General features: G+C 36.7%; 2 protein-coding genes and 2 long non-coding RNA genes across 6 annotated transcripts; 1 reads left to right on the top strand and 3 right to left on the bottom strand.

The window, feature by feature from the left end:
* Nucleotides 1-9,056: 9,056 nt before the first annotated feature.
* rhol (rhodopsin, like) lies at nucleotides 9,057-10,579 on the bottom strand. Its single transcript, XM_006630625.3, has one exon. It carries the CDS (start codon nucleotides 10,469-10,471, stop codon nucleotides 9,407-9,409), a length of 1,065 nt encoding a protein of 354 aa, XP_006630688.1. The 5' UTR covers nucleotides 10,472-10,579; the 3' UTR covers nucleotides 9,057-9,406.
* Nucleotides 10,580-51,541: 40,962 nt separating this feature from the next.
* LOC107077375 (uncharacterized) lies at nucleotides 51,542-65,093 on the bottom strand. Its single transcript, XR_001478422.2, has 3 exons — nucleotides 64,913-65,093; nucleotides 52,989-53,037; nucleotides 51,542-51,863 (listed from the first exon to the last, which is right to left on the bottom strand). It is a non-coding gene; the product is annotated as an uncharacterized lncRNA (long non-coding RNA).
* adamts9 (ADAM metallopeptidase with thrombospondin type 1 motif, 9) lies at nucleotides 63,242-108,960 on the top strand. 2 transcript variants are annotated; one of them, XM_015347263.2, is made up of 33 exons: nucleotides 63,242-63,603; nucleotides 63,855-64,252; nucleotides 66,093-66,255; nucleotides 69,106-69,392; nucleotides 69,861-69,944; nucleotides 70,047-70,171; nucleotides 70,639-70,679; nucleotides 70,900-71,005; nucleotides 71,530-71,676; nucleotides 71,935-72,076; nucleotides 72,702-72,806; nucleotides 73,635-73,780; nucleotides 74,159-74,340; nucleotides 74,475-74,611; nucleotides 75,357-75,474; nucleotides 75,571-75,666; nucleotides 77,615-77,781; nucleotides 78,316-78,445; nucleotides 79,421-79,547; nucleotides 80,118-80,328; nucleotides 80,440-80,604; nucleotides 80,806-80,967; nucleotides 81,619-81,738; nucleotides 83,791-83,895; nucleotides 84,102-84,269; nucleotides 86,476-86,757; nucleotides 90,639-90,800; nucleotides 91,441-91,617; nucleotides 99,153-99,320; nucleotides 104,367-104,543; nucleotides 107,261-107,431; nucleotides 108,549-108,713; nucleotides 108,876-108,960. In XM_015347263.2, the coding sequence occupies exons 1-32, from the start codon at nucleotides 63,501-63,503 to the stop codon at nucleotides 108,612-108,614; spliced, it is 4,938 nt and encodes a 1,645-aa protein (XP_015202749.1). In that variant the 5' UTR covers nucleotides 63,242-63,500; the 3' UTR covers nucleotides 108,615-108,713; nucleotides 108,876-108,960. The 2 variants fall into 2 exon arrangements, with proteins under 2 accessions (XP_015202749.1, XP_069045442.1); XM_069189341.1 differs by lacking the exons at nucleotides 99,153-99,320; nucleotides 104,367-104,543; nucleotides 107,261-107,431; nucleotides 108,549-108,713; nucleotides 108,876-108,960 and having other exon boundaries at nucleotides 91,441-91,952.
* Nucleotides 86,580-104,439, bottom strand: LOC107077376 (uncharacterized). 2 transcript variants are annotated; one of them, XR_001478423.2, is made up of 7 exons: nucleotides 104,350-104,439; nucleotides 103,034-103,098; nucleotides 100,883-100,975; nucleotides 92,957-93,167; nucleotides 90,612-90,682; nucleotides 89,489-89,696; nucleotides 86,580-86,747 (listed from the first exon to the last, which is right to left on the bottom strand). It is a non-coding gene; the product is annotated as an uncharacterized lncRNA (long non-coding RNA). The 2 variants fall into 2 exon arrangements; XR_011189473.1 differs by lacking the exon at nucleotides 92,957-93,167.
* Nucleotides 108,961-109,644: the final 684 nt, after the last annotated feature.

Genomic DNA, 109,644 nt, shown 5'->3' with positions numbered 1-109,644 from the left:
TCTTGCCTAGGCTGAAAATCTCAATCTTTGTCCTCCTGAGAATAAATTCTATAACATTTGAAACAAATCCTGTGCTTTTTGCAAACATTCAAGTTTCTGTTCATAAAGCACATGAGGCAGTTTAGCTTTTGATTATTTCTGTGATGATTATTTTCATCAGTAGCTTCTGCACAGGAAAGAAATTTTAAATTACAATTCTGCATTATGGGTTATATGTCAGCAAGACGGACAATGCTGCTGTGTCAAAGGTCTTGCTCCTGAGTTCATTTACAGACTCGGGCATTTTCTGTACAGAAAAAGTCCTCCCTCTATATGTTTTTGGTCTGGGTGCACTGCTTCCCTTTCACCTTCCAAAGATATACTAGCTTTCTGACTCCCTGTGTGCATGTGCATGTGTCCTGCCATGGTCTGGTGTTCCATTCAGGGTTTATTCCTGCCTCAAGCTCACAATTTCTTGGATAGCCTTCCGGTTGCTGCTACTCTTACCAGGAATATGCAACTTCCTGATGGACGGCACATTATTAAAAATGACCAAAGACGCTGTAGCCTAATGTTATAACCTTAGTCCTGTTGTGAAAGAAAATTGGAAATGAAACAATACTACAGTAGCTTTCTGGAATATGTGACATTTAATCAAAAAATATTCAGAATACAGATCACATGCGTTACACAGTAACAGAAAGAATATATTAATATTTGTTACCAGAGGGTATTTAACTTTTCTCTTTTAAAATGTTTTGAATATCTGGAGAACCTAATTATTAGTGATGCTTAATGTGTAATATTAATTTATTTTAAGTGCTGACTCTCTGGGTCTTTAAATATTTGCTTATTTTTCCAGAACCATTTAACAAATAAATTATGAGAATTTTCCTGCAAATGTATTAGGTTGTTGTTACACATTTCTGGCACTTAACTGTCTTAAGCCCCCAACCCTAGGCATATTTTCCAAGAATGAAATTAAAAGAGCATATGTATTACAAGAGCTTTGCATGTACACAATGAAAGACTTTATCAAGGTCTGTGTGGTGTACTGAAGATTGAATACAGGATCCGTGTTGCTTGTCAGGTACTGATTTATTGACCCAATTTTCTACACAATTTAAAAGGTTGTAATCCCCTGGCTAAACAAGAGAGAAAATTGTCTAGTATTCAAAACAGGGATATTGCCATATACTAGTTGTTAATTGTTGGCAACAGAAAGATTAAGTGTAAGGACTGGCCAATCTGCAGAAGGTATGGCTGATTGGAGTGTTAAAATATTTGGTTGATAGGGACAAAATGGAGTGTTGGATACCACTTCTATACTAATATGGATCAATTAAAGCCTTTATATGAAGTTTATAGACATCAAAGAGTATTGACTCTCTCTATACTCTTTGTCTTGCTTTATTGTAGAAGGCAGTAAAATTGATGGCCCTGGGGCTTTTTTGTGAGCTGAATTGTCTGGTTTACATGAATGCGTTTCTGCTTAATTTGAAGTCAAACCTCCATGCATGTGCAAAGACACCCTCATGGCTGCACAGTATTACATTTAGATTGAAAATAACACTGGCCATATTTAAAGGACTGCAAGTTCCATTAAGGTCATGTTTATGATTAATAGCGAACTCTATTTCAATGGGATTGATTTTAGATATTACTTAGTTTGGAAAAAACACGCTCTAACCAACATTAAACTGTCTATGGAAGTTTAAGATCATCATAATTTGCCTTAAAAGGGACACGAATTGTTTGGCTCTGCCACAGCTACAGATTTGTGGTTTTTATTATCAGAATACCTGGATGCTGTGAAATCCAATTTAGGAAGAAATTTAAATTTTCCACAATTACAATTTTTATACAACTTAATCTCAGGCAGTAAAAGGTTGTCTACGTACATTGATCTCAGGAGAATGTCAAACTATATTTTGTTTTGTAAACACTTGTGAACAAATACCATTAATATCTATGTTACAAAGAAGTAAAAATTAGTTTTTATTGTGACAGGTAGTAACAAGGTTCCTTGTAATTGTATATTGACAAACACATCTGAGTAATACTGCTGCTATCTCCTTCCTTTATGTGAAGGATACTCCAATGAAAATCTCAATTTTCATTGATGTACTATTTTTAAGATGAGGCTAAAGAAGAATATAGTAATTATCAAGACACATTTACAAAAAAACACTGGGGTTTAATAATCACTTTCTTTTACTTTCACCAATATATATAATTCAGTTTTTGCAACCTTTACAATAAGGCCTTTTAACAAGTGGCATAAGAAAGTTTATTGCAGCATTTAAAAGTGCTTTTGAGTGTTCAGAAGATTAAGGGGATAGATGCTTGGTTCTTAAATAGGATTGCCCTTTACTTGCAACACCAAGCTCAGCTCTCAACTGTTCCAGGAACCAGAACACAATACAACAGACTTCCACTCAGACTCACAGAACATTGCATTCAGGTCCATAACCACTCCTATTAACATGTCCTTGGTGAGGGACCATGCCTCTAATTTGGCACTGTAAACATAAAGTCTTAGGAAGTATATAAACATGCAGAACACAGCAGCTATAACATTCTAGATAATTTGTGGGAACACAAGATCTGTGATCTGCATGCTGAAGTGATAGTTCAGGATTACAGCTCTTCTTCTATCCCTGTCTTTCTTAAAAAACAAAATTACATAATGCCATCCAAAGTACTGGGAAGTCATTAGACACTGGACTCGGCCTATTTCTTCCCCAATTAAAACCAGAAACTGCAGAAATTTGACTCACCTGAACTATCACAAATGTCTTATCTTAAGCTGCTGTCACGATTATAGTCCCCCCTCTTTAAGGGTGCTCCAACCCTTTCACTTTAGACTTAATTCTGTGCACCTGATCCCTTTTCCCAGCCCACCTTAAAAGCCAGGCACTGACGCTCATCCTGGCTCTGCATCTGGTTTCCACACCGTATGAATCCGGAACCTGGAAGCGCCTGCTCCCGTTAAGGTTTTAATCTCTGTTCCCGTTCCTGTTCCCTGTCCGCCGGTTCTGACCCGGTTCATGGTTTTAATTCCTTGTTTGGATGGATCTCCTGGCTATGGACTTACTCTTGTGTTTTTTGATACCCTCTATGGATTACTCTTTTGGATTGCTTGCCTCGGCCACACCTCCCCCGTGCACCAGAGCACTTTGAACACGCCCCCCTGTGTTCAGCCCCGTATTCCTGCATGACGTTTTCCTAGTGTTTCCCCACTTCTTCGGATTGTGTCGTCCACATAGGGTCCGGAAAGAACTGTTCGTTACAGGTCACACATACTGTATATACATTGGCTTAAAACCTCAAAAATCTCAACTACTCAGGTAATGATTTCAAAACTGAACCAAGTTTCAGGTTAAAAAAATGGACAGAATACAAAGTTGTTAAACTAAAAACAGCCGATGTTACAGCAATGTCTACATAGTGAGTCTTCAAGAAAGGTTCATAATCACAAAGTCTGATATAGCTAAGGTTTAATAATGCTTAAAGATGCATTCTGGATTTATAAATCTGAAAGACATTAATTGTTGTGATTTCTGCTCTATGGCAATAACACAGGCGGTGGTGCAAAGAGCAATAGTGGTGTATCCTTGCAGAGTGGAATGACAATGGGCAAGTTGCAAAATCTTTAAGTTTGATTTTTTATTGATTTCTAAACCTGATATAGCTAAGGTTTCAAATCTCATATCCCATTTAATTTGGCACTCCAGGTGACAGTTTAGTTACAGTATACGCATGGGAGCAGGCATTGGCTCAAATCATCAAATCAGAAGGAATAACAACATCATTTTTTCAGAGCAAAAATATCCTCTGTGATATTCACTTGTCATAATTGTGCATATGGGTTAATATCATTTGACCTTGCATGTTGTTATGCTACTGTTTAATGCATTTTTAAATGGCACATTCTTACATCTGCCATTCTAGGTGCACCTAGAATGTTTTCTAGTGGACTGTAAAAGAAGGATCTTTTTTGTGATTATTTTTGACTGTTGATGAATAGACATTTACCTCTATACCTGTATATGTGACCTTTTTTACTAAGGCAGAATTTCTGGTGTTTTTGATTGAATTGTGATGAAAGGGACAACAGTGTTTTGCCTTCATGTCACAGACATATACATGCTACGGATCTGACAAAGTGAGGGGACCAGGTATGGAGGGGTTCGCAGTTGGGGATCTTTCATTTCCCTGGGGCTTTTTTCTGGGGGAGATTTCAGTTGTTTGTTGGGATGAAGGTAAAGTCATCTTTAGCTTCCTTTCCCCCCAACCCCATCAATATGAACATTTTTTTTATTTCTCCCCCACAGCTCTTGTCTCACATTTATTTTGTGTCCTCCACAACCTTTATGAGACTCAACAGACAAAACTATATTCTTTTCTATTCTCAGCATGGAATCAGTGGTATGTTACCCCCCCAGCCCAAGTTGACTGGAATCAATTGTATTATAGCTCTGTTTCTTCAACACTTTTTCCAACTCTGTCTCTTTTTTCTGTTTTGCACTTCAATGAGACATGAGCCTTGTTGCTATCAGATCACAGGTCCATTGTCTGAAGTCTTTGCATGCCTGCCACTGGTATTTTAATACAGTACCTTCACAAAATGAGACATTTTGCACATGGTTAGAAGTTAAACTGATTTTGACCATGACTTTGTCAATGACCAACACATTCTATAGAAAGCAGTGAATTAAACAACTGAATTAAATATAATTCTAAAGTGCTTGCTTCACACATCCCTAAATCCCATGTTATTAAAACTATTGAATTTCTACAACATGCTCATCGCTTTTTCTAATGGTAAGCTAACAGAAATCAGAATTTAAATATGCTGTTTAGACATTGTACTGAGTTTCTTATACATATAGACCTAGGCAGAATTACAACTTTAAAGGCAGGCAGACCAATCATTTATTAGCTTTGAGACTCCATAGCAATGAGTTCTTTTCAAAGATCCTGCTGTTAGATTAGCACAGGGGGTATCAATGTCAGATCTCATGCAGATAAACTCAACATTTCACCTGTTTTACTCTAAATTAGACACTTGACATACAATATGATTAGGAAAATCATTAGATTTCTCAGATCTATTTATCATGTGTTTCTCCTGCAGACACTGGTGTGCTGTAGGCACTTCTTTAGCAAAGGAAGTCATTGTTGGGCATGAAAAAGGATAAATCTTGAACTGATTGCATTCCTTCTGGATTGTATCTGACTTTTGGATCAAGCATGTTTCCTTCTTTTTTAAATGACACCTCCTTTTAGAAGAGATATGTACCTGTACAGTCTTCCATTATATCCCTTATTAACAAAGACCTACAGTAGGTTTGGTATCAAAGGTCCTATGCCCAATTTCATCCCATGACTGATTTGCTGTGGTGATAAGTAGAAAGCTGTGGATCTGTGATAGTGGCTGGAGGCATGTATGACCAAATGGGTTTACCAAGATCAGATGGTCTTTGTTAAAGATGTTTGGTGTCTCCACAACATCATGACTGCAGGTATAGGCATTGTTTTCTCCCATGCCATTCACTCATTAAACACCAAGAAGGTTCTTGTTCAAGGTTCTAGAATATGCAGTATAGGCACATAAAACTGTAATGGTTTGGGAAACATAGTAACGATAATTAGCAAAATCATTGGGGCAGATCAGCTCAACCCAAATGCAGTCTAAGAATACAGGGTTCTAAAGAAGACTAAAAGTATAATGGTGTGTGTGGCTTATCCCCTCCACTGTGAATTAACAGTATATACTTCAATACTGAAGATGCTCTATCCCCCTAGGTGTCAGACGGTAATAATGGTAATTGACTAAAATAATCCTGTCCCACGGTAATAGATTAGAAACTATTTCATTCCCTCTGCAATCCAGTTCTCAAACAAAGTAAAATAACTGTTTTATCTCCTGAAACATTGTTGTCCTGAACACTTTGGTGTTGCTGTTTAATTCTGTTGTATTGTTGTATTGGACTGTGCTGTGAGATAATACAGCTGGAATTGAATTGAAAAATTGAATTGGGGCCAGGTTTGATTAAATTCCAAATGCCAAAAGCAATGGGGATAATGAACAAACAAACAACATGTTTTCTTCCCAGTATTCTACTGCTGGTGGGGGGGACTTATAAGAGATGCTCACTTTCAATTCTGTTGTTTGCCATTTCTTTGGAAACTGGTCCATGAACATTGAACACAACATTGCTGATTGCTCTGTGCTCTTGATACTATATATTTTTACACAGAGACAATGTTTCCCACTCTCTGTGAATTACTTGATGACATGAGTGTTCTATCAAAGTATAAAATAATTTGGGTCAATTCTTCATTACTGCCTTTAAATTTTGCAGTAATTTAATTTTCCTATTCCCAATTGTGCGACTGCTCAAACATTGCAGATACAGTACCTCAGTATTCCTCTTTATGTTATCACAGTAAGTAATCTCATTAATATTTTCAAACAGGAAAACACTGACTTTGACAGACATAATACAAATAAATGTGTTTTCTCACTTAAATTACTTGTAATCTTACATACTGTAATACTGATCCCTCTTCCTTTCCCATTAAGGTACTGGGATAGATTGCACACTAGAGGTTTAAAATTCATATGGAAAGGGAAGTGAGCATGTATTTACTTAACTCTCTGCCGCATAAAGGTCTTAGAGGGATCTTAACCCTGACAACATTTAAAATTAATTTTTACTTCTTTGTTGTCTTTTTGGTTTAATCCTGACATTTCTTTACCTGTCCTCCACTTGCATCTCCATATAGACTTCAGGTTTTTATTTACAATGATGTTCCCCTCCGACGCTGTAGACTGCAGCGGACCCATAATTACATACTTAATGATGACATTCCTATTCTCCTCTCTGATAACTCTTTAAATGTTGTTTGCTGCCGGTGTTCTACATTACAGGATCAAAGGGGATTCAGATTCTATCACACATTTTAAATGAGGATCATCTTTGGAGATTAGAATTCCTGGAATAAACATTCTGCACAAGCTTTCTTTACACCTTAATGCATAGTCTGCTTGATTGTTGGGACGAAATATGATTTGGAAGCATTTAGATCTGGCTAGTTTGCGGACACTGGTATCATCATCATTTTTACTGTTCTGAAAAATAATATTCCTTGCTTTTAACTTCTAAATATAAGTAAAACTTATATGTGTTAAGAAATAAAAAATAGCAATAATGTTTGCTTACACAAGAGAAAGTAATAGAGCAAATGATCACGTGCTCCCATTATGACCCTCTGGTTATAACATCCCATCATCTACTGGAACATAGGCTGCAGTACCCTCTCCTGTCAGCAGGGGTGCATGGATCTTACAATATAATAATAATAATAAACTTTATTTTATATAGTGCCTTTAAAGGTGACTTCTCTTGAGAGGCTTCTCTGCGCATCATATCAGTGTGTCCTACAGTACATGACAAATGGGGTGATGTCCAGAAAAAGTATTTATTTAAAGTCCACTGATTTTTTTTTTTATTTTTTAGTATGACTTATTTGAGCAATTTTAATTTCCATTACCTTGACAGTAAATAACCTGACTGGCTACAACTCACCACTCAGTCAAAGTAGATCCATGAATTACAGACACTAAAACCAAAAGGCCTCAATGAAAATTGGAATCTATGGTGTTTCCCGAGTAAATAAGGATATAATATGGAGTTGTTTTTTCTCATGATTTAACTAGGAGTAATTACTTGGCAACATCAAAACTATCTGTTACCTCCAGTTGTAAACCAGTAATGCTGTTGAGTGATACTGGATTTTAGTTGGTCTTATTGAAAATTGTATGAATACAGTAATGATTTTGTTTTAATGCATGATAACTCAAATTAATAAAATAATTTATAATTATCATTTTTGTAGTTTCTTTATGGTGAATATGTTCACATGATTTGTAACTGCCTTTTACAAACATGGAGTTATTTTAAACCTGTATGTTTCTTAATATCAATATATCTAATTAGATATAAATATAGGATATATCATTATATATTATTTTTCAAATGGTGATTTTTTTTATTAATGTGCAACTTTCTTTGTGTAAAATATAATACTACAACATTGAAATATGCTTACACTTTCTAAAGTTACTTACCTTCAATGCATTTAAAAAGTAGCAGTATTATGTAATCACTAACATCATAAATGACTGTAGTTATTTGTTAACTGCGTTTCAAGATACATAAGGTTTTTAATAAACTTTCCATTTATTTCTTTTGTTTCTATTAGATATTCTGGGGCTAATGGGAAACCTTGCGATGGTTAAATTCTCACAAATGCTGCTTAATGCATGTTACATATTTTTATTTCCTAATCCATCTTAGGGAGTATCAGGTGCTTATTGTTTAGAGTGACATTGTGATAATATACTTCGACCTTGCTTCAAGGAGAGCTAGATCCTTCTGATTAGCAGAGCCTCTGAATCAACAATCTGACTATAAACATTACATCTATACTTCCAAAGAGCACTAACTCTATAAAAATATATTTATAAAATTGGAACCTCACACTGGATGCTCGCTCTGAATCCTCTGAATGAGTATGGTCATCTTGACATACGAAAGTGTGCAAAAAAAATATCTAGGTTAGATAAATGTAAGGAGCCTTTACATTTTTTATAAAATGAAATACTTGAAGCTAAATTATATTTTCACAATATGTTTCAAAGTTCTTTGGATTTCTACCGTTCTTGCTACCAAAGTGAGCAAACCACACCTTCACAAAAGAAAAATGTTGAGATAAGAATAACTGAAGCACAGAGTCTTTGCTAAATGGGAATATTACTCTAGAACCCTGCTCAGATAATAGTAATTGTTATATTTATAATCTACAGTTTAGACCCTGCAATAATAAACACTTTCCGAAGTATTTAAATAAAGAGTAGTGTGAAATCACACTAATATTTTAAAGTAAGACAATTGTAAAAAAATCAAACACCTTTTTTTGTTTTTGCAAAAATGTGTATGCTTTTTTAAACTATAGAAAATATGAACTATAAAGAAACAGAAATTAAAAGTCTAGAGACACAGTAAGACATTTGCAAAGTGCTTTTTATTTTACGTTGCATTGATTACATGCCTCTACAATCACATTAAGCTGGTTACAGGTAGAATCCAACTGTAAAAGATTTAAGATATTTCCTCTTGTCTAAAAAAACATCTTATGCACCATTACATTGGACTTACTGTACATACAGAAACAACAGTGATGTGGACACAGTGTGTCGCCTTCTGATTCAACAGTCTTTTGGTTTAACAAACTGATTTGTAAAAATACAAAAAAGTTCATTATGTTATTTCTGTAGACATAGCATTCAGTCGGTTCCGGTAGCAGAAATATTTTCCGTTGATCGTGTTTCTTAGGCCCTTTGAAGAGAGGAGCTTTATGCAGGAGACACCTGACTGGAAGAGACTGAAGAGGCCTCTGTCTTGGATGCAGTAGTGGATGCGCCCTCCTCCTCTTCGAATGGATTCTTTCCGCAGCAGAGGGTTGTAATCATGCAGTGACGGAACTGCTTATTCATGCAGACGTAGATGAGAGGGTTGTATAGGGCTGAGCTCTTGGCAAAAAATGCCGGACCTGTCATGAAGACTGGGCCAAAATCAGCTCCCTTGTGGGTGAAGATGTACCAAGCTACACTGCCATAGGGAGTCCAGCAGACTATGTAAGAGATGACCATGAGAACAACCATGCGGGTGACTTCCCTCTCGGCCCTCTGGGTGGTTTCAGACTCCTGCTGTTGGGCGGCAGCTGCCTTGACAGTGCAGACCAGGCGGCCGTAGCAGAAGAAGACAACACTGAACGGCAGGAGGAGGTGGACAGTGAACATGTAGATGACAAAGGACTCGTTGTTTACCTCGGGTTTCAGGGTGTAGTAGTCAATTCCGCACGAGCACTGCATGCCCTCAGGAATGTACCTGGACCATCCGAAGAGGGGAGGAACAGCACAGGCGCAGGCCATCACCCAGGTGAATAAAACACCCATGATGGAATGGGATTCGCCGAACCTGAAATTGCTCATGGGCTTGCAGACCACTAGGTACCTCTCGACGGCCAAGACCACAAGGGACCAGAGGGAAATCATGCCACCAAGGGTAGCAAAGAATCCTTCAATGTTGCAGCCAGTGGTGCCGAAGACAAAGTAGCCATTCATCGAAGTGTACATCGTGGTGGTGAATCCTCCGAAGACCATGAAGAGATCACCTACAGCCAGATTTAAAAGAATGTAATTTAGCGGGGTTCTCAGCTTCTTGTGCTCGATGGTGACGTACAGGGTGAGGAAATTGATGGGGAAGCCGGTGATGATCAAGAAGAACATGTACGCTGCCAGTGCGGAGAACTTCCATGGTTCAGCAAGGTAGTACTGTGGGTATTCGAATGGGCTTCTCACCACGCCAGTTGCATTTGACATGGGCACGTAGAAATTGGGGCCCTCTGTGCCATTCATGGTTGCGGTTCTCGGTCAGCCCTCGAGAGATGTTGTTCCGTCTGGCTGGACTGCTGAGAGATGGATTTGGACCTTGCTACAGATGGATCCAAGTCCTGTTTAGGTGCTTTTAAAGAGCCACCCTGGATTAGCATTTATGTTTCATCAGCACAAAGCAATTTAGGCCACTCTAATAAATAATCCAGCCAAGACTGCAAACATAACTGGCTACTCATCAAGTTATTAAGGTTGCAGCTGCCTATATGTATTAAAGACTTTTCTCATGAGTGGTTAATCTGAATTACTATTATGAGCACGAAAATCCTTGCTACATGCATTCAAAAGTTTACCTACTACATTAATTACAAGAAATCTGCAAATTTATTGTGACTGTTTTCTTTTTTAAAGTTGTAATAATGTACATATAAAACCTGCTTTCCATTGAGACTGAGTAACCGTTTTCAAAATTTAAAGATTTTAAAATTTGCAACCGTGGCAGCTCTTGAAGAGCAAAGTGCTGCTTTTTACTAATGGAATTTGTGGTTTTATTTTCTGGAATTTCCTACATATTACATTATTGCAGCACAACCCAGTGGCGATTAGTAGGCTTAATAATGGTTTTAATATACATTTTGAGGCACGCCAGATATACAGTATCTTTCCAAGGGCTTAAAATGTTGGAGAAGGTACTTAGGAAGTGTGTCTTGTACTGATAAATAGAAATTAGATTTTGGCTATTTGTATAATTTGGAACATCTAAAAACTAAAATTAGAGAAACAGACAGGGAGGGTGATTTTAGCATTATAGTGTTGCTCATTACAGATGTAAAAAGATGTATTTGTGTCTGTGAGAGATCTGCTTACTTTGCCCGAGGATTTAAATCCTTCCCTGTTTATCTGTACTCATGCTTAGTGCTATACCTGCATCACCTTGTCCTTACTTCAATAAAGGATCCTTTGGATAAATCTCCTCACAACCTGTTTTACCATTAACATTAACAGTATATTCAATATACTGATGCAAATATATTTTTAAACTTTTGTAACTGACGTACCCCATTTAATAAGCTTGTTTTTCTATTTCATTTTTTCCCCTTCAGTAAAGTCCTACTTTCATATTTGTATTAAAATATTTGACATTAAAACCTAAAAGAGATGTGATTGCAATGTACTAAAATTGTATCCTGGTTTCTCTCAATATGACAAACATGCTAGGTATCTACTGTATACATTGTCTGTTAACATAATAGGGAATATGTATGGCCAAAAAGAGCACTGAGATATACTGTACTGTAATGTGTCTTCATGTGTCATCTGTTTCTTACATCACATGGGAAAATATATTCAACTCAGACCTGATATAGAATGATGTTCTTATTTTATATGACTCTAATACTTTACAGAAGCAAAGCAAAAATACTGTTGAGTGATGTAATAGGAAGAAGAAACGTGACATTGGTTCATAGGTTATCCTATTAGAGATGAGGGAGGTGGCTGTGAAAGACCATCTAAACTGTTAATGACAGGGTTCAGCAGATCTGTTGTGGGAATTGCATTAAAAGGATTTTAAGATTACGAATAGTTATTCTTGGAGTTGGTTTTGTCGTTTTAGTGTCTTAAAGAGACACCTTGTGGTCAATCTTCTAACCTACTGTTATTTGTAACAGGTGTATTCAAAAAGTGTCTTGACAGTACAGTGTACTTTTCCTCTAAATTTATTTTAGAAAACAAAGTTAAAGTGCTGTGCAAGGTTTGATAGACACTGCTGGGTATGTGCATTTGTTAAGCACTATAGTTGAACATGTAAGTAAGTGATTTTATCAATTTTTGCTTTGCTGAGGATGTTTTATTTCTATAATAAGCGATGCAACTAAAAAAGGGGACTGAGTAATGTACATGAAGAGCTGGATTAACATTTATACAGCATTTTTCAAATTCTCAAATTTCTCAAATTCTGAACAGGTGTTTTCTTATTGAATGTAGTGGATACTAAGTGCAAGCATAGTAAAAGAAGTCAGATACCATTTATATATTTATAGTTTTAAATAGACATTTAAAGACATGAGACATGAGACATTTTTTATCATTGTATAACTATACTTCTTGCTGATTAGCAGGCTTTAAAGTGGAAAAACAAGAAAAATATTTGCTTTTCAAAAACTAAGGGGAATTAAAGTTCTAAATGTAGATGAAAAATAAAGTACTTGGTAAATAATACAACAATAAACATTAAGTTGAGAATGAGGAGAAATTATCTGCCAACAAACTGTCACATTTTGCTGTGAGAGATGTGGGTATTGTACTCCCTCTAGTGGCAAGCAGATATAACAGTGCTTTTGTGGAATATTAATATATCCCCTAAATATAGCTTTTCTAAATGTACTTCAGTTTAAGATAGAAGAATCTAAAATGTCTGTTTGAATCTCTGTGCTCGGAATCTCACCTACAGAACTCTTGTAAAAGTGGTTAACACAAACTGGAGAACCTACAAAAACTTCTCATTGACAGATGATTTATATTGTCTTATGTCCCTGCATTTTTTTCTGTCTTCAGTCATCGTGCTGAAATACAACCAAAAAGCTAAATAAGCTTAATCCTAAAAAACACATGATTTGCTGTGGATTCCTCTTTCTATCACTCAATCTGTTAGTATTGTGTATGTGTGGAAAACTGCAATTTTCCCCCGGGATCACAATCTGTACTGTTTTCATTTTAGAATATGTTTATTATTTTAAAATATGTTTATTTTAACATCTTAATGCTATTTGTGTGCTTTGGCCTCAAGTATAACATGTACCATGCAACTTTCTAACAATGATTTCAAGATTAAATTGTAAAAGACAAAAAAAAGGGGACGCACGTGGCCTTTTTCAGAGTGAAATGTTAAAGAATGTCAGTTGAGGTCAATAATGATGGGTTGGTATGAAACTCTAAAGCTGACAAGCAATTTAAAAATATTTTTAAAACACGGGTGCTGAGGCATTAATATATATCTCTGGGGCAATAACAAAGGGATATGCTGCATTTTAATATTGTTGAACTCTGCCAAGAAAAACACACAAATGCGATACACATCTGCAGCATGACCTGGTGCTCTAAAAAAATAAATTAGCCACAAACACTCCAAGACAATTGCTTTCTGTAACATTTTATTGTTACCATTTCTAGCTGTAGGGTAATGGACTCCATATTTCTGTTTTCATGTGGTTAATGGCCATTTGCATAACACCAGGTCAGGAATCCTAAGAGACTCCTTTCTTTTCTTTCTTTTTGTTCCTTTTTATTCACAAAGAAACAGGCTTTCCCTTTTACACTAAGAAAACAAGATCTAGTCTCACGTTACAAATTGTAAACTTCCTGATCCTGAGGGCATAGCCTTTGGCTGGGAAGGCTTTAATACAAGGGGGGTTATTTTCTTAAATACTAATTGCTGAACCTGAGCGCATGTTTTCCCTTTAGACCGGTTGAAGTCCAGCTTATTTTGATGGTTTGGATTTGTTTTCAATGTATGCCCCACAGGATGTCTTGATTCTGGTATGTACACAAAAGTGAAGTGTGTGCTCTCACCTTCACTCCGCTCTTCTGACTGATAGGAGCATCGATGTGTGGTCAGTTATAGACTTAACATCCCACTGAAAACATTGTATTACCTTCTGGCACACAATCAACTTTAACTGCTGCTTCATTTTTGAAGCCAGCTCTTTAGGCTTTTTCCTTTCATTTTTTCTAGACACTGTGTCAAAATGATGAAGGCATATGCCACCTATGCACTTTTCTAACCTTCTGCATTTAATATTTGCTTAATGTGGCTCTCATAATGCTTTCACCACCTGTGCTTTACTACATGTTACAAGATTATTACCATGGTACACCACTGTAAACATTTTAATGGAGCATTCATATCGAGTGATTCATTTGTTTTTGTTAATTTTTGCTCCATTAACCTTAAGCGATATTGAGACAGATTATCTTAGGCAAGATATAAAATGCTCCTTAGTCCAGGTCTTGTTCAGTACCAGTAGCTTAAGCATATAAATTTAAATCCTAATGGAAAGGATAGTTCACCTGAGTGATAACAGGAATGTGACTGTAAATCAAAATGCAAAGACTTGAACAGAGATAATAAAGATGGTTATGAACATTTATGTAATTTATTCTTTCTGTATCAATAAAGTAATATTACAAAAGGATACATTGTACATATCACAGGACAAGCTGTTTTTCTAATCATTTATAAGGTCCAGTGTTTCATTTGTCACTGTATCTAATATGTAAGTGATATATATTCCAAGACGAAAATAACAAGTGATTTAGTGAAGCTTCTAAGCATTGAGTAATGTGCTGCTACACTTTACCTAAAATGTGTCATGAAGTTTGGCTTTAAGAAGCTTTTCTCTGTTTTGTATAAAATGTTTTCAATAGCAAAATTCTAAAAGCATTCAAGAAAAGTAGTCAAAGAAGAGGAACCAAAATAATTTGAGGTATAAATGGCATTCACAGATTAAAGGAGCGTCTTCAGTCTGTAAGGTACTGTATCAACTACAATACTATAATTGTTATGAATGCTGAAAGCCACTGAAAAGCAATTCATTAAATTACACTAACTTTGCAGTAAAACAAGAACATGAGGGCACTACTGGATGGTAACAGTAAATGTATTTAGTGCTGAGGCAGGAGGCATTTTTTACATTTTTAAAGGGTGGTAAGTATCTGAAAAGGCTGCAATGCAATATTGTTGAATCTGCTACTTTCGTCTGTATGAGATCTTTAAATCATTAAGCTACTAGCAGCTACAACAAGCATGATTCGTGGAACGTTCTATGCTTCTTTCTATTTAAACGGCATCTTAAAGTTATTTAACCACGACTGTAAGAACATAAGAGCAGAAGAAATTTTACAAAAAGAGGAGGCCATTCTTCCTATCCAGCCTGTTTGAGATCCAAGGATCTCATCAAGCCATTTGCTGAAAGCTTCTTCAACAACATAGCTGGATAGCTTGTTGCAGGATCCCAGAATGGGAGTATTCCGATAATCCTTGACTCAATTTTGAAAATATAGATATCACAAGGATTTTAATAAATTATAATAAGAAAACAAATATCACACAAAGAAGACAAAAGTTGTCTGTACTCTTCTCCCGCTCTACTGTTAGAAAGAAATCAGCATTTTTGGTCAACTATGGTACTAATATAATCATGTTTAATATAATTTTGAAAATCTTGTTTATCAAAGATTATATGAACTCTCTATGAAAACCAAAATATTAGCATAAGAATATAGATAATTCAGCCTTTCTAGTAAATGTGGTAATTAGTGGATAATTGATCTGAGGATGTCATGAAGCTTGAGACGATGTATCAGTTTCAACAGCAGGGCTGGGTAATTTCTTCCAAACTACCACAACTTAGTGTTAAGAAGTATTCTTCCTCTAAGTTTCCATCTTTGTCCAGTGGTTCACCTTTCACTGTTGCTATTGAAAAAAATCCACTGGGTTGACTTTTTACATGTAAATCTAAATGACTTTTAATTTATTTTAACCTATCAGTGTACATACAGTATATTCCATTGAGCTCACAAATGTATCTGGTCAGTTTTCTCTGGTATGAATATAGAGCAGCAATATCTTTTTTTGTAACTTGGTGATTGTAATTGTACACAACAATGTAAATGAAAAATATATAAAAACATGATAGGCAGAATTAGAAAAAAAACAAAAGCAATCAAGCTATTATCTATAATTAATATCTCTCATAATGATATCATTACTATTACCAGTTAAAGTTATTCTTTGAGCCTGTCTATTTAATCCTTTAAAAAAATCTTACAGGTAGGGTGGGTCAAATGTTATATTTGTGCACAGGTTGATGGTAACAACTGTGGGATACTGATATTCGTTTAACAGGGAGGAGTGCATCCTTAAGGAAGATAACACCCCACATTGTACAATCAAGGAGTGGATGTGTTGTGAATTAACTGGCTGTACAATGGGCTGGGAGAGGTACTTGGCTTCAGCTGTAGCACGCCTCTGCCTTCTTCACGGAAGTGTTGCACAAAAATAAAGGACTAAGCATGAACTTCCTGATCGTAACAAGAAACTCACTCATTCACAGGACTTCCTGCTTAGTCAGCCAGTGCAGCACTGGAGATGAGGCCTGAAGTGACGATTTCTCCAGCCCTGCTGACGTGAAATGATAGTAAACAGTGAGGCTGTTCCAGCAGGGAGCTTTATATGGTGCCGTACTGTGGGAAAGTAGGAGAGAGCAAGCTCTGTCCCTCAGTGGGGCAATGGGAAAAGACACTAAGCAATATAAACACATACCACTGATGGACCGCAAACGGGAACAGCCAAAGATGTCTTGCCATAGTAGAAGAGAGAGGGATCTAGTTAGTTAAAAAAAAGCTGACCATCTGAGTTTAGATTGCAAAGCTGTAAGGACCTTCTTTCAATCTCAAAAAAGGGTGGTTTCCTTACACTTGTGCCAAGTGGCCAAATATGGGAAACATTTGTGTTTGCAGGAAAGGCAGAATGACAGTGGCAGGCAAACATTCCTGTTGTGTACTCAACATCAGAATACACTTGCAGTGACATTAGCCAGACTCCTGAGCCCCTGCTTGAGCTGCTGCAGAATTGTTTCTAGATTTTGGCTTTAATCTCAGAGCAAATGTTACAAAAGTAAGCAAGCTCCCTCTCTGCATCTGGCCTTGTTTGCATATATTGCAAGGATTTCTTAGACGTAGCAATGTTCTGCACAGATAAGCACAGTGACGTCTTAAGCGTCAAGCATCATTAATCATAGTGAGCCATGTTGCGTTGCTGGGAATTATGAACTTTGACCTACAAGCAAAAACAAAACAATGACTTTTTTTGCTCTCATTTTGTGGGAGCTGGAATAATTTCTTAAGGCTCTATAATACACAAGATGTCACTTTGACTCACAAGTGAAACTGCAAAGTGAGCTTTTTGCAATCCAAATTATGTCACACACAGTGCTGGCAGTAAGTTCAGCCAGCTACAGAAAACAAACCTGAAAATGTATCATTACAATGCAAAGAGGATTTAGCAGCCCAATTATTATATGTGAAGCTAGAAGGGCAGATTTCTTTCTAAAAATTAACAGTGCTTATGTTTTCTGAACTTCGAACATTCAGAATTACCACGTTAATAGCCCTAACATTTTAAAGTCACTGAAATTTAGATACCTTAAACTTGTTAATACACTTAAACTGTTCTCTAAACAGAACTGACAATGGCAAGGACAAACTCTAGAGTGTCTCACTCTACAAGTCAATGCGATGCACACGTGTTCACACAGTCACTTTGCACTTTGCTGAACACTCTGTCCCTTTGTTTGCAGGAAGTTGTTTGATGTAAAGGTTTAGATAAAAATCTTTCATTAATGCAGAGGGAATACCATAAATGATGGTGTTTAGAGGAGACTGCACACAAGAGAGGAGTCATTTCCCCAGCCTGTTCTCTTAATGCTGCTGCTCACTGAGGGTTACCAGAATAAGAGTTGTTACTTCCAAGGTTTTCCTCCTAAATGACGGAGGCATGGAGGTACTTCAAGTTGGATCTTTGAAGTGAAAGAACTGCCAGAAGATCAGTTTCTGTGGAAATAAGTTTTATTTTTACATGCAAAATATTTTAGAATGAGCACACTTTTTCTTTAATCGTTTTTAACAATTCAAATCTTCAAAAGTCTTAAAGTAAAATGAGAAGGCCGAGAGCAGGCCTGTACTGCATGCAAGAGATGGGGATGTTGCTTTAAAACAAGACAGTTGTTTTATTTACTGGAATTTGTAAAAATCATTTGACTGCCCTGCCACAGACATGCTGTGCAGAACATTGCAAATAGCATGCAGCACAAAATAAATCTCAGACCTGAAAATTAAATGACAATACTAAATGTGTATTGTAAGTCATACATCACTGACGAAGTTGTCACCTATCAAACAATATAAAATTAAGATGCAGTGATTTCTTAATTTCAGTGTCTTGCACTTAAACAGAACAGAATAAGATGCTAAAAGTAAATCCAGTACAGCAATGCTTAAATGTATGTTTCACTCTATAATATTTAGGATGACATCTGAATCATTGATGTTGATATTTGAAACAAACCAATACCTTCAATCAATTCCTGAAACCCTTAAACGTTTTGGTGGCCAATCAGATCTGAATCTGGTAAACTTCTGGAATCTACTACTTGTCTCCCTGGTAACTCGAAAACTTTCCTAATCCCCGTTACTTTAAAAGTGTATGAGCAAAATAAAAAAAAAAAGAGAAATACTAGTACAACGGTTCCAGAAAAGTATCCTTACCTTTATACAGCAACATGATATCACATAAGGACCTTTACCAGAAACAGTTTTATTCCAAAGATTATAAGACCCACAGGCACACACATCAAATAAATAGTGTATAATAAGTGAAATTACTCTTAAGTGTAAAATACTGTGAGTAAACTGAGTGGCATTACATGATGTGAAAAAGCAAGCAATCAGAGAAACAAGAACTGTAATTAGCAGACATATTTTCAATTAAATGAAAGAAGCAAACTTCAAATTTCACAATTTTAATTATTGTATTTATATAGCAGCTAACACTTAGAATGCAATGTACATCATGCTAAGCAAGTCACTGGCAATTTCAACAGTTCTTTTAAAAACAGGCTTCTACAGGACTCTGAAATTTCCCTGACCTCCTGACAACAGTGTAATGAAGATACCTCTGTGAGTACCTGTATAGGTGACACTACCTCCTATCCTGTTTATGTTTGTAATGGAAGAGTGAGAGTGAGAGCCCCAAAAGAGGTCTTATTAGCATTAGATTGGGCTGGCTTACAGGGCTGAGTTGGCTCTGTGAGCTAAGGATGCTTGAGAAAATACAGTTCAGGTTATACTGAGAGGGGATGAAGGTGCTAGACAGGATGGCTGTGTAATAATTTGTTTCCCAGGCTAAATGGGGATGACATATACTGGAAAGATACAGGCGTGGCTAGTTGAACCTGGAGGTGTTGACACTGGGGCATTGCTTGGCAAAGTAGCAGTGTATCTTCTCCCCATAGTCCCAAATACTCCGTTTCTTATCAGCACAGATGGGAGGTTTCAGAGTGTGTGATGTCACAGCACATGGCACAAAATGACAAGTCAGGGACTCAGGTGTTGGATACAGAATAAGCCTAGCAATAAAATATAGATCAGATTAAATGGCCACACAAATATCAATAGTTTTTCCATCTTTAACAGAAGCAATCATAACCAAATTAATTGAACAATCTAGATACCTCCTTGAATATTAGTTGGGCTTTTTCTTTTAGTCTACCACAGATACAGTAAGACCAAAGCCACATTCCAATAGATTCTTTAAACATTTTACGCAGGAAAACAAGGCTTAGCATTTGCTGTAACTATAAATAAAAGACACAGGCACTTTACCATCCACCTGCAAGTAAAACGCATGAGTCAGCTTGAGACTTCTGAACACACCACAGTCTAGACAAAGCTTTCTGTTGATAGTGCATTCATTTCACTTCTGCAAATAAAAATTGTAAATGTGGGGCGAAAAGCTTGGTTTCACTGAAGTAATTGAATTCATGACATGTTTAAAGCCTTTAGAGCCAGAACTTTGAAATGTTAGATGTTGCTGTAATGAGAAATTCTGGATCTAATTTTCTCACTATATTTCAGCTGGTTTTATACATCAAGGATGAATTCATCATTTTTAATAGAAAAGGGAAAAACATAAACAGGCTTCCACCCATCCGTCATGTAAATAATTAGCCAGTGGATTGTTTTAATGAAAACAACCACCTCATCAGAATGTAACTCCTATCAACAGTGATGGGATGATATATGTGGGTATGTGTGCAGGGTTTTTGAGCAAGAGCAGACACAATCAAATCATAGAAGCCTTGGAGAGAGGAATGTGATACAACCACAGGAAAAGAGACTGGTGATTTGCAGTTTCAATTGAGGCAGATGTAAAAGCAGTTTCCAAAAGATACTTATTTTTAAAAAATAAGGACACTTGCACACCTTGCAAGGGCTTATAATTTTGAAAGTATTTGTGGATTTAAGGTTTTAAGTTCAACATTATAACTGTTTTTCATCTGTTGTACCTGTAGATCACAATTGTGAATTGAAAGTAATTACCTTATGTATTTATTACAATTTATTATGTTAAGCATGGATTTTGGGTCATTTGTACAATTTACAAAGACGCATGCTTTCTTTTATATTGCTCATTTTGGGTTCATTTTGATTTTCGAATTGTTCATGTCACACTTTTACAATGCTCTACCCAATATGGGAGCCTTCTTCAGGCTCCACGGCCGAAACGTTGTGTTCTCTTTCTTCTTTTTTTCTGCATGTAATAAACCTATTACTTGTTCCTTTGCAGCCTATGCATGCTGACGCAGCTACCCACTTGAACTACTACACTTTTACAATGCTGACTGGAGAATCCTGATTATCCTAATAGCATAGTGACCTGTTGGTCCCTCATTACCTGATAGTGAAATTAAACATAAGATTTGGAAAAAAATCCAACCTAATCCATATGAGCTACAAATTACTGACCAAACATGGAATCCTTGGGTGGCTCGTCACATTGCTCAAATAAAAGCTCTGGTCTTTTCAAGGTCTGTTACAAAAGCTAAGTCTCTGCATCCCTATGCAGGTCTGGAAGACCTTATCAGTCACACAACCAAAAACAAGGGCTAGCCTTTAATCTTCCACAATTATGTTTTTGTGCAGTAATGGTGAGGGGGACTTTCCTACATGCTGCAGTTACACCTTTGCTGTCTGTGGTATTTTCTGTAATTGCTTTAAGTCTGGTATGTGTAGTGCCAGGACTCCATGTGAGATAATCGTTGCCTAGAATTGTTATTGTTGGACCTACCAGATGGGCTAGGGAGAGACCACCCTTTAGGTAAGAGCACACTTAAGTGCACACTTATCTGTTTCTTTTCTTTTTTTTCCAAAACCAGACTACTAGAAATGACATACAAGGTCAGTTTGTTAGGTCTCTGGGTGATCCTCCTACTCTCTGGTTTTCCTTTATTCTTATTATGTTCTGGTCTTAAAAAGTTTCGATCCATGGCAGGATATTCCCTTGACAGGATGCCTGTCCATCGCCGGGCAGACAAACACAAACACAGACAAGCATAAACTCACATCAGGGTCAATTTTCCAAGAAACCAATTAACCTATCTGTCTGTCTTTGGATTACAGAAGGAAACTGGAGCAACCAGAAAAAAAGCCATGCAAAGTCAGGAAGAACATGCAAACTCCATGCAGATAGAACCCCTGGAATTGGGCCCAGTGCCCTCGTGTTGCAAGCAACAATGCTAACCACTGCACCACCTTACCAAGCTTCTTTTGTAAGTATTTTGCATTTTTAAAACAATTTATTTTTATGTCCATATATCAGAAATTGCAGTAGCAAAAGAACATAAGAGCATAAGAAAGGTTACAAACACCAAAATGCTCTATGTGTTTTCAGATTTAGTCCAAGTTACTCTTGTTGCTTGTTCAATTCTTATGAATTGGTTAGGCAACACCTACCTTTTTTCAATCCATGTTGACTAGGACTCTAGGATATCATTCCTATACAAATCATCTACTAGTTTAGCTCTAATTATTGTTTCCCTACCCTTCCTTACACCTTGGTGTAAGAAATTGCACCCTGTTTCAAATATGACTTTCCATATTTTTTTTTCTTAACCATCACAGAAGTAAACAGATTTGTCATCTGAATCTGTGAAATTCAGATGTGGGCGTGAACAAGTCTAAATAAATGAGTGTACTGTATGTCTTGCAGAAAGCTTTGTGATATGCACAGACACCAGTCGTACATTTGTCAGACGAACCAAAACCCACTGCATTGAGTTTTGTCAAGAAAAAAAAGCTTGCATCGCATCCATTTTCTCAAACCACTTCTTCCAATTCAGACACCAGTCCATAGCATCGTCATTGCAATACACATTAAATAATAAAATACATATTTTGGTATAATTTTCAATAACTTATCATTCCCTCAAGTGCTAAGACTTTGGCATATATACAGTACATATGACACAGCGGCTTAAGAACTGAAACATATCATTAGTGAGACACATGATTGAGCACAGGTGATAAGGTGATTTATGTATTGTTTGTGTTGTTTATTGCTAAAAGGAAGTTTTCACTGCTCTGCTCTACCCAATATGGTAGCACTGATGTTGTGAAGGGGCAATGGTTTGGAAATTGTGGTTCAGAGAGAAGAGCACCACCTACTGGTCCGCCAACACCACCTGCAGCAACAATCTGTTTTTTTGAAGGTCTCCCGTCCCAGTACAGCAGTTCTGATATCTGAGTAGATAAGGGTTAGTAGATAAAGTAGCAGCACTACCACTGGTGTTGTTAATTCATCAAGTACTGGAGCAGCTATCCATTTTCTAATACTTACCAATACTTACTTCCTTTTATTGTCCCAGGTGGAAAATGTGCGTTTCAGGCAGGTAATATATACTTAAATAAGAGACATATGTGTATGATGTGGAAGAAAAAATAATATAGAAAGTCAAATATATGTACAAACAATTGTCCTAATTAAGCAAGTTAATAGTCATGGGAATGAAAGATAACTTAGTTCTGTTGCATTTGAATCTAGGTAATCTAAATCAGTGCCCAGAAGGAAGGACCTCAAATTCACTGTGGAACAGGTAGTAATGACAGTCCATGATTATATTGACCTTCCACACAATTTGTTTGCTGTAGATGTCTGATAGCTGTAGCTGTTGTGCACCAATAATTTTAAGCCCAGGATAGGGGTTGTGTAGCCCATCCATGACACAGACCAATTAATCGATAAAATCTGAAAAATATTAAATTGTAACACAATTATGAGAAATATTTCTCCCAATATTTTTGCATTACATGTCTTTGCTTCATAACTGTAAATGATCAACAACACGGTACAGTAGCTGACTATGACAAATAGCCCCCTAAAGTATTTTAGAAACTCTGATCAAATGCATTTTATTATCCTACAGCTTGTTACTAAACTGCATACAGTTTTTCCCCTGTGGACTTTAGAGCTGTAGCTAATGTTACACAAAGAGCTGAGTAGCACAACACTTGTACCTCGAGATGGGCCTCTTCCAAAGTGTTGAATGACATAAAGCAGCTTGTTTGGTGCATCACTAATGCAGTGCTTTCAAGCACCTGAAATGCAGAGAGGCAGACTATATCTTTCAGCTCTGTCTCATTAGACTGACAGATTTTTCTACACATTCCTTTATGGACTGGGAACAATGCTGACACCCAATTTAAAAATAATAATAATTGTAATGTCAGACTTTATTAGTAACTTTCAGTTTCCACAAGGTTTGAATAAAGTGTTGAAAACCAGCCTATTGTTTTTGATTTTCATTTTGAATTGGTTCAGCCTCAGATGTGACAACTGGAAAAATGCAAATAAGTTGTGGTATGTTTTTTCATTGATATTCCTAACGTTTTTTTCTTGATTCGCTGATTGTGAGAAAATGATGGATTTGGCTTTCTTTTGTCACCTTAAAGGAACTCTGTTGCACGGCTTCAGGAACTGACGTGACTTGGGACCTGGGCCTGTTCAATTGTTACTCTTAGGCATAACAGTAGTTTAGGTAAAACCCTGGTGGGGTCCTTTCTTAGTGAGATTGTGTTTAATTTCCTGATCATAATCTGGCCTTGGAAGAGTTTCTCTCCTTCTCTGTCATGAAGGAAACTGTTGTTGAACAACGAAAGGGGAGTGCCAGAGCTGGAAACTTTCCATATCACACAAACCAGCATGTGGCACAAGACAGCGCTCATCCTTTTAAGAGCTGTCTACAGTTGCTTTGATGCTAGCTATTGAAGCAGCTGTTTTCTTAGGCAGTATCTGAAAATGTTTAGACTTTGTGTTCACAGGCTAAGGGATCATCATCCACAACAATTAAATACATTACTGTGTGAAGCTGTTATTTTATTGTAATAGTAACACATCACTGGTAACAACATTCTCCTGTTTAGGCCAACATGGAAGCCTGTGGGACAATAGACCTGTGAACTTACTCTTTGAGCACACTACACATTTACAAAAACACGCTTGGCTTTGCATGAAAGGAACGTTTAGAGAACTGTTGGTTATGTATTGGTAAACCATTTTGATTTTTCAGCAAAATATAACTCAACAAAAAAGTCTATATCCAACCATACTTGTAAAACAGAGGTGTTTAAGGAGAAGCTACATTAGCTCATCTTCCATGCCTGTGTTGCCCTTTAGTTATATGCAAGAGTGAACTAGATTGTTTTATCTGACCAGTGCTGGGATACAACTTAAACAATATTTTCCCACGCAAATTTTTATACTTAGATCTCTTTTGACATTATACACACAACGGTATTATGGTTTTCATGGAATTGCTATCATTTTTTCAATACCAACATTTCTAGACTTGGTGGTAAATCATCTACTGTAAATCCAACCATATTGATATCAAAAGCAAGGGGCTCAGTTCATGTGTGTGATACCTACAGCAAATTTTTCAAGCCAATGCTCATCCCTCCCTGAAACCGCAAATACAGCTTACATTTGTGGGCTTGAAGCATGAAAGTAGATGATGCAGAAGAAGATTAAGTAAATGAAGAAGACAATCGGTGAGATTTACCAACTCAAACTCCAGATCAAATGCACTCTTTTGATCTGCATCATCATTTTAAGTACATTTCCATTAAGTCTGAAGGCCTTGCTGTGGTTTTTATGGAAGAAATATTCAACTAACTGCTTGTTTTTTGTTTCCCACACAATTCCAAAATGCCTCTTAATGTCTGCACTTCACTGATCTTTAGAACTGTTTAAAAGTGTTCCAGCAAGTCAGCGATATTCCATACCTCTGTTTAGATGACAGAAACCCTTTGGCTACTTTTTAAAGTGCTGTTTAGCTGAAGACTTGGTCATGTTGTGGTTTACCTCCCTGCTGAGTTTATAGAACTTTGATGCAGAAACAAAGATGCAGGAATACATTTTAATTAAACTTGTCTTTTTTATCAGCCTCACAAGACACAGCTGCATACTGATATCATCCTCTTAATGTTTTGCTTTGTGGTTTTAATAAACGTAGCTTTTATTTCTCAAGAGGTACAGTTTCATTTTCTAAAGCATATCAGACATTTTAGATATTTGGAGTTAATGAGACAAAATCTGAACAGATTTACTTTCATGTGACACTTCCCCTTCAAAAAAAAAATATGTCACATTACACAGGGTTCTGCTTGTAAGCAGATATACAAAGACATGCAGATTTGTAGGACATCTCAGGAGTCTTGGTTTCTGATCTCACAGTTTACTATTTAGTTAATGAAATGTAAGAGGATGATGAGGATGATATGATAATTCCTCGTATTTCTGTAGCTCTTTCATCCCAAATGATTCTAAAACAATTTTAAACAGGAGTAGGCTCTGCAGCTAAGTACAGTTGCCATTCTGTGTCAGCAGCCCCTCTACACAATAGATTTGGTGGAGATGTGAGAAACTGTTTTACTGATTGAATTAAGGGGGATTTTTATGTGGCTTGGATTATTCCATAGACTACAGTGGAATGCAGCCAGGACATTGGAGTTAACACCTCTCTTATAATGAAAAGTGACGTGGGATCTATAAAGACCAAGCAGTCAGACCTTCTGTTTAGTGTCTCATCTGCAGGACAGCACCTCCTATATCAGTGTCCCTAGTCACCATACTGGTACATTGGTTTGGAAATTCTAGTGCAGTGCCACCTACTGGTCCACCAACACCACTTACAGCAACAACCTGGTTTTCTTGATCTTCTTTCATCTCCCACCCCAGTACTGACTACGCCTGGCCTTGTTTAGCTTCTGAGATCTGACAAGATCAGGCTACACTGCTGCTGACAAGAGAATAAGGATAATGTACTTTTTTCCATTTTTTGTCCTGGATTCAAGTCTGCCACATCTAAGACAACAATTGCCTTTGATAAGCATTTGTCAGCATGGAAAAGTAAATTACATTTGCATAAACTGAATGAAATGCTGTGTAGTCTATTGGAGAACATCCAAAAACCTCTGTGTATAGTTTCTGGACTGGTTCTGTATGATAGGAAAGTCTCAAAATGCCTACTGGCTTTGTTCAATATGTAGTACAAAATGAGTCTGGCAATTAGCTTGTTTACTTGAAATTCAGATTTCACGTAAAGTTCTACAGGTGAATGGACATGATTCTGAAAAACTTGGTATGAACCACAGAGATAATATTTTGTAGCTTTAATTTCTGTAATGCAACAACATCCACTGATAGGAATATCTGAACACAATGTGTAATAAAAGGGAACAGAATGGAAGCATTCAAGAATTCATAAATAGAAAAAATCGCTTCCAATATTTGTGCATAAACCTCTACAAATAGTAACTATGTAGTGATTTAAATGTAATATATAACAAGTAAAAAAATCCTCAGCATAATTTGCATCCCATCAGTGTTTTTGCTTTATTTTTTAAAAGAAGTTCTAATTTGTTCCATTTATGAAAATAAATTAATATGTTGGGGACAAATAGGCCTACAAGCCTAAAACAAAGTATGTGAACAAGTTTAAATGACATACACACATAGCCTTTTCTAGTTATTTTTCAAACTCATTTTGGTGTTCTCTAAAAGTGGGCTGCAAATTTACACTGACTTAAAGTATTACAGTTTGTGGCCAAGACATCACTAAGAATATAAAATTATTCCATTGGTCTGTCTCTCCCCCTGCCTTTCAGACAGCCAGCCACATCTGTGGCTGTATTGTGAAACATAAAAAGGTTCACATAATTAGAACTCTTACTTAGGGAACAAGATGCAGCAAACTGAAACATGTAAATCTTCACTGAGGTTTAAGAGACATTTGGAAGATTTCCAAAAAGAGGGAAAAGTCAAAAACAATACCTACAATTTAAAAGACAATTTTTGTACAGTTACAGTGCACAATTTGCATTAAGACACTACTAAAATACATTAAGCATGCTCATGCATGTTTATGATATTGTCTGCTATGCCATAAAACATCTGAAAAAAAGTTTTCTTTTCTCTCTCTTTCTATAGCAAATACAGTAGATGCTAATGTTTTTTTTGTTGGTTTTCCTGCTCACAAGGGCCTGGGAGAACAGATGCAACTTGCTCTTGAGAGTGCCCCAGAGTAACTCTGTATTACATGGAGCCTGACCACAGAGCACCATCCTGCCCTCATGTAGATGGAAATGGGAATCTGAAGGACATACTATAGAAGTCTCCCGAGGACTCAAGTTTGGAAAGACAGAAGTCCACTCTAGACAGAGGGGGAGGATGGGAAGGAGCCGAAAATAGGAGTGCGGCGATGGACAAACGGGAACCTGATGGTGCTGATGCCTGAGGCCCTAGAATTCCCTACAAAGGGAAAGAAAAGGAAGAAAATACAGGCTGTCCCTAGATTAAATGAAGGAGAGAATTTGAGCTCCATTCCAGAGAGCGAAGGAGAGGAGGAGATGAAGAGGACCTTTCCCAGAATTACTGTGGATCTGGGACAAGAGCAAATATTCTCAGCACTGCCAGAAAGGGAGGGGCTGATGGACTGGAACCAGCTGGTGTCTCCAGAACTGGTGATTCCAAAGTGGGTGGAACCAACATCCTCCGAGCCGGAGTCACCAGCAACAGGGCATACTGTTCTGTAGAAGAGTGACAGTGGAGATGTCTCATAGGTTGTACAACAAAGCTTACAAAAAAGGGAACTGAAGCCAATTACTCATTTCTTTCTAACAACTGCTTTGAGCCCTAAAGAAAAGCAATGTTTTAGAGAATAAAATTTAAAACTGCCTCACTCTTGTTGGTAACAATGCAGTGCTTAAAACATAAAAAGCCATAAAACATAAAAAAAACTATAATGAAATAATCTCCAAGGCATGCTTTGTTTAAATTAGGCTTTAGGTAGCCTTTATGACTGTTACTCAAAAAAAAAAAACATAACAGACATGAGTGTTTATTTGCTAAAGCTCACTTTATTGAATATTTTAGAGTTATGGTTAGTGATAGGGATAGTTCTAGGATTATTAGGGTTTGAGATATAGTTAAACCCCACTGTATGTACCTGTTAAGTATTTCTAAAGATTTGTCTTGAATATTCTATGTAGCTTCTATGATGGTACAGTATATTAACAACTGCAAGGTATTAATAATGTTATCAGAGAAATATTGAATCTTATTGCAGCAGGTGTACTAACTTTTTAACAGACATCTTTTTTATTTTGATTTGTCAATAAACAGGATTGATCAACTATGCTGTAAAAACTCTAGATTAGTAGTGTGTGCCTATGTGAACCCCACTAGGATCAATACAAACTGTACATCTGTGACACATGCTTTAGACCTGTTCACAGGTCTGAGTTCTTAGATGTCACACATTGTCTTCACTCTTTCTGCAAATGATGAATGGGGCTCAAATCTGGCGTGTCACATTCTCATCTCACAGGATGTCATTATTGAATGATAAGCATAAATACACAGTATATGCTGTCCTGCTACAATGTTATCACATAAAAAAGACCACACAGTACGGGAAGCAAGTGAAATTGCAGAACTTGATCAATGTGTTGTTATGTATTCAGAGTTCTATCAATCACTACATGTGGAGTTCTTTAGTGGATAGATACTCCTACCCAGAGCATCAATTTTGGATGATGATGTTCTGATCGTGACATGGTGTCTTGACTCAGGGGCTCACAAACTGTACCCTACCATTGACAGACTGCATTTGGCTACAATATCATGCCATTAAACATTGCTGGCTGTGAATACTCCAGACATGACAGCCTCCAACATACTGATGGCTCAAAAGTATTGCTCTCTTAATAAGTAAGTTGCGCATATTGTCTTTTTTTTTCTGTATGTTCAGTTTTTACATGTTTTACATGTTCAGTTTTCCCAAGGCTTGAAAATTGGTTAAACAACAGGTTAAATCACCTCATTATCTACAGTATGTACTGTATAGTCACAAATAATAAATGAGTTAACTTAGTGCTTATACAATGGTTAAAGCCACTGAAGTGTATCCCACTTAAACATGAATGATTAATTATTCAATGTGACACCAAAAACATTTCATTCTTATCCTAAATCTAAACATTTCATTTTTCTAAAACATGCATGCATAAGTAAAGTTTTTATGAAGGTGTTATGCAGGTTACTTCAACAAAATACACCAAAACATAAAATGCTCTTAAACTTATATTCCTCATTTGCCTTATTCCACTTCTACTTTAAATTATTGCAACAAGGAACTTCGATCATACTATAATTAAAATATCTATGCCCAGGCTGGGGTTGGGTGGCAGAGTGGGGCAGTTATTGGCATTGCTGTTTTGCAGCGCTGGGGCCATGGGTCAGTTCTGGACCTGGGTGGAGTTTGTATGTTCTCCCTGTGTTCCAATGAGTTTTTTTCCGGGTGTCCCAGTTTCCTCCCAAAGTCCAAAGACACATTAAGTGGTAAGCTAAAGGGGAATTGCAACGCTACTTTTATATTTACGAGATAGAAAGAATCAGTATTGATGAGTACATTTACCACAAAAGTTAAATGTACTCAGTAACTTATATGCTTATAATTTCAAGGTGGTTTTGCCGACCAATGCTACTTACATGTTAAATCTGCATGCAGATCATGTTGGAACACTTCTGCAGTGAAATATCTGCTGCACAACCTGTAGTTATTCACTCGTACCTCACATTACATTTCTCGACTTGCGGTTGACTAGTGAGCAGGACAGGCCACATTCAGTGCCAGATTTTCCATTAGGCACTGTAGGCACAGAAGGGAAGGATGGAAACACGAGTGGCTAACAAAAAAAACGAGTTTAAACAATGTGGTTGCGATCAACTCTAGGTGCTCCAAATCAATAATCATATGCTATCTAGCGGCTATTCTAGGTGACTGTCACTCGACTTGCTCCATTAATCACATGGTTTAGCGTTTACCCCTCCTTTTGCACATTTCAGAGTGGAAGTGCCTAGGGCCTACGAACACCAAATTCTGGCCCTGGCCACATTACAGTACGTTGCAATTCATGGGAACTCGAATGGAAGTTTGGGACAACATGGCAACTTACAGCCCTTTCACAAAGTTCACCGTTGTGTGCTTAATTCAAAATCTCTTTGTTTTTTCTATAATGTCAATTCATTTTATTTGATTACCTCAGTTTAATGACTGGTCTGAGAAATTGGGACTGTAGTTCCTCTTTAAATGGCTTCTGGGAAAATTGGCCCTGATGTGAGTGTTCACATATCATTGGCTGTGTGCACCCTGCAAAGATCTAGTGTGCCATCCAAGGTGTATCCCACTTTGTGCCTGTTGCTTGCTGGAATAAGCTTTGGCTCCCCTTGTGACGCTGAATTAAATGAAGTGGTTTAGAACATGGATGGATGGAACCTTAGAATTCTGTCAGTATATTCAAATTGTACTGTTGGTTATCATGTTATATAACTGTTATATTAATTAAAAATATATAGGGCTTGTAAGTTGTATTATTGTATAGTATCTTGTACTTTATTTATAATTAAATATTATATTATTTATAATTAATCAGATTCAACATTAGTATCAAAACATCTGGGTTAAATTCTGAAATATGAAGTATGTTGGGATTTAATTCAAAATGGTAAGTGTATGTTGTACAGTACATATAGTTTACATATACCGTGCAAGATCTTAAAAATAAAAACACGAGAGCTTCTGTTAGAAAGATATTAAAGAGACAAAGAGATATTATTCAACAATTTTTCAAAACTCTCAGAACAAAAATGTTCCTATTTAGTGAACTTCCTAAATATAATTTGAAATCCGTTAATCTAGAACATGTGGATCATTCCAATGTTTTACCTTGAAACTGTTAAAGAGGTTCCCATTTATTTATTGAAAATACTTATATCTGATCGGTGGTTCTGATCTAAGGATTATATTTACAAAGTATAAACTGTATACTCTGCATTTCTTGTTATCATTCATTTCTCTTGTAATAGGTTATTAAAATATGAATAAAATATTCTGTTCATAAAAAGGAAGTCACTATGAGTGTTAGCCCAAATATCTTTATTGAAATAACTCTATTTCTTCTAAAAAAATCTTCTTACCCTAAAGTATTTATTTCTTGTTACTAAGGTATACTGTAAATCTGTGGTTTTGGAATTTACCCACAGAAAGTATACTTTTATATTTTAGAAAATATTATCATAGGACCTGGAGATGTAAATTAAATGTCCCAAATAGTCCATTCTTTGTGTTTTTATTTTTTGTACTTTGTTAGAAATATGTTTTTTACAACCGCTATTGCTATAGCACATTTGCTATTGCTTCATACACAAAGTATCCATTCCTTTTCTATCATAGCACTTTTTTCTTTCAGTCATTACTGTCTATAATGGTTAAGCTGGTGTACTTTGGTTCTAAAGCTGAACTGAACATTACTGGCAAACTAAAATCTCACTGTTTGAAGGCCAGGAGCAGTTTAGACTGAGTTATGTGGAAAGTTCTCTTTGATTGTGAGAGCAGTGCAGCTTTCATTTAGAAAGCATACAATCACAAGGTAACAGCTAGGGCAAATTATTTTAAAATTCATGATTAACGAAAACAAAAAAAGGCAGATGAATCATTTTAAACAAGCAACAATAAGACTTTCAGGAGATATCATTTATGAAGAACATAATTGTACTTAAATACTGCTTTACTTAGTGGGCAAAGCAAAACCACCAAACAACTATAGATGAAACATTTCACATTTAACCTTCATAAACAACAGAGACTTCATACGTAAGACAAATGTACAGTAAATACTTATGGTAAATAAGTATGGTAAATACCTTAGGTAGTGAAATAGCATATTGGATGTAATGAATAAAATACACTAAAGTGATGAGTGATTGTGATGTACGTAAATTCATATTTTTTTCACCACAACATTATTTACTCCATCATTCAGTCACAGAGTTCCATTAAAATACAGAAAATGACTGATTTGAAAAATGAACATTAGACAAACACAACTAATAAATCAAAATCTTTAAGGTTTTCATAAGCCTGACAACGGTAATATCTGGGGACTGGGGACAGCACAATGGCATGGAAATTAGCTGTCTTACAGGCTCTTGGGTTCTGTGATCAAACAAGCGTTGGAAAAATTACTTCTCATTTCTAATTTGTGTGTGTGTTCACTTTATTGAAAAGGATCTATTTCAAGGTTTAGTCCTGCCTTTTGCCTTTTACTTTAGGGGTAGCCTTCTGTGATGCTACAACCCTTAGTGATAATAAGAGAGATCACTTTTTTTGCCATATATAATTTCTTGCATTAGGAATTTGTCACTTCACATACCCCAGCTTGCTCTCCATGAGATACATAGGCACACAGGTGGGGAGAGAGAAGCTTGGGGTCAGAGTGCAGGGTCTGCCATTTATACAGCACTGCTGGAGCAGCTGGGGTTAAGGGCCTTGCTCAGGGGCCCAACAGAGTAGGATTCCTCTGCCGGCCACAGGATTTGAACCAGCAACCTTCTAGCCACAGGCACAGATCTTTAGCCACAGTGCCACCACTCCGCCCAATGAGCAGTCGTCTGATAATGAATGAAGGGAATTATCGGAGACTGGTGAGTTTTTTTAATTAACATAAAAGGAAAGCATAAGTAAATTTATGGACGATTACAACACAAGGATTTTCCGCACTCTATTGAGTCAAACATAGTCTCTCGTAATTAAGCACAGCACCATTTCTAATGATCTTTTTCTGTCTTCAGCCAGTAAAATGTTCCTTGTGTCCTCATTTAGTAGAAAAGACAAGAGTATAAAAAGCAGTATAAAATGACCATGTGTATGCTGCTTCTATACAGTATGTGTATGAATGAAGCAAACTTTATTGCATGATGTGTTACAGTGGTCCCATCTGCCATTTCCAGAGGTTTTCCCTGAAGCCATCAAGCTAACAAGCCTGAAATGGTAAAACAATCTGTGCATTGAGCTCTGACTGTTAGTCCTGGAATCCTTCCCCAGCACTCACACCACAACACTTTGCATTCTTTGACATCTGGGGCAAAGGAGCAATTCAAATACTGTACTTATTAAACAACATCACAATAGTTCCTCACTTAAGCTTAAATTAAACAAAATCAGTCAGACTTTGTTTAAGTTAGACCAATGCAAATGCAATTCAGGCAAATGCAATGAACAAACTATGATTTTCTTGGGTCTAAGGTAATCAGCCTATAAAATCTTTTAATTTTAATTTTTGCCTTGAAGTGGTATTTGAAAATGATACAAAAATACATATGGTGATGGAATGGCGTCCTGACCAGGGTGTAACCTGCTTTGCATCTGTTGCTTGCCGGGATTGGCTCAAGCTCATCCCCGCGACTCTGAATTGGAAGAAGTGGTAAGAAAATGAATGAATATACACGTTCATGATGAATATATGAGTCTTCAAGATTCTTTGAGTATTGCAGTCATATTCTGTATATTTTGTGAAATTTGTGCATTCATAGGAAATGCTAAACAGATAATAATCACATGGCCATAGTGTAAAACAAATAGCACATACAAACTGCTTTGCCCTGACTAGGATGACAAAATTCACAAAATCTGGTACAGTCATTTGGGTATCTTTGACTATTGCTTTGAATACAGCTACTGCTGAAAAGAACCCCATCACGGTTCCTAAACTGAAGCAGAGTTTCAAATACGTAATGCTTTTAGATTTTTATACTGAAATCTAAGGCAAGCAATTGGACAAACATTTCAGAAGGCAAAGCTTCCCAAAAAAGACCATACAGTAGCAGAAAAACTCATCCTGGTCTTTGTCAGAATATCCTTAAGCAAAAACTATATCGCTGTCTTCTGTTAATTTAAACTCTTGTTACGAAATGTGATACATTATTTTTTATTTGTTTAGCTTTTGAGCAACATACCCTATTTATTTGACTCATGCCATTCGGACTACAGTAAGATGCCCTCGGGAAGCTTTATGTTACTTGAACAATGTCCAAGGCTATAAAAAAGTTCCACATTTCCTCTGTAGTGATTTAGGATGGACAGCTCTAACTGCCTGCCAGGCATCTGAAATGAAATTCAACTGTACAATCAATGCAGTTGAGCTCTAGACCTTTTATCCATGATCATTGCAAGGAAGCCATTATATCTTTATCCCGAGCATTATATCTGAAATGTAATTTTGTAAGTTGAATACAGTAGACAGTGAACAGAGTGAATATCAAATACTATTTCTGTTGTTTCCTTAAAACATACTACAGTATATGTTCATTTAGCAAGAAAGTATGTATACTGAAAATAAACATTGTCCCACCAAGATGTAAAAGAAAGTTATATGTTCCATTGGATGAACCAATTGTCTCAAGTATACAAATAGCCTGACATTCCTGAGAACTGTAAAACTGTAAGGCCTGTTTCTTCATCTACCATGCTATGGGTAAGAGACCTCACAAAAGGAATGACTGTTGGTCATGTTGGTGCACATGCATCTGGTGAATAACAAAAAACAACAGCAGACCCGTCTAATGTGTTGACTCAGTCTTAAAGGTTTTCCAAGTAGAGGCTGGCAGATTAAAACAGTCGGGTAAACCAAACGTAGAAAAACAGAAAAAAATATTTTAAGAAAGCATGTAAGATATAGGGTAAACTAAAGGCTCCTTACTATAGTTCCGTACCAACCCAATTCCTACTTTGAATTTCTATGAATCAGTGTAATAAGTGGATCCTGATTTAGACCAGCAGTACCTGTACAGTGTCCACTAGGAAGGTATAATAAATATGGATTTATATTCGTGGTCATAATGACTCTTTCTGAATTTTTAAACAAAAAATGAAACAACATAAAACATTTCAGCTACCACAATAAGACCATTCTGAATGTTAACAATCCTAAGTCAGTTGAATGCTCTATGCTATACCTTTCCAGAAGCCTTGCTTATAGGAACATTATCTCAATGATAGCTTCTACATAGGAATTTTATTTATATATTATTTCTAAATGTTTATTTCATGTTTTTAGGGATTACTTGACAGCAAAAGTATTTTCTTTTTTTTTCCAGCAAAAACTGAAATTCAACTTTTACAATAAGGTGTGATTCAGAAATGCATGACAAGAGAATCTGAATGCATTTAAATGCCAGTTCGCCCTGAGTTCCATGTTAATACATCTAGCAAATGAAAACAACAGTAAAGGATTTGAACATTCCTTTAATTTTGTAAATGGAGATATACAGCTTCAGAATTTCCTAGGACACCATATGGAAACCCATTTATTTAAGACACTACATTTATATCTTCACTATGAAAAAAATAAGTGTCATATAACCCTTTAGTTCAGAATACATAAAACATTCATCTTCTATAAAGAGCAGCAGGCAAAGAAAAAATGTTTTTCTGAGCAAAAAGGCAGTCTATTGGGACAGAAAGTACTGAAGAGCATTGTTTGTGACACAGCAGCTGGTTTGAATGAAGTACTTCCACAGAGGTTTAGAGCCAGATGTACTGAAGGATGTCGTCTGTTTTATGAGGTGTAAACCTGTTGCTAGAGTCTGGTACAAACTAAGCACAGATTTATGAAAGTGAGGTTTTATGAAATTTCTCATGGATGTAGTTCATTTTGTGATTAAGCCTGTGTTGGATAATCAAGGAAGTCACATAAGACGATGCAAATCAGGGAGAGCTATGATGATCTCACCATTTTCAAGTCATTTCCTAAGATTTTATACCATGTAGGAAAATTCTATAAATTTCTGGGAGGGTGTTTTTTCTGTCTCACAAAGTTATTTAAATAAAAAACTTCCACAATGCTGAAATGTAAATTGTAGGCAAACCAATTACGGTATGTGCTGCTCTAACTACTCTAATCTGTTAAGTAGTTAAATAATACAGTATTCAGTTCTAATACGTCCAGTAGTTAAGGGTCTGTTTTTAATTTACTGTGAGAGTATGTAACATGAAAGATTAAAACCATCTCTTTATTCAGTGAGTCTGTGTCACCTGAAATATGCTTCAGTATTCCAAACTACAGGGGGAAACACTTTCTTCTTACAAGGATCTCTGAAGGAAATCTGTTACCTCAAAGGAAGAATGATGTATCTCAAATATCAAAAAATAATAATTATAATCAAAGAGCGTGTTTCCTTTTTCTCCGTTAGCCTTTCCTTTGGTCCCACACACATCTGGATTTTCCAAAGTCTTACTTCCATTTTGTTACCAATATATGGTAAGTGAATTGTTCATCATCACCAGTACTGCCAGAAAAAACAGATTTCATTCGGCAATTCCTGCCACATAGTAGTCTACTAGTTGGCAACACTTCAAGATACAATCTTCTATTTCATTTTCATTCATTTCACAGGATGGGAGGATGCCAACGCATTCTCCCCTGAGTGAAATATCCTATCCACATCAAGGTCAAGCCAATTCTGTATAAACAACAATTAACCACTTCGTAAGTAACTTCTCTAACTTCCTCTTTTATATATTAAATCGCTCAAAAAGAAAGTAAACCAACGAATTCTGAAAAGTAACTTTTCTATTCAGAACACATCACAGGTAACAGTATAACAGGCTGTGCTAAAATTCAAATGGAGATTTCCATAATTTGGACTTCTGTCCCATTCTGTGTCAACAAAAAAACTATGTGAAAGTCAAAACGGACAAATGTTATTTAGAAGGAAGACAAACAGGGTAAAAGATATGCAATATCCATTTCCTCATAATGCACTCCTCAGACTGTATTTTTATATTTTGTATTTCTACTTAAGCCAACACATAACAAAATCTTAGCTCTCTATGACTTAAATTGCTAATGCAAATATTATTGTGTCACAGAGTGTAAAGCATGTTTATGTTTGTTTATCCTGTTGGATTCACTGATGTGTACAAAGATCTCATTTATCAGACTAAACGGTAGTCCAGTTCCGTTGGCCAAGATGAATTTATGTAGTGACTGCAGATTTTGAGTGCTTTACACCACTATATTAGGTATGAACTCCAGTCATTCAAAATCCAGACAAGCTGGCAACTGTTTTAGTTGAGGTTTCAAACAAATTCTTCCTATGGATGATGAATCCACTTACAATTTTAAACACATCTTTGAGTTTCATCCTGAATTATTAAAATGAAGTTGAAACATAAAGTTTGTGCTGTTTTACAGTTTTCTTTCTGAGTGTTATTTTGGGGCTTCAAACAATTGCACCAGCAGTTGGCTGCAAATCTATTGATAGCCATAGAATCCATTTATTAAAAACTTTAAGACTCTCGGTATCTGGATTTTGCAAAATCTGTATCCGTCTGAACACTGTCCTGGATAAAGAGGTTTAGAAAATGGATGGATATCTGTCTGAAATGGCATTTTTTCTTAATTTACATAATCATTCCTGCCGAAACAAATATTTTACTCATCATGTTTTGGTTTTGATAACGTATATGATGTACTGTAACCTTTCAATGCTTTCAAGCACTCCTCAGTAGGTAGTTGACCTAATCTTCCCCAGCTCCTTCCTGTTGCTTGATGTGATTTTGTGAATGACCTTCTTTTGTTCAACCCTCACATTCTATGTATTGAGGCCAGGAGATTGTGATGGCTTTATTGAATTTATGTTATTTTAAACATTTGGCAGCAGATATGGAAGTGAGATTGAGGTCATGCTCCGGCTGGAAGCTTTGTAACCAACCTTACTCTGAAGGTGGTACCCATGGACTAGGGAATTGCAAATGTAATGCCCATTGCAATGGCCACAAATAGTGACAAAACTGAACCTAAGAATTACAGGTCAATAAGACTGATTTATATTATACATAATATTATGAAAATAATCATTCAAATTAATTATTAGGGACCCCTCTTGGCTAATTGAGAGGCATAAAAGAATAGCTGGGAGGAGTAGGGCTTCAGTCTGAAAGGAAGGATGGTGGGAGCTTCATTACTAAGGCCTCATTAGTAATGGACCAATGGGCTAATGGAGTAATTGGCTGGCTCACAGTCCTTTGGGACTCAGTGAAAATACAGCTTACTCTGTACTGAAGGATGTGGTTCTGAGGAACCACATTGGCCAGCTGGGTGAAGGTGTTGGTACCCGGAGGAGTGAGGCATTACTTAGCAAGTTGCCAGCGTACTTTCTGCCCAAACTGAAAGTGAGGAGTCTAGACAGAAAAAGGTTGAGTCCTGAGTACTCTGTCTCTTATCATTACCAGATAGAGGGGGAGTACTCAGAGTGTCATGAAAGAATTAACATCAAACTGTCAGAGGCACAGGTCTTGATTATGTAGTGGCATCCCTGGCCAAACAGGATCAGCTGGGCTAGCCAGTGATGGTTGTTAGTGAAGATCTGGTCCTTGGTAAAATGTTGTGTTGAAGGTAGGGTTGGGCGATATGGCCAAGAACATTATCACAATAAAAAATTTAATATCAGTCGATATCGATAATGATCGCGATAAATGTCAAATCATTATTTCAAGCTTAAAGGCAGATTTTTTCTCCTGATTGAAAGTTGAAGAAACCAGACAGTTCATTGGTAAATTAAACAACTCTTTGAGCTGGTCGTTGGCAGCACTACATTTGCTTCAGTGTCGCTCATTTCCCACTCTAACTACAATCTTGTCAGCCACCACAGTGTGGGTATACACCACCACGTTCTACAACACGCACACGCACTCGTGCAGTATTTTGTGCGCATGCACAAAGCATAAACATATATATCGAACTTTTGTTAAAATTATATTGAGGAAAATTAGATTGCGATAATTATTGTTATCGAATTATCGCCCAGCACTAGTTGAAGGGATTACTTTAGGAATACTGCAGTTGTGTGACAGAGCTAGTCTTATTGAATATGCTAGTGCCTTTTGCTTAAAAGAGATAAATCACAAGATCTAGTCACTTGTGAGGAGATTCAAGAAGAAGAAGTGTGTGCAGTCAAAGAGCACTATAATAGAACAAGGATTCTAGGAGGAATCTGAAAGAAAGAGTTATTACAATATGAAAAATGAATGTGATGTGTTAGAATTTTGCACACATCACCCCGTGGCTGTCTCAGTACATTTGCTGTTCTTCTTTAAATTCAACTTGCTTCAAGCATATACCTTTGGAGCCAAAGGTGTCTTTAGACTACTTACTGGGCCTTTTTTTCAATTGAGATTTATACTGAAAAACTTTCTGATGCAAACTGCAATTGATTAAACATTCAAATATTTTTAAAGATCCCCAATGGATCCACCAGATGATCTTATTTAACATCAAAACTGAAATATAAATTAGAAGACAAGCGGATTGAGATGAAGTTCATTTAAAAATCGTGACTTGAGACAATTTTAGAAAACAAAGGGTTATGGGAGCCAGAAACAAGCTATCCAGCTATGCTGTTGAAACTGATACCTGCCTATATGAGTTTCTTGCATTAGTCAGATATTTTCAATCAAATGTGTTAAATGGTCACTTGATTATCTTTATATTCTTTAAATTTATAATACAAATTGCTGTTAAAATATAAAATGTCTGGATTAAGTCAAGTTTTAATTCTGTTAAATGAAATGACTTAAACAGACCACTTCAGTGAGAGTTTCTCTTCAGATTTGTGTTTATAATAAACATAATCATTTTTTGCAATCTATTGTTCATTTTTCCTATGCAGTTTTCACACAGCCATTTGTTTCACACTTTAGTCATTATATAATTTGTGTTCTATTTTATTAATTAAATACAAGATGAAGTAAACATCCCTTCTCAGGATGTGTGCCTTGATACAACTTTTTCCTTGATTTGTTTTCTATGGTCTTTGGTCTTCTTGGTGGAATTTGCTCAAAATTCACTACCTGACTGAAGAACCTTCCAGAAATGTGTGTATTTATTCTGAATTCACGGGAGCAACTATTATTGCACACAGACGGTGGTCTCTGAACTAATTTTGTGGCTCTTTAATTTTGATGTGCCTGAATTAGTTTAGATTAAACATAGCAAAGAGGACTGAATACCTATATAATCAAACTGTTCTATTTTTCTTTCACATTAATTTTATTTATGTTTGTTTGGAAAGTGTGGAGTAGGTTGTGTAATGTCCTGTATATATCAAATATTAATTGCCACTTCAGTGTGTCATGACTGCATGCTTTAAAGCAGCAACATGTGAAGACTGTGCCAAGGTCTGAATGCTTTTGCAAGGCACTGTAGTTTTTAAGTCACATTTTATTTCTTCAAATATGCTGATACAAATTCAGCTGTTCATTAATAAGATTGTATCGTTTGGAAACATTCTGTGATGGTTAAGGTTTACTGTACAATAAAGCAAGGGATCTCCCTGGTTCTGGAGATCCGGTTAGTATTATAGGTCACCTGTGCTTAAAGATTGGTGTCATCTGTAATCTATTGATTAATTAATTAAGATGTACATTTCAGAGAACTCGGGTCTTTGATGGCTGAAGAGTACTTAGATTTTAGTCGTAAATGATCTCAAATTGAACAAATCACCTGTTCAGTGATTATAGTGGAATTATTCTGTAACATTAGGAATTGGTGGTTTAATGCATCTGTACAAAACTTGACTGGCTCTCCAGGACTGAGTTTGCAGATCTGTTTTATAAAATAATAAATTCCAGAACAATGGGACTTTTGTAGAGGAACAGGGATTATTAATAAAGATAAAGGACACCTGCTGAAGTCACTATGTTAATGAAGGGCTTATTTTCCAGTAGCAGCAATATTTTTCAAATCCTTAATATCAAATCACAAATTATGATCTAGTCATGTAGACCAAAAGGCATCTCAAAGACAACAAATTGGTATTAAAACTAATAGCCTTTCTGTATATAATTACCTAAATAATATTCAACACCATGAAACAAAATACAGATACATGAAATAAAAAAACAACAAAATGTACCAACAAATATAGATTGAATTTTTAAAATTCTTTATTTAAACTACATTTTCAATTAAATGTAATCTGCTGCTTTTTCCATTTTCTTCAAAGTTATACTGACCTAAAACTTGAAAGGAGAAAAGCAAGGAGAAAATCTTTTTTAGGGTACTTAGAATTGTATCTGCTTTTTGTAACTTAAATTGTTTTTCTGTGGTTTTGAAATAATCTTCATCTTATGCCAAAATGTAACAAAGTGACAGTAATTTTAGAACAGAAACCAGATACATATCTGGATTTGGTTTACAAAATGTATATTTTTCACATGCATAATTATAACACTGGCTTTCACTGGGTCAAAGGTCAGTGAAAGATAGACAAACACAGTTTACTAAAATATACAACCATGACAGGTGTTCATCAACTCAATATCTCTTAATACTGAATTCATACACTTTCACACTTATTGAAGGGATAGGGATTATCTGATATTAGAGAACAGCAAACTCTTTAGTTAAGAAGTTAAGACCCACCAGAGAAAAAACAGAAAAATATCCCAACATTGTTAAAATTTTGACTAAAATGTATGCGGCTTGAACATGAATGGTGTCATCTTTTCACAGCAGGAACAAAATGTGCTTAAAACGTATGCCTAATGTGAAGAAAATAGTGTATGTGGTATTAAAACCTTTCACTATTATGTAGAAAAAAATCAGTTGTTTTGTTCTGTCAATTAAGTGATACAATGTTTTTAAGAAAAAGGCTCCATTTGTAGGTCCTGTAAAAAAATTCCACTCTCTCTGGTCTACAGTATGTCAAACCCAGATTGGTGATTACAGTTCGGGCATCAACTATTTCACTTGGAATCCCAGAAGGATTTGTGAAGCTCTTGATACGGCAAAATGTTTTTTCCAACTTTTATCAGCTACAGTAGTTTACTTTGAGGTCATTACCACATGTCGTTTTGAGATTTATTTTTTAATTGAAGTTAATTAGCTCATTAGTTAGCGACCGATACTGAGGATATGAAGTTTCTGCTGGGATCCTGTCCATCTCAAAAACTAGTTTGTAGCTCAGCGAGGACTGAGAACAAGTTAACTTGGAAGAAATGGAAAACAAAAACCCCCAAAGTAATAAAAACACAGTAATTTTCCTTTAGGTTTCTTTTGCAATACTTTTTAATTTGCTGAAACGGAATTCTTTGAAGTTTATTTGAAAAATTTAAATTATTTCGTTGAAAGCACTGGAAAATGTGCAGAAATTGTGATTTTTTACAATTCCAGACTGATAAAGCTTCAGATATTCAGGAAACCACATACCTAAAGGCATTTTTCCCTCACCCATGGTACATAAACTACAAAGAGGAATTGTAGCCAGAATCTCTCATGAAAAAGAAAAAAAGAAACAACTAAAATAAGTGCAAACAGCAGGATGTGAAGTAGACTGCAAACCCAATAGAGTGGGGAAAGCCTGAAGCTACATTAAGCTCAAGGAAACCCAAGTGATCAAATGCCAGTTGCACAGACAGGATGTCCTAGATGCTGTTCTGGAAAACTCAATGAAAACTTTGTGCTGTACGCCAGCTGATATTTTATTTTTAGATTAGACACAGGAGAGCAGCTGAATAATGCTGAATGTGTTAATTGCCTTGATAAGTTACTGATGTGAAATCAAATCATGAACGTGTGTTACCACTCCAGTAAAATTACCATTTTAGGGATTAGCTACTCCTTAAAAAACAATAGGCCATTATAAAAATAAATGTACTGTACATAGACAGCTAGCAGTATAGAAGAGATATACATACTGTACATAAGGCAAGATTACACCTCTAGGTTTTGTGTTTCTGCCTCAGCATAAGTATCAATAATGTTTATGTTTTCTCTTTTAGTGTGTCAGAAGCTGTTGAACAATTACAACAATTTTAAAAACAAAGAGCAATATACACAACTTTTACTGTGTGTTTATTTTCCTTTGAGGAAATCACAATTTCTGCACATTTTCCAATGCTTTTCAACGAAATAGCTAATTTTTTCAAATTAACTTCAATGGATTCCATTTCAGCAAATTGAAACTGTGACTAAGGACCTGCACCTGTAGCTGGAAGGTTGCCGGTTCGTATCCCACAGCCGGCAGAGAAATCCTACTCCGTTGGGCATCTGAGCAAGGCACTTAACACCAACTGCTTCAGGGGCGCCATATAAATGACTGACCCTGCGCTCCGACCCCAAGCTGTCTGTGTGTCTCATGGAGAACAAGTTGGGGTATGCGAAAAGACAAATTCCTAATACAAGAAATTGTATATGGCCAATAAAGTGTTCTTCTCTCTTCTCTGTTCGGTTACTCAGGTCACTTTATCTCAGAAAATACACAATGTATACTGCAATAAAAACATAATGACATCCTCTTAAGTGAAGTTATGCAATAAATCCTTAGAAGATCCCTCTTGCCACTAATCCGAATTAAAAATGTTTAGAGAAAACATTTGTAAGACTCCATTGACTTGACAGATGTGCAACAAATCCACCACTGCATGGAATTTGTGGAATGGCATTTGGTGGGAAGATATATTGATTTGAATTGAGCTGTATAAATGCAATACATTAATGAGTTAGACTATTCATATACAGGTGGTTCAGGTGGGTAGCTGCATCAGCATGCGTAGTCTGCAAAGGAACAAGTAATAGGTTTATCCCATACTGTAAAGAGAAGAGAGAAACCAGAACGTTTCGGCTGTGGAGCCTTCTTCAGGAGTGAGAAAGACAGGGCAGACAGCAAACATTTAATAGCACAGAAGAACAAAAACTGGGAGGCGGGAGAGGGGAGAGTCAGAGAGGCCACTCAGGTGGTGCAAAGTGGAGACGGGTGAAGAAAGGTGTGAAGTCGAAACCTGCATGAGAATAGAGAAGATTACACGAAAATAAATCTGTCATTGAGAGAAGGGGGAAGGTGTGAACCTAGTTTCAGGATTAGTTTAGTTTCTGTTGCCTTTCTGCTATGGGAGGATGCTGGAGGTACAAGAGGTTGCCTGGGTGATCCGGAATTTATTTATGACATATGAAAAAACACTGTTGTACTTCTCATCACTATTCAATCACAAACACCAGAAATTCTGTACTACTGGTCATGTGGTTGAAGTCAGAATTAGCTATAGATCAAATTTATAGGTTATTATCAATATATCACTATCAAAAGTGCTGACAAATAGTATTACCAGTGGCTAATATTGTTTAGTTTAATCACATTTTTTTGTTAGCAATGTTTATTTTGCTTCCGTTAAAGTGAAGTGACAACAAAGCTTTAAATGTTCAAAAGTAATCTTACCTAATGTAAACTTTTGAAACAATGATAAAAGCTCTCCAATTCATTTTAGAAAATAGTGTTTCCCGAATCTGAAGAGTATTTTAACAACCTTTACTTCTCCAGGATATCATAAAGATGATTTTCAAGGCCAGCAGACCTGTACACTGGCAAAATTCTTGTGTAAATTCTCTTAAATGTGAACTTTTATGCTATTTGATCTCCTGAGGGTTAAGTGGTTCCTGGAACTGGATGAATGGATTTACACGAAGGCAGATCATTACCTGCTACTGCAAACAACTCCACTGTAATTTATCAGAAATCCCAACCAAGGAGACAAAGATTTTTAACAGAGTTTGGATATTCATCCAATGCTAAATATGTTTGTTTGAAGAAGCCAGGCTCAGACATTGCTGTTCAATTCTTCACAGCTCATAGCTCTCACTGTGTTTAATGTTTTAAGGTTATGTTGCCAAAGTCCATATCTATACATATTGTAAATCAAAAAATACTTACTACTCAGCTTTTTTGGGAATTCCACATGTCTCAATTTATATATGAACACATGGAGAGAACTAAACTAAGACCTAAATTCTACATGCCGCAATTCACAAAGCTTATTTATTTCTAATTAGATACTAGTCATGGGACAATTAGAATGCCGGGAGATATATCCTATGCGTTATTTTTTAACTGCTATTTATGTTTTTCAAGTTAACTGTTCATACAGGATTTAGGTTGCCCAGTCGACGTTCAATGTACTGTAAGAATTATGTTTGCTTTGTTAATACAGTGTAAGAAAAGAACTGTATTCTGCCTTCTCATCTGTTACATGATGTAATTCACACTGGTATCAGTGTGATATCAGTTACACTAGACACTCTCCAACTGTTGATGACATCCCACACTCAGGGAAATCTCTGTGAATGAAGTGGTTATCTGAAGAATGTTTTCAATTTTAAAGTCAAACATATAAACAATTTCCAGTCTGCTAATTTACTGTAGTCTCAAAACAAAATATCAGTTGTACAATAAAACAGTATGAAGTCCTGTTTGTCTCTGTGGAATGTTAGCATATATAACAACATGACAACATTATAAACACTAGAATTGTGTAAATATTTGTAATTTTAGTTGTGTCAGTGTCATCTTATATTTCGTGGAATTTGGTGCAACATACAGTATGTATAGATGCAGACATAGACTGGTGTCTCATCCAAGGTATATCCGGTCTCCTATTGCTTGCCGGGATAGACCCCAGCTCCCCAGCTACCCTATATTTTATAAAGTGGTTAAAAACCGGATAGTTGTAGTAGATGAAGGTACAGTATTCCCAGCTTGCCTCTGCAGATCCCTATCTTTGACTATTCCCATCTGTGTCACTCCCACAATCGTCTTGATTTCTTTTCCCATCTTCCACGAAGCTCGCTTGTTGGTCTAATCTTCTCCCTTGAGATCCATTTCAGAATTTCACACTGTATATCCAATACAGATTATGTGTGTTGTGTTTTTGCTACATTTCTGAATTCTTCCAATATTTTTCCCCTGTTCTACCTACAATTGTTTAATAATTCTACCTATTTTTTTTTCCAGTTTCATCATTATTCCACATATACACCTTTCTATGCCTCTTTGTGTCAGTTGGAGTGTCTCATATGTCTTGCATTCAGACTGCAGTTTTCACATTTGTATATAAACATGATCTAGTCAGAAACATTTCTCTTTAGGCACAAGGCTACAAGGCTCTTTAGTTGTTTTTCCAAAACTGTATCATATTTTTCCCCAAAGTGCCCATCCTAACCTGACTCTCTTTTTCATTTCACACATGTACAGCAATCTGTACATTACTAATGTAAAGATCTAATGTGGTGGCACTGTCCCAAGTAAAAAGTATCTGGGAAGTCCTGAAGAGCTTTTTATCCTTTGACTTCAGTCTGTATACAGTAAGTAAACACATTATTGTACTATAGTTTTATACATACACTCACTAGGTGTGTGTGCATTCTATATATACAGACAAACACAAAATGAAGCTGTTTGAAATAAATAAGACTTTTAATAGAACATTGTTGACAACAGAGTTCAACATATGCACTTTAAGCTAGTTGCCCAACAAATTTTGTTTCTCAATAGATTCTCAATATATGATTTAAAGGCATCTCAGCAGCCTAACATATATTTCCCATACCTTCAATTCAGACCCAAAAAACAAGGCTAAAATTGTAGCTAAAGAGAACATATTTAATGATAACAGATTATCTCATTTAACATACTGTAAGTACCTTGTTATGAAGTGCAGTTCTTTCAGTGATTAAAGCAGTTTTGGGGGATGTCATTAGTTTTTGAAGAGGCTTAGTAGTATAAGATAAAGAATTCCCCAACATTTAAATAAAAAAAATAAGTAATACATAGGACTGTTAACAGGAAAAGGAGAGATTGTTAACTTCACTTCATATCAAGACCATTAAATTATAACTCAGAAGTGCCACAGCCAAATAAATCATAGAGTACTGACAATGAGAAAGCAGGGCTTGTAGTCAGTAGGCAGGGTTTTGCAGTTAATATCCAGGGACTTGAATCACAGTCACCAGGACTGCAATCACCTCTCTAAGAGCACTCTAAAACCGGCACACCTCTCTTACAAAACTCTTCTGTTGGACTCTTCCCTGTGCTTATTCCCTCCGTATGATTCTAGTGACGTCTTCCTCCCAGCTGGCACCGAGACACCAGCTCCACAGGTGTTAGTTACTTCACTGTACATTAAAGAGACAACCCCTGATCCTCCCTCCACATACATACTAATGAAGTGTCACTCTTCTTGCAGGATGTATGAAGAAACTGGTAGGGCCAAGATCCAGATAGAACAAACAGCAGAATGATTTACAACAGGGGAGAGGATGAGACTGATTTACACACTTCATCCAGGCATGGTAGAGCTCTCCAGGTCTATTACGTTTGTACTGAAGACTGTTAACAAATTAGAGTTTGTCATTAATCTTTTTTGAGAAATAAAATTAGAAAAAACAGCTAAGGAAGACTAGGATGATTGTGTAAAGTGAATTTTCAGTAGTTTGGCTAGATCCTAATAAAGTCGAGAGAGACTCGATATGCAGAATATATTTGCCGCAGATCACCTGGCTGAAGGGATTTTGGCCGCCTCACCGTAAGGATAGGGCTGCCTGATTCCTTCTGTATTGTAAGGATGAGGCAGGGGGTTGCTGTAGGGGTGTAGATGGGGTGGCGAGAGGGATATTCAATTCAATCAATTCAATTTATTTTATATAGCGCCTTTCACAAAAAGGTTGCCTGAAGGTGCTTAACAATGCAAGTGACCATACATGTTGTGAATACAAAACAGAGAAGACCAGAAGACAATGGAGGAAAAGAACCAAAAACTCCTTAGTAAGGAGAAGAAAAACCTCTAGGGGTCCAAGGTCAACTGGCTAACATTATACAATTAAAAAGAGAAATTAATGAGGGTATTAATCCATCCATCATGTCTTCTGTATGTCAGTACTCCATGCAGATCTCTGTAGACCAGCAAAATCCACCTAAATGATAGCTATATCCACGATATCCCTCTTGGATGCATGGCAGTGATGCCGCATCCAACTCAGATGGTGCCCAGTCTGGACGCCATCCGGACATGTGGGGAGGAGAATAGGATAGTTTGTTAGAACAGATGTATCTACCTGGTGGGCCAACACAGAGACACACAATGGCATGTACAGCAGCAGCAGCAGCCACGGTTGCAGCAGGCTATGATGTAAGGTGTGAGTAGGCTAGGCTGAAGTAATAGGTCTTCAGTCTGGATATGACAGAAACTCGCTATGGGAAGTCCCAGGTACAAGACTTACACATATGCAGGCAAGCGGAAGGCTGAGATTTTAAAATCTAACTTTCCTCACAAATTTTCTTATAACTTCATTATAATTCCATACAGGTAATTCAACATAATTTAGAATTGAAAGTACTGATACAGTGAAAGTATTTTAACTTCAGCACTACCTTCGTAGCGAGTTAGCAGGAATACACTAAAAACTGGTGGAAGAAAACAGAATGATTTTATCTGGAAGGTAAAATCATGCAGTCTTTGAAAGCTTTAAGTGAAGACTAAATATTTTTACTTTGTTAAAGCAGTTTGAAATCTTGATTCAAAGAACTAATACTCAGCAATTTTCCCAAAAGATGGATTTTCATAACCTGAGTCAGGCAAATGTACTTTGAAGGATTTCCTTTAAACAATGATTTGCATACAATACATACAATAATAATAATAATAATAATAATAATAATTGCTTACACTTATATAGCGCTTTTCTAGACACTCCACTCAAAGCACTTTACAAGTAATGGGGACTCCCCTCCAATACCACCAATGTGCAGCAACCACCTGGATGATGTGACGGCAGCCATAGCGCACCAGAATGCTCACCACACATCAGCTATCAGAGGGGAGGAGAGCAGAGTAATGAAGCCAATTCATAGATGGGGATTATTAGGAGGCCATGATTGGTAAGGGACAAGGGGAAATGTGGCCAGGACGCGGGGTTACACCCCTACTCTTTTCAAGAAACGCCCTGGGATTTTTAATAACCACAGAGAGTGAGGACCTCGGTTTTACGTCTCATCCGAAGGACGGCGCCTGTTTACAGTATAGTGTCCCCGTCACTATACTGGGGCACTAGGACCCACATGGACCGTAGGGTGAGCGCCCCCTGCTGGCCCCTCTAACACCTCTTCCAGCACAGTATACAGTATACAGTATACAGTATCCATACAGTAGGGTAATGTTAACAGTAATTTTATAGCCTTGAGATATGCAGCAATCAATTGTGAAAGGAATCCAATTCCAAAAAATGCTCAATTTAGAAGAGCAGATCTACTTTACCGTAAAGCTGTGATTAAGAATTTTCTTATTCAGTCACATTTCTAAATTTCTCAGGGACAATAGCTTTATTCCTCTGGAAATATGTAAGCATCCAAGAAGGGAAAAAATAGTCTGTTCAAGTCTCAAATCTATACTAGACTTAATGATCTATGTTTATGTATGTTTTGTTTCTTTTATACTTGGAGGAACAGTTCCTTGTGGACAGCCCTAAAAAGTTAGAAAATGAAACACACTTAAATAAGACTAACGTGGCCTTCCCTCAATTGCCACAACGCAACTGTTTAGCCACCTAGAGCTCTGTAATCTTTTAAAGCTTTTAATGCTTAAAATAATACATTTTCTAATAGAATTTATACCATCATCATCAAAGTTTTTTCTCCACTTTCAACATTTTTAAAGATTTACTTTGAACTGTCATTGACAAAACCGTTTTTTGTTAATATGTTACTGCAGTATAAAGTGTAAATCATGTGTATTATGATACATCTTTTGTACAGTACATCATGTGTCGATGACACAAGCTGTACACTTCATAATAGTTGATAACAGGGGTCAACTTACACCAAACAATAGAGTGCATGATCTATTTTGTTGAATTTATTATCTTCTTTTGAGGAATAAATATTTTGATTGCAGTTCTCATTATTTTACCACTCACCATAGACAGTATTTGATAACACTGTCCAATATACATGCTTAAAAGTTACATAATATTACTGTACTGTATATTCCAGTTTAGCAGGTACAGTACAGCACCCAATGATTATATTTGGAATGTACTTTTGAGTCATAGGAATAGCTGCTATTCTAATTCCTAGAATAAATCTGCAAATTATTATTTTTTTGTTTGGTGAAAACAGGTGTTCCTAAACATTGTGCAAATTAGGAGGGCTTGTTTTTCTAATGTTTTTAGGCACTGTATTTTTGGAGGTGTCTGCGTGTGTGGATATGCATGACACATAGTCCTCCACAGCATATCTGTACTGTATAAGGCAATGTGTTAGGTGTCCAGAACGTGTATTTTGGAAATACAAATACAAATCTGTGATGGATGCCCGACCATGTAGCTTTGTTCACTGCTGTGAAACTGTCATCTGCACAAGGTTTGAAAAGTTATATCCAGCCAAGTTCACAGTACACTTGCCAGCAGGAACTGGTCCAAGCTATTCTCAAAGCACTGACAGCAAGAGAATAGAATTTGTGACCCAGAACACACAACTACATATAATAAAACAAAAGAAAGTCCAATGGCAGCCACAATAGACGGGGACATTTTTAGATGAAACGTGCCATTTTAAAGAAATAACTTTGTTGCATTTTATACTGTCTAGCAGATTTAACAAACTGCAACATAAACATGAAATGGAAACACACCCACACTACCACTATTAAAAAAATACTTTTAATTTGCTATTTAACAAAACATAAGAACAGAGCATTTAATCCAATCAACCACAAAGCCATTTAACATGACCATGCCAGAAGAGGACAAAAGATCACCTGGTGACAAATAACGTGAAATTACTTTTCCAAGGTACCTCTGTGAAAATCAAATCCTGCTGAGGGTCCCTTGTTAATTTAAGTAACATCATTCTGTTAAGTAACAAAGTTATTTTTTGGAACAGTGTAAACAGGCATGCAGTTGTCAATATTTTGTTTGTATTTTGAGCTAATGATACCTTGCATCTTCCATGAATTAGTTGGGGAAATTGATTTAGTCTTAAAACCCATGTTCCCATCCCCAATACTATCTGATTAATCAAAATATAAAGTAACCTACACCTTGGCTCTAGTGCTGCTTGGAACTGATTTACTTTCCTTATTTAACATGAGAAAGAAACTACAAGAGCGGTCCAGCTGCTGTCTTCTTCTCTTTCTAAATGTTTGAAATGTTTTACAAATGGAATGTAACACAAACACTGGTATGTGTACCATAATAGAGCAGAAATAAGTGATTATCTTAGCAGAGCATGAAAAATGATAACCACACACTTGGTACAGGTGTTTCACATCAATATAGAAGCTTTATTAGTCAGGCGGGTTGTTATCTATTCATTATTTTTTTCTCATAACTGAAAGCTGGGGGTGAAAGTTAAAGAGATGAAACTGCCAATTTCTGTGGGTCAAAGGGCAACTGATGTGGTGGCACAGAGAGTTGAGTAGAGCAGACTGAAAGCAACCTTACTGCTCAGTGATACCGAGCTGATGAAACCCTTTAGCCAGCGGGTTTTCCATTTCTTCAAGGCAATCTTGAAATGTAGATTTTCTAGCAAGACAAGAAAGGAATGTCGAGGGCTTGTCTTGGCCAGCTCTTTCCCCTGAAATGAGTCCAAAAGAACATCTGTGGGACCAGCTCGCCAATGACCACAACATGAGAGAACCATGACCAGCTAGCTGCAGCTGTACGGGAAATGTGACAGGGCACTGCACAGCACTCTGTCCAGAAAATGAGCAGGTGCATTTGTCTGCACCAGAAGACAAGACTTGGTAATGCTCAGGGAGAAGATACCCCAACATTACCAACTTTAATGTTTTTATTTCGACAAGTAAGAAATTTGCACATTGAAAATATTTTCTATAATTTATTTATAAATGATTTGATTGAAAAAAAAATGAGACTGAGTATTACATTTCTCTTCTGTAAGCATTTCTTATTCTAATCTGTGTATTTTGTCAACCGAATAGAAACTTAGAAATTTAACATCACCTTTTCTTATTAACCATACAGAGTTGGACGGACTGTACACAAGCAGGAAGATCATGACCAGTCTAAACTTTAAGATAATTATTTTAAGTTTAAATACAAAATAAAAAAATCTGTTGCAACATATTAACATATGCAGGGACTATAAAATATTTCAATACATTTATCCAGAATGACATGACATAATATATACTGAGACTACAGATTTGTTTTTGATCACATTTGTCACATGTTCTAATGAAATATAGTGTAATCAAACTGTAATAATTCCCAAGGCTACAGTGCCCCTACTTCTTAATAAAAAATGAGAATCGAAACTGCAGCTTAATAAATCGTACTCGGCAAGTAATTCAAATGAAAACAAATGTTTCATGAATACGTTGAATTTTTATTTTTCTTCCACATCTACAGAACTCTTACTATAGTAATGTGTTTCACGCATCACAGGTTTGATCCATCAATACTTCGACATAAATGTGTTTTCTATTATCGATTCCTGTAAATATTGCCTCTTAAAGAGTACCTGGGAGACTGTCGTGCCTGGTATATTATTAATGCAGCTATTGCACAGAATGACAAGCTGCATGCTTTGGCATCCACTATCACAGCCTAAGTATGCTCACAGACGCCTCCTCTTTCCCACGGTGGCTGATGAATAGCAGTACACATCTTTCACAAGTGTTAACCAGGGTCCTTGAGTCACATGGTACACCACTTGACCAGATATAGTTACAATTACCTCAAAATGGGAAATCTCTCCTCTTGCCTCAGATTCATCAGCCAAAATACTTTGGAAAAAGAAAAAATGAAAACACTATCACATCATGAACAGAATATCCATATTTCTATCCTATATGACAAGTATAAGCCCTCTCAAAAAATTCTTACAAAACTACTTTTTCCAAATATCATGCAAGTAGATTGCTAAAATACATTATACTATAGGCATTATTTGTTGCGAGTGCTGAATGAGAGCTATAAAAGATTTCTTATCAAATGAATGACCACTTGGGAAACATCCAGCAAGCTATTTTACAGCATATGTAATCTCACCATAGGTCAATATGCACTTCAAAGCACCACAGTTTGGCTCATTTCATCTGCTGTGTTTCCTAGAGGTAAACTGGGATGCCTTTAAATTCTCTGAAGAGCTTCCAATAAGCCTGTATCATGTCTTTGTGTTGTCACAGGACATGATATTGTTGGGTTCCCTTAATAAAAATCGACTCTTGCTAAATTCTACAAAGAACATTAAATTATTTTTTCTTACATTAGGTGTGTTAGATGCTGAAGAAGGGGGCAGCACAGTGACACAGAGTTGAGTGCTGCTGCCTCACAGCCCTGGGCTCCTGGGTGTGAGTTTGGAACGGGGCACCTACTGCGTTCATCTTATGTAAGCTTGATTTTTCTCCTACTTTGTGATGATATGCTGGCGTCTCTATATTATCCCCAAGGGCTTGTGTGTGCATGTCCTGTGGTGGACTGCCACCTGTCCCACCCAGGGTGTAGACCTGCCTTGTGTCGTGTGCTTTTGGCACAGGCCCTGGGTTGCTGCAGCTCTAGCCAAAAAGAAGCAGCTTTCGGATTATGGGTGGATATCTCCAAAGTGTTAATGAATTTTAAATTCAATGACCTCTTGGATAAATGACCAGTTGGATAAAACCCCTTGAGATGAGACTTAATGCAATGCATTGCAGGCACTATAACTTGTATTGTCGACTTCACTTTCATACAGCATCACCTCCTAATTTACAGTAATATTGTACTTTTCTTTTTTACATGCTGTGAAGAAGGTTGTAGCACAGTTAGGGTTTGAGCTTCTGGGTGTTTATTCAATTACAGTTGGAAGTGCAAATAGTTTTATCATACAGGAAGTAATAAGTATGAGTGAATTCTCAAGCCTATTTATCAAGCCGTTTATCAAGCCAGTTTTCCTTTCACAGGAACCAGGTTGCTGTTCTTGTGCTCCTCCTAGCACGTTCACGGCCTGATTTTTCTCTAGAGAATACGACGGATGTTCTTCATGTCAAATGTATAAAAAGAAGAGAAGAATACAATTTTTCACCTGAGTCATACTGTACATGACCTGGCACAGTACACTTTGAATAACTGCAGATACAATGCTGTACATTAATGATTCATTATGCACTAAATGTTCCCCTGATGTCCTAAGCAAAGTCATAAGGTGACTCGCACTATAATGTTTAGTTGCTATGACTGTTGTACAAATCTTACAAGTACTTTGTTGTGAAATAAATGATGACATAAGAAACCATCTACAGTACGTACGAGTTCACATGTAAACACATCATGGGTCAATATGCACTATAAATATCAGGAAATAAGAATGTTAACAAAGAAAAACACTAAATTCTTCATTTCTTCCTATGGCAGATATGCACATGAATGAAAAAGACCTGCATGATGTATTTAATGCTTTTTCCAATATTGATTGGGAGCTGAACATGGTGGTCAAAGAAAGCACTGCTAATAAACAGGAATATCTTAAAAGAGCAGTTCTGCATGTCATCCTCATCAGTGGAATGATGACCTGGGATAATATAGATTTATGTAATAAAAGCTGCAATGAACAACATACCTCAATACCACAAAGCTATCTTTGTCTCTGAAATTTGAGAAAGAAAATTGTATATGGTGCAATAAGAAACAAAACAATTTATAATATATACTGTATAGTATATTATATTTATGAGTGCTAAGGGTTAGTTGTTTAAAGTAAAAGTTTAAAGTTTAAATAGATTTTAAAGGAAAATAGATTTTCTAGTTTTGGTTACTATTTGGTAACTAGTATGTTACTATTAAGTACTCTGTTTTGAACAAATATAACATTTAAAAGAACTTTCAATGATTGTACTCGATGGAAACTCACTATCATGTACTGTGCTTTTTAATTCTGATAGGCATGTTTTAGCATAGTTCCATAATGGTCACATATGTAATGTCATGGATTTAACATGTTTTCTATTTAGGATTCATATTCAAGTTACACAGGAAGTGTGTATAAAAATTCTAAATTTTAAATACAAAATACTCAAATTCAGAAATTGGCCTGGGAAAACTGGTACAACTACAATTGAGAAGAGGACAGAATGTACCTTTCTAATTAGTTCTAATTATGTCATTACTTTTACAATAATACGGGTGGAACATAATACTTATTTCTGATGTGCATTCTCAATTTCCAAGTTTGTTCCCAAGTATGAGTTGAAAGTCACATTCATTCAATTGCATCACCTGTCTGACAGTATGGAACAGCAAGTACAGTAGCAGTGATCAGAACATTCTTCAGTTTATGATGAATACCTGTATAAGCCTCACAGAAAATTCTAATCACCATGGAAATTTAAATCTTTAATACACTCACAGCTATTACCATTTCTGGATTTTTGAAGGGTGCTTAATGCATACCATAGAGAGTACAACTTTGCCAAAATTCCAGCTCTCAAGGGAGACATGATGTCTCAGCGAAGCATCTTTCCAGACCACTGGTTGCTTTCTAAGAGCCAAGACGTCACTGACATATCAAACACTTCAGAGAATCAAACATATATCATCGATCACACACTGCAATTTTTTAAGCAGCCCCCAAAATAAATTTGATACACTCAAACCTTTTCAAGGTTACAAATGCCTTTATCAATGAACACATTTGTAACCTTACTTTAACATCTTTTTTTCCATTTAAATATTAATTTCCTATCATACTTCCTAAATCTAGAAATAATACTTATGTACTATGAATACGTATTATGCATTTTAAATATATGTATATTTAAAATATGGCATCCCATCCAGTGTATCCCACCCACCTTGTGCCCAATGCTTCCTGGGAATCGGCTCTGGGCCACTGTGACCCTGAATTATTAGATAAGCAGTTATTGAAGGTGATATAATGTGTTGATATAATGGGTCATTTGTTTAAAAGATTATTTACTATTTATTAGACAAAAGCTTCTGTCTATAGATTAATACACACTACTTGTGTTTTATTTTACCATTACCATGTTACAGAGTTTAGAGGTAAGTCTTGGACTTTATGTGCAAAAGAGAATTGTGAAGTGCTAAAAGGTCAATATCTGTGCTCAGCAATCCATATAGAATAACACTGGTAAATCCAAAAACATTTAACTCTTGCAATTGTTGACCAAAAGAGAACAAACTGACTAATGCTTGATTGTTTCGACATTAAAGCTATGTCTAAGTAGGTAGCAGTAAGCCTTTCCATTACACTGTTACATTTTCCAAATCTAAAACAGAAATTAAACTCCTTGACTTATTTTGTGTTCTTATCTGCTTGTCAGAGCTGGGGAGGAAGTGCAGTTAAATTGTTACAGTATGCCCTCAGTCCACAGAGGCGCAACCCAGGAACTAGTAGTTCAAAATTAAACCCTGCCTGAGACTCCTACTGTCAGGTCTGTGGTAATAATGTCTCTACGTCAGTATGAAGAAATTGGAAGTGAATAAAACACAACTACGATACTGAAGTATTTATCTTATGCCAATCTCCTTTAAACATTTCCAAAAGAAGCAAAATCTAGAAATGCATGGAACTCTACTTCTTGTTCCAACAACATAAATCTGTACTTTCTGCTACAATTCTGTCACTCTGTAAGGGAAACGTGAGGAAAGAAAGAGTTAAAGATCAGATTACATTTGATAGGGCTCCAAGACATGAGGACCACAGGAGTCAAGACATTTTTCTTTTCTATCCCCGTTTCATTCAGACACAGCATAACACCAACAGTCTTCTAACCTTTTCCTAGAAAATCTGTACTAGTGATGTATTTATAGGCTTTGAGTTATATATGTGTTTATAATTAAAAACATGCATCTTACTTGAAGACAGCATTAAATTAATCATTCCCTTACTGGAATTACAGTCAAAAAGACTAACTAGTCGTGAATACTGTAATAAAACATGTGTGCTTCTCTTGTAAAATACGTATATGTAAGTCCTCACTATTGTCTCTTGTAAGAACATTATATATTGCAGAAAAACAAAGGGATTGTTACTGTTTTAGGAGTCTACATTGCAGTCTTTATAATTCTGCAATCAAGCACTTCTTTTTTGCTTTGTGTGGCTGCATGCATTTTATAACTTGCTAATGAAATATGCATATACAGGTATACTGTATACACCTCTCTTCTGAGAATTTATCAGTGTCAATTTTAAGGTAGCCATGTGTAACGTCACATAAAATAATTTAATTTTCAAAGCATATATGTATGCATGTATAGAGTACAGTCTGGCCCCCACCTAAAAATCTAAATTGTACTTTTTTTTCTTACAACCTGATCTTAACTGAAAAACTGTCTCAGAGGTTGAAGTATTCTGATTTTGATCACCTTGGTGCAAGGGCAAATTCAAGATGTAGTTACTGCCTTAGCACTGAAGTTAATGGCCTGTCCCTTGATTATTAGCATCATTGTTTGTAATCAAGGTGATTATCATCTGATATTAATTTTGCTGGACTAAACACATTGTCCAAATTTCCAATTCCCAAAGCAAGTTTATTATTTTGTCCAGATGTAAGAAGGGCACAGGAAACACTTAACAGATGCCCTCAAGGCCAGCATGAAGATGTGCAACAAGATCAACTTTTACCAGGACTACCTTGGCTAGAGAAAGCATCGGCTGCAAGGGTCTTATCTCTTCAAAACCATACAATGACAACCAGGTCAGAAGTCCATTAATTCCCATACTACTCAGGAGAATGTCCAAGCTACAAAAGAATGCAAATTTTAAATGTATTAAATTAATTTTAAAATATGTCCCAAACAGAAAAACTGAAATCAATTTACCAGCAATTTTGGACCAGGGTTAGGAAGCATTGGTCTACAGAACTGTGTGCTCTGAGGATTGGGTTAAAAAACACCCAAGATGGTTCTTTTAAAAATGCAAATGAAATATAGTTTGTGCCATCATCAAAATCACCTCACCACGAAATGTTATGCTGATCAGTGTCCCTAGAGCTAATTATTAAACACTGCTCAAAGCACAGCTTCAAAATCACATTTTGCAACACATATAAAAAAATATCCTAACACTGTGCTCATAGTCAAGCACTCAGACATTTGCCTAAAGTTTAGTGCCTTGCAGATTAGGCAAGCATAATCTGTCAAGATGTCTCATTTCCGAAGAAAATCTAATAAAATAAAATAAAATATTAACAATTTCACATTTGCCATTTGTGTTACTGCAGTTTCTAAAGTACTTACTTTACCCTCTAAAAAGCTTTTTACAGAAATATTACTTGCTCAAAACACTGCATGTACATTACATTTATATTCTATACAGCCTGAGTAAACACTTTACACACAGAATTGCAAGCTTTTGTACCCTTTTAACAGTTTCGTCTGAAAAGTCAACTTTCCTGAGGTTTCTGAAACCACATAAGATAATTCTACACCATCTACACAACAGTAATCACCAGTGCCTTCAGTAATTATTTAAAATAGCCAATTTCCTCACAACAGGGTATAGTTACATTAAAAGTAACACGCACATACATAAGACCGACTGTCAGTTTAAATGTTGATGGCAAAATGATCTTAAAATCCCATTTGCCATTTAAGAACACCGAGTGCTTTGGTTTATATTCAGTAAAGATTCCTTTATAATATTTTCAAGGAAACAAATTGTGCTCAGTATTTCCAAAAAGGGAAATCTATCCTTTGAACAGAGCTGTGTGCCTAAAACAAGAACCTGGTAAACTCTAATGGGATTCTCTTCCACTCCTTTCTTAAGGCAGTGTGGACTAGTTTCAGGAGACCATGGCTGGGGTGCATGACATCTTCTAAGAGCATCCCAGACACATGAAAGGAGTCTGTCACCAGGGGGCAAGACCAGTCACCACACCTTATCATTTCTCCACTGACAAGGAACCTGTGAGTGAGGTTGTTTGGATGACGACATCATGATCCAACCATCTATTATCAGAATGCTGGTTATTCCTGGTCAGAGAAATGTGGGAAACATGCACACACATACAACATGGGACAAATTAGCAAATTAGAGATACAAATGAACTAAAACAGATAATAATTGGGCCATATTGCTAAAGCTTGTTTTAAAACAATACAATGTGGATTTATAAAATGGTGTTTATAGCAGATGGAATCTCCAGCACATCCTACCAGTCAAAAATACATTGACATTTTTTAAAGTTGAATTTATCATTTGGCAACAGAATGAACATAGTTTTTTTCCCCATAGATTCTCAAGAAAAACAACTGAACACTGAGGAGTGACACATATGACTCAACTGAAAGACTTAGGTATGAACTGATGTCAGTGCAAACAAACATCACTGAGAAACATGAATGTATAAATATTTTGTTTACTTGTTCCTGCATCATGAACAGTTCACTTTATCAGGAGACAAGAGCACTGCTTGCAGTTTGTGATTAGGAATTGTTAAGAGCTGTTGGTACATGCATGTGTGATAATGTGGCTGTGTGGAACATACTCCTAAGCGACTGAGCACAATAATTATTTCCCACCTACGGCTTACTCATCACAGTGTTTTTTTTCCAAGAAAATAGAAAAATCACATCAAGCCTTGGTTTTATAATACTTTTAAAGCTTTGTGCCTGCAACCATCTAAACCTGGAGAATGGATATTTCTTCAAATGGAGGCTCACAAACAATAGTAAATTATACAATAGTATCAGTGTTGCTATAATAAGCATGTAAATAAGATACTTCTACAATAAGCCACTTACTTGCAAAACCTGGAGGATGAAACACACACTACTATGTAAAAGTCTCAGGAATTTTGCACTGTTCTGCTCTTTTCACTCATTGTCTTTCTTTTCATGCAGTAAACTAATTCTAAGACCTTCTTCTACTGAAACTGTAGCCATGTTATTTTAAACCAACTTTAATCCCGATGGATCTGAATTTGGCCCTTTTAGTCCCCAAAAAATAACCCTTTTAGCTTTATAGATAGTTAGAGGGGAACAAATGGTGTTATTGACAAGGGGAATCTGATGGTCATCATTTGGAATCAAATTTAGTAATGTGATTAGCTACTATAACACTTCAAACTGACTGCACTACAGTTTACACTGAGATGTTGTAATCACATTTTAAAAGATTCTGAGCAATGTAAAGATTACTAAATGACAAGGATTGTTTCTTCTCACCCAAACTAAGCTGTATTAATAGCAAGTAATAGGTTTATTCCATGCTGAAAAGAGAAGAAAGAAAACACAACATTTCAGCCATGGAGCCTTCTTCAGGTGTCAATAACAGTGTATTAATACAGGTGTATTCAGAACAGTCAAAGTTGTTACAGCAGTAAGAAACACTAGTGGAGTGTTTGAGAAAGTTATTGATGCTAATAACATAAAGATATTGTAACCCTTGATTGCAATACACCCTTGATTCTGTCTAAAATGGTTAAACCTTTTAAACGGTGGTGTAATATACAATGAAAAGGGAATATTGACAGAAGGTCTTAAGATAAACCAAGTGTGATGCTTATTTTAGCAAGAAATATATTTACAAACAGCTGTAGATTGAATACGACTCTACTTAGTATTGTATCCCCATTCATCAATGTCAAGATGCACTGATATGTATCAAAATCATTAACAATACCGTATGCAAAATTCCACAAAATAACTCTATGAATATTAAATCCAACCATGCTAATAGTCAAAATTATACAAATGGCAAATAAAGTTCCACACAAATCAGGTAAACAGTATTTTTTCGAGAAATTATGAAATATCACACCCACCTACCCATAATGTGTGTCATGATATTTTACTAAATTTGTTGAATAATTTTTCATCCACCATTTTCTAATTGTCTATCCTGGTAAGTGTAACAAATATGCCTCTGCATATAACAGGGATCTCAGCCGCCTGGGCTGAGGGAGGTCTCCTTTAGCTCAGCTGGCAAGTCCCCCGTTACGTGAAGCCAGAGACCTGTGTTCGCGCCCAGGCAGTGAGGGACAAACTGGCAGGATAGGAGTGGCAAGGGCGGAAACCCCAAGAACCGTTACATAAGCAACAGGCGCAAGGCAGGGTACACCTTGGATTGCAAGGCAGACACATAGACATGCACACCTAGGGCCATTTTTCCCAGACACCAATTAACCTACCACTGGCAAGTTGTTGTTGTTTTTTCAGACTGTGGAAGGAAACTAGAGCACCTGGAGAAAACCTATGCAAAAATGGGGAGAACATACAAACTCCATGTAGATGTTCAGGTGGGTCGCTGCATCAGCATGCGTAGGCTGCAAAGGAACAAGTAATAGGTTTATTCCATGCTGAAAAGAGGTGAAAGACGTTTCAGCCGTGGCGCCTTCTTCAGGTGTGTCACCACCACGGCCGCCGAAACGTTGTGTTTTCTTTCTCTCTTTTCAGCATGGAATAAACCTATGACTTGTTCCTCCATGTACTGTAGATAGCAGCCCAGGTCTGGAATTGAAGCAGTGCTGACAGAAGTAGTAAACACTTTGCCTTCAAATTATTTTAAGATACAATATTTTTGTTTCTTACACATTAAGCGGTTGTAATAAAAAGCAATCAGAATTAAAAAAAAAAATTTAATTTACTTTTGCGAATGCAGTATCTTCCACAGACTTGTTGGGGGAACACGCCAATAGTAGAAATTTAAATAAACGTGTTATATTTGGTAAAAAGATTGAGTTTAATCTTAATAATAATCAGCAAAGGTATCATTGTAAGCTAGAGACTACTTCAAGAAAATACATTTGAAAAGGTCACTAATATAACAAATAAACTTGCTGCCCATAAGTGAGCAACCATCTTACAATCTTGACAAATGACCTTCCTCAATAAAGTTTTTAAAGGGTTTTGGGCTTAACTAAATAATTATTTTAAAAAGCAAATCTAAATTCACTGCACAAAGTATTCCCCAAATCACGTGAAAATAAAAGGGCTCGCAGGAATATTAGTCCATTCATTTCTGTCTAGGACAATTTATCACAATGACGAGCTTTTCACAATGATCAGAACAATTGATTTTTAGCAAACACTGCCTACAATCCTTCCTATCAAAATGTTTGGACCTTAACTATTACTTCTGTGTGGCCATCTGTTGGAAACAAACCAGAGATCCTTGAGTTCTCTGATAGCGCACTGTAAGAATTTATCCGAGCCCCTGGGTGAGGAAAGGGGAAGTTATCTGTGGGGAAATGATCAATTATGTAATTCTCTTCAGATAACTTTAAAAATTCCTCCACACGTACGATTTCTTTCGTATTTCAAGACAAATTAAAAGTGTTTTGGACGTCGCCCTAGATATGGGCGTTTCCTAAACAAATTTAAACAATTTAATAAACATGTAACATCTGACGGTTTTTAAAATTATATTACGCTTTCCAGAGAAGACTTGACACCTTGTTGTCATTACAATTACAAAAGACGGTGCCTAAATACCGGCGTCATTCCAAATTAACACCGGGGACACACACTCTTGATCCAATACACAATTTTGTAGTTACTACTTCTCATTCACCTGATGTGTATTCACTAGTTAATCTTGGGAGTCCGTCGTATCCCTCTTTTAATAAGTTTATATCATTTTTACGATGGTATAAAAGCTCACACTTTTCATGTTTTCAGGAATTCCACAACGATTCCTTTTGTTGTGATGTATTTTCAAATCATGCGTCTTTGAACTGCTAAAAATGTGTTAACAGGTGAAAGAAACGGCTTCGTTTTTCTTCCATTAACTCCCCTAATTAAAACATCTAAAGAGCTAAGACTTTCTTAGACCTATTAGACTGCATCTTTTCGTGATATTTCATTGCACCTTCCAATGTGTAGATTAATGCAACCTGTTATTTACTGATATAATTTTCTACAGACTTGGGTAAAGAATAACTCCAGTATCCTACTATGGTTGAGCCCCGGGATTGGCTGTATGACACAAGAAGATTTTAATCCCGCCCATTTTGATTTTTTTCTGAGTCAAGCTGTGCTGGGGGGAAAGTATCCCACCAGAACTGTCTGTGCCTGAACCCCTCTTTACATTATGCATGTTCACCAGAGATTACGTGAGAGCTTTTCGATAAAACGCAAATCACCGATACAAAAGCTATCACTTACGAGTCGGAGATAAAACAAGCTGGATGAAGCACTCTCTTACACTGTGAAGGTTGGGACAAGAGCTCTAACCGAAGCCCATCTGACAGAGGGGTAGAAGGAATACTGTAATATAAGGGTTGCTTTCTAAATAAGGCGGATAATCATGCATCTTGTGTTTTGGGCACTGGGATTTTTAACACTACTCCCAAACTTCTTGAATGTAGCAGCAACAACTACAGGGAAACCCATCTTAAATGCAAGACAAGGTAAAGTTATCCAAATACATTTTTACGCATGCTTACAGGGAAAAACGGATGAATTTCTGATTTTCTTCTGGACTTAAATGATCAAGTATGTAGCATACATTGTTTGCTAACTTCTAGGATATTCAGGCTACAAAAACATTGTTTTATAGGTTTAGTTGAAAAACTCAAAGTAATATAATCCTTGCAAATTGAAAATATGTCTTATGTGTGACCACTTCGTGTCCTCTTAATCTTTTTTCTCCCGTTTTCAGCAAAACTGCTGGAGCAGCTGAGTGTGTTTGAGATAGTGACTCCTGAAAGGGTGAATGAATCTGGCGAGGCAGTGCCCACAAGCATGCACTTCAAAAGGAGAAAACGGAGCATTGATAGCTCAGGCAACCTCATTGATCCCTGGGCCACGTCTGAATCGCAAATTCATTACAGAATATCGGCTTTTGGACAGCATTTTCACCTTAACCTCACACCCGACTCTGGATTTGTTGCACCCTCCTACACGGTCACGTTACTGGGAGTACTCAGAAATAACCGTACGGATTTTTCATCAGATGGGGAAGAAGAAGAAGATACCGATTACAAGCACTGTTTCTATAAAGGGCACGTAAACGCAAAACTAGAACACGCTGCAATCATTAGCCTCTGTTCAGGATTGGTGAGTAGGGGCTCATTTCAATATTTTTTCCCCACCACATTATTTCCAAAGTGTAAAAAGACCCCCTTTTAATATGCTTAATGCCTTTTTTCTTTGTTGCTTCACAGTCTTACGATCTTAAAAGTATAAATTAGAAAATATTACTTTCTGTAGCGCGTAACTGCGCCTTTATGATAAGAAGCATACACTTACATGGAAATCTGTTGTAAATTGAAAACTGCACTGCACTTATGCTCACCACATACAGATGTGCAAGCATGTACTGGCCAATAAGTCGTATTTCTTTAAAAAAACTGCAGCTGATGACGTTACATGTACACCAAGAGAAAGCACCACTGTCAATATGACGTCAATTTGACCTGAGTGGGTTTTTGTGGGAGGGGAGAATCTTGAAAAGCTGTTGGCAAATTCTGCGCACTACTGGATTGTATTATCTAAAGTGATATCTATAGAATTTCTCAAGGTTTAAACAATTTGTTGAAAAATCCTCACTAGTGTAAGAAGTAGAACTTAGGTTGATTGATGCGCACACATTAACAAACGTTAACGGACACTTACAGAGCTACCGTTGCCTTTGAACTCAGAAATTTAGTTGTGTTTAGCTTTAGTGCAGTTTTAGAAGACATTTTAACGTTCATGTTTGAGAGATTATGTACTTACCCAAGTAATTGCAAAAAAAGTTGTTTTCCTCCATCCTTCCAAAGAGGGATAGCCCCGAGACAGACCCTGTAACTGCGCTGATTTATAAACAGTAACGATTTCCATTTTATCGAGTTTCCCACGTGCTCAAGAAATAGAACAGACAAGGAATGCACTTATTTTAAAAAAAGCCTCTCTCAAAAATTACAAGTAGGTCAACTCACGACTCACCAAATGCGTTGCGTTGAAGATGCCTGCGTAGTATTAGTTTGTTTACCTGGTAAGAATTGTTTGGGATGTCTTTGCGTGGGCGGTTCCGACTTAACTACCCCAGCAATGACTCTTTTAAGGAACCGGTTGCACGGACACAACAGTCTTTTTTAAACGATAAATTCAGGGTATCCCTTTTTTGAGCGAGTATGAGTCGTGCACTATGGCCGATGTAAATCAATTAGGTTTTAGGGTGTACAGATATTCTGATTGAATTGCACTAGTGAATATCTTGAATAGGGCAAGGCATAATGTTATCATCCATAAAACCACCTTAAAAGAATTTTTGAACATGATGGACATTAATATGGCAGTCCAACACGATACTTTTATTTTGTTTAGAAAATAAAAACAAACAAAACAGTTTCCTAAAATAAGTGATTGTTTACCAGAACAATTCTAACTGCAAGTCGGAACTTTACTACTTGTAATGTGAGTGTGAAAAAGCCACAACTGATTACCTTTATTACTGTGACGCAGTTTATCGGTTAAGTTGTGTGCAAGTCAGTGTCTTGATCTGTATTGTTTACGTTCTACTTTTTTCTGTTTACTTGGTCAGTAGTGATAAAAGCCCAGCAGAGAACCAGTTTTCTTTTCCTGAATTAGCGAATGTGGAGACTCAGTTTTAGCATTCAGGCAGTGCTGATCTAAGTTGAAAGGTGTACAAATTACTTTGATGTTCAAGCATGCTTGTTTACTAAACAGAAGTTTAAAAGTACAGCCTTCACAAAATACAAATAGCACTTGTCCCTTTCGATGTGTAAGAATCAGGAGTGGGCTTCAAAAGTTATTTTGTTGTGATATGTTTTTTTTATTTCTGAACTATTTCTAACTACAGCTGTATTTAGAGCAGGGTATGTAAGATAAAATTTCAAGTGTTTATCACGTATGTTGATCACTTAAGCAAAACTACCCATTTTTGTTTCTAAAGCTTGGCACTTTTAGGTCTCCTGAAGGGGAATATTTTGTAGAACCTCTCCACAGCTACAATGGGAAATACTATGAAGAAGAACACAACAAACCTCATCTTGTCTACAGAAAGGATGCTCCTGTGAAAAAAACAGCAGGAGACATAAATACGTGTGATGTTTCAGGTAAATGCATGTTGATGATCTGAACTGATGTATTTTTTGTGATACGAAACATAAGCAATGACACGCAATCATGACCATTTTCACTGTCTTCAATGGATTGAACACGCACAGAGAATGTTCCTCTCACTTCAATACTCATTTGTGCCTCACCAAAAATAACGACTTTGGTTAAGTATATCACATGTCCCTCTTACCTGAACAGGAGGATAAAATTAGACTAAAACTTCCCTTCACAATTCAGTAACCAAGCTAAATCCATAATGTTAAAGCAAAACAGTCACTTATCAAGAGTCAGGTGCTTTGTGGACAGTGTGAAAGTTTCAGTGAGATGAAAGAAGAGCCTACTGTAGGAATTTCAAACATTTTAGATCATGAGAAAGGTCTGCAAGCTGGATGGGGTCATTCAGTCCATTTTGAACTGATGAAATTAAAAGTTTCAAGATAAGTGGAACATGTAATATATTGTGCTGGCAAAATGTGTTTGCTCTTTAAAAAAATCGAAGTGAAAACATTTCTCTTTTTTGTCCTGTCTGCTCAGAACAATGTAGTGTTTGTTTTGCAGCTACAGGTCTGTCACTGGCTAGAATGCTGTTTTGTTTTAGATACAGTAGGTTTTTGCTCCAGAATGAAACTCCTGAAGAAACATTGGAGGAGTAGAAGCTGCTTTATTTTATGAAAGTTAATAATATAGCAAATGTCACTACAGAGTTGTATTTCTCAGATACTTGCCTGAGCTCCCACTGTCTTATTTCAGGTTTAAAGAGATATGTGATATGCATGTTGGAATTTGCCTTGAAGTTGTTGATAAATTGTCACCTTAGGCTAAAGCCAAACAAGTTTCAGTCCTGCTAAGTTTTGTATGTATTTGGTTCGTAACTGCTTTAAGTTGGTCGTCATCTCTCCACTTTGGTAGTGAATGATGATTATTGACTTGGCTCTGATAACAAACTGTGTTTAAAAAGATCTGTTACTAACAGAACACAAAGTTACATTATGAGAACTAAAAATCTGCCCTCCATCCCTTTCTTCACATAATGTTATGCAAGAACATATTGTAGAAGCTGCACTCAGTGCAGTAAATAAACAGGAGCAAATTGATTTTATTTTTAGATAATATTGTGTCTAAAACTCTTCAATGTTAGTAGGATTTGTATTCATTGAAACTTGTTAAAACTGTTTTTGATCTTTACAGTAGATATTTGGGCTATGATGATATTATTTGTTAAAGAATGCATTAAAAAAATTCTGAATGAGAATAAAATGCAGCTGTCAGAACCTACTAATGTATTTGAAAAATGTGACGTAATGACTTTTATTTTCTAAGAATAATTTTCTATAGTATGCATTTGCAGATCTCAAACAGGAAAGCAGATTTTATGCAGAAGATAAAGTATGGTATCAAACAATCTCTGTTTATTGGTTCAAATTCCCGTTGCCTCTTGCCTGTTGCCACTTAAACTTCCTTTAACCTTTACAGTACAAAGATCAGAAAATCCGTCCAGTTCTATTAAGGTATTGTAGAAAAGTAATACAGTCATTATACAGTAATTTAAATGTGAATTTTTGTGAGGTCAATTCTGGATGGTGTTAATCCATCCATTAACAGCTGCTTTATGTTATCCTGTGACATTTCTCTCTTTATATAATGGTCAGTAAAAAATATTGAGTCTTGCTGTAGATGTCTTAAACAAGCAAATGTGTTATGAATAGTGGTTCTAGGGATATGTAGAAGGAAAGATCAGTTTGTTGTTCTCCATCTGCAGTGCTGAGTGAGATTTGGTAGTACTTTAATCACAACCAACTTTATTTTGTTGCCTTCCATCCACTACAGAATCAAAGCTTTCCATTTCCTTACATTCCAAGGCTTGGGTTTTATTTATCGATGCTATAATATGTCAGTCGGTGCTTTTATTGCAACAATATTAACCACATGGAAAAGATGGGGGTTCATTGACAAAATAGTGAAAAGATGGAGTGCTACTTCCATCTACACTTTGCTTGGGCCGATGTTACAATATTGTTGGCTGATATGAACAGGAAAGCAGCAACGACGTAGTTCTGATTAAGAATTTGGGTAATAATCTTGTAATGACAAGTACCTCAGGAATTAAAATGGACTACTGCTTGGTCTTGGTCTTAAGTGTTTAGTACTTAAGAGTTGCCTAGTATTAACTAAAACCTAAATTCCTACAAATACTAGAAATTTGATGTCATTTTCTTTTCTTGAGGAGACATGCTTGGCTCCATGTTAGTACCATGGCTGTTTGCCAGACTCACCTAACATGAACCTCCCTCTCCTGCTTTTCCAAGGCCTTTGTAGCAATGAAGTTCCCAATGAGAGCTTTTTTTTAGCTCCATTTTCTTGTCTATGTATTCTGTAAATTTTGCTGAATCATTATAACACAAATCAAATTAATTATTTAAACTAGTCCTTGAACACTGGGAAGAAAACAGGTAAGACTGAGATATTATGTCAGGGGGCCTAGCCTGTTCAGGATGTTTTTTTTCTTTAAGAGCACATAATGACTGTAATTTCTGAAATGTAATTTTCGCATTGGCAGGGAGATCAGTTTTGTTAAGCTTAGTTGGGCTGAAAATACAAAGAAAACAACGGCACATTTTTCTTGTTTCTAAAGTTGGTTTGTTTTGTTTTCAAAACCCGCAAAAATTGCCATTAATAATCTGGAATACAGTATATAACCTTAAATTGTCTTTTGTTAGAAATTTAAATCATGTTTTGAAATGTCCAAAAAGAGTAAATAGCTAAAGACAATTTTGACTCTGCTTTCATGCGCTTTTAAATATGAATCTCTTCGATCAGTACTCAGATTCATTTAAATATTTTTTAAGGACACAAACATAGACATAGAAGATTTAAAGGAAAACTGAAGAAAGGACATCCAGGCAGTATGTTTGAAGATTTGGAAACTTTACGAGGAAGGATACCTACAGGTGACCTGGTCACAGGCGAGAAGAAATGGAAAGGCAACCATACCTCTGACTCAGGAGCCCACAGGAGATCAAAACGTTTTCTCTCATACCCTCGATTTGTTGAAGTCATGGTGGTGGCAGACAACAAGATGGTTGACCATCACGGGAATAACCTTCAGCACTACATTCTGACATTAATGTCTATTGTAAGTCTTCACGTTTTTTTGTTGCCTTTTTTTAATTTTTGGCAATTTAATAGGTGATGCGCATTTGCACAAAGCACATTTTTAAATAATGTGTAACCTGTAAATCGAAGAGAGAAGTCTTGCATGTGTGGATTGCCGGACTGAATTCTAAAAACTGTGCACACGATTGTAGGTCGTCATGCAGGAGGCCAGCTGACCTAAATTTTAATTCTGGCAAAGGCATCAGCTTGCACTGCTGGAAAGGAGGTAACAGGCAGTTTCTCCAGCGGTGAAGTGAACCATGTTTTTCCCAGGAACATCAGACTTAATTCATGCACTTGCTGCAGTTGCAGAGTTAAAGTGTACAAGGTTTTAGCCTGCTATCCCTGCTAAAATAAAGCTGCCTGTATTCAGTACATTCATATATAGGTATCAATATATTTTAATCACCTTTTGAGCTTCTAAATATATTGCATACTTATTTTGCAGGTATCTTCTATTTATAAAGATCCGAGCATTGGAAATCTTATTAATGTTGTCGTTGTGAAGTTAGTTATTATAACAAATGAACTGGTAAGTTCAATACTTTATTTGAAAAAATCAAAACATTCAACATTAAGAAAAAATGCTGATTCTTCTAGAAAATGCTCATTCTAAATATGTTTCATTCATTAGGATGGTCCTATAATCTCATTTAATGCACAGACCACTTTAAAGAACTTCTGCATCTGGCAGCAAACTCAGAATCAGCCTGACGAAAACCACCTTTCTCATCATGACACTGCTATCCTCATAACAAGGTAAAGAGACAGTGTAACTAAAAGAGAATACTACAAATAATGTTAGGGGTGTACTTAGAAGATACAGTTTGGCCCTAGTCCCAGATCTTTCTCCAGAAAGGCCCAAGAGAGGGAAATCTCAAACACAGCCAAGGTCACTGACCTCCAGAAGAAACTGTTAGAAAGGTCACAAATAAACAGTTAGAATGCAGGCCATGCAAGCAAGTTACTTTAATTAGGGCTGACATATTGACTTACTGATTAAAATGGACTGGGATGGCTCGTTTTCAGTGGATTTCTTCTGTTTTTCAAAATACTATCCTCTAGTTATACAGTAGCATGGGTTCCTGTTTGTATTCTCATTTGCCAATTGCTGAGAAAACATGGTCATTAACCATATTTTTGGACATGTGGGGAAAAATAACCACTGGTACGAGCTGTGATCTTAAAGTCTTTTTGAGTAACTTTTAACTATTTTTCTTTTTCAGACAGGACATTTGCAGGGCACGTGATAAATGTGATACATTGGGTAAGATTTTATTTTTCTTCCTGAAATATGTGAACAGATGGATTAAAAAGACGTCATCTTATGTGGATGGATATTTTTTGTTATTTGAACAGAGTATCCCTTTTTGGTTAGTAAAGATAATGTCTATCCTTTATCTAAAGTACTTGTATTGTTGGTCCTCTTCAGTTTTTGTTCTGGCAAGGGTAAAGACAAATTTAAATTTCATGATTCTTTCTTTTAGGGTTAGCAGAATTAGGCACTGTGTGTGACCCTTACAGGAGTTGTTCCATCAGCGAAGATAATGGATTAAGCACAGCGTTTACAATAGCACATGAACTCGGTCATGTGTAAGTATGGTGCCAGTGTTCTTATAATATGTGCTTTACTTTAACTTAAAGTTCTGTTTTAGTTAGATTTAAGTACTGTTGCCCGGGATTGGAAATTACTCCTCATTTATTCCTGGTTGAGTGGACTTGAATGTAAAAAACTCCCTTGAGATTACCGAGTTAAGATATTATGTTACTGCCTTTCTTGGCACAGAAACCTAAAACAGTAAAAATGTGAAAATGGTGGATCAAATCACTGATGTGGTCTTAATGGCAGCTGCTAGTGACTTGCTCTTGACATTTTAAGCAGTGTATGTGTCTCAGTGTAATGCTTTATAATGTGTTTCTCAAGGCTGCAAATTTTATTAATAATTTGTATTGCTGGCCATTGCCTTACACTCACTAAGTCACAAGCTACAATTCAGATTTCTTCCTTTTGAAAGCTTATATAAAATCTCCAACTGATATGATTCTGTAAGAAAACACCAAACAGTAATCTAACGAGGGATTCAAAAGATATGTATTTTTTTCTTTGATATTTTTAGGTTTAACATGCCTCATGATGACAGTAACAAATGTAAAGAAGATGGTGTGAAAAACCAACAGCATGTAATGGCACCGACACTTACCTACTATACGAACCCGTGGATGTGGTCGAAATGCAGCAGAAAATACATAACAGAATTTCTTGAGTATGCAAACAACAGATTCATACATTTCAAAGCGCATGTACTATATAATTAGCCTTTTTATGCAAGATCTTCTCCTTTATATGTAGAGAAAATATTACATCAGAAGTAGTGCCAAATCCAGTGATTTGCAGATGTTTTGGTAATTGCTAAAATTAAATATTCTTTCTTTTGTTTTGTAATTATACAGTTTCTTTACCACTGTGTCTTAGTTTTGAGGGTTTGTGCCATTGCAGTTTAGTCATTTTTTATTTCTATTAGTACAGGGTATGGTGAATGCCTGCTTGATGAGCCAGTATCTAGACCATATTATCTGCCTCAGCAACTTCCTGGACGCTTATACAGTGTTAATAGACAATGTGAATTAATTTTTGGACCTGGAACACAGGTGTGCCCGTACATGGTAAGTGACAGGATGGAAATGATTGTATTACCCATGATGTATTACCCATGATGATGGCATTATTTGTATCAAAAATGGCAAATTTTCACTGCTGTCAGCACAAACAAAGCTGGGGTGCCTGTTTAGGCTACTCCTGTATTTATTATTTTTGGCCTTTATACAACTCTTTGGTAATGCATGTAAAGGTAGGTTCAGCAGTTCAGCCAAAATCTGTAACCAGGCATGACCAACATAATGCCTGTGATATATGTTGTGTAATATTTTATATAATGCCTTTCTGGTAGATGTGAAACATCTGTTCATGTTACAGGTCATCAAAGGGTTATCCAGTATCCCAAAACACATATTAATAAGGGGCATTAGACAGGAATAATATAAGACAGGGGCTTTGCTATAATTCATGTGAATTATTTTTCCTAATATTGCAATTCATGCTCATTTTTAGTTTACATATTTTAGTTGTAGTGTTTTTCGTTCTGTAAAAGTGACTAATGAAAGAAAAGGCCTTCACATTGAACTTCAAGGTCTCTAATGCTGAAATACTTTGATATGTATTCCCTGTACCATGCCAGTATACTGCAACTGTGTTTGTTTGATTGGCAAGTGTCTTGTTGGTGTGTGACAGACGCAGTGCCGGAGGCTGTGGTGCACGAGTCCTGACGGGGTGCAGAGAGGATGTCGCACTCACCACATGCCCTGGGCGGACGGCACAGAGTGTTCCCCAGGAAAGGTATGTGACTAACAACATCACTCACTTTCTTGAGCGCCTCTTAACGTTCCGAGATGTGTTCGAATAGTATGACTAATACTTCCCACTTTGATTATTACCTTGGAGTTGAAGGTTTAACCAAAGTTCCATGTTCTTTAAAACAAATATGTTGTGTTGTGGCATAAAGCCTGACATTTGTTTCCACTGTTCTAGTCTTTAAAATGAAGTATTTTTGTGAATTCATTACACGCAAATTAAGATCGCCCTGTTTGTTACTTGTGTAGTAAATATTCCTCTTTAATTAGCACTTTTCAGATTTATGCATCCTGCTTAGCTTCCTGCTTGAAAACTTATAGGGCAGTCAAACTTCAGCACTACAACTGAGCCACACAGATGGCAAGAGCTTATTTTATTAACCCATTGCAGGTTGTGTCCCAGAAAGCTTCTGAAAAAATTACATTTGACAATTCAAAATAGTGCCCAACATTTTTCCCCAATATTTTTCACAGAAGCAAAGCATGGCAGTCCCTTCCTGCTTAACGCCTTTAATAATAAGGTCTTTTCCACCTGGACTGGATGTGCCCTAAAACATATTGCAGGTTCTTGGGCAGTATACAGTAGACAGTGGATGCCCTGTTCAGGGCTTAAATTGAAGCAAATAATCTCAACAATACAGTTCCCGTATATGATTGTAGTTACTTGATCAACATTCTTTAAAAAACATTAAGCCCCTTCTCTTGGAAGCATGTTTAAGAGATGTTTATATTACCATTAAATTTAACTGAGCTTCTTTGTAGTTGTTTTTTCTTCTGTAAGGCATCGCATTCTTTCTAATTTTTTTCTGCACAGCATTGCAGACATGGGCTGTGTATTGCAAAGGAGCATGATGCCCCACCAGTTGAAGGAGCCTGGGGAGCGTGGAGTCCTTTTGGAACCTGTTCCCGAACCTGTGGGGGTGGCATAAAGATTGCAGTCAGAGAATGCAACCGACCAGTGTAAGCACTCCTTCACATTACAGAAGTTTGTTTTGTCCTTGTCACTTCCTCGTGAAGACTCTGAGCAGTGAAAGTGTTACACACTTATCCCCAGTATGGCTTTCTGTGCTTTAGCCAAGTTCAAGTCAGACTTGCTAAATAAAAAGCACAGTTTTATCACTGAGAATTTCACATTTGCGCAAGGTTATAAGAGTTATAACAGAAAGCAGATGGATGTACTCAGAGATATTGCAGAATAGGCCCATATGCACAGTTATAACAGAGGTAGTGCAGAGAATCATCCCTTGTGTGCAGGTGAAGCTGTAATTCTGTAGTTACCGCCACAGTTGTAACAGAGACCAATCCCATGATCCCTTATTTAATCCCATGATTTTATAGGCCGAGAAATGGTGGCAAATACTGTGTGGGGCGCAGAATGAAGTTCCGCTCCTGCAGCTCTGAGCCTTGTTCCAAGCAAAAGAAAGACTTCAGGGAAGAGCAGTGTGGTGCCTTTGACAGGAGGCATTTCAACATTAACGGTCTACCTCCAAATGTGCGTTGGGTTCCAAAGTACAGTGGAAGTAAGTCAACAGGAGTCTTTTTCTTTAACACCTTTTTACATATTTACTGGAGATTCCTTGTATTTGGGAGACCCATCATACCATTTCCTTTTACAGTTTAATTACTTTTTTGTTTTGTTTTTCTTCTTTAACAGTTTTGATGAAAGACCGCTGCAAGCTGTTTTGCAGAGTTGCTGGAAGTACAGCCTATTATCAACTCAGGGACAGAGTTATAGATGGCACCCCTTGTGGGCCAGACACTAATGACATCTGCGTCCAAGGTCTTTGTCGGGTAAGAAAGCAAAAAACAATTTACTTTGCAACAAATGAGAAAAACTGTATTTTTGTATTAGCCGTTTGTTGATGGGATTAGGTCCTGAATAACAGACACTGTTGTGAACAAAGTTATTGGGGTTTTTATAATCAATATATTTCATCTGGAGAAGCTGTCCAGTTATCAGTTTCTCCAGTTCTAAAGCTTAGACGAGACTTTCATTATGCAGTTATAGCGCACTTCTAAAATGTTACCATTTTCTGACAGTAGATACTTCATGTTCATTACTGGAAAGGTTCCCAAATAAAAAATAAACCCAAAGATAATATTCAGTTAGTCAAGAAAGGTAATTAATGTGCCATTTATACTGCTAAATATATTGTACTCATACTGTATGAAATAAAAAATATCAAGTAACATAGCACATAACTTATTTTTAATTTTTGGCTTTTCAATGTATCTTTTCTGTAACTTCTTTCTTGCATTTGAGTTTTGATCCTCTTAGAAAGGTGTATACATCATTTATACATATATCATTCCATCATTGGAATGGGGTGCAAATTTTTGTTTGGCTTTGTATATCGGGGTGAACTATTAGCTTGAAATTTTTTTAATTTCAGTTGTTAACCATAACATTGTGATTCTGAATTTAAAAATAAAAACATTGAGTGAAAAGAGTTGGACAATGTAATATATCTTAAACTGTAAACAGAGGTGTATGTTTCTTACACACTGTGACCATGCACTTATTCTTTTTGTGCAGCAAGCTGGCTGTGATCACGTTCTGAATTCAAAAGCAAGGAGAGATAAGTGTGGCGTTTGCGGTGGTGATAATTCTTCATGTAAAACAGTTGCAGGAACATTCAATACCGTCCATTATGGTAAGGGATATCTATTTTTTTCAAACTTATTTTTTAAAAGATTTTAATTTTCACTTATGATTTTTGTTTTCACAACTTCCATTGTTGTGTTTTCAGGATATAATGTTGTTGTACGAATCCCAAGTGGTGCTACAAACATAGACGTGCGACAGCACAGCTATTCAGGGAAACCAGAAGATGACAACTACCTTGGTAAGGATCTTGAGTATAGTATGAATGGGCCATGAATACCCAATTTCAACACCATCACTTTTTTCATGCATATGATACTGAATGAAAAATAATTTGGGTTAAAATTGCACATGAGCCTTGCATTTAGTCTGTAGCGCAAGACAGAATTATATTCTGATTGTTTAGTTTGCAGTTCATTATTTCGTTGTCTGTGCTTTTACTGCTGCCTAACAGGACATGTATAAGGCAAAACTGAAAGGTTTGGTAATGAAGAAAGCATGGAGGAATATTGACAACTTTAGGAATATTTGTGAAATCACCTAGTAATTTAGTATCCTGAAAAAGCCTAGCTGTGTCTTCAAAATGCCAAAAGTCAAGCAGAGACTGGTTTAAGTTGTTTCTTAGAGTATCCAGTTGCATCATGTTACTACCAGGATTGATTTTCTAGGTACAGAAGAACTCTCTTGCATTATAATGTACCAACTTCCTACTATGCTTTTATTTATGAGTCTACATTATAATTCCTTTTGTCTAATTTGAAGAAATTATAAACAGAAATTGGCGGGGCAGTGGATGCAATAGTTAGCATTGTTGCCTCACAGTGCTGGTGCCCTGGGTGCAGTTGGTGGGGTGTTGTCTGCATGGAGTTTGGGTGTTCTCCATGTATTCGCATGTAGAACACACAAACGTTTCCTCTGGGTCCTCCGGTTTCTTCCCACAGGCCTGGTAGGATAAATTGGTCCTGGTGTGGGTGTGTGCATCTTTGTGTGCGATTGTGCCACATGATGGACTGGCATCCCAGCCATTGTGTATCCTGCCTTGTGCCCTGCGACACTGTATTGGATAAAGCAGTTAGAACATGGATGAATGAATAGTCAAGCGTTGTGATTGTGTCATGATTGGTCAATCTTGAAAGGAGAAAATAAAGGCTGTAATTTATTGGTGTATTTTTACTTTCTAATTACCTCTGGTTAAAACCAAAAATGAGTTTAGTGTGGTTTTTCATGGTGCTTTTAGTGTGGTTTTTGTTTTATGCCAAATAGGAAACTCATTAGAACTCGAAATGAGTTAGAAGCATAAATGTAGTATAAGCATCTAGCATTAAGTGGTGTTGTATTAAAGTTGTTGACACAAAACCAAGCATGACAATTTAAACTGGGCTTTGTGGGAAAGCAAAAGCCATCAGCCATTTTTAAGATCTATGACCTCCTCTTTGAAATAGTTTCAAAGAAAGTTAGAAAATTGATTTGACTTATAAAACCATAAAAGCATGCTGAACATATGCTTCTCTTTACTGTATGCATTTTCAGTCTAAATTGTTTTATTGACCAGGGACGTTGTGAATGCTTATTTTACTAGACAGCATTAGCGGTACATCTCAACTCTAGTTTGACTTTGTAGCAGTATAACTGTGATGGGTGAAATGGTGGGGAAAGTAACTCAGGAAATTAGCTACATAATCGCATTAGTGTGAATTTGTGCAGTAGACTGCTGTTTAACAGGAAACACTGAGTTTTCATGGAATGCTGGATTATTTTTCCCAATTAAGTACTTCTTTCTATTGCATACTTTGGAAATTTTGTTAAAACACAAATACTCTTAGTTTCTTAGTTTTAATTATTAGTAATTTCTAAGACTTTGTACATTAGGAAATTGTGGAACAACATCTTAGCCCCAAAACTTATAATAGTTTTTATTTGTATTACAGTCGCTGACAAAGATTCTCAAACTTTGTCGTATCTAATTTTTACCTTATTGCAGCAGATTGATTTAAAAACATTCCACTTTGTACAATCATTTTTAATTTACCAATCAAACATAAAGCTCTCATGGCAAAAATGAACATTTTTAAATATATATGCTTTCCATTAGGTCTGATGAGATTGAATGTATTATTTTTTTGTGAGGCACTGAGTAGAGTAATCAGTTAATTGCAGTAACACTTTTTTTTTCTGTTTCTCTCATCCAGCCATTTCTAACAGTCGTGAAGAATACCTGCTTAATGGGGAGTTTGTTGTAAGCATGTTTAAAAGGGAAATTAAAGTGGGAAATGCTGTAATTGAATATACTGGCTCTGATAACGCTGTAGAAAGAATTAACTGCACTGGCCGCATCGAGGAAGAGATTGTTGTTCAGGTAAAGGCATCTCTGTTTCTTTGCTCGCCCTTTTTACTTTACTATGAATTTTTCATCATATGTCTGGATAAAAACTAAATTCTATGCTGTTACTTTTTAATCTCGGATTCTGAGATTGAAGGCTAAATTAAAGATTTTTTTCTCAAAAATATCAGCACAGCCGATGCCTCACAGCCCTTGGATCCTGACTTTGATTCCAGAGGGGTACTCTCTGTGTGGTGTTTGCATGTTGGGGTGTTATTTCTTCACCTGCTTCCCAGACAGGCTCTGGGTTGCCACAACCCTCCCCAACAATGAGCAACTTTCAGATAATGGATGGGTAGACAGATGGATTTACTAAGCTGTTCCTGAAAGATTCCATAAAAAGCATTCGTCATTGCCCTAACATTTATTTCTTCACTAAGTAACATCTTTTCCTTTGTTTTCTTTCTGCAGTTCCCTTCTTGCCAAGACATTACAGTTACTCAGCAGAATCTAAATCTTTGAAATAAAATCCTCTGCAAACTTAAATATCTGACTGTTATCTTTACACAGGTTTTATCTGTGGGTAATTTATACAACCCTGATGTGAGGTACACATTTAATATTCCAATTGAAGACAAACCACAGCAGTTTTTCTGGGATTCTTACGGCCCCTGGCAGGAGTGTTCCAGGCTTTGCCAAGGTATGTATGAAAATGATAAGCCAGATAGATGAGGGAGAAAAACTCTCCATGAGACCATTTTCTTCCACAATCTCTGCACCAAGCTGTGATTGTCTCTGTGCTAAAGGAAAGAAAAAGAAACAATTTTAAAAGCAGAAAAAACTCCACTTCAAAGCTTGTGTTCATAGCTCCAGAAGTGTTATTTTAGTTGAAGTTTTTCTTTTGCACTTCTGTTGCTGTGTTTTTTCAAGCAAAATGGAAAAAAGAACTTAGTGGACAGTTTATGAGTGGAAGGCAGATCTCTGCTTTTTTTGAAAGCAGAAAAAAAGTCTACTTCAAAGTTAGAACCCAAAAGGGGCTTTTAGTCAATAATTGTTTCTTTTACATGTAGTTTTGCAATTGCAATTTGCAATAGAAAAAAAAATTACGTAGGATAAAAAATAATTTAGGTTTGTAAAATCAGCCAGTTTAGGAGTGGGTTTTGGACCTTTTCTAGGACTTGTAAAGTACATTACCTATATTATTGAATTCATAGCTGAAACTATGAATTGTATTATCTAAAAATACAGATGTACTTATCTTTTTCTGATAATATACTGAGAGAAGGAACTTGAAATCCATTAAATTTGTATCTTATTGTTGAGACTGATATGTTAAAAATTGTAATTAAAATAATGCTAAAGATATCAATCAATCAATCAATCTTTTGTTTGTTATTATGCCCTTTTCAACGCTTTTCCACAGAGTGCTTTGCATGTTAGTGTTACTGCTCAGAATATAGTCTCCGCTGACCATGTGGGCACAGTCATCTTAGGTTTGATGTTCCAGATTCTGATGTCATAGGCCGTCAGGACACGTGTGCTCAGTGTCAGATCTCTGGGCCAGAGTCCAGGCAGTGGAAAAATAAAAAAGATGAGTTCTGTATAGTTAAGTGATCTAAATGAATAATTTAATTCATGCTAATAATTCATGCTCTGAATTGTTTTTGTTGAGCAGGTGAACGCAAGAGAAAGGTTCTCTGCAGCAGAGAGTCTGACCGGGTGGTCGTCTCTGATCAGAGATGTCACGGGTCTCCACTGCCCCCGCTGATAACTGAGCCATGCAATATGGAATGTGACCTCAGGTGAGTCTGTATCAGGGGTGTACTGTACACCTTGCTATCCATTTTTAATGTACCCAAAAGAGAGTGTGACTTACAGAGAAGGTGTCGAATTGAAATTTATAGACATATTTCCAAAATGCGGAGCAACTGCAGTAATTCCTTTTTTTATATTTAAAAAACATAAAAATGGGATTTTTAGTTTTGATGATATTTAAATTAAACATATGCTGTACATATTTATTATTTCTTGAACATGGCAAAGTTAGGCCTCCAGTTCTATAGAGCTCAGGAAAACTGTAAAAACAAGGATTGAGAGTTTAAATGAAAAAAGAAACTATAATTTTTGTTGCAAGGTACTTTAGTTTAGAAGACATTTGCTGTGTGCCTTATGTTGTACTTTTGTTGTTGGTGGCAGAGAAGTTGATCAGATCCTGGGAAACAAAAACAAGAATCAAAGCCATAGTTTTTCAAAAGCTAGGAGCTAGTCTTTGACACGTGTCAAGGTTTCCAAAAAAGCATTGTTAACATGCATAGGATAGATGTACACGTTGTCTGTACATAATAGAATCATCAATTTACATCTTGAAATAGGTGGCACATTGCGAGGAAAAGTGAATGCACAGCTCAGTGTGGGATAGGCTATCGCACACTAGAAATTTACTGTGCAAAGCACATCCGCACAGCAGTGAAAATGGAGAAAGTGGATGACCGATACTGTGACAGTCAAGAAAAGCCTAATAACAAAGAGGAGTGCCGCGGAGACTGTAACCCTGGAGGCTGGGAATATTCCCCTTGGACAGAAGTAAGGCTTTTTTCCTCCACGTTTCCAATCACTTTTTTGATTTTAACATTTTTTTAATCTGAAATAATGATGAGGCACTGAAAGAGCATTTTGTTCCCATTTTTTGTCAAGTGCTCCAAAAGCTGTGGAGGTGGCACGAGACGCCGAGCAGCAAAGTGCGGCAAATCTACAGAGGCTGGTCACGACGAGAGCAGGTGCAGTCAGTGGGAGAAGCTCACTGTCCAGCCTTGCAATGAATTTCTGTGCCCACAGTGGAAAACTGGAGAGTGGTCAGAAGTAAGTGAAGCCAGAAGCATTCTGTGCATTGTGTGTGGTGTTCTGCCGCTGGGCCAGGGGCTACTTTGAAATCTGCAGTGTGTACTGCTTTCAGTTCTGAACTTCCACGTTTCTTCCCCCATTGAGAATTGTAGATCTCTTGTTTGTTTTTCATAATTTTACCCTTTCCAAATAATACAATTTTTTTTCCTGCATTTCCAGTGCCTAGTGACATGTGGTAAAGGATACAAGCATCGTCAGACATGGTGTCAGTTTGGAGAAGACAGACTTGATGACAGATTTTGTGATTCGTCGAAGCCAGAGTCAGTACAAGCATGTCAACAGCAGGAGTGTGCTTCATGGCAAGTTGGACCATGGGGACAGGTTAGAATTGAATAATGTTCCTTCTTTTTTCCTAAAGCAGTGGGCTTCTTGGGAGTGAGCTGAGAACTTCATTTTCAGGAACATCTGTAAGCCCAGGGCTATTTTTTTTGTTGAATGATGTAAGAGAAAGTCAGCTTGATGTGCGTGTATATTCTAAGTTATGATTCCGCATGCCTTTGTATTTTTATCTCTAAACCATGCATGTGCCTTAGAAATTGCTCAAGGGCTGAAAAGGAAAATTATGGTTACAAATTAAAGTAAACCTTCTGTGTTAAATGCAGTGAGTGTGTGCAAGTTTCCAGTAAGTACAAAAGTGTGACAGAGATTATGTATTCACATACCATGGAGTAGGCAATCATGTTAAATGTATATTTGAAGGCATTAAATGAACCATGTGCAATTTCAGCTGAACCACTGCCACAGAGGATTGACCTCATTTCACTCAAGCTAGTGAAGCAGAAGAAAAGAAGTGTGTACTCACTCCTTAGCAGGGAGAAAAATTACTAGAAATTCTTAGCTAGTCTATTTTTGACTTCTATCTTTTAATCTTTGCATGGGTCTGTCGAAATGCGGGTTTTGAAATGATATTATCAGCTTTATGGTCCCTGTGGCAGCTTTGATACAATTTTAAAATACTTTCCCTGATTGCAGTGCACCACCACATGTGGTCCAGGTTATCAAATGAGGGCAGTTAAATGCGTGGTTGGCTCTTATGGTTCTGTGATGGATGACTCTGAATGTAATGCAGCTACCAGGCCCACTGATTCTCAGGTGAGCTCTTTTGAACCATTACTTTCTGCGCATCCTTTCTCTGTTCTGTTTGAACCTTATGGTAATTTTGGTGTCTCGGTGAAATGATTTTTAACTAATCATTGTATAGTGGTGTTTTTAAAAACCAAAGATCAAATGTTTTAACCTTGTTTTCACTGAAGGAAAAAAGGAAAACAATGGGAATGTTTTGTTGAAACGTTCTGACCTAATCCTGTTTTCATTGTTTCTTCAACTAACTTTTCCGGGAGTTTTGTTACTGTTTCGTTGTTAAAACGGTCACATTTGTTTTATTATGTGATTTTTGTGTTTGAGTTTATATGAAGATGCAAGTTCACAATACTATCAGTTCTTTTATCCAAAATTATTTTTATACCCGGATGTGAAAGAGTTATGCAGGCGTTGTTATAATCAAAGAATATGGTGTTAAATGTTATCAGTCCTCCTGGAACTAAAAAGACACTGGGTATACTGGTTCTACCTTTCTTTCCATCCCAACTCTTAAGGACTTAGTAAACTCACTTTTTAATGTAATCAGAAGGTGTAAATGGTATTTGTGGACCAGTAGGTGGTGCTCTTTCCTTTGGATCAAAATTTTCATAAAAACACTGTGTGAAATGTGATGAATTAAATGTATATGATTCTCAAATCTCTTTACCCTTTTAGTAGTTTTAAGTTACCTGTTAACCCAGCTCTTCTGGTGCAGCAGTGTGAATCATTACGTTTTCATTTGACTGGAAAGATGACCGTAAAAAAAGAAGGATTTCTACGGCAGTGGGCAGACATAATTCTTTTTTCCCACAGGGTAGAAATAAAAAAAAAAAACGTTTTTTACCAGAAACAAAATCCAAGGGCTTTTTTAATTGTTGTACTTTGATCACAGTTGTTTGATCAGGCGAGTGTGAGTGCGTCTGTTGTTTAGCTGTGGTAGGAGGGAAACGGTGCAGAGAAAGCCATGAGAAGAATTTTAAGAGGAGTGTCTGGGGTCTGTAGCCCACCATGGCATATGGAGGAGGCAACAGTGCAGATCAGGGCTTTCTGTCAACTTCAGGCATGTTCAGGAATTTGTATCAGTAGAAGGCAACAAGATTGCAGACATACACGGGGGATTCTAAAGAAACTCAATAAGACTTTAAATATCATAACGTTTATCTAAATACACACCTGAATTTTTCCTTGAGCTTGATTGTTTGTGCCTGAATGACATTTTCTTCTATTTTGTTCAAATATTTGCTTAAAAGTACAAGATTAAAAAAAAAATTGCCTGATTAGTTACTGTTATATACAGAGATTAGGTTGTCTTGGAATACTGGAAGTCAATATAAACACCTTAAAAGAAAAAAGAGCACTGGGGTAATTATAGTTAACACTGTATAGATAAATGGGAAGCACTGAAACATATGAATATTAAAGCATCAGTTAAGTAAACAAAAGGGAAAAGGTTTTTTCCCCATAATGACTTTAGTAAGTAATGGAGGTAGAAGAGCAGAGTAACGAAAGTCAAGCAATGAACTCTTTGAGGCCCTGCTTTTAATTCCTAACTCAGCCTTTCTGCTTTCTGACCTTGAACAATTCACTTCACCTCTGTGATCCCAGCAGCTCATCTGTGAAACTGGGTACAAGCAAGGCTTTCTACTTAAGGGCTCTCCTGGTTAAAAGATTAGGCCCAATAATAATGGGCCTCATTTTGCAAAAGCAGTTCAGTATGATTGTGCATTAAAATATTCAAATGTTAAAGTCTCTTTAGAGTTTGTAACATTTGTTTAAGAGCTTATTCTGAAACTTTAAGCCCTGTAATTCATATATACCTTCTTGTGTAAATAACACTGTGATCTCTGTGGCCAATCAAAAGATGCAATTGCATATATTGTGGGAAAGCACACTCTGGATTGTGGAATGGAATGGCAAAAACGATCAATCTTGCTGAACTCACACAGAGGAGCTGTGTAACATTACCAGTGTGCAGACTGCGCTGTATCGTGTTATCTCACTTACTCCTGTGCATGTTGACCCTTGCTTCAGTGCTTTAAGAAAGTTATCCTTGTTTTTTTGTAGGATTGTGAAGTAACACCCTGTCCTGTTGTGCGTCCCGTTGTTCCAGAAACCAAAGTGCCTACTCATGGTCACAGAACCCAGTGGCGGTTTGGATCCTGGACTCAGGTAAAGAATCGTTTGGGCAGATAGACTAAGTCAGAGTTTTTCACCCACCTTCCAGCTACAAATTACAAACCCAGTTCCTCATGGAAGGTTTCCATTGCATCATTCCATAATCAGTAGCTGATCTCAGGTTTTCCTTTTCATTGTAGGAACTAAAATACATTTTGCTTGCACACACAATCTAATTGTAATTCTGCCTCTTTCCACAGTGCAGTGTGACATGTGGGAAGGGTACCAGGATGCGCTATGTCAGCTGCAGGGACTACCAGGGTGGGGTAGCTGAGGAGTCGGCCTGTGCTCACCTGCCCAAACCCCCTGCCAGAGAGACCTGCTCCGTCGTGTCTTGTGGGCAATGGAAAGTACTGGAATGGACCTCGGTAAGGGACAATAAACCTTGTTGTGAAAATACTGGTGTAAAATGTCTGTAAATCAGTTAGAATTATGTCAGTTAGTACCAGGTTAATTGTTTGACATTCACAAAAGTACAGACATTTGCACAGTAGGACCTTTCCTTGGGGTAGATAAAACTCTCCTTTACAATTAATGGATGAGGAGTTGGGCAGCACAGTGCTGCCTTGCAGCTCTGGGACCCTGGGTTCAATTCCAGACTTGGGGTGCTACTCGCTTGATGTTCCTACTATCTTCCCATGTTCAAGTGGGTTTCCACCCACAGTCCAAAAGCATACTGGTAGGTGAATTGATTTCTGAGAAAATTGGACCTGGTGTGAGTGAGTGTGTATTTGTGTCTGTGTGCACTGTGATGGATTGGCGTCCCATCCAGGGGGGACCTTGCCTTGTACGCGTTGCTTGCTGGGATAGGCTCCAGCAATACCCCCCATCCCCCACCATTAACCCCCCCCCGGCCAAAAATTCTCCAAAAAAGTTGTGATCTATGTTTTGAGTCCTTTAACACATGTGAATTTCACATTATTCAAATGTTAATTTTCAATAATTTCAGCAAATTTAAATGTTTTTTTTTCCAAATATGGAATTTTTCCATTGAATGTCCAGTTTTCTTTGCCATGCTTCATTTCAATTTCAACAGTTACAACTTACATAGAAGTTGCTGTTAGAGTTGTGGAGCTCCTGAAAATAGGGGAACGTTTAGGAGCAAGCTTTGTGTACACATGTTTTTAATCAGATTTAGAAATCTAGAGAAAATCAGATTCTGTGGTCACAGATTGAAGCAATCTGCTGCAGGGTCTGTGGGGAAGACTTTCATTCTTATTCCTGTTTTATTTCACTCAAAATCTAATGCAGGTTTCAGTAAAGCAGGAAGCCATTTATTTAGAGACAACAGACTGGCAGAGACAGGAGTTTCAGCATTTCATTCTTGATTAAAATTAAGTACATGCACTTAGCGTGGAAAGTAATACAGACATAAATGCCATTTACATGGAGAAACTAACAAAGCCTTTAGCAAATTTTGAAGTGAAGGCACAAACAGGTCGAATTCTGAGCACATGTTGGTATAGCTGGTATAAAGTAGGTATAGAAATTTACAGTTAGCTCACAAATTATTTCATATGAAGGAACACAGCTTGTTTTGAATTATCAACTATGCACATGCAAGATGCAAGGGGAATAAAACCGTCATTGAGCCTGTAAAGTCATCTCCAGTCTGTCATTAGCCACTAAACAGAGAACCAGGCCAAGAACAAAACCAAGATGAGATGCAAATGCCATGTGCTACGTACTTCCGTAGGCAGCATTGAGAGCCTCACTCTCTAGCTAGAATCGCCTCATGATCCTAGTCTGTTGGCCATTAATTTGAAAGTTGTAGTTAACAGCTTTGGCTCGGTTTCATCCAGCTGAGCTCTTCTTACTCTGCCGTAAGAGACCCCGTCTGCCAGACCAAATCACAGATAAGTGTTAATTTCACATCTGTTGAGATTTAAAAAATATTATACTTCAAATTCCCCTGTTTGGCAAGTTATTTAATTTAATGAACATTTACTGAATAGTACAGTTATTCAGTTTATATTAAACTGTAATACAGTTAGTAATGTTTGTTACATTGCACGTGTGTGTACACTATTGGCCTTGAAGAGGAGTGTTTGTTGCATATTTTGGAACAGATAGTGAAATCCTTTGCCTTGACATTACTGGCTCTGGCTGTGTGAAGCCATTCAAGTTGAATGCAGAGTAATCTGTACTTTTTATTTTGAATTATCAGAAGTGTGTTTGCATTTGTTATTTAAAAGATGTTGTCTTGTATTTATGCATTTGCTGTCTGTATTGTACAGCAAACTGATGTTGGTGGTGGTTAAGTAGAATTCTAAAACTCAGGGCTGTAGAACAAGTATAAGCTGACCCCACGAGCACTCAGATGGCTCTGTAGCTGTACTTGACTTTCATAATCAAGTTACTTTCAGTGCAATCTGAGTTCTTTCTTCAGAGACGGAGACTCCAGGTGCACAGTAAGACTCTGTAAGATCTGTGTCCAAAAGCATTGACCTTGTTGTTTTCTTGCAACAAGATATTATTTTAAATATAATCATCTCTGGGGTTTTTATTGAGCTGCAGTCCTCTAATGTTTTCGAATATTTTTTCAGTCTGATTCTTCTTTGTGTATTCTTCTAGTGCTCTGTGACTTGTGGTCAAGGGAAGGCGACGAGACAAGTAGTTTGCGTGAACTTCAGTGATCAGGTTGTGGACGTGAGTGAGTGTGATCCAGACGACCGTCCAGCTGTGGAGCAGGACTGTGCCATGCCCCAGTGTCCTACACGCTCCAGTGACCAAGGGAAATTTCCCACCAATCCAGACTCCCGCATTAAGGCTTCATCACCAGGGAATTCTATTCGCAATGCTGGTCGAATGCATATCCACGGATCTCACCAGTGGAGAACAGGACCCTGGGGAGCAGTAAGTCACCGTTGATTAATAACTACAGGAACAACACAGGGAGGTTTGGAGCAGTGCTTAGGGTCTGGAACTGTAGCCAGAGTCATTGGTTCAATCCCTGCTGTTATATCCTTGAGTAAAATAGTTTACCCTGATTACTAAGTCAGCACAGCTGTTATGGATAAATACAATCATTGGTCAAATCATGTACTCTCAGTTCACTGAAGCCTATGGAAACTGAGGTCTGGCCTTGTGTTGAGAGGCTTGTAAAGGATTGAGCATAACCACTATTAATGAGATTTTGAGTGTCATTTTACATTTGATTTTGCACAATTGTCAGATGCAAGAAACTTAAAACTCCCAACATGAATTACACATACCCAAAGTAAAAAAAGAAAAATACACCTAAATATTGAAAAGATGGGTCTTTTAAGTGCGTTTCAAAAATATTGAGTCACCTAGTCTGTCTCAACCTAATTGATCGAGGCAGTGAGTTTCACAAATGTAGTGTTGCACACTGGTAGAGTAAGGCAGAGTATAAATACTCTTCTATAAATCTTCAAAATAAACAGTACCTAACGAGTCAGATTACAATCCACTCTAATTTTCCTTAAGAGCCAGTCTGTATCTTGTTAAAGTTGCTGCCTCCATATCTTAATACCAGACAAAGTTGTAAAGTGCTGAAATGTGAGTTTCATCAGCTTAAAGGTGAAACCAAAAGCAAATGATGATGGCAAAGAGGCAGCATGTAAATACTAAATTAAGATCCCATCACAGAACCCAGTGGAACTCCTGAGCGAGACATGGTCAAATAAACCAGGCAAGATTTACCAAGTGCATCCTGGTAGCCAAATGGGAGCCCAACTATTGATTTCTACATAATTGTTCATGCAATCCAGCAGGAAGCCATAACTGACACTATCCAAACCTTATAGTTAAGCATACATTGAAATATATCTTGATGTAAGAATTTGGCATAAATATTAGTTTATTCCTTCAAATCAATACAGTTTTGAATACAGTAGTCCCTAAAATAAGATAAGTTTTTTTTATTTTTTTACACAATAATAAAAAAAAGGCTGATGGGAACAGTAACTGACAGGGGTTCTTGCTCACAGTAGTACCTGGTTTGAATTAGATTTTCTGTTTATATGTCGTCTGACCAACTTTCTTCTCTTCCTCTGCTGCAGTCTGCTCTCCTGCTGTAATGCATTTACTAACTGTACTTCATACTACATGAGAGCCTTTGAACAAAAAGAAGGGGTTTTGAGTTCTAGCCTCAGCCTTACCCTCTCATTACCGTATACCTTGCAGCAGTTGCTCCTTCGCAATTACTCTTTGCTTCTGTATCTATCAACATGCACGTAACAGGCCCCCCGCTGATTGGAGCTCTAAGACTAATCTTTTGTACTGAGATTCCTCAAATGCTTTTTGTACATCTAAATTGATGATTCCTTGTTATTCCGCCTTCCCATACGGACTTCTTCAAAGGCTTTGCAAAGATTGGTCAATAAACCTCAACCCTTTCTGTTCTCTTTCTGAATGCTTTCTGTTAATATTTTTACTATGCAGATGAGCATCCACTTTGTCCTCCTTTTTCTCATCTTATATACTGCAGACACAAGGCAAATGGGTCCCTGATCACATCTCATTTCTCATCATTCAACACATTTTACTTCCCCGTGGTCCAGCATTTTTAACAATCAAAAATACAAGCTATTTGCTCTCCATCAGTCTTATTTTTCTGTCTGTTTTAAGTGAGAGGTGCTTTAAAAGTCACTTCTAAAATGGGCTTCTTTTTGTCCAAAGCTGAAAAACACGTATGCCATAGAGGGTTGACACATGGACAGTGGAGTGCTTGTTTTTCTACTTAAAGCTTAAGTTGTTTTTCACTTTCATTTTTAGTATAACAAAGCAGAATCACAATACCAAGAGCTTTTGATTAAATCCATATATTTTTAATGGAGGGTTGGCACAGTGGCATAGCAGTTAGAACTTCTGCTTAACAGCTCTTTGGTCCTGGATTCAATTAAAACTCTGGGTCTTCTCTGGGTCCTTCATTTTCCTCTCACCTCCCAAAGACATGGTTTAATTGACTTTTCTGATTTTTTTTTCTCTTTCATCTTGTGATGGACATGTGTCCCATTCATGGGAGAGAAGTCATGTGCTCTCATTCCAAACTTTTATACCTTCAGGGAAGGCCCTGGGTTGCCGTTACCCTTTCCAGAGTGAGCTGCTTCAAGATAATGGGTGGATGGATTTGGAATATAAACATCTAAGAACATGTGAACACAAATGCATTGTTTTTGGCACACTGTCAAAATGAAAACATTTCAGGTGCTGTTTAAGTTCAGTTGTCAGGTCTGACACCCCCGAGGAATAATACAGTTCTGGTAGTGGTGATGCATATGCCTGATCAGCCTATGGGTAGACTGCTGTGGGAAGTTTTCCCTCATCCTGTGCAGTTGCAACCAGTTGGTCAACCATGGCCAATCACAGCTGTCTCCTCTTGATGGCACTGCTAAGTTGGTCCCACAGAAGTTCTGGTAGTCATTAAAAAAGCTTAATCCCTGTTCTGTGTGTTCTTATATTGTTCTGTAAGGAAATCTGTGAGCAAAAGGACTTTGTTCCTGTATCACTGAGCTGTAAGGTTACTATCAGCCTGGACTAAAGTATTCTTGTATTGATAAGATCCTGTCTTGCTAGCTAAACAAACACAGCAGCAATAATAACATTCACCACATATTCTCACCTTGACAAATGCCGTGGTATTCATTTGTGAGTTACAGAATCTCAGATGTACACTGGCCTGAAGAATATGGTTTGTTTCTCTGTGGTCAACATTTTTACTCCCGTAGACCTCTGAGTATATGGCTCCTTCTCATGCAAAGGGGGAATCCTACAGTCCTTCCTCTCATGAGTGGATTATTTCTTGTTGGATTTTATCGAGCCACCGCAGTCTGAAGACAATTACAGAGATTAGTCAGCCAAAAGTGATATTCCTGAACAGTATAGGTACCTTTTCCCTTCTGTGATGTGGATTGTCCTTCACAGAACCAGCCTGCTGGTTGTTGAAGCAGATTGTCTCACTCGCCTGTCACAGACAGGCTGCCTTCAGTCATGCAGATAGCAGCCAGCTGATGTTCTTTGCTCATGTGGGACACAATCATACCTTTCACTGTTCTTGCAGTGATTAAAATCATGTCTTTTTCAATGGAAATTTTTACAGATTTTTATTATTGTGTTTTTATTGTGTTTTTAATTGCAATACATCACACCGAGCACACATTTAATCCTATATCACTTAAGTATTTTCTTATCCCTAGGAGTAATAAGACTAAACAATAAAAATACTTATCTGCTCAAATTCTAACATATGAATCACATTAAATGTGTCTCCTTTGACCTATTGATGTCTGTCATAGACTGTTGGGTTTTTCTATATATGAAGATCTTTGGGAAAACTTCAAGGTGTTATCATTCGGCTAAATTCTCCATATATACTGTGTTTTCTTTTTTGCTGCACACATGCATTTGTTGGGAAACTTTAATGTTATAATAATTTAGGTGTTTAGTTTTAAAGTCATGTTCCTTCTAACAGGAAAATATTAAGTTGGTTTACTTTCTTTGAGAGACCTCTCACTTTAGGATTGTTTGATTTCAGTGTATTCAGTACATGCTATCTGTGCCTGCTTTGCTCTGTTCATACTGTTACAGTGAGCTCCCCATAATGTTGCTACATTTCATTGGTGAATGTCTGTTTCTCCTTAATTTTCAAACACTCGATGTTCAATTCTTCCAATAGTAATAAATGTCTTTAATATTACAGATTTATTACTAATACATTGTAAAAATCATCCATGTGCTGTACTCACCTCACCCAATGCCATTTCTTACAACAGTGTTCAAGTACTTGCGCAGGAGGATTCCAGCGCCGTGTTGTTGTCTGTCAGGATGAGAATGGGTACGCAGCTGTGAACTGTGATGGTACAACGAAACCCATAGAGCAGCGATCATGTGAATCTGGCCCCTGTCCGCAGTGGGCTTATGGTAACTGGGGAGAGGTAAGGTTTTTGTTTACAACAGGAATTGTATGAGATCTAATCTCTATTAGCATTGATTAGCAGCTACAATGTGTGCTATATAAGAGTGTTATTACATGGAAAGAATGAAAAAGTGGCATTGTGCTGTCTTCAAGCTCATTTTGCTCCCTAGTGGAGGCAAGTCTGTTTTTATAAAATCAGACGCATCAATGTGGAGTAGAGGTTAGGGCTCTGAATTTGAAAGTTGGAGGTTGTGGGTTAAAATCCCAAGGGGGGTCACTGTGGTACTCTTGAACTTGACATCTTCCCATGTTGTCAATGTCAGTGGAAAATTATTTTCATTTGTCTTACCTTGTAAATAAAGATTCTTTGTCAGACTTGTATAATTATGTAAATTAATGTATATAAATTGATGGTGGGTGCCTAATTTACTTGTTTTGCTAATGTCCTTCCTACAGTTATTTGTGCAATGATTTATAGCAGAAATTACATTATAACATGTTAGCCCAACGTGTTTTCTTAAATGCTGTAACTACTGCATCCTTGCTTTCAGGCTTTATCATACACTGTGCTTTGTCCTTAAAGAGGCAGGATGAGGTTGGATTTGTGCTGCGTGAAGGGTAGAGATTGTATTCAAAAGTGTGTGTGCTCCTCTGTCTAGTGTACCAAGACCTGTGGTGGGGGAATAAAGACCAGGCTTGTGGTGTGTCAGCGGCCCAATGGCGAACGTTTCAATGACCTGAGCTGTGAGATTCTGGACAAACCACCAGATCGGGAGCAGTGCAATACTCAAGCCTGTCCCTCCGACCCACACTGGAACACCAACCCTTGGAGTTTGGTACGGTCATGAATATTTGTGCTTTTATAGGATGGCTTTTATTGTATGGAGTTTACACTCTCCACAACCTTGAGAAAATACTCATTTTGCAGAGAAGTTTATTCATAAAGCTAGACTATCCATTTCCTCTCCAGGGATACAGTTCACAGTTAAACCTTTAAGCGTGCAGCAGCATTCATCATATTAAGTTGTACATTTAGAATAATAATGCTGTGTAGTATGCAAAGCACACTGATAACATACCAGGAGACCTGTATGCTATAAGCTACAACGTATGTATATATATTTAAGTGACCCCTATGCAGAAATTTCCTGTTGTTTGTGTTAATGTTCTTCTATAATTAAGAATCAGTATTAATTTTCTTGATCAAAAGAAATCAAAGAAAAATAATATTTTTTTAATAATTTATTAAGCATTTTCTTAACTTGTGTATATACGGTACTTTACAATATGAAGACCAATGCAGTTAATCTGCAACAAAATTATATCAGTGTGCTTGTACCTGATTATTGTGTACATGTAATATTCTATTTTATATTTGTTTGTATATCAGGATTATGTTTTTTTTTATCACAGCAAACAAGTTAAAAATTCTTACTTTGAAATGTCGGAACCTTTATCATTTCTACTGATAAATTTGTTTACTGAACTTGAAACAGATACAACTCAATATTTCTTTGGTATATTTCAAGTGAGGAAGCAATCGCTTTCTTCTGTTAGAAAAATGTGAGCAGGCTACATTCAGAAGAGATATATTTTTTTCAGCTTTTCCAGAGATGTTTATATCCATCTAATATGTACTAATATGTGTACTGGAACACCTTGATAAGTTAAATTTGAATTTCATTGTCTGAGGACTTATCTTAGCATTGCATTTTAGTGCTGACTGGAGTATGAACTGGTTTTTGTCTCTATCTTTTCACTTTGGCACTGTAAAGGAATGATGTTATGCTGCAAGTGTCTTTATCAGGTCATCTTGCGTGGAGTAGGAGTAGAAGATTAATGAAAACATTGGCATATCCATTATATGCTAAAGCACTTTATGCAGAAGGTGTTGTATATGAATAGCATTTTAGATTTTCTGTTTTCATTTGTAAATAACTTCTGTGAGTGTAACCAAAGCAACTCTATCCACGTGAAAATGTTCATTGCTATACCTCACCAAACAAAAAACATTAATTAGCCATTAATTTATATCATCTTAATGGTGCTTCTTCACAACAAGGGAGAAATCACAAATTGAAGACTTGCAACTGATTTTAAGGTTATGTTGGTGCTATTTTATGTGACCATTTTTACTATTTAAAATTCATGCGCTCCTGCGTTTGAAAGCCTTACCTGCTGTATAGATTTGCTGATTCTGCTGTTTATCTTAAATGTTTAGTTTCCTTTCAGAGTGGCATAAATGTTAAATTTAAAGGCAGTTCAGACAAGCTTTGTCATGAAATTAAGATTTTAAAATATATTGTGAAGGTTTTCTCATGAAGTTTTTTTCTTCTCAGTAAAATGTTTTAGCTTTACAAGAAAATTCCTTGCAAAGTTCCAACACCTGCAATGAAAAGAATTACAAGGGACACATTATTTTATTTCTGATAACACATTCCTAAGCCAGACTTTTACGTCTACCTCATTATCAAATAACATTGCCCTTCTTTCTTTCTAACGGGCACGAGACTGGTTAAGATGATTAGCTGACTCTCTGGAGTAACTAACCAATCACTTGGAATGTTACACTTAATTATAAGTTAATTATTGTCTTTACAGCATTTTAAGATAATTTAAATCAAATTGCAGTATTAGCTTAATTGTTTCAGTCTTGTGAACTTTTTGTATATTTATGTAATTATGTGTATTTATTTTTTACTTCAGTACAATGCCTCTAATGTTAATATTTACATTTTTATATAAATACTGCTTAATTACAATTGTTTAATGCCAAAAAGGTAACAATTAAAGAAAATTAGAAATGTTATCTAAAAGTTTCTTTGTTTGTTATTGTTAAAGAAAATGCCATGCACCTGCCTTTATACATTGGTGTAGAATGATAATCCAGTTTCTTTTCATTTTGGTTACTTAATTCTATGTATTATTTTCTTGAGGAGAATAGAGTATTGCCTAACACGTTTTAAAAAAGTGTTGATTCAAAGTTAACACCTTTAAGAGGAGAATCTCCATTTTGTTTCACTTTAAAAGCTGATAGTGGATTGTTTGTAAGTAATCTGAAGGCTAGGCGAAGACACTACAGACAGTAGATTTGAAGGTCTTCTTCCTGAGCATGTAAAATGTTTCCCCTCCTTTTCTCCACAAAATCTGTGGGTGTTGCGAAGTGCAGAATAATTTATGTAACACAAACTGTGAACAGTAAATATAAATGGTATTTTTTATTAGTTTGCATTAATAGTAATAAACACATGTTATAATGTGGTATATCAAGCCTTTTCTTCTTTTCTACTATAACTTGTCTTTTGATTACTAATTTGCTTTGCGTTTAACGCCGTATATAAAAAATGTCACACCAACTAACCTATTCCATGTCGCATCTTAAAAGTCTTTGTTGTAAAAAATGAACAGAACTCTCAAACTCTTGTCTGGAAAATGTTTAATAATTTTGTTACTACATGGCTGTTTACCGAGGTTGTGTTGACACTGAGGAGAGGGGCAGCATATATATTTGACTACACTATTATGAATGTGTGCTTGCTGTTATTGCAGGTTCCCTGTGGTTTTATAATGTTTATGCTGTACACTGACTGTACTGTGCAAGAATTTAGTTCCATTTTTGCCATGCTTTGCCATACCTCAGTACTATACTGGGCCTGTATGCTGCTATAACTGGGCTTTACTGCAATTTGCTGGTTCGGACTAATGCAGCTATATTTCTACAGTCCCTATGGTGACATTAGTAGCTCATGGGACAAATAACATACAGACATACGGATATTCTGACATCCCCAAAATGTTCTTATAATATTTAGATTTAATTAGAAGACACTATTTTAAAAAGTGCTTGATAAATGTATGTAAAACTAAATATACTTACAATAACTTCTATGGCTTTGATGCTTGATTATGTTGTTTTTTGAACAGATCAAGCTTGAGAAATAGGCTTTTATATCTATTTATATTGATATAAATGCTATCTTTACAACCCAGCCTGCCTCTTCTATTTTTAATGCAGAAAAGCACACATTTGTTCAGAGCAAATATTTATCACATTAACAGGGATATTTTACAGGGATTGTCACAATATCCTGGTGTGTGTGTTTGTATTTCTTAATTTGGGACTGTGTAGGTAATTATTTCAAACTGCAGTGTTCTGAGTTAACTGATTTATGATAACTGTTTATAACAGTAAAATATCAGACTGCACAAACACATGGACTTAATTAATTATTCAGTCATTTGGCTTTTCCCTGTTTTCTGTAGCAGTTTACTTCAGTCTGTTGAAAACAGGCTTGTCATGGATCTCATTATCATGGGTCATTGTAGGCAAACTGGTGGGCCAGTTGCTCACACCATACTAAACAACTTAGGTAGTTTGCTTGGCAAGCTCATCAGGAATAAATCTGCAGGTTCCCCTGAGACTTGCTTTCCATCTTCAATGAATGATTGTCTAAGCCTTGTTTATCCTGGGTACAAAAGACAGCTGCTCAACAGCCTGTGTTCTTGAATGCTGGATGTCTTAGAAAATAAACATTTTTCAAAAAAACTTTAACAGGGTGTTTTGGGAATAGCAAAGGCTTGAACTTTCTCCCAAACCTTCATTTGAGCTGACTTTTGGTTTTGGAGGTTTTGGTGTTTCAACATCCCTGAGGAGCCCCATCAAGACATATTTAATTAGCTTGGAGGGACTGCATGGAATGGGTCTTTCCACACTCATCTCTTCTTGATTTTGGTTTTAGAATTGCTGTTGTATTCAGGTCAGGTGGATTAAATGAGCACTGAAAGGAATCAGATCAGAATAACTTTATCAGAATAAAGTGCTACAGTGCAACTAGCAAATTGAATAATTTCTGTGTAAAGTAGAGTTTGACTAAAGTGTATATGAAAATCATTTTAAGTTCTGCTTTGAGTTGTTTAAACTACCAAAATTATTTGTACTGAAGTGTAAATATTATTTCCAAAGGAAAAATGTAAACTTGGATTTATATTTTGACAATTAAACTGTCCTATACTTCTTTTGTTTGTTCGTTGTTATCTCTTGTGGAAATGGGGAATTCTTGAGAACATTTGAGCCCCGTTTTCTGTTTGCTCCTTAAAAAAAATCTTTAATTGTCCTTTTCAGCTGTTTGCTGTAAATGATGATCTGGGTATTGCTATAATTTCACAACAGTTTTCATCATTCATTTAACGTCATATAAACTCCATTTTAAAATATGTTACAATTTAAGTAGAATGAAATAATCAAGAGGTGTTTCGATAAAGGATGAGAGATTTGTAAGATCTGGAGTATCCAAAAAGACACTTTTCTCTTTGTTACACTTTTTATTGACTGGGTTTCGCTAACATTAATGAAAAAGAGGACAAAGCATTTGTCTCGACCTACTTTGTACAGGTGCAAGTAAAAAGTACTGATCCCCCCACTCCTCAGGACTAAGATTGCTAAAGCCAAACTGTATCTCAAATTGCATACCCATTTGGCCACTAAATACTTTTAGTTTATGTTTTCTCAAAATGTTTTTGATTACATTTGTATTATACTCCCTTATTAAACAGCACAGTATTTCAGTAATGATGAATGATTATTTGAGATTCAAATTCGGGGTATTCTATTTGTTATATATGTTCCTAGTATGCTCCCTTTTGTAATTGCCATTGTCAAGTACAGTATATGAATTGACAATCCACAGTGTTAAAATATGAAGATGTGAGGATTAAATTAAAAACAGCACATAGCTTGCGGTTAATTACCAAGACAGCGACAGGCTGGGTGTACTGTAACTGTAACTTAACAGCTGGGTATGTGACATGCATTTTTACTAGAACACATATCCGGTACTATTGCAATGTGGTTTAATACTTGAAAGCCAGTTTTGCAGGTCTTGCAGTAGATTCTTCATTTGTTCTCATTCTGACTAGGGAAATACATTCTTTAGAAACAATTTTCCAAAGGTAATTTCTGTAACAACCCTGTTTTCCTACCCATCTATCCATCCATCATTATTAAGCCACTTATCCCTGGCGAGGGGTCACTGCAAGTTGAAGGCACAGAGCTTGAGTGCGTGCACATCGTCTTCTCTCTGGACAAGAGGCCAGTCCATTGCAAGGGCACAAGGTCCTGGTGAAAGCGACAATTTAGAGTAGCCAATCAATCCAAGCCAGCCACCTTCGAGGAGGTGGGAAAACACTGCAGAGCCCAGAGAAAACCTGTATGAATACCAGGAGAACACGCAAACCCCACCACATAATCAAACCAAGAAAGTTGGAGCTGAGAGGCCACTGTACCATGCACCCACATATATATATATATGCTCGTACACATGTATGTTTATATATGTGTATCTTTTCCTGACTGTGCTGATAGCTACATCGTTATGAAGTCATATAATGTTTTGTAAATAGCATAAATAAATATTCCTAAAATACAGTTTAATATATAAATACAACTTCTTGGTCACATGTTGGTTTGCCACAAAGAAGCTGATTCTTCCAGCTGTGTCTTCAAAAAAAGAGGATTATATAGGTCAAACCTTCAGCCATGTCTTTTAGTACGTAAATCACTAGCAGTGACTGAACTGCCCTTTCATGCTGTTTGTTCCTGCATGTGGAACACATCTGTGTGAAATTGGAAGACTTAAAGGGCTTTAGGATGTTTGAACTGGATATAATGTGTTTCTTAAAAGTCTTTCACACATTAAAATTGTTTTTTTCTTATTTAGACACTGCATGCCTTAGCCTGGTCAGATTTATAAGCAAAGCTTCAGAATGTTGAAAAGCGTTTATTTTCTTTATCTGCATAAATCAGGATCTGCTGTAATTAAATTAGTATAGTTCATTTAGAGCTATAAGCACGTTACCTACTGTATATACTCAAGAGAAGAGTGACTTGAAAATGGAATTATGTCCAATTAATTCTGTATCAATATTGGAAAAAATGCCATCTTTGAAACAAAAATAATTTTTTGGGAAAATATCTTTATATGTCTTGTTTCTTATTACAAAATAATTGAAAGATACACTATCTCCATCAGACCTTTTCTTAATATTCATATGTCAAAGAAACAGCCTTGTGTTAATTACCTTTGGAATAATTGTTGGAGTTGAATCTGATAAGCTGGCAACAGTGGTACTAAAAACGCTGCATAACTCAGTTTTTTTTACAAGCATAATTAAATAATAACTGCTCTTAACTGTTATAATTGTTAGTGCACAGATGTTGTGCTTCTTGTTTGTTGTTTTTAACGTGTCAGGAATGTGTAAGAAAATACTATGATGTGAGTGCTAAGGGTAAAAGGTTACAATTTGTCCTTTTACAATATACCATTTAATGGGTTACGTGAAGTTTCAGTTAGAGAAGTGCACAGTATTCACTGAGGGCACCATACTGGGTAATACACTTGTTCAGCGAGGATCTGTCATGTTGAATCCTTGTCTCGGCTGCAATCCAGCTTGGATTCTCAGATCTTAACTGAAAACTTGACATGCAAAATCAAAGTGGGGCTGTCCAGTGTCTGCTTGTCAGGAGGAGTTAGGCTTTCGAGAGGTTTAGTGAACCTGCTGGAAAAAGGTTGCAGCTGGTTGGCTTACAACAAAGCTTTCAATTACATTACCTGCTGATTTATTCTTAGTGTTGATTCCTTCTGGCAATGCTGTGTGGAGAGAGACTTGTTGAACCATCTAGCCCACAGACATGCAAGACATTGGTAGCTATGATAGTGTATTATTGTTCCTTAAGTCATGAACTTGCATAATTACATTTGTGAAACTATATTGTCTCAGCAAACCACAAACTATTTAATAAACCTCTTTGTGCATACTGTACAAAAATATTTTTCCACATACCTCTTATATCTCTGTACATACTACTTAGACAACATTTTTACTACATAAAAGATCAGCAGTACAGATTCCCAGATCATTTTAATACAAATGCAGAGTATAGTTAGAGAAATCTGTGTGTTGTTGGCCTGAAGAGCTCCTTACTTTAGAATAGTATTGTGTGATTACTGTACAATGGTTTGCTACCTACTGTTATTTTGAAATGTATTTTAAAAATCTGTTATTTTAAAATTAAATATAATATACTGTTATTTTAACCATAAAATGTTTTTCAAAATAGATACATTTTCCTGCATGCATTATTGATTGCATAGCTTTCAAACTACAATCTGTCATACTGTTTACTGTGGCACAGTAATTGAGTGGGAAGTACTGTAGATGGCAGTTGACTGTATGAATAACTTGAACTGTTCTCTAGAAGAAAAGTTTTATTTGCCTCAAATGCACACGCATTTGAAATCAAATTAAATCTTAAAAGCAAATGCACACGCTTCATGGAGCCCACTAATAGGACTCTTCAAACCTCTCTTCTCAGTGCTCTGTGTCTTGTGGAAAAGGATACAAATTCCGCAGGGTTACTTGCATAAGCAAGTCTGGGAAGCCCATGCCAGATGAGAGCTGTGAACACCTGGCCAAGCCAAGCAAGCAGAGGAGGTGCAGAGGGGGAAGATGCCCAAAATGGAAAGCAGGAAGCTGGGGACAGGTAACGTCCAACTTTTACTTGTTCTTCCATCCAATCTTGAGCATGCATTTCCTATAATCTTGCACTTCTGCTCAGAAGATTGAGTGATTCCATTAAAAAACACACAATTTTATCATTCTTTAAAATTATTGTGTTCCATGGCTTCTTATGTTGTAGCTTACAGTCATAAAGACATAGCTTTATTGGATTGAAATAAACAGACATGTCTGCACCCGGATGTTTTTGATCTGCACTCTGTATGTCTATATTTTCCTGTTCTGACTGTCTGAGTTAATGCGTTGTGTAACACCATTTTAAGGTTTCTTATTAAATAACCTTAAGAACATTCTAAATGGTTGAATGGCTCTTGGGTGTGTTTGGTGCTTTTTTCTGGTTATACTTAGTTCTATATGACCTCATTATCATTGTGGTGAAACTTCCAACACGTTTGCAACACTTGTATTGTACATACCTTGTCACTGTATATGGCATTGCCTTCATTGCATTATATTTAAAGCAAGTTTTTAAAAGTAAGATGATGTGATGCATCTAAAGTAAATGGCATGAAAAAATAACTTTCTCTTCCTTTTTGTGTGCATGCTAGCGATAGTGTTCTAAAGACTTTATACATGCAAGTCTCAAGACGGACCTGTTTTGTTTTATATAGTGTTCTGTCCCATATGGAACAATTCTGTTTTTTGTCATGTTCAGCAGCTGTAAGACATCTTTCTTCATGCTGTATGTGGTTTATGTTGATGTATTCATAATTGGTGAATGTTAAAGCACTTGGATATCTCAAGTCATCGTCTCTTCTCTTTGCCTTAGAAATCTGTGGTCGAAGCTTACTGGGGTAGCAGGCCTGTTGGTTTCCTTTCTTCGGGGCCTCAATGAGGTTAAATACTGTCAACAGCTTGCAGAGCATAGAATAGGAAACATCTGTCATAAGCTCTTTAGTGTGTCCTGCCAGAAAGAATCCACTTACCATGTCAGACCAGACAGTATTCCTTACATGTGACAAACATCTGGACCCAGGTACCTTTCTAGTGTTCTGTCTGGATCCAGACCATCTGTAGGTTATACCTTTGATGGTTATCTTAAGTGAGCTGTTGTGGCTCACGAAAACCTACTCCTGATATGGGGTAGCAGACCTCCAGAAAACATCAGATGTTGAAAATTAAATTTCTAGTGGTGACACTGCAGGGCAAGTTTCAGTACTTCAGCTCAGCGGGTTTTTCGGTAATATGTTAGGAAGGCTTGTAGGGAAAAATGCTATCTCAAAGTAAGTCTATTTAAAACATCTCATCATCAAATTCATAGCACATTTTTCTGCATTGACTGATTTGGTTGTGGATGTGCTGTACCAGGGCAGTAACTTGCACGAACAATAAAATTAAAAGGTATTAGAGAGTTTTCTGTCATATGTCTAAATGAAAGAAAATATAAAGGCAAAATTTTGTAATACACTGAAGGCATTATGCTGTGTTATTTATAAAATGGTGATTCCACTAAAGCAGTGTATTATATCTTATTTATGTTGATTAGAAATCTAATGGAATGCTCCAGAAAACTACTTTAGTTTTTACCATGTGTTTTGCCCAACATGCAGCTGTTTTAGGAGAAAGGGATTTTTCTCTGTGCTTAAACAGCTTTCTTGACTGAAGACATTGTCTTGAGCACTGTAATGAAATAAATCAGAAGAGAGGTGGAAAGTGATTAGTAGTAATTGGTGTGTTGCAAGTTGGAGAAACACTGCCAGTTAAACAAATGACTAAGTGAAAATCTTTTGCCAGGCTGCAAGCTGCAAATTGTAAACCTAGTTCATAAGAGCAGCATTTCATTAAAAGAGTCAGTCAAACAGTAACATATATTTAGAATTTAACAGAGTTTGATTAACAGCTGCACCCTAGTTTACTAATCACAAAATCTTGAAAAGCTTGCTTTTGCTGGCATTAAGTTGCCAGTGAAAACATTGAAAAAAAAACAAACTATTGGCTCTTTAAAAGAAATTGGTATCACAATGTCATCATGACTTTTGGTTAAAAGAAATAACATTGCTTTCTTCAAGAGTATTTTCACTTGCATCTTGCACTCATTGCTACCTTCATTGTAACTCCTACATTGTTACATCTTGCAAACTGTAACACACGTGGATCTGTTTACTTAAACAATGGACTGTTTTTTGCATTTAGGACTTAATAATGAAATATTAAATGTTGTTCTTTCTGCTAATCATTTGAAAAGGAACAGAGTTTGGAATTTAGAGTGCTAACAAAAAAGATCACTTTAACAGATTGATGTGAAGGAGGACTATAATACCTCACTGCTCTTAGTGCCTCTCCCACTGAAACACTGAAATCTTTTACCCTGAACTACAGATTTATCTGGAAAGAGATTAAAAACATCATTATATTGGAGATACTCAGTAGTGAAATTCTTTTTGCCGGCCTCCTTCTGATACTTAAACTTTTAATATTCTGTAGCATGTCGCACAGGCTTTTCTATGTAATGTAATTTTCTGAAAATGTCATGGAGAAGTTGTTGTTGCTGTAGGAATGTGCATAATTTCTAAAGAGGAAACATTTTTGTTTTTGATAGACTGAAGCATATCTGTTGATTGCTATTTACAGTATCTCAAAAATACCAATGTGGTGTTGTATTATTCACAATGCTGTAAAATGTTACATTTAAAAAAAAACATTACAGTTACATGTTACTTCTGTAAGTGATGACTGTATACAATTAATAATTATTGAGGGAAAATCATTTTAATTTGTATACAGATTACTTGAAAGTATATAACTTGTAAGTATAATATATCACTTTAACATCTAATACATTGGTTACAAGATTTACATTGCTAACATATTTGCAAGCCTTCAGAAACATTTAACAGAATTCATACTTAATTAGGATGGGTGAGAATATAAATTTGTGTAGTTAAAAAGTCTACATCCTTTATTTGCCTATTATTTATACACGTTTACTTGTGCTGTTTGTTTTGAGACTGAGTGATGTTTCCCAGATGTTAGCAGCCCTTATCTAACTTCATTTCACTCTTGTTGTCCTAACAGAGCATTCTGTTGCTCCTACGTGTATCTGGGCTTGTGTGTAGTTTCCTCCTTTAATTGCCCTTTTGATCATTGCAGGCTTTTGACAGAGGGGTGGGATGATAGTATTTCACGGTGTTCCTCTTTCATTTCACAAATATTAATGATGGAAACACGCCAGCACTGCCTCCCCTACTCATAGTGTCAGAAAAGTAATGAAATGCTGCGTGGTTTTAATCAACTTGGCTCTTTCTGCCTCACTGTTCACTCAGGTACATGTGGATTTGTGCTAACCTAGTGAAAAGCAAGTGCCATGTGAAAGGTTGTATTTCTTAATAAGTGGATACAGTATTCAGTGGTATGATGATTAAAAGGAATTAAGTGTGCATACATTTCTTTTAAAATGGTATATTTATTGTAAATATTTATAGTCTATACAAGTATTTGTAGATCTTTATAGTGAATTTATAAGAATTTATAGTGTAAGAAAGTAAAGTGATACATTCCCTCCAGGAATTCTACAGAATTCTCACTTGTATAATAGTAAGAAGCTCATGAAGAGTTTAGGTGTAACCTTCATTCTGGAATCTCTTTGGATGACATCAGAACATCATTAGTAGACATTACAAGAGATAGAACAAATGTAAATAGTCTAAACAATGCTAATAATGTCTAAATAGTGCTTACCGCCATATATTAAGTGTTGAAGACTCTTCATCTGGGTGAAGACATTTCTTACCTCATTGGCAGAGCTGGAAAAACAAAATAGAAAATTAATTTGAAGAAGACACAAATTGCTATCGGAGTACAACAGGTGCTAGTCTGTGATCAGACTGACTTCTGTTTGGATGTTTGCCCTCCAGCACATGGTCTCCCTGTGCCTCCCAGACAATCTGCTCTTTATTAGCCAGGGCGCAGGTGTATGGAAGGCAGAGTTTGTAATGTATATCAAGAGGACATCTTGAAAGAGGTGGAAAACAGGGGAAACCAGCTACCTCAAAGTGGCCCCTTCTTAAACACTGAAATGGTCTGCAGTTCTTTTTCATTTTGATCTACCTGCGCCCTTTCTATTCTCTGTCAGAAAAGACGAGACTAGCTTTTCACTGTGGTATTTGTAAATTAATTCGCAAATCAAAGAACTTACTTTCAGTGGTCATTATATTAGTGAGTTTTGTTCAGCATAAGTGTCATTTTAAAACAATGTAGTGAGTTTGGACAAAAGCTCTCTGAAGAAGCAGTGCATTAGTCTACAGTGGTTCAATACTCTCTCCTTTGTCTTCCAATGTGATGTCTAGTAACATTTTAGTTAAAAACTAGACTTTGTTCTCAAATTAATATATAAATAAAACATTGTCAGCTTATCACACTTATCATGCTTATCACCCAAGTATCTCTAAGTATTACAGATTTTCAGATATTAAAGCAGCTAGTATTGATCACTGTGCACTTTATAAAGCAAGTGTTTTAACCATTTAAAGAAAAAAATACTGATTTTTGGACATGATATGTGCTTTATTTATTTGCAATATATCTAGAATTGATGAATGATAGTTGGATATTTCACAGACTTTGCAATCCCTGCATATGCTGTGCATTTTCATGAACACAGTTAACATAGAAACACAAAGGACATGCAATTTTCAGATTTAGCAAGCTTCTTAGCTTCTTTAAACCAGTCCCAGTACAGTCCGCCTCCTAAAGAATCTGTATTTCTTGGGGAAAGAGACCAATCAAACCATTCTAAATGGTCATCAATAATATCCTCAATGAACATATTACAAATAACATTCCCAAGAACATTATTATCAATCAGTTCTCCCCCCAAAAATTGGAAGCTTCAGGGAACAGCTGCGACTATATAAATTCATATTCCAAAATCCAAATTCAAATTCTGCAATAGAGTTTGGAATCTGCTGCCCTTGCGACAGGAGATACCCATGAAAAAGATGGTGCAGCGAACCCGCTGTGCCAACCTTCTGCATGGGTGCTCAGTGAAGTCTTACCTTTTCTCCTGGTGCAGTGCTCGGTGTCCTGTGGGAGAGGCGTTCAGCAGCGAGACGTTTTCTGCCAGAATGGGACCCAGAGGAGCTCACGGGAGTCGGAGTGCTCCCTTTCTGCCCAGCCACCGGCCACTCAGCCTTGCGAGGCCGGCGCCTGCCCCTCTGTGTACAGGTGGAGGGAGGGGGAGTGGGAAGACGTAAGTAAGCGAGCTCTGTGTGTGAGACAGATCATGCGCTCCTCAGAAGCACAAAGCCCCTGTGGTTTCCTGACGCACAGCAGTGTCGTGTTGCTGATTAGGCGAGGTGTGAGCTGAAAAAGCTCGGACCACAGCGCTGCTGGCTGCGTTTTGTCAGATAGCCAGGGGAACTCGAGATTTTGCAGCTCTATTGAGGGGGGAGGGTGGTCTGCTCGTGATGGAAATCAGATGACAGTTTTTTTTTCTTGCAATCAATTTAACTCTTCATTCATGGTAATGTCAGACTGCAAAGAGGTACTTGATTGACATAAAGTGTTAAATTTCATTTTTATAAATCTGTGCAAAATGGGCATAAACTTTATTCAGGCATGCAGTAATATTGCTCTTTATTTTAGCAAAGGAATTGTTAAGTATTAATCTACGCATAGATATTGAAACCTGTCAGAATAAATTTCCGCCTATACAGGTATGTAATACAGCCATACATTTTACGTTAGCATTTGCACTTTTTAATTGAAATATTCAGTTACAAAAATATTTGGATATGCTAAATTACTACAATATAATTCCATTTTTAAAATTTGATTCAGTTGTATTTATATTGCTGTAATGGGCAGGGCTAGAGTGAGCTCAAGTTTTAAAGAAGCTTTATTGCTGAGTACAGCTTAAACATTGAAAAATGGTATATTTATAAAACAAAATCCAAAAATTCTTTCACAAAAGGTTTTATTGAAATTGCTTTTGGAGGAAAACTGTGCAGGAAATCCTAAAACTAGGTCACAGAACAGCATGAAATTACAGTACTTATAAAAAAAAGTCTAATTAGTCCAAAAACCTGCTTCGAAATACCATTTCCATGCCCTCATTACTACGTTCAACAGCTGGAGGTAATTATAGAACCCCTTTCTGTTGCTGATGTTAGATGGGTCATGTTGCTTTGCTAAAGGTTTGAAAGACTCCTCGCTGCACAAGGTTCTGAAAAATTACAGCATTGACAGACGTGATTCCAAGAAACAGGTTATTGCATTCTTGCCTGTTAATTACTCTTTACTGAGGCAGCAGCAGCTGTGATGCAGTGCAGATATACGCTAGATGTGCTCTGCTTTCTTCAGAAAAAAAAGTCTTAATGTTTCAAAATATTTGCACAACAAACATAATTAATTGTTTGGTTATAATTCTTAGTTATAAGTCGATGCTTGCTAACTGCACTGCACTGGGATAATTTAAACAGAGATAGGAGAACTTTTTGTTTGGAGTCTTAAAATATATTACAAATCATATGGGGAAAGAACAACAAAGACAAATACCCGATGTTGTGTTGTGAAATAATATCAATTCAAAGTTAACTGGGTCTGCCATTAACAAGATTTAGAGTCCATTTTACATACTGAACTAAACTCCAGTGTAAGTAAATCCCAATTCTTAACAACTCACAAACCCTAGTTGTACAACTTACATTAAACCTGAGGACATTTAAACAATGATAACACATATTGGAATGTCAGAAAAACTGGTGCTTTAAAGTACTACTGAACAGCTTGAGTATAAGCAGTCTGGCTGTAGTTTACTGTAAGTGTTAAGTGCTACTGACGCAAAGCGTTTATGCCTCTGGAGTCTGTTTTGACATTATAAATGAGGTTTAATTTGGAATTTTAGTTTCATGTAAAGTGCATGTAATAAAGTAAATGTTCTTTATACCTTAGCTAACTATGCACCACAGATGTCATCAATGACGTGCAGTTGTGATATAGAAAGGGAAATTCAGAGATCAGACATAGATCAGACTTTGACTTTAACCCTTTATGGTCCACATTTTTGTTTTAGTGTAAAAAAGTAAATGCTCATACAGTATATTAAATGCTTCCTTTAATAGAAAAATACAGTAGCTCAGAATAGTTTTCCTTGTTGTAAACTTGTCCCAACAAGTCTCTCTGCACCCATGCTGAATGTAACTACTGTGGATATTTTGATGTTAATAGGATTAGATACATAACATTATCAGATTTATACATTTTACATGGGTGATGAGTGTGATTCAGCGATGAACAAGAGTTTGATGAGAAAAATGTTTTATTTTTGTGTGATGAAACTAAGCAAAAAGTTCCTTTATTATTCATACAAAGGAAGACCTTCTAGAATGTGCACCTTGAATGTTGTCTAGATTAGTTTTTTTAGTGGTGCGCAATGCACATCTGGCTCTTTGGGAGATGAACTCTGGGCTTAGAATCTGGGCTTCAGGCTTGATGGGACTGCAGATGCTTTCTATTGTTAGGGTTTACAACTCCCAACAGGAGGAAAAGGGTTAAACAAAAGAAACAACAAGTATTTGTGCTGTACCTCTTTTTAAATTGAAGAGATGTCTTTTGTATATTATGCAACCAGTGCACTGAAATAATATATCACTGGACTGCTCCAATTCACTCTTAACTAGCCTTTTTTCTGTTTTATTTAATCTATATACCTAAATCCCCTGATTTAGGATTAGGGCTGTATGTAACAATGACAAAATCTGGGCCTGTAAAACAAGGCAGAAATCTATAGAATTTTAGGATTTATATATGAAATCTATCTCTTCAGTATTTTATCACATTATGGTTTGAATGGTTGTGGCCTCAAGAAACAGATAAGAAAACATCTGTACTCTTATCAGATAATTTAGGCAGACAGAGAGGGATTAGAAACCTTGTTGATCCATTTACCCTGTGGTTCTCTTGCAGTGCAGTAAAAGCTGTGGCTCTGGAAGCAGACGACGACAAGTGTTCTGTGTAGATCAGGCTGAAGAGGAGGCACACGACATGCACTGCAGTTCACAAGCGAAGCCTCTGGACATTAAAACCTGTAACACACACCCCTGCGAGTACATCTGGATTACTGGGGAGTGGTCTGAGGTGGGTAATCTCAACAATGCTTTAATGTGTTTCCAAGTGAAATTTATGGTCTTGAGCTAATGGTAAAATGTATTCTGTGCATGAAACGTGGACAGGCATTCAAGATGTTTTGAAATATTATAATTAATTTATAGTCGATGCTTTTATTCACTTGCATATAAACAAGATTTGCATTAAAAATTGTATTTTCTACAGTAGTTAACTGAAATAGTCTGAAAGTGTTTGCAGTGTTTAGTGATCCTGACTACAACATTTTTTTAAAATTGGAGTTCAAATTCTAAACAGCTCTTCACCTGGGAGAGTTGTTTAATTTATCTGATTAAGGTTTGAATAAACCCATTTACTGTACCTCCTATTCACAACCTTAAGGAGTTGGCAATTGAAAGAGACTCTGGGCCAGTTAACAGTCTTCCAATGTCCATATCTGCATCTCCCACACCGCAACACTTTAGTTATTCGTAGGAAGGTTCCACCAACCTTATTCAGCCCTTGACCAGATTGTCATCCCTCAAACCAAGAGGGTTGCAGCTAAAGTAAATATATGTTAAGAGAAAAAATACCCTTCCTATATTGCAATCAAATTGAGGATGTTAGTCTCTGTTTTGAATTATGACAAGAAATTGTAGGAAATCAAGAAGTCACAGAAGGCAGTTCGGTGTAGTTTTGAAGCAAGTTTCTTGCTGAAGGCCCTCCAGGGAGCTAAGCAGGAGGCACCAGCATGCTTTCCTTCCTACCTTCATCTCTAGAGCTCAAGCATTTATAACTCCAGTAGATACAGCGCGAATGACCACCTCTTTTGCATTAAGAGTCACGTAAGGGAAAGGGACATGTTGGGAGAAAAGTTAAACACCAGCACAGCACAGCGATCCTTGCAATGTCACATTTTCACATATCTCTCATAATCCCAGTTTATAACACATATTTATTTTCTACAGAGCCACATGATAAGTATCCTGCTTTTAAACATGTCACAGAAATCTATACATACTACAAAATGATTTTGCTAAATTCTGATCTACTGAATTAAGATCTAATGGTGACTGCTAGTTGCCTTTCAAAGGAAGGTATAAAATAACAGAAAATGCAGATCAGAGAAACACTTTCATGGTGTTTGCAGCAACCAGGCTCCACCACAGGGGTTCTTGAGGCAGCAGCAGAGTGGAGAGAAGGAGAAGAAATATAACAGACTGGAGATTGGAGGAGACAGAGTGACGAAGAGGGCAGAAGTGTGTTATTTTCTGTGCTGCATTTGCTCTGAAAAGCTTATTGCAATGTTGATTAGGTAAGGACATGAAACTGAATACTTGTTTCACAACAGAAACAGAGACATCCATTGTTTAAACAGTAAAAAGATGATGGGGTATCATTTTGACTTTCATCTGTCGTGTATCTCCCCCACATTGAGGGAACTGTGGAATTAATGTGCCACTCTACATTTTTCTAGTGTTCTGTGAGCTGTGGACAGGGGTACCAGAGAAGGCTGGTGTCGTGCAGTGAAGTCCACAGTGGAAAGGACCATTACGAATATGGGTATCAGTCTTCTAACTGTCCTGGAGCTCCACCAGCCAGCATTCAGATCTGCCATTCTGTCAGCTGCCCTGTGGCTCATGCCTGGAGAGTCGGAAACTGGGGACCTGTAGGTGCTTCTTTTGTTTTGCAGATTTCATTAAGTGATTTGTTTTAAAGTGAAAGCTACTTGTGCCGCAGTGTTTTGAGAAGACAATTGGACATTTCCTCTATCAGTTTGTTGGGTTAGAGATGTACTGTAGCCCATTCACTGCATGGATCAAAATTCTAGTATTTCTTAACAGCATGTGAAGGGAATCAATATACATGTTCAAATACCAGCCAAAACATGCTACTGTTTAAGAAGTTCAAGTGTAATGCGCCTTCAGCATGCATAGGCTGCAAAGGTACCAGTAAAGGTTTATTTCATGCTAAAAAGCCTGCTTTTCGGTATGGAATAAACCTTTAATTGTTCCTTCGCTACTGTTTAATACATATTTCACTGTTTGTGAGAGTGCAAACATGCAAACTTGTGATTTGTGTTTTCCTACAGTGCTCAGCCACTTGTGGAGAAGGAGTGGCAGAGAGGACCGTTAGGTGTTTGACTGACGATGGTCAAATTAGTGAGTTGTGTCCACTTGACACAAAGCCAGAGGAGAGACAAACGTGCCACAGTCCCGCCTGTGAGTACTGCCACAGGGCTTCTT

This window comes from Lepisosteus oculatus, chromosome 4 (assembly GCF_040954835.1).
Source record: "Lepisosteus oculatus isolate fLepOcu1 chromosome 4, fLepOcu1.hap2, whole genome shotgun sequence".
NCBI lineage: Eukaryota > Metazoa > Chordata > Actinopteri > Semionotiformes > Lepisosteidae > Lepisosteus > Lepisosteus oculatus.
Note: the sequence above shows the minus strand (reverse complement) of the source record. Positions and strands in the feature narration are given on the sequence as shown.

What these genes read in the sequence shown, in the direction of transcription:
- rhol (XM_006630625.3), bottom strand. Translation starts at nt 10,471, where the DNA reads ATGAATGGCACAGAGGGCCCCAATTTCTACGTGCCCATGTCAAATGCA.
- adamts9 (XM_015347263.2), top strand. Translation starts at nt 63,501, where the DNA reads ATGCATCTTGTGTTTTGGGCACTGGGATTTTTAACACTACTCCCAAAC. An exon ending in GGTTCCAAAGTACAGTGGAA is followed by an intron (nt 74,341 to 74,474) that starts GTAAGTCAACAG and finishes CTTCTTTAACAG; the next exon opens with TTTTGATGAAAGACCGCTGC. An exon ending in CCAGGCCCACTGATTCTCAG is followed by an intron (nt 81,739 to 83,790) that starts GTGAGCTCTTTT and finishes GTTTTTTTGTAG; the next exon opens with GATTGTGAAGTAACACCCTG.